Source organism: Genypterus blacodes, unplaced genomic scaffold (assembly GCF_046128005.1).
Source record: "Genypterus blacodes isolate CSIRO-AG114 ecotype Tasmania unplaced genomic scaffold, CSIRO-AGI_Gbla_v1 ptg000028l_1, whole genome shotgun sequence".
In the NCBI taxonomy this organism is placed as follows: domain Eukaryota; kingdom Metazoa; phylum Chordata; class Actinopteri; order Ophidiiformes; family Ophidiidae; genus Genypterus; species Genypterus blacodes.
In genome coordinates, this window is record NW_027466841.1 from 713,694 (window position 1) to 851,289 (window position 137,596).

The 137,596-nt window shown below is 45.9% G+C and overlaps 11 protein-coding genes and 6 non-coding genes across 50 annotated transcripts; 6 read left to right on the plus strand and 11 right to left on the minus strand.

Annotated features, from left to right (window-relative positions):
• Window positions 1-2,476: 2,476 nt before the first annotated feature.
• mrm2 (mitochondrial rRNA methyltransferase 2) lies at window positions 2,477-9,431 on the minus strand. Of its 2 annotated transcripts, none has more exons than XM_076143926.1 (3): window positions 9,091-9,431; window positions 7,635-8,056; window positions 2,477-3,051 (listed from the first exon to the last, which is right to left on the minus strand). In XM_076143926.1, exons 1-3 carry the CDS (start codon window positions 9,392-9,394, stop codon window positions 2,875-2,877), a joined length of 903 nt encoding a protein of 300 aa, XP_076000041.1. In that variant the 5' UTR covers window positions 9,395-9,431; the 3' UTR covers window positions 2,477-2,874. The 2 variants fall into 2 exon arrangements, 1 of the variants encoding a protein (XP_076000041.1); XR_012961113.1 differs by lacking the exon at window positions 2,477-3,051 and adding an exon at window positions 4,745-6,286 and having other exon boundaries at window positions 6,343-8,056.
• Window positions 9,432-9,901: 470 nt separating this feature from the next.
• Window positions 9,902-12,190, plus strand: nudt1 (nudix (nucleoside diphosphate linked moiety X)-type motif 1). 5 transcript variants are annotated; one of them, XM_076144378.1, is made up of 4 exons: window positions 9,902-10,037; window positions 10,169-10,328; window positions 10,468-10,613; window positions 11,622-12,190. In XM_076144378.1, the coding sequence occupies exons 1-4, from the start codon at window positions 10,022-10,024 to the stop codon at window positions 11,792-11,794; spliced, it is 495 nt and encodes a 164-aa protein (XP_076000493.1). In that variant the 5' UTR covers window positions 9,902-10,021; the 3' UTR covers window positions 11,795-12,190. The 5 variants fall into 5 exon arrangements, with proteins under 5 accessions (XP_076000493.1, XP_076000494.1, XP_076000496.1 ...); XM_076144379.1 differs by having other exon boundaries at window positions 9,902-10,033; window positions 10,165-10,328; XM_076144381.1 differs by having other exon boundaries at window positions 9,902-10,033.
• Window positions 12,191-12,208: 18 nt separating this feature from the next.
• On the minus strand, window positions 12,209-20,469 carry snx8a (sorting nexin 8a). 10 transcript variants are annotated; one of them, XM_076144368.1, is made up of 14 exons: window positions 20,351-20,469; window positions 19,370-19,436; window positions 18,492-18,619; window positions 17,871-18,000; window positions 16,863-17,053; window positions 16,414-16,534; window positions 15,914-16,050; window positions 15,644-15,724; window positions 15,374-15,534; window positions 15,029-15,158; window positions 14,849-14,917; window positions 14,032-14,181; window positions 13,578-13,727; window positions 12,209-13,125 (listed from the first exon to the last, which is right to left on the minus strand). In XM_076144368.1, exons 2-14 carry the CDS (start codon window positions 19,389-19,391, stop codon window positions 13,045-13,047), a joined length of 1,551 nt encoding a protein of 516 aa, XP_076000483.1. In that variant the 5' UTR covers window positions 19,392-19,436; window positions 20,351-20,469; the 3' UTR covers window positions 12,209-13,044. The 10 variants fall into 10 exon arrangements, with proteins under 10 accessions (XP_076000483.1, XP_076000486.1, XP_076000485.1 ...); XM_076144371.1 differs by having other exon boundaries at window positions 20,373-20,456; XM_076144370.1 differs by lacking the exon at window positions 20,351-20,469 and adding an exon at window positions 19,707-19,783.
• Window positions 20,470-21,050: 581 nt separating this feature from the next.
• ttyh3a (tweety family member 3a) lies at window positions 21,051-38,542 on the plus strand. Of its 2 annotated transcripts, none has more exons than XM_076144365.1 (14): window positions 21,051-21,283; window positions 23,865-24,034; window positions 26,133-26,244; window positions 26,362-26,582; window positions 27,236-27,331; window positions 27,659-27,731; window positions 28,028-28,103; window positions 31,156-31,211; window positions 32,156-32,248; window positions 32,952-33,044; window positions 33,462-33,598; window positions 34,854-35,030; window positions 35,391-35,466; window positions 36,713-38,542. In XM_076144365.1, the coding sequence occupies exons 1-14, from the start codon at window positions 21,158-21,160 to the stop codon at window positions 36,839-36,841; spliced, it is 1,635 nt and encodes a 544-aa protein (XP_076000480.1). In that variant the 5' UTR covers window positions 21,051-21,157; the 3' UTR covers window positions 36,842-38,542. The 2 variants fall into 2 exon arrangements, with proteins under 2 accessions (XP_076000480.1, XP_076000481.1); XM_076144366.1 differs by lacking the exon at window positions 36,713-38,542 and adding an exon at window positions 35,864-36,692.
• A 5,620-nt stretch (window positions 38,543-44,162) lies between these two features.
• lfng (LFNG O-fucosylpeptide 3-beta-N-acetylglucosaminyltransferase) lies at window positions 44,163-50,933 on the minus strand. The gene is made up of 7 exons (XM_076144318.1): window positions 50,441-50,933; window positions 46,867-46,915; window positions 46,653-46,755; window positions 46,400-46,553; window positions 46,056-46,307; window positions 45,887-45,972; window positions 44,163-45,791 (listed from the first exon to the last, which is right to left on the minus strand). Exons 1-7 carry the CDS (start codon window positions 50,828-50,830, stop codon window positions 45,725-45,727), a joined length of 1,101 nt encoding a protein of 366 aa, XP_076000433.1. The 5' UTR covers window positions 50,831-50,933; the 3' UTR covers window positions 44,163-45,724.
• Window positions 50,934-54,577: 3,644 nt separating this feature from the next.
• Window positions 54,578-54,649, plus strand: trnac-gca (transfer RNA cysteine (anticodon GCA)). The gene has a single exon. It is a non-coding gene; the product is annotated as a tRNA-Cys (tRNA).
• A 1,604-nt stretch (window positions 54,650-56,253) lies between these two features.
• trnac-gca (transfer RNA cysteine (anticodon GCA)) lies at window positions 56,254-56,325 on the plus strand. The gene has a single exon. It is a non-coding gene; the product is annotated as a tRNA-Cys (tRNA).
• Window positions 56,326-57,966: 1,641 nt separating this feature from the next.
• On the minus strand, window positions 57,967-58,038 carry trnah-gug (transfer RNA histidin (anticodon GUG)). The gene has a single exon. It is a non-coding gene; the product is annotated as a tRNA-His (tRNA).
• A 14,390-nt stretch (window positions 58,039-72,428) lies between these two features.
• rps11 (ribosomal protein S11) lies at window positions 72,429-74,788 on the minus strand. Its single transcript, XM_076143954.1, has 5 exons — window positions 74,680-74,788; window positions 74,057-74,197; window positions 73,490-73,565; window positions 72,916-73,045; window positions 72,429-72,603 (listed from the first exon to the last, which is right to left on the minus strand). Exons 1-5 carry the CDS (start codon window positions 74,692-74,694, stop codon window positions 72,480-72,482), a joined length of 486 nt encoding a protein of 161 aa, XP_076000069.1. The 5' UTR covers window positions 74,695-74,788; the 3' UTR covers window positions 72,429-72,479.
• LOC142993843 (small nucleolar RNA SNORD35) lies at window positions 72,681-72,763 on the minus strand. The gene has a single exon (XR_012961303.1). It is a non-coding gene; the product is annotated as a small nucleolar RNA SNORD35 (small nucleolar RNA).
• LOC142993842 (small nucleolar RNA SNORD35) lies at window positions 73,124-73,207 on the minus strand. The gene has a single exon (XR_012961302.1). It is a non-coding gene; the product is annotated as a small nucleolar RNA SNORD35 (small nucleolar RNA).
• On the minus strand, window positions 73,912-73,994 carry LOC142993841 (small nucleolar RNA SNORD35). The gene has a single exon (XR_012961301.1). It is a non-coding gene; the product is annotated as a small nucleolar RNA SNORD35 (small nucleolar RNA).
• Window positions 74,789-75,176: 388 nt separating the features above from the next.
• On the plus strand, window positions 75,177-78,057 carry LOC142993330 (apoptosis regulator BAX-like). The gene is made up of 6 exons (XM_076143953.1): window positions 75,177-75,287; window positions 75,775-75,823; window positions 75,917-76,075; window positions 76,297-76,432; window positions 76,612-76,716; window positions 76,811-78,057. Exons 1-6 carry the CDS (start codon window positions 75,224-75,226, stop codon window positions 76,907-76,909), a joined length of 612 nt encoding a protein of 203 aa, XP_076000068.1. The 5' UTR covers window positions 75,177-75,223; the 3' UTR covers window positions 76,910-78,057.
• Window positions 78,058-78,920: 863 nt separating this feature from the next.
• map3k14a (mitogen-activated protein kinase kinase kinase 14a) lies at window positions 78,921-88,698 on the minus strand. 7 transcript variants are annotated; one of them, XM_076143945.1, is made up of 17 exons: window positions 88,641-88,669; window positions 87,758-88,000; window positions 84,244-84,507; window positions 84,072-84,153; window positions 83,750-83,975; window positions 83,163-83,549; window positions 82,938-83,072; window positions 82,716-82,845; window positions 82,280-82,408; window positions 80,995-81,099; window positions 80,746-80,903; window positions 80,497-80,647; window positions 80,091-80,405; window positions 79,893-80,002; window positions 79,636-79,774; window positions 79,435-79,535; window positions 78,921-79,325 (listed from the first exon to the last, which is right to left on the minus strand). In XM_076143945.1, exons 2-17 carry the CDS (start codon window positions 87,951-87,953, stop codon window positions 79,164-79,166), a joined length of 2,790 nt encoding a protein of 929 aa, XP_076000060.1. In that variant the 5' UTR covers window positions 87,954-88,000; window positions 88,641-88,669; the 3' UTR covers window positions 78,921-79,163. The 7 variants fall into 7 exon arrangements, with proteins under 7 accessions (XP_076000060.1, XP_076000062.1, XP_076000063.1 ...); XM_076143947.1 differs by lacking the exon at window positions 87,758-88,000 and having other exon boundaries at window positions 88,641-88,698; XM_076143948.1 differs by lacking the exon at window positions 87,758-88,000 and having other exon boundaries at window positions 88,593-88,641.
• A 3,039-nt stretch (window positions 88,699-91,737) lies between these two features.
• Window positions 91,738-115,783, plus strand: gpatch8 (G patch domain containing 8). 13 transcript variants are annotated; one of them, XM_076144025.1, is made up of 9 exons: window positions 91,780-91,845; window positions 96,010-100,167; window positions 103,113-103,185; window positions 105,645-107,279; window positions 109,560-109,627; window positions 109,785-109,871; window positions 109,980-110,123; window positions 110,225-110,355; window positions 110,722-115,783. In XM_076144025.1, the coding sequence occupies exons 5-9, from the start codon at window positions 109,601-109,603 to the stop codon at window positions 114,599-114,601; spliced, it is 4,269 nt and encodes a 1,422-aa protein (XP_076000140.1). In that variant the 5' UTR covers window positions 91,780-91,845; window positions 96,010-100,167; window positions 103,113-103,185; window positions 105,645-107,279; window positions 109,560-109,600; the 3' UTR covers window positions 114,602-115,783. The 13 variants fall into 13 exon arrangements, with proteins under 13 accessions (XP_076000129.1, XP_076000140.1, XP_076000139.1 ...); XM_076144024.1 differs by having other exon boundaries at window positions 107,238-107,279; XM_076144017.1 differs by lacking the exon at window positions 105,645-107,279 and having other exon boundaries at window positions 96,010-99,192; window positions 100,149-100,167.
• Window positions 115,523-119,772, minus strand: gosr2 (golgi SNAP receptor complex member 2). The gene is made up of 6 exons (XM_076144027.1): window positions 119,603-119,772; window positions 119,368-119,432; window positions 118,257-118,365; window positions 117,565-117,697; window positions 117,266-117,406; window positions 115,523-116,822 (listed from the first exon to the last, which is right to left on the minus strand). Exons 1-6 carry the CDS (start codon window positions 119,629-119,631, stop codon window positions 116,661-116,663), a joined length of 639 nt encoding a protein of 212 aa, XP_076000142.1. The 5' UTR covers window positions 119,632-119,772; the 3' UTR covers window positions 115,523-116,660.
• A 6,561-nt stretch (window positions 119,773-126,333) lies between these two features.
• On the minus strand, window positions 126,334-132,714 carry wnt9b (wingless-type MMTV integration site family, member 9B). Its single transcript, XM_076144242.1, has 4 exons — window positions 132,437-132,714; window positions 131,609-131,862; window positions 129,934-130,199; window positions 126,334-128,435 (listed from the first exon to the last, which is right to left on the minus strand). Exons 1-4 carry the CDS (start codon window positions 132,520-132,522, stop codon window positions 127,974-127,976), a joined length of 1,068 nt encoding a protein of 355 aa, XP_076000357.1. The 5' UTR covers window positions 132,523-132,714; the 3' UTR covers window positions 126,334-127,973.
• Window positions 132,715-137,596: the final 4,882 nt, after the last annotated feature.

Genomic DNA, 137,596 nt, shown 5'->3' on the forward strand with positions numbered 1-137,596 from the left:
GAACGAGGCTTCCCTGAAGCTCACATCTCCAGCCCCATGTCACTGATTGGAACACCTGACTCCAATTAGCTTTTGATTGAACTAGTTCCATCAGAGCTTCACTGATATTTAAACGCCTTGGTGGTGGATTTGTACAAGTCAGTCAGTCAGTCACTACTTTAATTGGATTCCGTTTATCTTTGTGACTTTGATCGATTATTGGAACACATTTGATGGAGAATTGACTCAGAGATGCAAGCACTATTAATGGGTTCCCTCACGTGTGTGTGTGTGTGTGTGTGTGTGTGTGTGTGTGTGTGTGTGTGTGTGTGTGTCTTTTGGGGGCCAAATGAAAGGCAGAAAGAGACAAGGACGGAGTGACCTGTAGTTACCGTGGTGATGAGAGATGATTTAATCTCCGCTGCCTCGACAATGGTGATTTTGCAGCATTAATTTTCATTAAGTTAAGTTCAAAACTTGATTAAGAAAATCATCCAGGACATATTTGTACCACAGCATGTGAAAACGGCAGCTTCGACACTTTTCCTTACATGGTGGGAGGACCAGAGGTCATTTAGAGGGCGGTCTTTACTGTCAAACCAGCCAGGAGTGAATTTCATAAAATGTGTCAGCTTTTTCCTCCTGTCATACGCAGTATTGAGGTAACAAACAAATAAGAATATATCGAATCTGAAAGCTGCAGTGAAGACGTTTGTGTTTAGGAAAAGAATCTAACAAATATGAACCCTACAGGCAGATGAAAGGCTCACAACCTCAAAATGAAAACAGGCAGCCGAGCCTCTTCAACACCAACATAGAATGTGATGTATATACAACAATACAATATATACACCAGGGTTGACTGTGACAAGGGCATCAACTCTGTTCATTTGAGTTCAGTGTGTGTGTGTTGGATTTGATTAGATTGAAAATAAATGAATGCATATCCAACTTTACACTGATGCACTTGTGTAAATACATTAAAAACACAAGTAGGCATCTGTTAAGGTATATAGCAGCACCACTGGCTGACTCTGGTGGGGCTTTGTCACCGCTGTGAAGGTCTGAATTTTGCTGGAACACTTCACACCTGGAGGCTGCAGGTGTGAGGAGGAACAACGAGGCCATGTGAACGTCTGCAGCCGTGCAACAAAGCATGACGCAGCAAATAAAACTGGCAGGTCTGACGGCGGCACGGAGCCAGGAAAGCCGCACACAGACAGACCCGCTCCTATTCTGGCTTCCATTCAGCATAAACTCAGAAAACATAGAAATCCATTTGCTGTGTGTCCCACACACACTCCTGGCCCCCCAGTCACACACCAGCTCTGCTCTGCCTCTGTAGCAGAAGCATCAAACCAAACCCAGACTCATGGGAACTAGCAGCAGAGGGCAACACGCCTCGAACACCAGATGTAATTTTTCAGACAAACATGTTTTGTTGTGCTGCAGCTTTGCTCTCTCTTTCTCCTTGAACCTCACAAAAGCAAAGGACCATAGCAAGAAACGCTCCTCGGTTTATCACAGCAGACTGTCGTGTCCCCCGAAATGCAAGATGAAGAAATCCTGCGACAAAAACAGAAGCGCAAAACTGGAAAACAGCCTCGTTATACTAAACGGAAGGCGTCAGAATGGTTTGCTTTTGTCATGTTTTTTTCTTGTACCTGAAACGGAATTTTGCGTACTTTCCTAACACGGGAGCAGGTTTGTGACTGAGATGAATGGTGGTGAAGGAGCAGACAGACCTGCAGAGTTAATGGGACTCAGGTGCAGCTCTTTGTCTCATCAGGCCGCCCCTCACCCCCTCACCCTCTCACCCCCTCACCCTCGCACCCTCTCACGCCCTCACTCCCTCACTCTCTCATCGCCACCCCGACCCACAATCCAGCTAAGCCCCCATTTGCCACACGCATCACTCTTTTAGTTTCTCATTTCATACCTTTTACATTGAGCTATTTGAGTAGTGTGCTGGAAAATTCAGAAATAAAATCGGATGTGTGTTTTACTTTCAGAAGTTTTCACATTGTCGTTTCGCTGCGTCGCGGCAATAAAGAGCCTTAATTTGTTACAATGATCTTTGAATCATGCAGAAAATCCTTAGTTCACTTCAAAGCCTTCTTCAGGTTCCTGTAGCAACAAAGCCAAAGCGGCGCTGCTTTCATTTGGTCCTCGTAAGCTCCCACTTCCCGATTTGGAAGTCGTAATTACCACGTCACACACTCAAGTGCTTACAATCGGGGAATAAACACGCAGCACAGATGTTCTTTATCTTTATCCTTGAGTAACAAAAGCAGAGAGGAGGAAATGTGCCTTTGCTATGTATCAATTATTCCTATTGACAAGTTTCTTATTATCACAATCAAGTCTGCAACTTACACTGCTGCAGCAACATGTCAACAGGAAGTGAATAAAAACCTAAATGAGACGACGAATTTTGCTCCTTTTTCCCATCTCTACAGGTTCTGTTCTTTATTATCTCACTGTGTGACAAATTGTGATCATCTTAACTGCGGAAATAAATAAAAAAGTCATCCATGATTACACAGGATCTTTACAAATTATATGAATATTTAAAATCACAGCTTGACGAGATCAAACCTCTAAACTGGAAACAAGTATAATTCAGCCCCTCTTGCATAACAAAGAGGATTGTTTCCCCCTCTTCATTCATCAACCTCCCGCTGCTTTCCACTCGGAGAGAATGTTAAGACGCTTTGCCAAAAATGGTGTCTCTCTCTCCCGCTGGTAGAATGACAACTCCAACATAGGTGAAGCTCCGCACCTTCCAGGAATGAAGGAAGTGAACCGGAACGACCAGACCAGGAGGAGCGCCGTGGGAGCCCTCGCACAGACCCGCCACAGTCTGTCCCCGATTCTGCTGGAGAGAAACCCGGCTCAGTGCTTCTGGTCATACGCCCCGTTCTCCGTGAACCCCTGGGGCACCGACTGTACAATGATGTCAAGTTCTGCCTTCAGCATCTTTAGAGAGATTAATGAGCGTGTGTTCTCCAAAAGGCTCCCGTGTTTCCAGTCTGGCTTCCTAAGTAATCCAGAGGGGGTTTCAGTCATTACCTGAGAAGATAAGTGGGTGAAATTTACTTCAAAGCTTCAGATTTGGTAAATGCTATATGCTTCTGTTATAGCTCCTAAATGGTGTGTGTATGTTTACTTTATCTGCCTTCAAAAGACACAAACAGTTACACTCATTGTTACAGCGCATGCATGTAGATTTGCTCCCAAGAATGGAACATAAATGCAAATTCAAATTGTCTTTGCAATTTGCATATTCCAAGAGTTCAAATCTGCATATTGTCTGACGTGCAAAGGGTTAATTTAAGTGAGCTGTCACTTAATTAGCCTTTGCACCATCTGTCTGCTGGCCGCTCTTGGTTCCCAGTTGTATCTTCTGGCTGATTCGCTCACCAGCCAGCAGATCGGCCACACAGGCCCCATAAGAGCCTGAAATGCAATTAAAACACATTTCTACACTCATAAACGCTGTGTGTGTGGAAAACTGCTCCCACCAGAAGAACACATCTGATGTTGCACTAAAGTGAATCACTTAACTGGATCAGAATCACCATAATTATGACATTATGATGTATTCCTAAATTACAGATTAATAATCAAGAAATCCTGTTAGTAATCTGTTCACGGACAATGTCAAACAACAAACAACAAACATTTTGTTATCTACATCCACTTTGACCTCTGAGCCGCCACAACGATTAAACAGGGATGATGGAATTTGATTGATGGTGCACAAAACATGACAAAGTGACATTTGAAGGAAGCAACAACGTCCCCATGTCCCCCAAAATGCTCCGAGATGTTTCCAAAACTCATTCATCAAACCTCATCGCACTCTCTGTGTAATATCTGGACCCTGTTAACTTGTTCTAGACTCACACACAGGCTGAGATAAGTGTGTGTTTCTGCTTTTTTAAGGAGAGCTGATGATGATAATGAATGTTATTCTCCACAGGCTCCACAGAGAGTTTAGCTGCTGTACTCCTGTTTAAATGTTTCAAGGGGAAAAGCTGCCACTTTTTTTTTAGCATAATGTTTCATCAGTCAAGGCCTCCCTCAAGTATTATAATTAGCAATGTAGTGTGAGTATCAGTGGAGGAAAGTGTCAGAGTCTGTGCGAGCGCCTCTCCAAAGTCATCCCTCCCATGTGCCATTATTTTTAATTGGTAACCAAGTTTCTATACAGGACGACCGTCATTAACAACTAAACGCCTGGTGTTATTATTATTATTCTCCCTTCCTCTGAACACGGCGCTGCTCACTTCCTACACACTCACCTTGCGCTCCTTTGCCTTAAACAAAGCGTCTCATCTGTCTTCGTGAGCTCTTTTTGTTTTGCTCAAATCCTTCACTTGGAAGAAGTCAAAATCTTTCCCAGACAGGAGAGATGTTTGATTCGTTTTCCCATCCGCGGCTATATTCCTCCTAAACGTCGATATTGATATTAGAGTTGCAAACTGCAGGCGTAGCTGCGGCGAATCTGTGTTTAGTTTCTACCAGCTTTACTTCTTTTGTTGCTTTGAAACTACAGCCGTACCTCCCACAAACACGCTTGTTCCCTTTCCTCTTCATGTTTTTGATACACTGTATATGTTTCACTGACATTTCCCCTGCAAGATTTATCCAGAAGAATAAAGACATTAGTTTTAATATAATGAACACCTAGATGTTTTGACTTTAACATAGCCCCTGGGCAATATCATGTGTGAACAGGCATGAATATTTAATTGCATAGTCCATTTTTAACTCCCAAATGATTGCAGAAACTAAATTGTTTACAGAGAAATGTCTGGGTGTCATTATGTTAAATGGGTTGCCACAACATCCACGCCACAGACTGAAAGCGGTACCAATATAAAGAGTCGCAGTCGTACAGTCAACACTGTTTCAGATTCATTGATCGGTGAAGATGGTATGAAATTATCATCATAATAGTAGTCATTACTTGGTGTCATTGAAAGGCTGCTTGGCTCAGTCCACTAACATTGGAGGACGAGCTCGCAGAATGATAAATGTTGTCAGATGAGTAATTCATTTTGGCAAAACAGGTCTGCCAAGGGAGTGAATGGCAAGATGCTCCGAAACGATATTAACGTTTCTTTAATTTCCTGTCAGTTTGAGAGTCCACGTGTGGTTTGTTTGCTTTCGCTGTTGAGATGCGAGCGAAATGAAAAAGAAGAAGAAGAAGAAGAAGAAGAAGAAGAATAAGAAGCACTCTGTAGGAGTTTGGCACGTTTATCCCTCTCAGTCATTACATGCGAAAGAATTCAGCCTTTGTCCCAATCGTGAAAAGTCAACCAGCCAGTCTAAATACACGCATGTCACAATGATGTCACACCAAATCAGATGAAGAAGCATTTAAAGGGCGAAGCAGGTGGAAACATTTCTAATTCTATAAGTGGCACTCCCTCCACTGAAAGAAGAGCAATAGTAAAGAGTTTGTGATGTTTTGCTGGGCACATGCAGGCATCTGATCAGGATGGATGCCGGGACGCCTCCCCGGGGACGTAAACCCGGGCGAGTCCGACTGGGAGGGACACCACAGGGCTGAGACAGACTACTGCTGCTGGGATCATATATCCAATCTGGCCCGGGAACACCTCGGGATCCCCAGGAGGCGGTGGAGGACATGACCGCGCTGAGGCATATCTGGGCTACTCTGCCTTAGCAACACAGACGATGGATGAATGGATGTTTGTCATCAAATGCAAAGAAGAAGAAGATATTTTTATCTGTTAGAGACAATATCAGCCCATTGCCTCAGAAGGTGACAATCGTTGAACACAGTACATGCAAACATAATCTGCAAGAAACTACTCCAACCTTCTGAGTTCCCGGCGATGATAGCAACGATTCAGCAAAAGATCTGAATTTAAAATCTGTACCTGCGACTCTTTTCTGCTCCAACTTATGTGATGTTTACATCTGAAGCAGCAGCTGGACACAGAGGAATGAATGAACGTGTGGATGAATCATCACTCTGAGTCCTCCACTCCATTGGAACATCCAACCCCACAGTCATTTTGGAACAATTTAAATCCAATAGTGAAGCGCTGAGTAATCAACAAGCAATGAGAAGTTAAATTGTTCATCTGTTTGTCTCTTTCAGCACCGCCGACAGAAACAGGCACAGTGCTTCATTCCAAACCATCATCTGAAGAGGTCAGAGGTCACTTCTGTTGAGCCCACAGTCACGTCTATAGAAATGCATCCAGTAGGACAGGACATACTTCTGTAACGTGATGAGGTCAACGTGTGAAGTCAACACATGACGTGACTGCGCACACACGCGCACGCACACACACACACACACACACACACACACACACACACACACACACACACACACACACGCACGTTAGCTTCAACACACGAGGCCAGCGAGGGAGTGTTTGGCCAGGATCCGTGTTTTACAGTCTGTAGACGTTGCCTGACACAACGGCCAATCAGATGAGAGCAGGGAGGGGGCGCCTTTAAGAGACAGAATCTAAGCTCCCTCAATGTGCACAACGGTGCTGCAGCAAGGGAGAGCGAAAGCAAATCTTTTCTGCTGAAAATCTGTATACATCACTTTTACCTCGGTAAAAGTTTGGAAAGTATGGATTCAGTTATAAGCGGCAAACCACATTAAAATGTAGTTGCTGCTCTGAATAAAATTAGGGGGGGGGAACTCAGAACCTGACATCAGTTTTGTTTGAAGTTGAATTTTAATTTGATTCAATGTACTTCTCCCAGCACCGGAACACATTATTCCGCCTCGTCTCAGAAGGTTATTTTCAAATACACACAGCATCCATAGCACCTCCACTATTACATAACAGCCACTGACTGAAACCTTCTATTATTTCACGACCAGCGGGGACAAAAGAATATAATCAAATCCGTATTGAAGGAACAGAAAGAAACAAATAATAAATGGCACAACCCTGGGTGCAATTAAAGGGACTGCAGAGTGTGTGTGTGTACTGGGCTGGAGGAAAGGGGCATCTCTTCACCGCCAACGAGCAAAGCCCAGCGACACATAGAGTGCGCCAAGCTCCAGTGTGAGCCCGCTTCCCATTAGACATGCTGCGTGTGACTCTTTTGCATATTAGGTTTTCCCTTCATAAGCCGTCAATGAGAGCGATTACATATTTCTACATGGCTGGCAGTGCAAAATATTAGCATAAGCGGCGCTGCTAAATGGCTTTTCTGTAACAAAGCAAACAGCAGACCGAATTTGAGAGAACAAACTTCCCAGTCAGACGGGGAAGTTTTGGAGTCAATGCCGCACTGTGCTCAATCACAGCAAAGTGGTAATTCTCGCATTGGGTCAGAAAATGACTGATTCGATGTCTCTACGGTGTGAACTTTGCAGGGGAGGAAAGAAAGCACCAACCTTCACACACCTACACTGTGTGATGCTCCCTTCACTGGGAGTTCAGCTCTGAGGCCTTACTGGTGACTCAAGAGTGCCACCTATTGGTGAAGGTTTTAGCCAACAAGTGAGCCTTGATGTTCAGTCTCATACAGACGGGGTTTCTGAGTCTCAGGAAACATCAAGGGGGAATCTCTGTTATTCACTGTGATGTATGCGGTGTGAAATAGAGGATAAACCTATAAAAAGAGGGTTAGGATGATCTTACAGGCTTTCTGTACATTCTAGAAAGGAAATATCTCTCTGCTGACTCCTTCCTGCTGGCATTGGGCTTTAAGCTCCTGACACTGCCGAAGACCTGGGCCAGCCTCTCTTGGAGTCTGTTCGTCAAACTCCCATCCCAATATTTACAAAGCAGAGCGCCGCCAGGCTGTAAAAGCTTCTCAGCCAGGTCGATCAGATTCAGACACAGAGTGATGAGCCTCTCGTGGTCCATGTCTCGGAAACCGCTGGCATTGGGGGCCATATCGCTAAGGATGACGTGCGCCTGCCCGCCGGGAAGCAGCTCCTGTATCCTGGCGTGGGTGGCCGGGTCGGTGACATCCTGGCTGGACAGGAAGTGAGCGCCATCCAGAGGTGCTATGTTCAGCAGATCAATGCCCACAACTGTGCCACATGGTAACTCTGGGTCTGAAAATGAAAGAACATTTTTGGTGGATTTTCCTGTGGTGGAGGTCACTTTCATCATACTTCATTGATTGATTTCTCTATTTCAGACGGTTATAAGTTCAATTGTTGGTGACACAATTTGCAGGGATGAATTTTTTGAAGAACATTATTTAGTTTTGGACATTGGTATTCTGGTTAGGTTCCAGGAAAATACCTACCTGGGCTAAATCGCTGCTTATTTGCAGGTTCAAGCCTTTTCCTTTGGTGAGTTAAATGTTTGTCTCCTGAGGCGTTCAGGTAGCAGCCCTGAGGCAAATAATTAACCTCTAAATGCAAAGGGCCAATATGTGTCATGAGGGCCGTGTCAATCACAGCGTTTCTCCCAGCAATCACTCATTTGACTGAAAACACTGTCGATTTTGATTTTAATATATTATTTGTAGAGGTTAATAAGAGCCCAAGTATATTTATGGAGTGATGACTGATGTAAGCAGGTTCAAATAAACATATAAACAATCAAGCTTTTATTAAGAAGCATGTCTTATCCAGCTCATTACCAAAATTTAGAGAAAATAACTGATGATTTAGCATATCGTAGAGCTGGAAACTAAATAGGAATCCTGCTTCCAACATACTCCTAGACTATTTGTAGATTCAATAACGTAAAGAAAACTGACTAACATGTAGTTCCTGCTCTTTCTGCCTTTAACGTTTCATTCATTCAGGTACAGAAACTATTCAGACATGTTTTAGGCCTTCAGGCTTCAATCTTTCAGGCACTTCTTCAGCATTTTCAGCTGATAATGCATTTCTAGTTATTATTATTGTTATTGAAATTAGGGGGAATAAGGGTTAAAGGAAATACAAATACAATCTGAGGCTATAAACTCCTTGTGGAAATACCACATATCGTCTAAATGACCATACCGATATGATTGGGCTTTAGATTCAACACATTTGTGACTCTTTCTGCTTCACTGTTTGACTCTGAACGCGCCGGGCTGGTTCACTGTATTATCAGATGCGTTCAGGTTCCTCAGTTACCCTCCACGCACCTGTGCCCGCTGCATTGACCCTCTGCACGGCCACTTGGCTCCAGGCTCCGGGTGCAGCCCCGCAGTCCACCACGCTCAATCCGGGCTGGAGAACACGGAAGCGGTCATCCATCTCCATCAGTTTAAAGGCGCTTCTACATCGGAAGTTTTGCACATGAGACGCTTTGACATACGGGTCTTTCAAGTGTCGCTTCAGCCATCGCTGCTCTGCGGGGGTTTTCCCCTTTACTTTATTATGTGCGGAGTTTTTCATTAAACATAAAGTAAAGTGAAGATGTCTCCTCTGCTGAAAGAGACACCACATTTTACCGTTTACAGTAGAGGACACGCGGTCTACTGCGCCTGCGTGAAATGTTGCTTCCCATTGGTCGCTCAGGGAGCCTGTGTGCAGCGCTTATGTTTCCCTTTGTTGACAACCAGCTAGAGTTCCTATTAGCTATTTCCTTGCTGAACTAAAAGCAGTAGTAGTCGTTTCTAAATATTATTATTAGTATTAAAATATACGAATCATTTGTATTCCTTAAATGTGCTTTTGTTTTTAAAAAGATTTCGATGTTTTGGCTTTTAAATGACTAATTTTCACATTTATACCATATACTATATACTTACATAAACTACAACATACTAAAACGTCAATCAAAGCTCAGCCGACAATTAATGCTCGTAAAGGAAACAAATGTTTTATTTTTTGCATTTGAGACGCTGGTTTCTAACCGAGCATATTTGAGGGTTACACGTTTCGCTGATCGTTAAAATAAATGACAGGGTTGAAAGGTTCCCCCGAACACTGATTCACACCTATCCGTATGTTTACGTGTTAGCACTTGAAGTAACAACACGTGACTGTTGCTCTGTTCGCGGGGTTTGTTTATTCATCTGCTCGTGTTTGCCATTGACTACCTCATTCTCCTTCAGATTTTGCCCTGTTTGCATGAGCTCGTACGTAGGTAAACTGTACAATTTATGATTTCGATTTCGAGGTGACTGCGTTGATGTACTTAAGCATAGCAGCCAGTTTGACAGTAGTTACAGTGTATGTGATGTGTATGTGAACTAATAGCGCTCCCTCCTCAGACAGGTATGGAGATGTTGACCTCTAAGCTGCTGACTCTGGTTCTGGTGGTCCAGCCCGGCAGAGTTCTTCTGGGCATGAAGAAGAGAGGGTTTGGGGCTGGAAAGTGGAATGGCTTTGGGGGAAAGGTTCATGCTGGAGAAACGATTGAGGCTGCAGCAAGGAGGTGAGAGGGGGGGGGGGCGGCTTCATGTTACAGCTTCAAATCGATCACTTATTGGTTGACTGGTTTGACGACAATCAGACAGGAGGAACTCTTCACTTTAATTGTTTTAGAGTGTTTTTTATTCTGTTTTCATTTTCAGAGAATTGCAAGAAGAAAGTGGTCTCACAGTCGACGCTCTTGACAAGATTGGAAACATCAAATTTGAGTTTGTCGGAGAAACAGAGCTGATGGACGTCCATATTTTTAGGGCAGACTCTTATAATGGAGAACCAACAGAATCAGAGGGTATGATTTGATTTCCATTATACCAATCTGAACTGAGAGAACAAGAAAAGCTAGTTTATCACATTTTATGTTTTATTTATCAAAGAAATTCCATTTTCAGTTAGATTGTTTGGCCTTATAAGATCAGAGGTTGATCATGAGCCGTTTTTGCTTCGTAGTATGTCCACTTTATGCGAGGATACAGGTTTGACTACAAAGTAGACCACAGTCTCTCCACAAAGTATTGATTGAAGAACTTAATACAGGCATGACTGTGAGTAAGGAGCGCACATTACTGAAAGCTGAGGGAGCGTTCATGGAGGGAGAAATCTCTCAGTCTGCCCCCAGTAGACCAAACTCAAACTACCTTTAATGCACTGAGGGGAGGAGAGGCGCTGACAGAAGGAATGCACTGACCTGCGTTTTCCTGACAAGGCAGTTAAGATCAAGCGAGTGAAGTTTAGACAGAAAACGGAAATGCTTAGCACTGAAACAGAGTCTGGAGAGTAGAAAAGTCCTGCAGCCAGCGAAGGAAGAACAGAAGTGAGGATAAAGTTTGAATGAAGTGCACTTTAGAAAAAAGTGGGCCTGCTCACACTGTACTGAACTTTGAAGGAAACACTGAACAGAAAGGTGAACAATTGCAGGATATCATAACTATTAAGTATGTTTTGCCACGGCACAATAAAAGCTCAGTAAGCTTCTTTATTAAGGAAATCCCTGTCAAAGTTAAAAAGGGTTCAACTTCTTTTGTTGTTAAGGAATGATGAGATTTCATCCAGAAATGTCGTAAATGTAGTCGTCCAGTAATTGTAGCCTTATTTTTCTACAACAAAAGGAGAAGCGTGACCTAGATATGCATCTAACGCACTTTTGGATGAGTCCTTAACTCCACAACAATCAGAACAGGACACATATTTCAGGGACATGACCTTAAAGTACCCTGTTTTCACACAACGAGCACAAAGCTACGGAGAGTTCAAGTGGATCAGTGTGGTTTACCGATGCCCTCCTCTTTGTTTTCCACAGAGATGAGGCCTCAGTGGTTTGAAACGGACAAAATACCTTTCAGTCAAATGTGGGCCGATGACATCTTGTGGTTCCCGCTGTTGCTCCAGAAGAAGAAGTTCCTCGGTTATTTCAAGTTCCAGGGTCACGACGTGATCCTCAGCCACACGCTGGAGGAGGTGGAGGAGCTGTGAGGTCACCTGGCAGATCTGGGACGCCGGTGACAAACATGTGGGAACATTTGGCTCCTCAGCGTTTCCTGTTCTGTTTCATTATGGAGAGGAAACGGCTGCAGACTGACGGCGCGACAGAGCCACAGCAGAGAGGGAACGTTTACTTCTTTATTAAATCTAGTTTTTTATTTTGCTGTTATTTTATGTCACCTTACAAAATAAAAAAAAATCATTGGACAGACCTTTAATTTATCATTTTATTTTTGATATTTTTCAAGATAAATGACTTAATTCAGCAATTCACATCTCGGCAAAGGTTTGTTTTTTGTTGCATTATGTGACATTTATATTATCTCATAACTTTAAATGAGTTTCACATTTGATCTGCACATTCTGTCAGCTCCTTTTCAATACATACGTGTTGCCAAAAACATTTTTGCTTTTGATATATTACATATATTCATACTTAACTTGGCACTTGACCATTGTGCATTCTGACACAGTCGCTACTGTGCACCTGGAGTGAAATCAGCTTGTGTGTGACTGCCATTGGTCCTACCGCAGCGTGTAAAGATTGAAGAGATTGAACTAATAGTGTTGTTCCTGCCATATACCTGAACACACAGCCAGAGCTTCCATCATTATTCATCTAATCACCCTGTGCAGTATCCTACAGTTTGAGACCCTTAAGTCCTTCCTTAATAGCTTATAAATTGAAATGAAGGGTCTTTAATTTTACAACCTACAAACAGCGGCTATACATGAAAGTAAATATGAAAGCCACTAATGCTATTATAGTGGGAGAAGTAGAACAGTTGTCCACAAAATATATAAAGTATGCTGCTATAAATCCTTCCAAAGTAAAGTCTTTATCAAAAATACATTTATCTTAATGGACTCCAAACCAAAAGCCCCGATGCCTTCACGACAGGAGATTTATAATGGCACAGTCTTTATATTTCTTAGCTTAGTGTATATCAATTTTCTCTTAAGTGTAATTACAAGTGTGTGTGATATAGATAAGTAGCGACGTCAGATTATGCGGTTACATCACATCCCGGTCGCTTAAGACAGCGCGGCGGATCGTCCTCGCCGACGCTCCTTTCCAAAGTCGACCCCGTGAGCGGACGCGATTGCTCATGGTGTAGATTATAACGTGACGTGAAGGTGTGCGAGTGCGGTCGTCCTCTCGAGAGCTCACTGTCTGTCCCGTAACAGCTCACACGGCCGGCGATTAAACCCAGCGAAGCAAAACAGGTTACGTTAGCGTGTCAGAAGGGGGGGGTTGTTCCATTATTAGCTCCAAAGAGGCATCCTAGCTTTGGTTGGAGGTCATTCCATACCTCACCCATCTGGAACAAAAGCAAATACATTTCTTTACACCCATTTCCATGAATTACAGAGTACAACAAAAATGATGCTAAGTGTTCTGCAGCGAATCATTCTCCCCCTTTGAGACTACTCTTATATTTTAGCAGATAGGAGATCCTGTGTAAATGGGTTTAGGTCAGACAGGTTTCCAAGCACAGAAATACAGATGATGTGGTTCATTTGATGTACAAGCAGACAAAAGGCACATGAGAGACTCGCTGGAAATGCTTCTGTTCTTCTGAAATAGAAGCAAACAACGATCCCCAGATGAGAAGATTACCTCTCCTCTGATACCATCCATCATTTCAGGCGCCTTTGTTGGGGGGTTTAAAAGCCCATTAAAAGCCGTTTCAACCCTCCCGGAGCGGTGCCGTCTCAGTATAGAGGGCCCTGTGTAAAAATGATTTTTTTTCAGGCCCTCGCACTCTCTCACCTCTCTGTGTCCTTGCACCTGGGAGTTGACAAAAGCCCCCAGAATGTGCGAGGTGATGGGGAGGTAGCTGAAGATAAGCTGCGTCTCTTGATGAAGACAGAACAAAGAGAAGTAGTTCCGCAGTTCCATGGTCTGAATGGCGTTCTCTTGCTATTGACAGAAGAAGACAAAAAAACCTGTTGTTACAAAATCGTCAACATGTCTTATTAAATTATGTTTCTATGGGGGAAATCTTGGTCCGATCACATAATCACGCTGCGGTTGATTGAATATTGGCGCTACCAGAGCTAAGATGGAGCCAAATGAACAGAGAAGCTGTTGTTAAAGCCTGTCCACCTCAATAAACAAAGACGCCCCGAGTGAGGACAGGTCTCCTCAAGCTGGGTTATGATCCTATAAGAGGTTTGATGGGATGTTTAGATCAAACCGAATGAGTGAAAGCGTCCGGGCAAACCTGCACGATGCGCGACTCCAGCTGCTCCACGGTGCCTTGCTCTTTGGGCTGCACGGTGGCGCTCATCATCTGCCTCTTCATCACGCTGTACTTGTGCAGAGCCCTCTGGTGCTCGTGGAGGACGCCCTTCTCGTGGCGCTCGCACAGATCCTGGTGGGGGGGCGACAGAGGAGTTGAGTGAGTATACGGCAGTTGTTTGTGCGTTATGAATTAAGCGTAAAATCGTGGAGTTAATAGATTTAGGATTGAAGCTGTGGATGCAGATCTCTAATCACAACTTCCGTTTTCCATTTGAACACTCCGCCCAGTGCGCCCGGGAACTCCGTCGCCTGAATTGGGCCGAGTTATTGATCTGAATCTGGTGCGTTAAAGTATATGTTCTGTACTTGCTGCATATTAACAATCAGGCTAGAAACATCCGGAGTGTCGCTTAGATGCTGCTGCTGCTTCAGTCCTGCCCAAGTGCCCTCTGGGTATAAAACAAATCAATTTTGAAAGAATGTCGGTAAGCTGCTTTTACAAAAAGGCAGAGGAGCATCATTTACTGGTTAAAGGCAGGATGTTGGCGTAGGTGATCCCTTCATTCAATCCCTTTTTAATTGTGGCTTTGTGAGATCCAGCAGCTGCTTTAGATCCATGCACTTTGACTGAAACATCTTTTCTCATCATGTCTGGAAACAGTCAGCTGAGTGTGTTTCCGTCTTGTCATCCGTTTCCCCGCATCATCGTCATCATTGCTGAGAAGCCATCTCTGACTTCACATGAATATGGTTCTAAAGTTGCGTAACGGTGAGGTCAAGGAGTATCACCGACTCACTCTGTAGGATTGTAGCAGATCCAGGAAAAGGTAGAGTTTATCCACCACTTCATCCTCCTCCCGCCTGCCCTGAGGATGTAAACAAAACAGCGTAGGGTTGTCAGGTTTGGGCGAGCCGATCAGGTCGCAGGTCGCAGGTTACAGGCTGCAATAAAAGGACGATGTGCTGTTGTTGTTTACCTGCTGAGCGGCTTTGTCAGACAGCAGAGCAAACTCCACCGACAGATTCTTCAAAGACTGACGCATCGTCCCCCACGTGCTCCGGGAAGAGGCCAGGGAGGGTAGAGACGTCGAATCCGAGCCCAGCGTGCTGCAGGAAACAATGTTATTACAGGGACGCACAAAAAAACAAGGTCATGTTGGAGCACCTGAGCTGCCAAACCTATGTCAAGTCAACAACTGCGGAAAGAACATTACCTCAACACCAGAGACACATAACACCCCGGATTGGGAGTCTTACTGAGGAAAACATTGGTTTGCTCCGTCTAAAACCTCTGGATTATCTACTAAGACTCAATTAAATACCTGAGCTCTCTGCCAAACATGAGCAGATCGGTGGCGTTCTCCTTGGAGCGTTCCGCCATCTTCTCAGCTCTGTCCCGCAGCTTCTGGAAGCTGTTGTGGATATTTCTAATCACCTCTCTGCTCGTGGCAAACTGGGCCTGAATGTCAGCGGGGAGATATTCCTGCAAACACACACAGTCAAGCTCTTCTGTAGTGTCGAGATTTAAAAAAAGCTACATGTTGTTTGGGTGAGAAGCTGCATCGGGGTTTCGTCTATCTCACGTGACAAACCTTTGCCAGGGTTGCAATTCTGTTGGTCATGAACTCATCGCCTGTTTTCTTGTAAGCATCGCGCAGCTTCGTCTGAACATCCTGTTTGGAGAGCAGAGTGTGGGGAGCAAAGAGAGGGAGGGGGGAGGCGGTCACTGAGTCACTGAGTCACCGGGTGACTCGGACAGGATGCAGATCATTCTGGGTAATCGCAGAGATAATGCTGATTGTACAACGGCAACAACTTGCGACAGAGAGCGAGAGGCGGCCGCGAGTGAAAGCGTCACATACGGAGCCGCTGAAGGTGAGGAAGGTCTTGATCAGCTCGTCCTCGCAGAAGAAGGGGTGCCGCGCCACCAGGTTGATGAATCGGACCAGAGCGCGCCGCCTCCCCTCGATGAATTCCCGCTCGGAGACGGAGGTCAGAACTGCAGCCGTGAGAGACGAGGAGAGCAAAACAAATACGTCTCAGAATCATTCTCCCACTCAGAGCTCCAGAGCAGTTTGAGAGGAAGTGGAACACGAGGAGGCATTCAGCCGTTTGACAAGGGGGGCGGAACTTTGATTGTCTGTAAACTACAATGGGGGCAGAGAAACAATCTCGGTCTAAAAAGGTCTCATTCCAGATTCTTATTTGTCATTCCCAAGCCAAAATCAAACCGTTACTACTCTCCAAATAGCATCGTGGGACTTTTTAAGCTAAGGCACATGGACCTAAATCCTCCCAAAAGCTCCATATGATGAGCCAGACCCTGAGACAGTTTGCCATGCAGTAGAGGACAGTACCGTACCTCCTTTCAGCATCCTCTTAGGTGGCAGCGCTGGCACCATTCTGTAGGCGAACCTCTGCAGCAGAAGCTCGTGGAAGACGTCGAAGTCACTGTAACGCCGGTAAACTGATAATTTGAAATACTAAAGGAGGAAAAAAAAGAACAACAAAGAGAGGGAGAGAGGAAGAGAGAGAGACGTTGCTCAAGTCAGATGGAGACACTGAGCTGATCTCACTGGCTCCGTTGCACCAGGAGAGTAAATGATGCAATATCTCTCAACATATGCGTTCAATCTTTCATTCTGTGTGACGGGTGGAATGTACACGTAAGAAATGAGACGTAGACGAGAAGTAGACTGGAGCAAAGTCTATATTAAGACAAGAAATATGAAAACCCGCACACCACATTTGGAGCATTCCTTGTTGCCAGTGAATATGTCTGCATGTGTGTTGGGTTGTGTAATCTCCTGCCTTGCTGGTGACTTGGTACTCCACGTGTTTGAGGAACAGGCCCTTCTTCTCCGGTATGAGCTCCACCTGGACGCTGTCTCTGGCCAGCAGCTTGTCCAGAGTCTGGGACACGGTCAGCTCGTCCTCCTGAGCAGGCTGCATCCTCAGAGTGTTCAGGTAACCGGGCTCCCCGAGCTGAGGCTTCGGTAACTCTACCAAAGACAAAACCACCAATCAGCTCCTAATATTGGTTTTTCATGATAAAAATGCAGCCTGAAAAACACATCTGAAATCAGCAATGTCTCAACTGGGAGAAGTGTTAGGTGTTAAATCCACATCTCTGTTCTTTGTCTCTGGTTACAACCGCATTGTGTGTGTGATGCTCATGTGATCTCTCCTTCATCCCCTTGTGTACATTCCAAGGAAGGCGTGAATCGGACGTCACGTACAACAACAAATGCAGAAACTCGCTGGTGCGCCGAAGAGGAAATGGGACACACCATTTCGAGGAAAGCATGCAGTCAGCTGCCGTACTGGCTGCACCTGAAATAACAGGCAGGGCCTTAAAATAATCATAGAGGTTGAGGAATGAATCTAACCCAGGCCTGCATAATGGCTGCCTCCACCAAAACCAGAGCTCCGCCCTGTCATCTTCCCACTGCAGGGGGAATGTCAAAGAGGGCAAAGTCGACTACGCATATAAAATCAAACCAAATTCAATCGAATCAGACTTTGAAACTACTTTTAGGTTTCTCCTGCTGAGAACCAAACAGAAAGTACGAACTTTTACAGCTCTTTTACAAGTTCCTAGTTAAAGCTGATGCAGGCATATAAGCTTTAATAGGAAAAGTTTGATTCTATGGTGCACCAGTAAAAGATTGACGTTTGCCTCAAAACAAATGCAACACTTGAACACTTCAGGGACATCCAGGGTCGCCCGTTGGACACACTGAAGAATGACCAAGCTACTCATTAAGCAAACCTTTACTGCAGCGCTGCGGCCGAGCTCGACTGTCACCCGTCACACACCTTGTATGCAGTTCTCCACTAGTTTAGGGCTCGGCTGCTTCCCTTGCTGAGCGAGGGCGATCAAGGCCAGAGCTTTATAGAGGGACAACTTGCTCAGGAATCCATCGGTGGCGTCAACATGCTCAGCAATCTGGGAAGGATAAAGGCAATATAATGTGAACTAAAGGTCACGTTCTTTTCCAGCTACTATCAAGTCAAATGCAAGTCAGGTTTACATTCCACAATGCAAAAAAGTGCCGGCTAGACACAAAAGCAAGCAAACAGTAAGAAGTCTTAAGCAAGCACGAGGGAAAGTCTGATTAACTATGAGCCAACGTTATTCTACATCGGTGTTGTTGTTGTTGTCATCATATATTCTGCCACAAAGAGTTAGGAAAGTTTAAATCCAATTTCTATTCAACCTCGTCACAGTAAATAAACCAACAGATTCAAGGTACATATAAGAGAAAATGAGTTTGTAAGGAAATAGCAGTCAAAAGTGACATTGGTATTTGAAAATAAAGCAGCATTGAGGTTTTACACGTCGCTGTTTGCATTCTGATGCTGGCGCTCTGTGTGAAACCACAAGTACCAACAGAACCACAACTGTTCTGAGCCTGTGGTGCCGCTGGCCCCCCTCGCCTGGCCTTGAGCCGCTTTAGGTAGATCTGTCTTTTGGAGCAACCGCTGGAACACCTCGACCTGAACTCTCTCATCTGTCCTACAACGGATGGCTTCGTACACTTCCCTGTAATATGCAGGAACTGAGCCTAAAAGAGGAACAAACGTTGTGGAGAAGAGTAATATCCTGCAGGGGGCTGAATTCTGAGTTTATGGCGATCTTGTCACCTTTGAGACCAACTTTATCACCCATCACGTGCCTTCAATTCTCCAATGTAGGTCGTAAAGGTTTGCAATGATAGATTTTTACAATAAACGGCAGTAACATGGAGGTTTAAAAAGAGAAAATCCACAAGAAATCTACTTACTATTAATGAAATCCAGAAGCATGCAGAGGCATAAGCTTAGTGCAGATGTCTACACGTGTGTCGGAGATATTTATCAACAGAAAAGACGCTGTGAAGCTGAAGCTGAAGCATCGCTGGTAACCTCAGTGGCCTGTTGCTCAAAGGCACTGCTGACAGTTATTCACGTGGCAGGAAAGTACATTAAACACTTTCAGATCCGTTTTTTTTTTTGGCACCGCTGACTTGAAAGTAGCTTAACATGCAGTTTTCCCATTGGTGGTTAAGTGTCAAGAAAACGAAGAAGAAAAAGAAGAAGGTTCGAGCGCTGCATGCTGGCAAGACCGTACAGATGGAGCGACATGAGCCCGATCTGCATGTCCAAGAAAGTTCTCATGTGTTACATCACATCCCGACAGCAGCACGCACAGATCTCGGCGTTTCTCCCAAACGTGACATAACATATACGAGCTGGAACGCCAACGCAAAGCAGAAACACTGTCAAAGTTTATGAAAAGAGTTTCGAGAAGACATGAAATAGTTAGGGCTCATTACCTTCATTGATCTCTGCTGCCATGGCTCAGATTGTCATGTGAGCACAAGAGCACCTCCATGTGATTTCCTGTAGAAAAGAAAAAAAATACCCCACGTTTTTTACTTCTTAAAGTTGTAGAGGGCGCTGGACAAAGTTCAAGAATGAAGCGGCGCGCAGGTCGAATAAGCGAGTGCGGAGTAAACAACAGTCGAGTCTCTAAAGTCTGACAGTTTGGTGACGACCTGTGTTTGTAGCTGTCAACGCTCCTGTGGGAATTTAATGGAGGCGTTAACATGCTGGAACTCTGGGCCGGATTATAATCCGAGAAATTGTCACATGTTTGTTATGATTCTTTACCATTCGTGCCAATTGGCTTCCTGGTTTTTATGTAATTGCGTGACTCGATTTGATTTGTGTTCCTCGTTCCACAAATTCAAGCCAAACCACAAGTAATGATGCATTCACTTACTTACTAGCTATTACCTAGATGATAAAGTTGTAAATGAATCTAACTTTATATTCAAATGACACGTCTGAAAAATGGCGAGGGGGGAATGTGCACGGGTGTTGCAATTAAAAATATAGTTGAGATTTATTCATTGATCCAATTTCAAATATAAAGCGTAACGTACCAAAACCCCATGTTGTGCCATATTATATACCCAAGTAAACCATTAAAATGGTTTTCCTTCATTAGAGTGGTATAGTACAATCAATAGGGTATTCAACTAGGAATAACATATACTTACATTTAATCAGATTGATAAAATACACATTGATATACACAAATAACTATTTGCGCTGCAAAAGTCTTTCCGTAGAGTAATAGTGATGCATCTGTTATTTCAGGAAACGCAAAACATTTATCACACTGATGTACTCGTGCATTATTTTGTTAGGTTTGTTACGTCAAGTGGTTATTGACCCGCTTGACGTGCCTTTTAGTCAATATCGGAACAATTGTTATTTGAAAATCATAATTCCGATTTTACAGAACGCACCTGAAGATTTCATTAGCCTTACACACGGTTGCCTGTGGGTGGCGCTGTTGTTCCATTTTGTGCCGGTAGGGGGAGGCTGCCAAGCTGGTGCCTCGGCTCGGACGGACGCCGACAACAGACGCTGATTTGGGCTTCAGTTGCGCTCTGATAACCGGATGGCGCTTTGGCACGGAGGAGCTTGAAAAACGAAACAACGAAGCGGATCCTTGTTTATTCTCTTCGCGAACCAGGATGTCGGCGCTGAGAAAAATGTCGGGCCGAATAAGATCCGTTTCTTCTGGTTGTTACTCGCACTGGTAACCGAGTCACAGCGGACTGGGAACTAACCAGCAGCTAAACTAGCTAACATTAGCCAAGTTAACGCTAGCGTCAGAACAGGTCTAACCCGTCTGGAGGACTCGACTAGTGGAAACCAGTGCGAAAGTTGGCGTCTGGAGCACATTTCCCATTAACGACCAGTCCATTGTCAGCAGTGACTAGTCTCCAGGTCACTAGTTAACGCCACTGGTTAACTTAACTAGAGCTTCTGCTTTGTTCACTTCGTCTGTGCTGAGTTCAGTGCTGAAGCTGAAGGTCCGGAAGTTTATAAACGGAGCGCTGGGTGAAGAATGACGTATTTATCTGTAATGACGCCGTCGTAATTACGCTTAAAACTTCAGTTTTTGCTGACAGCATGATGGCTAAGGCTAGCAGCTAGCGTGTCTCCTCGGTGCCTTGTTATGTAGATCGATAGCTCCTCTCTCTGTATGAAGTGGATGCGCTTGTTTACACTCGTTTAGTTCGCTGAGACGTTTACATTGACTCGCTATGGCAGCAGTAGCGAGCTACACTCCACCGTGGTGGGTCAATCTGCTTCACAAACTGCCACATTTTAACTTGAAGTTCGAGCAAACCAGCAGTGATTTCCGACCAGAGGACTGGACATATCAACAGGTAAAGATCAGCTCGTTTTTTGAAAGTCTTTGTCTCGCTCAAATTGGGGTCAGAGAGCAGGAAGAGGCTCACAGGGGCTCATGACTAACAGCATGCATACATGAGCTCCAACACACACTGGGATGATTCAGAGGATGAGTCCAACATCCACTCATGTCTTAATGTGTGTGTGTTTGTGTGTGTGTGTGTGTGTGTCTGTGTGTGTGTGTGTGTGTGCGTGTGGGTGTGGGAACCAACATGTGAAGTCATGGCTACAGGGTTATGGAGGATCGTTACAGTGTTACAGCTTCACATGTGTACTGTTTCAGAAAAGCATGTGGTAAAGTCAGGCAGTCGGTCGGTCAGTCAGTTGGTTAACAGCGGATCGATTGTTGTTGTGTTTTCACTGAAGGTCATACTTGGATCTGATGTATTTGTTCGTCTACCTTTGTTTAATTTGTCTCTTTCAGTTTCTGTTTGCAATATGTTCTAACAGCTAACGATCTATTCTACGTTCTGCTCGTCTTTGCCGCCGCGTCAGTTCGGTTTCAGCCTTCACCTTCGTGGGAACAGACTGGATGTGGAGGAGGAGGATGAATGTGGTCTGCAGTGCCGCCTCCAAAGTCTCTCCGACAGATCTGCAGCATGCAAATAGCAGGCAGATCATTAGAGATTCTCAGTGACACACGTCCGGCTCTTTCACACCTGGTCTGAGCCGTCTGTGTGTGGCTGTCGTCCAAGTCTTCATCTCCTCAGGCACCGCAGTGACCTAGGGTGACCTGAGCAGCCATTGTTTTCAAAGTTCTGAGCCCTCACTCATGTGTGGGACACGTTGCAGCCTGCTGAACTGCCCCTGCAAAGGTCCTTCATCTGATTTAAGAGGTCCAGCTAGCTGTTCCAACAGGCAAGAGAGTGGAAACTGGATCCTGGCTTATTGCTCATTATACCATCACCTCTTACTAACGCCATCTGTTTTGGTCGCTTACGCCTCATCGGGTGTGCAGGTCAGGCCTGTCAGAGCAGAGACTCACACAGTGTATCAGTAATCTGTTTGTGTTTGTGCGTCAGTGTTGCCGTATTCGATTTGATTATCACAGAACCAAAAGCAGCGTGGACATTTATGCTCATTTAATTGTATTGTGTTGGCTGTGACATGTTAAGTCTTAACTAAGTCGATTACCAACGCTAACACAATCTGTTAATGCTCTTATTTGACTCTGTTCCCGTTTGAAAACCTCTCGAGCCTAAATAGGAAGTGGCACTTAGTGGTTTTTAAAAGGTTCTTTCAGACAAGGGTTAGTTTGTAGCATGATGCTGTCAGAGACTCTGTGAATGTGTGTGTGTGTGTGTGATTCTCTGATGAAGACAGCAGACAATCAAACGCACAGAGCTGACTGGGTGAGACAGAAAGTAGCTTTCTCCCATCCTTCTGCGGGAGTTGTTCAATCTCCCCGTTAAGGAGCATTTGGGAAGCGTAGCTGACATGAGCACACTGTTTGTGTTCACGCTGTTTTTTGAGTCAGAGAACCATGATTACTAAGATACAGGAAGAGACCGCAGAGTCAGCAACACGCACACACACACACACACACACAGGGGCATGCAAAGTGTTACAGATGAAACCCATGGCGACGGGAAAGAGTTCTGCCACCGCACCCTGTGTTTCACTTCTGCTAACCGGTGTGGATGTCAGATATGGGCCATGATTTAAGGGAGAGATGAGCCTGGCTGAGCATCTCACAGAATGGATCGGCTGCGGTGGCGGCGGCTCTGAACAATCAATATTGATATGATCTGTGTCTTCACTATTATTCCTCTGGTGAGAGTCAGAGTTTGGCTGTCCGAGCTGTGACTCTGAAGTTCATGTAGTAATAAAAGAAAACATTACGAGGCTTATTTAGTTTAGTTTATTAAAATATGTCCTTCACCCTGCAGACGTCCTTCTAAGCTCTCAGGGAAGTGGGACATAGTCCAGATGGCCCAGCTGTCAGTGGTCAATAGTGCCATGGACCTGCTTCATGAATGCAGCTCCACTCAGACTGAAAGAAAACGGCACGGCACAAAGTCAAACGCTCTGGTTCATACCCAAGCAGCTGAATGTTTACAGACAAATTCATCGGTTTGTTTCAAGCAGTGGAGACGTTTCAGGCCACGCAAAACATCCTCACCATATATTTCACATCTCTAACCTCCCCTACAGGTGGCCTTAGTCACGCCGGTGCATTATTTAGAAAGATTAAACAAATAACAACAACCAATGGCTTTCTACGGAGCAAAAGTGGCGGGATGGAAATCTGCCCCGGCCCTGAATCCTCGGGAGCATTCAGCGAACACAGAGGCCTCACTGTGTGACCCACATAGGAAGTGCTGCTCAAGGCAACGGGCTGAATGATGATAATTGTATGTAGCATATATTATGGTGCCGAGTTAAAGAGTTAGTCAGTCACTGCGCATCTCTGATCCTCCTTCACTCCGTTTGCGTTTTAATACCACAAGTGACGGCTCTCTGTTATTAATCTATTCTTTCCTCCTATTCTTGAGAAAAGGTTGACAGCCATGAAGTTTCTCTTGACCCCTTGTCTCTGTCTCTGTCCCCCTCCAGTCCATCCTTCTACTGGGAGGCATCGCGCTCGCCTGTCTGGCCCTGGACCTCCTCTTCCTGCTCTGCTACTCCTGCTGGCTGTGCTGCCGGCGGAGCAAGAGGGAAGAGTCGTCCAAAGCCGACTGCTGCTGCACGGCCTGGTGCGTCATCGTCGCAACGCTCGTCTGCAGGTAAGCGGGCACACACTCGAGCGGAGCGGCGAGGGGGGCAGTGCTTGTTATCTGGACTCTAAACAGAATCACCAAGACTTCAGACTTGCAGTAATGCTAGAATTGGTGTGTGTGCGCGTTTCTGTTCCTGTTTTGTTGGGTTAAATCATTTATGAGATGCGTTGACAGCTTCTGGAGACGGTATCCAGCAGCAGCGGCAGTGTAGTTTATGTGAGGAAGGACCCAGGCCTCAGATCACCAAAGCTTCAATCGCAGTTTAACCCAACCTACAGTTTCGGCTGGTAATTTGCTGCCGAAGTGACAGAAATTCAGCCTTGCAATCTCAGTTCCCTGCATAATTTGTGGCGGTTTATAGAAATAAAATTACCCGCTTTAGAAGAACAGTTCATTTTGTTTTCTCCCCACTGTTGACGAGCCCCCCCCCCCCCCCCCCCGGAGAGCAATCAGGCTCGGATCAGAGCAACAACATAAAAGAGCCTCGTGGACTTGATGAGCGCAACAACCGCATCACGCTTGTTGTGTACCTGCGACCGCTTGCGTGCGTCTGCCAAAGCAGGAAGGGCTGAACCGGGCGAGATCAAACACTCACGCCTGTGTGCTGAGAGGCTTTGTTCCGTTATAATGCGATCAACCACATGTGGCATCGCACAGAGCTACACCCAAGCCATTTCCTAGAAGCACTGTCAATTTCCTGCCTTTTTCTGTTTTTCATAAGCGTTTCTCACTCGTGTTTGCTCCCCTGGTGACGGTAGAAGGTGGGATTGTGAAAATACGGAACTCGGGGAGCGATAAAGTCTCCGCCAGCTTGACGGCGTTGGTGGATTTTGTTTATTTATACAACTGAAGCGACCGTGCTTCAGTTCACCATTTCCACCCTGCAGAGTGTGAGAGGCAGTGATTAGAGGCACTCTGGGAAATGAGGAAAGCCATTGACTGGCTGCAGGCCCGATACACTCGGCCTGACTGAGCCCCAGGTGCTTCAGCTTATCAATACAGCCCCGCTTGATCAAATCCAAAAAGCTGCAGCGACACTACTTAAAAACGCCGAGAGACAGGCACACACAGAGAGAGAGAGAGAGAGAGAGAGAGAGAGAGAGAGAGAGAGAGAGAGAGAGAGAGAGAGAGAGAGAGAGAGAGAGAGAGAGAGAGAGAGAGAGAGAGAGAGAGAGAGAGAGAGAGAGAGAGAGAGAGGGAGAGGGAGAGGGAGAGGGAGACCTTTGGTTGCTGCCTCAGGTTTGAAATGTGAATAAAGAGAGAGGGGCAGACATAGAGACAGACAGAGGGAGAACGAGAGGGAGACATAGAGACAGACAGAGGGAGACATAGAGACAAGGACAGGGAGACATAGAGACAGGCAGAGGGAGAGAGAGAGGGAGACAGAGGGAGACATAGAGACAAACAGAGGGAGAGGGAGACATAGAGACAGACAGGGGGAGAGAGAGAGCGCGAGAGAGAGAGGGAACACAACAGTTTGATTTGTTGGTATCCTGACAAACATGGTGGAGACTTTCATACTTTCAGAATGACCAGAAGTGAGGTGTGTGTGTGTGTGTGTGTGTGTGTGTGTGTGTGTGTGTGTGTGTGTGTGTGTGTGTGTGTGTGTGTGTGTGTGTGTGTGTGTGTGTGTGTGTGTGTGTGTGTGTGTGTGTGTTCAGGTAAATGTTGAGCAACTTCCTGTTTGTGAGTTGCTCGCTCTGTGTACCTCTGTCAGAGCTACTTGTGCCTGTGCAGTTGCTCTGGCTGTTCCTGCGAGGAGCGGAGGAGCTCTGACCTCCCGCCTCAGAGCCGTCTTTGTCAGCCGTGCTGGGGGCTTCAGGGGGGCATAGCTGCTCCATTCCTCTGTGTTACCATGGCGCTGTATGGTCTCTTTCTGCCCCAGCTCAATGCCGCCCGTTGACCGGGGGTTCTGAGCCGACGGGGTTAACGCAGAGTTCACACGCCTCTCCCTCCGTCTCGCTGACTATCTCCCTCAAACTCTCTCATTCTCCGCTCTGTCTTTTTCCCCTCCTCCTCCTCCTCCTCCTCCTCCTCCTCCTCCTCCTCCTCCTCCTCATCATCACCCTTCTCTCCACTCCCTTTTTCTTTGTCTCCCCCTCAGTGCTGGCATAGCTGTCGGTTTCTATGGGAACGGCGAGACCTGTGATGGAGTGAACCGGCTGACGTACTCCCTGCGCCACGCCAACCGCACAATAACCGGGGTTCAGAAGCTGGTGAGACCGGAGAGCAAAAATGGATCCAAAACAGAAATTGCACAAATCGCCGCCACCGCACCGTGAATTCCCTGCGAGCTCCGTCTTGACCTTGCGCGTCTCTTTTGTTGGCTTCAGGTCTACGACAGCACGTCCTCACTGAACCAGACGGTGGAAGACGATCTGCAACAGCTTGAGGGCCAGTATGCAGAACACACAGACTACCTGTCCATCATCCAGAAGCTGCAGGGCCAGCTGGAGGAGCTGCTGCGACAGATGGCGGAGATTCCCTTCTGGGAGCGCACCAACATCTCCCTGGAGGAGCTGGCTGTCGTAATCGAGCTCTACGACTGGTACAGGTGAGAACGCAGCGTGGAACACAAGCACGCCGCCTCTCATTAAGCCCCATAATGCAACGTTCCAACCATATGAAGGCAGAACCCCGTGCGTTCTGTTGAATTTGCTTAAAAGTAGGTGTGAATTTCCCTGCGTCCCCCTTGACAATATGGCAGTTCTGACAGTGCGAGTGTTCCTGCATACACACTGAGAGCACACACACTGAGAGGATACACACTGAGAGCAGTCCCGCAGCGTTCCAGCCGCCTTGTTAATAAGTATCAGTGTCAGACATTAGCAGCAGACGGCTCGGCAACAATGTAAAGCTTTAAGACGACCTGCCTGCGCCGCCGCTCCGTGTTTAATATTCCAGGCAGCCGGCCGCGTCGGTAATTCATCAGCTTGAGAGGCCTCGGCTGTCACTCACACTCGTTCGCACTCAGGTTGAAAGTAAGTCTGGTCCCCGGCGGGCGGGCGGGGGGGGTCTGAGCCAAGGCGGCGCTGTCGGATACTTATGCGAATTAAGATCTCGCAAATCAAAAACTGGGACAAGGGAAGCAGGCGGAGCGAGCGGGAAGCGAAGGAGACGTCCTCTGTAAACTTAAACACACACACCGTCCCTGTTCAAGTTTCCTACTGACGGCCGTTTGTTGTCACTACCGTGCGTCTCTCACAGGTGGCTCGCCTACATCAGCCTGCTGCTCTTCGACGTCCTCATCTGCCTCCTGGTGCTGTTCGGCCTCATTCGCAACTCCAAGGGAACGCTGATCGGGTGAGTCTGAGGGCACTAAAGGGAAAAGCTCTCTGTTCTGGGAAATCAGGTTTTAACGGCCGTCGCAGAGAGGAGACACACTCACACACAACGCTCACGCAGAGGGAACGGATGTTTGCTTTACAATGACTTAACCTTGCAATTATGTTTGGATTCTTGAACTCGTCGTTTTGTTAGAATGTGTGTGTTCACTGCCTGTTGTGTCACTCTGTCCCTGTTCTTCCTCACCCCAAACCTCTAAACTGCAGACTTGTAGATGTAATGGCTTTAACACGACAGGATGAAGGTACTTAAACTCTCTCTCTCTTTCTCTCTCGCCCTCCCCAGAGTCTGCTTGTTCGGCATAGTGGCCCTGGTGATCAGCTGGGCCTCCCTGGGGCTGGAGCTGGCCGTGTCTGCAGTAAGTAGCTCCTCCACACACCGACATGTTGCCTCACACCTCATCCCCTCTTATTGAATGACATCATTCTTAGCTCCACAGCTCCTGAGTGCAGGTTTAAGCCGAATCAAAGACTCAAGATAGAGAGAAACGTCTGGATTAAATAATGCTTTACAGACATTCTTAAGGATAGTACTTGTGATTGTTATATATGATCTAAAGCTGCATTGCTGTAACCTTTTGCGTGTTAAATGTTTTGTGGATATTGATACGGCGTAAACACAGCAAATCTAAGCTTTGGTCCGTGGTCTCTCTAGGCCTCCAGTGATTTCTGTGTAGCTCCCGACACGTACGTCACCACAATGGCAGACCGGTATGGAGTCCTCAACCAAGGTGCCAATCACACACACACACACACACACACACACACACACACACACACAGTGCAATCGACAAGACCTGCTAGAACTGTTACCTGACCATACAGCAGAGAAAGTAATCAGTCAGAGGGTTTACATTCTAGTTTCTAATCAGTAATGAGTCTTATTATGGTAAACCTGTTTATTCAGCATCAGATCGGATTCAAACAAAGACTGTTCCTTCATCGGGACCCTCAGCTGTGGCATATTGATCACATGTAGGTGTGGAGGACTCGTTGACTGAGCTGTTAAATCTCCTGCTGTTTCATGGTCCCAAAGGGGGGTAGAGGGAGGGGGCGTCGGCCTTGTCTGCGCCCCATAAAACGCTCCTAAAAGATGGCGACCACATCTGCGGCAGGTCAGCAGGGCAGAGCGGTGTGTGTTCTTTAAACAGGAGGGCACGTCTCCTTTCAGTAATTGCCCAATCTGTCTGGGACAGGGTGAGCGCGAGGGGGAAATACGAGTGTGTCACGTGCGTGTGTGTGTGTGTGTGTGCCAAGTCCTCCACATCAATAAAAAAAAGAAGAGAATGACATTTACGACTCTGAGGCCTGAGCGACTTCACGGCTTCACGCAGTGTAACATTGAAGCGTACGGCTGATTTGGAGCACGAGCAGCATCACTGGCCTGTGAGCCGCGTTAGTGCCGCTCTGTGCTGCCGCTCTGCGCCGCCGCTGCTCTGCCTCAGGCTGGAGTCGTGCAGCACAGAGGGTCTCTGTTCCCTTTTTTTTCTTCCCCCCCCTCTTTTTTAATTGTGATGCGTGAACATAATATATCAGTATAACAGCAGAGTAACAAACGAGTGTGCGATCTCACCCCGCAGTGTGAAGCTCGTAAAGGCAACTTCTTACTTTACATGTTTATGTTCTCCCTGTGAAGCTCATACCTGCACCAGACTGAAGAGTTATGACTCGGCTCGATTTACTGCGTTTCTCTCCCGGTGGTTGGCTTGGACATTTATCATTTCAACAACCTCTCTTCGTCTTTGTTTTTATTGCTCATTCTACTCCCCTGCTCCTGATTGCACAATTGTGTCAGCATATTGGTCCCATCCACACAGAGGAGGAGGAGGAGGTGGAGGAAGAGGAGCGGGTTGATCTGTCATGTTGTCGACAGTGTGTCTCAGTTGTTGTGATCATTCCAATTGTACAGTTCTATGAAGCGATGGGGCGCATATTGTTCCAAATTCCAAACCAGTCATTCTAAATCTGAATAAGTGTCCTCATGATAACGATCTTCCTCCACACGACAGGGAGAGACACAGCTCAGAGTGTGACTCATCCCAAGCCCATATTAGTACATTGTGTGTGTGTGTGTGTGTGTGTGTGTGTGTGTGTGTGTGTGTGTGTGTGTGTGTGTGTGTGTGTGTGTGTGTGTGTGTGTGTGTGTGTGTGTGTGTGTGTGTGTGTGTGTGTGTGTGTGTGTGTGTGTGTGTGTGTGTGTGTGTGTGTGTGTGTGTGTGTGTCTTTGTAGCTATATGGAGTAACAGCAAAGATAATGTGTGATAATACCGTATCATAGCAACAACAATGGTTTGTTTTTGATATCAGGGCTAACATTGTAACCGACACGGGAAGCGGAGGCAGCGCTGTGACGAGGCTCCAACGCTGACAGACCTCAGGAAATCTGCTGCTCCTGATATTAACGCGTGTGTGTGTGTTCGTGTGTTAAGAGTGGGACCAGCAGATGGACGCCCCGTCCTCCGTCTGTCAGAAACCTTCCTCTCATCAGCTCACTGGCCCCGTGTGGGGAGAGAGGAGCTTGTGCGAGCGTCACCGGCTCCTTGTGCGGGGTCGGCGGCGGCAACGGCGGCGTGTTCTCATCGACAGCGCCGCAGCGTTTGAGTCACACGTTGGCTTATGAAGGATTTCTCATTCACTCCCACTCGGTGCTGTGAGGCCCAGTCAGAAGAAGCGAGTGAGTGAGTGAGTGGGTGAGTGAGTGAATGAGTGAGTGGGTGAGTGAGTGGGTGAGTGAGTGAGTGAATGAGTGGGTGGGTGGGTGGGTGAGTGAGTGAGTGAGTGAGTAGGTGGGTGTGTGAATGGGTGGGTGGGTGAGTGAGTGAGTGAGTGAGTGGGTTGTAACAACATGTGAAAGCCCAAAGCCCTCCTTCATCAGAACCTGTTTGCAGCTTCGGCGTGTAACTGTGAAAGAGCGCACAAGTTCAGTCACGCAAGTCATCTTAACAACTACACAATAGCCTCTGTAACTACTGTTTGTGTGGTGTTCAGGAGGCCGTTTGTAGAAAGGGATAGTTCACACGACGCGCTTCTTATTGGTTTGTGTTGTTGTGTGTGGTTGTATCAAAGGGAAGGAGTCACGCTTTCATGTCGGCGCTGCGTGTGTGAGATGTTCTCCACCGGAACGTTTGGCCTCAGTGCTCTGTATTAGCTGCGACACAGGCAGTCCAAGCAGCAAGACGAAGGCTCGGATCAAAACAACAAACACGGGTTTTAATTGGTGTGTTTGTTGGCTGTCTGCCGGTTTGTTAGTAACTCTGCGAAACACAACCGACAAGCTACAATCCACATTCTTTCTAAAATGATACAGGAGGGAGCTGTTGAACGGGAGTGAAGCTCTTGATTGTACGATGTTTCAACGTTTGTGTGTGTGTGTAAAGCTCTAAAGCGACACACACACACACACACACATTGACGTCCTCTCTCTCACTACTCACACTTAAGAGTTGGGCTTCCTCCGTTATCAGTCTAATGAGGAAGTATTGATTGTGTCCCTGTGAGTGTTTAGAGCAGCGGAGCCACAGCAGGTCTCAGTCGATTGAACAGCTGGCACAGTGTCGTCCCGGCCGGGCACTCGGGCTGACGGGAGGTTTTCTTTTTCCACGGCAGTTTATTTTATTTATTATTCACGACGGCGTCAAGAGTCCAGTCCGATCTCCTGACGCTGATATTGGACAAACTTAACAAACTGGTCTTTAACTTCAGAGTGACACACTTAAACATCTTAGGCCGTGACCCCCTGCTGCTATGCTCACCTGTTCTGCCTGTCTGTCTCTTTCCTTACAGACATCCTGCAGTACTACCTGGGCTGCAGTCTGGATCAAACCAACCCCTTCCAGCAGGTTTGTAAACATAGAAGCCTGGATTTCTTTCTGCAGGATTGGGAGCGTCCAACATGTCGTCTTGTTAGATTTCCCTCTGGCAGATAGCTTTGAACGTTGATGCTCATACTGCAGCCCTGGACAGACACAATATTATTGCCATATTTGTCCTGCATGATGCAGAGTGCAGTTTGCTCCAGAAATGTAAGTGGGCACACATGAGTCATTCCCATTGGCTTAAAGAGAGCGTTTCTGTCCCCAGGCGGCAGCAGCACAATAACTCCCATTCTGCCATCTGCCGTACACACACACACACACACACACACACACACACACACACACACACACACACACACACACACACACACACACACACACACACACACACACACACACACACACACACACACACACACTCACACACACGCACACACTAACACACACACGCACACACACGCACACACACACACACTCGCACACACACACACACACACACACTCGCACACACTCTCTCACACACACACATACATACTCACACACACACATACATACACACACACACACTAACACACACACACTGACACACACACACACACACTCGCACACTCGCACACACTCTCTCACACACACACACGTCTCTACAGACAGGAAGAGCTGCATTGCATCAGAGGATGTGTGTGACGCTCGCAATGTACCAAAGCACAAAGCCACTTTTGCATTTATAGTTTTCCTTTAATGGACCTTTACCTATATTTTGTCCTCCGAGCCGCATGAATAAATGAGAGCACCTGAGTGCTGCTCAACTTCAGGCCAACAGTAAAGAAACAGAGGTGATGTATAATGTAAACAACCTCCACGTGCCTCCGCAAGAGAAAGGAAGACGGGAGCCCGAAGGAGTTTCCTAATGATTAAGAAATGAGCTGCGAGCAGCCCCGCTTCAGTGTCGTCTTCCCGTTTGGTTTCAGATGCTCTCAGGAGGCCACAAAGCTCTGGTGGAGATGCAGGACGACGTGTGGGAGCTGCTGCGGTCGGCCACCGGAGAGTATAAACAAACCAAGGTACGCCTCCAGCTGTGTCACTCCATTCACATCAGCAGGGTAGATGTTACCTCAAACACACACACACACACACACACACGCGTCTCCCGGGCCCTATTGGTGACAAAGTGTCCTAGTGTGTGTGTGTGTGAGACTGTCACACTGACCTACAGAGGGGCCAAGTGTGACCTGCCCACATAAAGATCTGCTGACGGCCCACCTGGGACCTGCATTATGTCCAGTTAGCCGCATTAGGCTTTCACTAGCCCTCATCAACGCAAAGCCGGGGCTTTTGTTCCGTCCTGGTCCTTCCACTGTGGGGACAGAGGGACAAATGAGAGCTGACATAGGACAGCGACAGAGGCATAGCAATGTGCTGAGTGTGTGAGAACTTATCAGAGCATCAAACGTTGCTTTACAAGAAGAAGAATCTGTCCACTTCTTTGTTTTGGAACTTCAAATTGTCCAAATTGTGTGGATACGAATGAAATACAATTCCTCTCATGCTTGCAATCCTGTTAGCGCTCAGGGGAATGAGTGGTGTTCACTTGCCATTAAGAAATTGTGGGTCACTGCTTCACATTATCTGCCTTTTTGCCAATGGCTGTCAAACTACCACGTCGCTGCGTTTGAAGAGTGGACGGCGGCGGCGCGCGGTACCATGCAAAGATATAAACGCAACAAAACAAAAAAATGCAAATCTTGGTGTCTCGTCTTCTTGCAGGGACGTTTGGAAGAGATCCAGGCGGTGCTGAACGCCACAGAGATCAACCTACATCAGCTCACCGCTCTGGTAGACTGCCGGAGCCTGCACATGGTGAGCAGGGACGAGGGGACGAGGAGACGAGGAGACGTATCAGATGAGACAGGCGTACTTTACGCCCGCTTAGACTCTAGATGAGGACCTAGGGACTGATTTGGTGCGATGTCTTTGTAGTGCAGCTAAGTTGTTCTATGATACAAACAACGACACGTCAGCATGAATCACTTCAGCTCCGGCTCACGTTCATGTTGCTTGTGCACCATTAGCCCGGATGCAGGACAGGTAGTCACAGTTAATGTCTCTATATGCTGAGAGGAATTGGACAGTAAAATGTCCACAGCCCCGCTTTGTGTAGCTCTTCCCTCTTCACTCCAAACATGGTGCCTTCAGTTTCACTTCCTTTAAATCAGAAAACATTGTAAACCCATTTTAAGAGCCCATGTTTGAAAGTGTGTGTCCCCCTGGTTGCAGGACTACGTCCAGGCCCTGACTGGAGTGTGTTACGACGGACTGGAGGGTCTCATCTACCTGGTGTTCTTCTCCTTCATCACCGCCCTCATGTTCAGCTCCATCATCTGCAGCGTCCCCCACACATGGCAGCGGAAGAGGTGAGGCCCGGCTCACCCTCGCCCATAGCAACCAGGGCAAAACTGTGTTAGCATTCTGTATAGTGTCGTGAATTATTGAAGGTGATAAGCCCATCAATTAATGATGGAATGACATCATTTGACCCTTTGTTTTACACCGTATGGGAATGAAACAGCCGCAGGAATCCAGCAGGAATCTCTCCGTGCAGGTGGACGCCATTATTTCTTTCAGGCTTGCGTTTGTTTGCTGTTGCGTGACAGCGCTGTGTTTACCGTTGGGATGTGGCCAGAAGGCTTCAGCTGCCGCCTTAAATAGATTTGCTTTCCCGTTATCTCCTTTTATAATTGTGCAGCGTTGGCCTGAATCTATCAGAAGTGTCGCCTCTGAGCCCGGTGTCACTTCCTGCAAGCAGAGGGTTGGAGTCGCTCTGATTTCCCTTTTTCTCTCAGCGGAAGAGAACATTTGCATGAGCGGCCTTCAGCTCAGCTGCAGCGTGTAATTAACTGAGCCCTCCTCACCGCCGGGCGGGGGGGCCTTCATCAGTCTGATCTCAGTCGGAGCTTCCTGTCATAAAACCAAGCAGACACGCGACACGCTAGTTGCTCCTGCTAAGCTTGTTGTGTTAAAGCGCTGTGATGATCCGAGTTTGTTAAATCCTTTTGATGCCATCTGGGTGTTGTTCACTTGAAATTGCAAGTTATGATGACAGTTTAATCTAATGTGCAAGGCAACAACTGCTATTGTATCAGTGTTACTATGGTGATTATTATTCCCTATGGTAATACTGATTGTTTGGCTGCGGAGTTTGGAAAGCTGCATCAAATAGGATGATGTCATGGAAAAGCTATGTAGGAAATCCCCGTGTGAGAGTGTGTGTGACCACTAGAGGGAGACAGAGCCCATGATGTGTGACTTACATTTGACTTACATGTGACTTACTTACTCTCACTTCTGCACTGGAGTCACACTGAGGTTTATTTCACACACAGAAACGGACTTCAACAGAAAACTTATGATGTCATCGAAACAATGGAATCACTTCTATTGTAATGACGGTGTGTGTTGGTCCTCCTCCTCTTCCTCCTTTTGGAAATGAGGAAGCTTCTAAGTCTTTGTTCTTTATTATTTGCTTGCAATTCATCATGTTTTTCTCCTTCAGGCGGTGATGAAACTGAATGAAAGACTGGTTGAGAATAACACAGCTCACACGGCTCCATCAGAGAGGAGAGGGCGCCCTCTGCTGGCTGTCTTAACACCTACATTCTGTGTTTGCAGTGTGGAAGACGACATGGAGGACGAGTCCCTGAGCCACGGCGGTGGGAGGCAGAACAACGACAACCTGTACCGGGTCCACATGCCCAGCCTGTACAGCTGTGGCAGCAGCTACGGCAGCGAGACCAGCATCCCCGCTGCGGCTCACACTGTCAGCAACGCACCTGTGACAGAGTACATGTAAGTCACACTGAGTGGAAACCCCGAGTGGTGTCTGAGCTACGCGGTCTGGGTCGTCTCAGTGTTTGTGGAGCAGGCAGGGGCTGATATTAGACTCCTCCTGAGCTGCTGAAGTTTCCCCTGAGAGGCTGAGAGTCACATGGTGGCCAGCAGATGCAGCTGTTGCTCTCCAGCTGTGATCCCTGTGAAATCCAAGGCTGCCGGCCCTCTTGAGTGAAGCTCAGGATTAGGAAATCTGGGGGAGGGAATCCTTCTACACATTCAGTTGTGTTGGAATGTGATCTAAGAGTTTGGTTTTGCTGAACAGTTGTTGTTTGTTTGCATCCTGTGTGTGATGTCGCTGTGTGTTTCCTTCAACAGGGCCCAGAATGCTAACTTCCAGAACTCCCGCTGTGAAAACACGCCTCTGATTGAACGAGAGTCTCCACCACCCTCTGTAAGTGGAACATCTCCTCCCCAACCTCTCCTATCCACAGATCACAGATCACCCCCGGATCAGGAACAACAGAGATTTGAGTTTATGGTATTATACGCGAGACCCACAGAGCGATGTCATGCTTTAACAATAGAAACCCCCACAAGAGTTAACAGCCTAAGCTACCAGCGACCCCGCCATTCCTGGAGTGTGTGTGTGTCTGTGTGTGTGTGTGTGTGTGTGTGTGTGTCTGTGTGTGTGTGTGTGTGTGTGTGTGTGTGTGTGTGTGTGTGTGTGTGTGTGTGTGTGTGTGTGTGTGTGTGTGTGTGTGTGTGTGTGTGTGTGTGTGTTTGTGTTTAGATGCTGCTTCTTTTCTACACTTTCTCTTGTCGTTTTTCCCCTCTGTAAATCCACACAGTTGTATTTGACTGCCGTCGACAGTCCCAGCGGTTACAGCTGGCAGTTAAAGCCTTCGGGGAGTTCCAGGTCATTTTGGTAACTTCATCAGCTTTACACACAGGTACAGAACATGCCCCGCCCCCTCCCCGCTCCCCTCCTTCACTACCTGGCCTGCTCCTCCTCTGTGGCACCTCCTTCCCGACCTCGCCGCCTACGTCCACGTGCAGCTGCGGCCTCTGGAGCCCCCACCCACCCTCTGTCCCCACTCTTGCAAAGTACCACCTGATTGTTGTTTCCTGTGGCCCCAGGCTGCATGTCCACTTCCCCGTCCACGTCCCCGTCCCCCCCTACCAGGATCTTTGAGTCAATGTCTGGGACGCTGCTCATCACATGGTCTAGCTTTGTCTTGATTCTTGGTTTTCAGGATAAAGAGTTAAATATCCTTCACCCCCTTCCGTGGTAGAGATGGTAAACAATCCCAATGTCAGTCTCACGTTCCTTCATTCAGACGTTCCTCAACAAGCCGTCCTGTAAACCAAGTCAACCAACCAAGTCCATGTGGCTCAGTCAGATGTGTTTTTGTGAATGTTTCTAACGCTCGCTCGCTTGTTCCTACCAAAGCATGGATGCGTCTGTCTGCCTCCCCTCTCCTCCTCTCGTACTGGAATGCCCCTCGTTGTCGTGATGTTTGTCTGAATCGTTTTAAGGTTCAGTATAGAAACTGGCGCCCGGTCAAGTCGTGTGGAATCCAACAAAGAGGCAAAGAACCAATGAGATCCAGAATTGATCTTGTAGCGTTTCTATCATACTTCCTGTGTTAGGATCTTATACTACATGATGTTGTTTGTTCTTGTTTTGTTTCTCCCAGTACACGTCCAGCATGCGAGCCAAGTACCTGGCAAACAGCCCCCCAGGCGCCCCAGGCGCCCCAGGCGCCACCGGACGCCCGGAGGCCACCAGCCGCCCGGACGCCGCCGGCCCCTCGGCGCCACACTGAGCCCAAACTGGACCCCGGATCCACGTCTGTGAAGCCACGCGGCCCGTTCAATCCCCCCCGCCGCATTCCTCCACTCAGTCATCACAACCATTAACCTGTTCTGGCTCAGTCCACTGGAAGCTTAAGAGCACCAAGAGCCCAGAGCCAATCAGATCTCAGCCTTTTAGATTCTCAGACAATTTGTCAAAACCCAAACAAATGTTTTGCTGAATTGTGGAATTATCTGATACACAACCCGGAGTTCAACCACAGTGCCAACAAAGCCACCATGAGCTTCACAGATTGTGGCTTTAAAGCTGCCATGTTGTTCCTCTCACTCCTTTCTGCCCCCTTATGTTTCCCCTCTTTCTTCATATCTAACCAGCAGTGGTGTGTGAACGACTCGGGACGTGTTCCAGTCTCGCCACTATTCCACTCAAAGTACTACTGGTTGTTGTGTAAATAAGATGTAAAGTACTGTACTGCTCTCTGCTGACAGTGGGAGTTTGGTAGGGAAGCCTTATGGAACATGGAGGGAGTGTGTAGATAGATTTGGTCGGCATCTCAGCTCCTCGGGCGTCGGTTCTGCCTGAAGGACCGGTTGAATCTGGTTTAAACTGTCAAATTTGCATAATTTTGCGGTAAACGTTGACATATGGCATTTGTGCACCACACACACACACACACACACAGACAGACACACACACACTTGAGACGACTCTGACCTGCGTTTCTGTCTTAACCCTGATGAGAGCAGCTAAGAGACGCTTTTATACCACTGGAAGCAGAGACTTTTCTACAGCCCGACGAAGACGATGGTGAAGCAGCGGGTGACTCTCTCACAGCCCCTCTTCACCAGATCTCCTCCTCCTCCTCTCCCCTGTTTCTGTCCATCTCATCCTCCTCTGCAAAACTGGGACTCTTCGCTCCTTCCCCCGATGCATCAGCGATGGCTCGCAAATGTGTTTTAGCATTTATAACAACAACTAGATTGTGTGTGTCGGTGCCTGGAGCAGGAGTCCGTGGGAGGATGGTGATTAACCCTTTGTCCCCAGCTCATCTTGTAAATCTTCAGTCGGGGGGCCTGATTTTCCTCCTGAAGCACAACGACGATCCTCCTTCGCACGGAGTGACATCTTTGTGCGTTCGGGCTCCAGGTGTGTGTGTCTGAGACTGACTGAGAGCAGGAGCCTTTTTAAAAACGTCTTAAGTTAAGCCTGTTTGTAAAGGTGACGTCACCGGAGCAATCACGCCAGAAAAAATGAGCCTGAGCTTTAGTGTAGTTCTTTTTCCTAGAGTCGCTGTGTTAAACATGTTCACACACCGATGCAATCTGCTCTGGAGGCGTAGTCGAGTTCTCTTTGTCGGTTGTTATGCAAAAGCTGTTGTACAGAAGATAAAGACTTACAAAATGCAAAAAAAAAAATTCATTTTAAGGGATCTTATTTCACATTTTTAGACATTTCCATTTGCTTGTTTGTGTTTTTTTTTATTGCCTTTTTAGAATCTGTAGCAAGCACAAAGTGTTTCTTCATTAATGTGAATATGAACACGTAGATTTAATTTCCCCTCTTTTTTTGTTTTGGAATAAAAATCACTGTAGATGTAATCTTTTGTTTTTTATATCCATCGTGTGTTGCGATCTCGACCGTGTTTATGTAAATCCTGTGGTTCTATTGAGATGAATGCTGTGTTCGAAAATTAAACAAACTCTTAACTGTAGTCTGCTGGTCTGGTGGTTTCTTATCTTCAGACAATATGAATGGATAAATATCTTAAATAGCTGATTGTACTCCGACATCTGGTCACTTGGTAGCTTAATAATGTCTCACACACACACACACACACACACACACACACACACTTACCCTCTCATAGTAGAGAGCATCGGTTCTCACACTCACACACAGTGTACTGCAGGCAACATACAGCCTCCAGATCACCCGGCGACACGTTCAAGTGACGTGGGAACAAAGTCACTCAGAGCCACCTGAACATCCAGCACATCCACTCTGATGCTTGTACTTAAGCAGAACCAGAAGTTTGAGAGCCGCCGTAATAGATACAGAGTATGTGAGGTTGCATTACTGCTGTCCAGTATTTGAATATAAATAACTGTGCGGTTTATCTGTGCATGGCTGTGATTGGTGGCAGATCTCGGCGCAGAGTAGAAAGGCGGTTTTGTGTCGGTGACCCTCTGAGCAGACGGCAGGCAGGGGTCAGCGTCTGCAGCAGGCCAGTGGCTTCCTGCAGGCTGCCAGCCAGCTGCTGTCGCCCCAACACAGCTACTCATGAGGGAGAGGGGGGTGAGAGGGAATATTAAAGGATGAGAGGGAGTGAACCTTCATCCTCTTCAAGCTCAGGGCCAGACTTTCCTCAGATGTGGTCCTCGTACTGGAGCCATCTTGGTAGAATCTCTTCACTCATTCAGTCCAATGTTAAGATGCCAAATCAGTCAAACACTTGATCTGATTTCCGTAGTAATCTTGGCAGTAAACGCAGTACTTTTTTTCTAGAGATGAATACAGAGGTTACATCATCTCCTGGGTCCCCTGCAGTTTATTGTCCTGACCAGGCCAGACAAAGCAGTAAACAAACAAAGCATGACGGAGGCAGAACGCTTTTCACAGGCCGTCTTACACGCACAGAAGACATGCAAATGAAATTTCACACGGTCTCACTGTCGAGGAAATTGAATTAGCCTGCTTGTTGCTGGACTGGAGGAATGCATTACTAATGCTTTGAGGTGAGGAGCTGAATGGTGAGGAGGGGGGGAGGTGGCTGCGCCCTCTGACCCCCCGACAGACACTTCCTGAGTCTGGCTGGGCTCCACGCCAGGTGGTTGTACCACAGCTCTCATTCTGATTCTGTCTGCTCCAAGCCAAGCAGCTGCAGCAGAGTAAGGACCAAAGTGAGGACACACAGGAGACTTTAAAACACACCCAGAGTATCATAGAGACCAGCCTGCAGGGTCCCAACGGCCCTTTAAAAACAGACTTGGATGGTTTGATGGTTTTTACCCACATGAAGTGATGAACCACAGCTAAACCCTTTGAAGTCACAGCAAACCAAGGCACCGGCTCTAAAAGGCTCCTGCACTTCAGTCTGAACATGTTGTTCTTACATGGTTAGTCAATTTTAGAAAAATCTTAAAAGCTCTTTAATATTTAAAGATTTATTTTTCCAATTAAAAAAATCTATATGTGAAATTTGACCATTCTGGGCAAATGTCAAAAACTATTAAAATCATTTTAATTTATTTTATTTTATTTTATTTTATTTCTCCTGACATTTTATTTCCCTCTCTTCCTCCAGACGTCCATGTTGTCTTTCATGGTGGGACGGTTGAGCACAGTGAGCAGTGAACGTGGACGCTTTGCCGTCCTGCTTGAGGAGGGAGTCCTGCCAGACTCTTTGTGCGCTGTGCCGCTTACGAGGGGCCGGGCGGTGGAGGAAACAGGGCCGTGGCTTGTCTCCTTTGTGGCTGAGCTCTAAAGGGCGGCAGCTGTATCCTGGGTGTCGCTGCAACCCTTATTCACAACTCAGCTCCTCCTTTGTCCACACCAGAGCCCTCAGAGGGACCGGAGGAGGATTTATGGAGCCGTCTCCCTCTCCTCACCTTCACACTCCTGAGCCTCCTGCTCGCTCCGACGCTTCACACACTCTCTCCCTCTGTGGTCAGAGATTTTCATGCGTTCAAAGCGTTTCTGTTTCCTTCCTGTGCTTTGATGGTTGGTCGTCCCCTCTGTGAGGCAGATGTAACGATCCAGTGGTCCACCTCTAAAACACACCACATTAGAGTTCTGACCACATTATCTCTGCCAGGACCTTACTGCTTCCATATTACCAGCAGCCCCATCTAAATCAAGTAGACAGTAAAGGTTATTTGTAGAACCTCAGATCCAAACCGACTCGGTGGTTTTGCCGCAACATGATGATATGTGATCCTTAATTCTCCCTGCCAGCAGAATGTATTTCAGTCCAGCATGAGCGTTCACCAGCTGCGTGGACCTGCTGTCCTCCACACTGATGAACTGTAAACGATCTGTACACACTGACAGGCCGTCTGGTTTCCTGTCATGATGACAATAATCACAGATCGTTTGCATGCTGCCTTGCATTTGTGCCGAAACACTGATGAGTCATTTCAACACGTCTCACTAATGAAAAGAAGATGTGTTTACTAAACGTTGGCACTGACTTGTATTCAAATTTGGGTTGCATTTAATACAGGAAGCTATTTGATACATGACATCATTTTTCCAAAGTGTTTGCACTGCGCCCTTCATCACGTAATACAAAACTTCGATGGCAAACTTATAAACCAGGCCGAGATGGAGCCTGCCTGGCTCTCCTTCAGCTTCCTGGCATCCCACGCTGAAGTGTGGGTGCCGTGAAGTTCAAGCTCTCCTGTTCTAGTGATATGGGATACCTGGATTATAGTAAAGTCCCACTTCCTCCGCCTTTAGCTCACATGAGGAGGATTAGAGGCCTGTGCAAGCCGCGGTGAGATCTCTGTGGGGCAGCAGCGGGAATCGTCCCGCCGCTGCTAATCCTGCACACAATGCAGACTGTTAATTGGAGACCGACTGATACAATGAAGGAAAGTCATGAAGACAATGTGTGAGGGGGCCTTGAGCTGTGTAATCCCCTGTGGAACGCTGCTCTCTGCCAGCTGCTGGAGTTCAAGTCCCAGTATACGTCCAGATTTAGGTTTGTAATCAGGGGCTACAGGCTGCATTTCACTGTCTGCCTGCCTGTCTGTCTGCCTGTTTGCCTGTCTGTTTGTTTGTTTTGGAGCGACACAAACAAACAGTGTCATTACCCAGTTGTGAAGTTTCACATGTTGGGACGCGACCCTGTGATGAAGGTGCAGAAAAGCTCACTGAGGCGTTTGTGTTGCAATCAGCAGGATGCAAAGGTCGGACGTGTGATGTGTTTCCTGTCACTCAAACGGAGACCAGCAGGAGTTTATCTCTACATCCAATATTTCTTTTCTAAGTAAATCTAAATGAAAGCTATGAGTTGATTTGTCTCACACTGATCCTGTCTCTGCTCTAAAACTGCTCTCAGGCTCATTCTGCGTCGTTAGGAGGGTGACAGATGCTTTCACTGCTTGTTGTTGGGTTTCACCCTGCGGTAAAGAGGGCGTAGAAACTCGTAGTGACTCGCCGTGACACGTCGTCATGTGGGAGGTTTTGTTGTGTCAACAGAACGTGACCGACGTGTGGATTCCGGATGAGTTACTATCTGCGGCGGATCATCAGCAGCGCCGGCCTGCAGTCGTATTTCACCCGCCGGCTGCTGGCAGGTGGCGGAGCAGACGAGGTGCCGCTTCACTCTGATACCATCAGAGCAGTTAGGTGTTTCACTCTCACCTGTCCACGCGTATGCAAATCGGAATTACTGACGTGACGACAAAAGGAGGAGGAGTTAGGAAGTAAAGCGGGAAAGGAACTGAGAATTTCCACTCAAATTCTGTAGCAAATTCTGTTTTTCTTCCACTAAAATCTTGAAAATCTGCTTCATCTGACAGCAAAATGAAACAAATGATGAACTTACTGGAGTATTCTCCCACGGTAACACTGCTCCTTTTATGTAAATATACAATCTGATTTCTGTCACACACTATCAATCGTATTGCAGCATGTGCAGTAGTTGTTGTCATCAAGCAGATGAACCATCCAGAGATTCACACTGGAGTTTTTTTGTTTTGCTTCAACCTTCACAAAAACAATCCTTCTGAAGCAGATTTTGGGTTTTTTTGCTTTGAAACGTTATCGGGCCTTTTAAAGCTCGGCACGGTCTGAACTCTGAAGCTCTGCATGGGAGACAAATCACTCGGGCAAACATCCACACCACAAACCCATAATCACAGCTTTGCTCCGCTGAGACGCTCAGTGGGAAAAGACGGCGTGCTTTGATGTGTGTGAATCTCCCGTTCAAACACACATCACTCCTCACGTCTCCTCTGCGTCCTCGCCCAGAAATGCGTTTACAACAAATCATCGTAGGTTTTGAATCGTAGTACATCTACCAGAAACAAAAGCTTGGGTGGTTTATTTAGTGACAAACAGTCCATCATCTTCACTGGTTTCTCAGCGTGTTTAGAGGAGGAAGAGGAAGAGGAAACCCCCCTGTTGAGCCTCTGCACTCATGGGAACAGACACACGTGGCTTAAGGATCAAACTCCGTGTTGATGCGTTGGCGAGCTCTCAATTTGCATTCGGATCAGTTTGATCTTCTCCCACAAAAGAAGAAGATTTTGTATTAAATAAAGATAATGTTAGAGTTGGACGAGTGGGCCGAGTCGGACTCTCAGCTTGGGGGGGGTCGAGGCCATAAAAGCTGTAAATCGAGTCTAGAACATCACTGATCGGTCTAAACTAAAACAGATTCAAACTGCTTGATCGTTCAGTTTGACATTATGATACAAACAAAACAGCTTTGTTGTAAGTTTCCAAATCAAGACCTACCAAACCATCTGCTCTGCAAATGTTCCAGATCTATTACTGTGGGTCTCCTGGTGTATTATATGCGATGCTGAATGCCTGAATGAGCTCAGTCGGGTCATTAATATGAGCATAATGTCAAAGTTTCCCTCGTGAGTCATTTTGATGATTGTTACATGCGATTCTTGTTCGTTGGTGTTTTTCCTTCCTTCCCTCTGTTCTGTTTATCTTTCCTGGTACGTTTTGCTGTTGCCTTCATCGTGTGGGTCCCCGTCGCGGCGGCTGAGGAATAATAAACAGCCCCGACTGAGCCTGTGAGCATTTCAATTGACACATTGGGAAGAAGCCAACGTTTCAGCCTCACAACAGAGCGACAGAGAGGAAGTGCTGCCATTTACATTTAGATTAGAGACCGACGCACCAACACAAGCAGAGGAGGAAGAGGGGAGGACTCTCACTGAGGGAGTATTAAGGTACTCTACTGCAGTTTAGATCTACAGAACAGAGCCATATTGTGCATTCAAAATAAGATCAATGTCTCTTTTTCGTCCTCTGAAACACTTCTTTCCACCTTAAATATTGAAAATCTGTTCTTCGTCATGATTGTTTGAATTTGTGCACATAACTATTCTTGAATTTCAAAACCCCGGCCTGGATCCAACACTTCCTGACCTGGAGTGCCAGAGTACAAGTGCTGTGTTGTCCATTTCAATTTGTTTTGTTTGGCTTTTATTTTGGTACTTCCTGTCACAATGGAAAATCCTATTTAGAAAGGAATGTAAATCAAATACAATATGAATATGAGCTTTTCCCTTATAAAGTACTTTAATGGATTCGAGTCGTGTTGGAAGACAATTGGAACAAAACAGACGAAACAAACTTTTCTCAGTGGTTATGTCATTTTATTCAAAGGTTGGAGTCCCACTGTGGGGCTCATGGGAGTCATTCCAGGATCACATCAGAATCCCTGAGACGCCACGATAGGGAACAAACTGCTCAAACCCTCCAGATACTGGAGAATCAATCGCAATCGTCATTCAGCCTGAATCGACATCACGTCCAGGCCGGCAAAAGCATGAGTGTAAACCAGGAAGGGAAATACATTCTAAACATACGCAATCGCTACAAATTTAAACAAAGCGTCCAGTACACAATACTGTAATCAAGCTGTACAGAGGAACCCAATATGGGTGAGCGACGACAGAGAGGGAATCACACACACACACTCCCCTCTGTGTGGAATCACGCTGATGTTGCTCGTGTGAAGTTCTCGCCTCATTGGAATCAGCAGGAATAAAGCGACATCGTGTGTATAATAATAAAGAGCGCCAAAGAGGAAAGAGGCTCGTCTGTGTTTAGTCTCTACGGTAACAGGCGGCGGCTCCTGTTACACGCGTGTTTGTTATTTTTAAGATGTTTCAAAAACGCCTCTTTCCTACTTTGGGGTTTCCTCCCAAACGGCACCGAGAAAGTCGAGGAATTCTCTGCTTTTTCCACACAATGAGGCGAGCGACTTTCCAGGAGCAAACAGCTCATTTGAAACTCAGCTGTGCAATTTTCAAACAAAGCAACAACAACAATAGAAAAAAATCTGATTGTAACCCCAAAACCCAAAATCTCTTCCAAAAATTACTTTTCCCTGATTGTAACAAATGCAAGGAGTGTTATTATTATTAAATACACAATAAAGAGCAGGAGTGGAGATTTTGAGGGGTTAACTTTCCTTATTTTGGACGCAGATCTGATGAAAGATATCATTTCGTCAAGTTCGTTTTAAAAAAAAGTGCTTCATTCCTGATAGAACAGATCAGTTCATCCAGGGATGCATTTGGAAAAACCTCCTCCTGCCAGCTCAGGCAGTGGGAGCGACAACGCTACGTTTACATTAAAGCACCACGGAATGTCTTCATATTAGAAACTGTGTCCGGAGTCATTCGAGTTAAAACATGGAAAATAAACAAAAACATACAGAGAAGAATCTCCCACAAACACTGGAAAAGCCATTAATGTGAGTTCAAAGCCAAAACGAAGCCTACAAACGTAGACCTGAGTGGCTTTGCTTTGTTAGAAAAGTTAAACCGAAAAATGAAAGGAATAGTTCATAAAATGCTGGCAAAACGCTTGTAGATATGAAAACACATTCTATGAGAATTGCAAATACATTTACAAGCAACATACACGTTACAAAGCTCAACTGATTGCCCGCAAAGCTTAACGGCGAAAAGAGACTTCCTGCCGGCAGCTCGGCCACCGCCGTCCCCCCAAAACAGTGAGGGAGCGAGGGGCGGGGCCTGACTCCAGACAGGAAGGAAGTGTCCCGCGACGGGCCGCACAGCAGCCCAGTAAAACCATTAAAGACCGGAGTCTTAAATACAAAAGACGCTTGGTCCCAACGAGCCTTTCAGATACCGAGGCGCGATGAGGACGAGGATGAGGAAGGAGCGGTCGCCCCCTAGAAGGCAACCTGAGGGGGACACCACGGGGTGTCTGGGTACAGGAGGCAGTGCACAGACTTGAACCTGGAACGACAAGAGAGGCGGGTTGGGGCGTTAGATGGGATGAGAGGCGTCAAAAAAAGGGGTCTGATTAAAGGTCACACAGGACGACCTCTCACCTTGATGGATCCTCCTCCACTGGGAACGCTCCCTTTAAATTGATGATGTTCCTCTTGTTTTCAAACATTCCGTAACTCAGTGTGATCTGGAAGGAGAAGCAACGTTAACACTCCAATCTCATCTTCATCATCATCAGAAGTCACGAGTCGGAGTCTCCCCCCCTCTCACCTGCTTGTGGATCTCAGATCTGGACACCTGCTGCAGGTTCTCCAGGTGAGAGTGGAACAGGCTGCTGCGGGTCAGCGGGACCCCCAGCACCGACTCGATGATGTAACCGATGGTGCAGTCGTCGGGCAGGCGGATCTTCTCTGCCGTGTTCATGAAGTGGCCGCCGCTGGCCCAGGGGCTCATCTTCAGTGCCAGACCCCGACTCACACAGAAGCCGGCCCCTCCTGTGGCGAACCAGAAGTTGACGGGTCTCTGTAACGCAGGAGAGTGTGCTCAGATATGACACACACACAAACAAACAAACGCACATTCACACACACACACTCCCGAGAGGCTCTACGCACCATCTTGTTGTCTCCCAGCCGCTCCGTGGCCTCGATGGGTCGGTCCAGACTGGGCTTCCCGATGTACAAGTCCTGTGTGTGTGCATACTGGGACAGATGCTTCACCAGAGCCCGGACGTTCACGTAGTTATCATCGTCCACGTGACAGAACCACCTGGGAAACGGGAGCATTATGAGTCAAAACCGCCGTAATGACACAGTGGCCATTAAACCCCTGAACCCTCAGTGTGCACGTGGACGCAGGGGCACTTACTTCTTCCCAGACTCGATGAATTTGTCGTACTCCACTGCCATCTTACAGGACAGAGCTTGTCGGCTGTGAGCTGCAGAGCAGTTGGTGTTGATTGCGTGACTCCCTGTTGCACAGAGGAGAAGAGAAAGAGTCACACCCCAGCAGAGAAAGAGAGAGAGAGAAAGAGAAAGCAGCTGAAGGCGTCTTTAATCCAATATGGATCCTGATTACTCACCAATTTTCTTTTTCAGCTCTTCGTCCTCTCCGTCGGTGAAGATGTAAGTCTGAAAACAAACAGAGGAGATTACAGATGAGAAACCACAGATTCAAACTCAGACCGGAGATCGTTCACACACACACACCCCTCCTCCCCCCGTTTCTACAGTGTCCAAACTTCTTGTTCTTTAAATGCAGTGTGGAGTGATGAGCATCCATCATGGCGTCCTTTATGCATTGAAAAACGCATGGAGTTAAACAGCCCCGTGCTCCAATAAAGGCCTTTTGTCCGGCGTTTCACTCTCACCATGGCAACTATGCAGCCCCCACAAAGCATCCCAGACGTAGAACAAAAGGCACACACACACACACACACACACACACACACACACACACACACACACACACACACACACACACACACACACACACACACACACACACACACACACACACACACACACACACACACACACACACACACACACACACACACAGCTATATCTCCTGTATGAGTGACAGAGTGGTGGAGAGGGGCGGTGAGATCTGAACCCATGACTGCAGGCTCTTGTTAAGTGTAGCAGTTACTCATAAAAGGCGTCTGTAACAAAGAGCACCTCAGAGGAACACGGTTTAGAGATTAGCTGCCTCTTTATGGCGGCTCAGGCTGAGCAGGTGTGTGTGTGTGTGTGTGTGTGTGTGTGTGTGTGTGTGGGGGGGGTGAATAGCGTTGATGAAACAGCCGCCGGGCGTCACAGGTTGTGCAACCACCAGCAGTGTGTTTGCTCTCCCCCTCAGGTAAAGGCAGCACCTGCCGCGCATCACGCCGCCTTTATCTGCCACGTGCCTCTACATGCCTGGGAGCCGCCGCCAACGACGGCACGTCCCCACGCTTTGTTATGTCCACTTCCTCAAGCTGAGCAGAGATTTGAGCTCAGACGCAGAAGGAAACGCTGCACCAGTTTAATGTTTGAGGAACAAACCCTGGGCAGGAGCAGGAGCAGGAGCAGGAGCCGTGAGCCTGTATTTGGTTAGGGGAGGCTGGAGGTGGTTTGGCTGCTGAGGGGATCAGAGGCGCTGTTTGCTTTAAAGGCCTGAATGGACGAGCTCATCAGGGAGGCAGCTGCCCGGGCTGCCAGGGTACTGACGGAGAGACAGGGAGAGGGTGGGGGGAATCGCACTGCTGCTGATTAGTAAATTGAAATCCGTGTGTGGCCGCTTTACCCCCCCCTTATCCTGCTCCCCCCCTCTGCTCCCCCTCTGCCCCCCTCCCTCCCCCCACCCTCGGGCCACGTACTCGCCCACTTGAATAGAACAATGCTGTGAGTTTTCATGCTGGGTAAAGTCTCTGCTGGGTAAATGCTAAATGTGTTTGCCGGCATTTGCATACAGCTGCAGGAGTTAACCAGAGAGAAAGGGGGAGAGAGAGAGAGAGAGAGAGGGGGAGAGAGAGAGAGGGAGGGGGGAGGGGGCTTGAGCTTTCCTTTACTTTCTCTCTTTTGTTGTCCTCGCTAAAACAAGAAGGGGTTCACCTCTGATGGCTGCGTGCGTAAAGTGGAGATGAGAAGCAGAGAGAGTGTGTGTGAGGCTGCACTCTTGACCCGCAGGAAGGCCTGGCACTGCCCTGTGTGTGTGTGTGTGTGTGTGTGTGTGTGTGTGTGCGCCGAGTGTGGTGCCTGCCTGGCTGACTCCAGCTCCACAGGAAGGAAGGAAGGGCACCAGGCTCCTTCCCTCAGCCTCCTCTACCCCTCCTCACCCTCCCATCCAGCTTACAGAGGAAGACTTCCTGAACCCTTACTTAAATCAGGCTGAATGATTAATTGTGCAGCACCAAGAACAAGAACCATATTCCCCGAAAAGCACCCGAGTCCTCCGGTGCCAAGTCTTTATACCAAACGCTCCAAACAGGCCTTCATTGTTGGAGTGTTGGCTAATAATTGCTCTCTCAATTAGAGGAGGAATGCATCACACACACACTGCTGGAGGAGACGTGGTGCCAGCTGTCTCAGGCTCTGATAGCAGCAGATATGTGCCCAGTTTAATAAACCAGTCTGGGTGGGAAAGAGCTGCAGATTCATGGAGTTTCAATGTGAAGCGGCGGCGGTGCTGCAGCTGCATTGTTCCAGGCAGCGAAGAGTGAAACAATAGAGAACAGGAAGCGGCCACTGAATATGAAAACAGTTACACAATGAGAAGGGAGTCAATCTGTTCGGGCTTATGCACCATCACACACACTATTTCCCTAAACTCACACACTTGATAAGAGCTAAATCAGCTTCTGAGTCAACGCTGTTACCGTGGAGATAATCTGTCCCTGTTCTCATCAGATAGTGAGCGAGTCCATCTGCATAAAAGAGCGATGAGGTAAAGCTAAGCAAAGGCGTCCTACTCAACAAGTCTACAGCTCCACCGGTGATCTGAACTCCACAGATGTTTCGTCAGCTGAGCGTGAGAATCTAACCTGGACGCCGGCCCCGTCGCCATATTGCACATTGTGGGAACTGGGTAGCATCATATGGCAGCGTGGAGGCCGTCCTTTGTTCCGTCCCTCCTGACCACCTGGCACCCTTTCTGCAGGAACTCCCTCTTGCATTGTGGGCTCACAGAGCGTCCCTGCCCCCCCTCCCTCCCTCCCTCGCCCCCCAGCTGCCTGATGGCTTATCCAGCATCATCCACTAGAGTCATTACAAACCATTAGCACCGCTCGGTCCCATATGATCTGACCTGTATGCTGTTAATCTGTATTCTGTCACTATTGGACATCATGACTGGCCGTGATCTGCTCTGTTCATGTCATATCGCAGTTTTCACCAAGGCTTCATGTGCATCCAAACCTCCTGCCAAAGGAAGGTTTTGGCAAAGATGCAAAGTTTTCAAAGAAAGCCCTGAACAGTGTGGGACGCGGCCCGCAGCAAATTAAATGGACTTTAGGAGAATCGCTGCGTGACAACTCTGCCTGCTGGATGAAATCACTTTGACTCGCCACAGTTTAGACTCAAAAAAGGAGCTGTGAGTGTCTTTGTGCTCCGTCTAAAAGAGGCGCTTGGTTCTCAAGGCCCCGTTTTCATACCCAGCGTGCTATTTCCCAGCGCAAACCCGCCTATAGATGCACCCTATTGTCCCCAGGCATCCCCTCAACCGAGCCCCCCGGGTTTCCCCCCTCCATCCCCTCGGCAGGCTTGACCCAGACTGGGCTCCCACGTTCCCATGGAGCCGGCGAGACAAGGGGCTGAAGGGAAAAAGCTTTTCTTCCACACACACACACCCCCATTAGAAAGACGCTTTGTTAGTCCTGGAAGGGGGACAGAGCTGGAGTCGGTGCTGTGAAGCATCCATGCACCCAAGAGGAGGGGGGGGAGGAGGGGGTTCGAAAAGAGGGGAGATAGAGGGGGGGGGGTCTCAGAGGCGTCATCATTCAGGGGGGAATAGAAAGTGACAGATCCACGCAGGGAACAATGCAACAGTGTAAGATGCGATCAAACAAGCATCACCCGGTGTGTTAGTGGACTTAAAGTAACACAAAGAAAGACCAGAACCAGAAACAGAACCTACAGGGGAGCAGATCATCAACTCATTCTAAACTTTGGACTCACCTGTGGCACGTTTCTAGAGATCCATGTGTCCAGCAGCAGGTTCAGCCTGGACTGGTGGAACTTCTTGGTGGTCTTCACCGCGATGAAGACGTCCCCGGCGCCGATGTCCTCCGCCGGCGGCGCGTCGGTGGCGGAGGCGGCGGGCTGCTTGGGCTTCTCCACCTCCCTCCGTCCGCGCGTCAGTTTGGTGAAATACGCAGAGAATCCTTTCTTCCCCCCGGGCTGCGCCTCATCCGCCTGCGTCCCGGACTCCGCTGCGGAGGGGACGGTCGCGTCCGCCCCGGTGTCCCCGGCCACATCCACCTGACCCCGGTGATGCTGCACGGCCACCAGGAGCAGCAGCAGGCAGAGACACGCTGCGCTCGATACAGTCACAAGCGGCTTCAACATGACTGAAATTAAACAAAAATCACTAAAAACTCAGATGTAAAGTCCATACGGCGGTTTAATCTCTCAACGCGACTCCAAACACTGCGTGGAGCTCCGTCACGCGCATCACTCATCTAAGAATACGAGCTCAGAGACCGAGCGGAATTTAAAAGCTTCCACCACGCTGGCCACGCCCCCCGAGGCGGTCCGTGAACGCAGCAGGACGCACCAGCAGGGCGGAGTTATGGCTCTGTGTGTGTGTGTGTGTGTGTGTGTGTGTGTGTGTGCGTGTGTGTGTGTGTGTGTGTGTGTGTGTGTGTTGGGGGTGAGAGTTCGCCACAAAGTTTAGTTCAGTCACAGGGATCAAATGCTGAGCTCACAATGCGTGTGTGTGTGTGTCTGTGTGTCTGTGTGTGTATGTGTGTTTGTGTGTGTGTTTGCCCCTCACAGTTAATATATTAAAAGTTTGACCTAAAAACAAACAAAAGAGCAGCTGGTGGTCACGTCAACATTTTCACAAAAAGACACAATAGGACTTTTTTTATACAATCTAAAAAACACATCTTATATGTTCTATATGTTAATTCAAACACTTTGAGGCCACATAAAGAAGATCAGTTATCTGACTACAAAATTTGAACATTAAAAACGGGACTTTGACTGCAGAGCTGCTGTGTTGTGTTAGATTGTTCAGGTTTAAACTTTCATATCCAAAAGTTCTTCCTAGAGTTTCTATCAGCCGCTGTAGGAATTCAGCCGAGTGCTGCCGCTCACCAGAGGAACAATCTCCATTGTTCATCTTTGACCTTGCCAGGTCACTAAACAGTTGGTCATTCCTGCACATTTGTTATTCAAATTCTGGCTCTGACTACTGAGGGTCGCCCGATGCAGGGAGGCGGCCGGAGGCACGAGGGCCTTTTGAGAGGCGAGAGGCGGCCTGCAGCTGGTGACGCCTCAAAGGGTCTGAGGCCAAGTCAGAGGGTCAAGCCTGGATGAGGTTAAGGTGCGTAAGTAAGTGGCCAAATGTCTGTAAGATGCTTCAAGCAAACCATACAAAGCAAGATCAGTGAAGATCCATTTCAGGTAAATGGTGACATTTTGAAGCATTTACAATTTGGATAAACTTGAATTGAAAATGTAAAGGATTATTGCAAAGAGCTCAAATCTAATCTAATGTAAAAGTGGAGTAAAAGTGGCCCCGCCTTTCTTCTCTTGTTAACGCCTCTTTTTTCAAACCCAGCTTGCAGTGTCTCCAGGACCCTGAATGCATCGTTCCACAGCCTTTGCGGTAGACTCGCTCTCTTTCCATCGCAGGTGTTTCATTCATTTCCGACACATATCGGACATAAGTCGCCTCTCTGCACTGTTGCCCCTGACGAGGCCTTTTGTTCACTTCCTTCAAAGTTCACATAGAAAAGCGTCTGAAAACAAGTGTAAGAAAGCAGAAAGCAGGCCGGGGGGAGGGGGGTTCTCACTCCTCAGTCCACCTCCCTTGGAAAAAGTCTTTTGGTGTTTCTGACATCTTGGACTCATGGAATCAGCAGTTAAATCTCCCTCCTTGTGCATTAATTTCAGCCTCGTGTCCCCTTCATCATCACCATCAACGGCCCCCTCCTCATCTCTAACCACCCCCCCCAAACAACATCACTGCTGAATTCCTGCCAGATTAAATCTCTTTTATCTCCAAAAACCCACTTCCTCACCAGAACGCCCACAAAGCCACACAGAACCGCCACAGTCCTTGATTTTCCTCCTTGATCCTGTCAGCACGTTTGATGGAGGGGGGGGGTTACTGTGGTAACTGTGACGGGCACAAGAAGTCTAAGACGAGTCAAATTAAAACAGATATTTATAACGTATGTATGAAGTACAGTATGAGATAGACTGCAGATAAAGGAGACAAGTACAGAACCATCCAGGAAACACTGCGACATCTTGAAATCTGTCTTTTGTACTCACTGATGTACACCACAGGAACCTTCACACACACACACACATAGACACACACAGCTCTGTTCGCTCCATGACTCCATACTCTGCATAATGTACAGTACATGGCTCCAGATCTGTGACTGGTTAAAATAAAAGGGAAGCATGGAACGCATTAGAGCAAGAGCCTGTTTCTCTCTGAGCTCATAACTCTTTGATTCATGTTCTTCTCTGCATTGTTTCCTGGGTGGTTTTGCTTTTTGAGTAACGACATTCTGACATTCTTCTTTGAAAGGGAAACGATTTGTGCATTTATTACAGACTGGTTCAAATATGTCAGTTGAGAAGGATCAGGTCGTTTCTCATTTGGGTCTCTTTCACTCTCTCATTCAGTGTACTACTATGAGTACTAACCCATGTACTCTGAGTGTGTGAACAAGCTCTACAAACGTCTTCTGTCCACGCCTGGATCAGGCATCCCAGCAGTGGACATGTGGATCTGATAGAGTTACAGGTCACAGCAGAAGTAGGGGGAGACGGAGGAGCGAGCAGACGTCTCCTCAGAACTCGGTTTGGGTTTCCTTCATGCAACACTAGAAGGTTCTCAGCTCAGAAGAGACAAATAAATACATCGATCTGCGGAGGTGGAATGGATCTCTACCCAAACTTATAGAGCAGTTAGCTTAGCCCCATTTGAGTCAAGAATATAGATCAAGTTGAAAATTTAGTGAAGAAAGATGGAAAAGCCAATAGAGGAATCCTAGTGAGAGCCATCATGCTCAGGTTTCATAACAGAATGATCTACTGCACAGGAACGTCTCAGGAAACCGGATCTTCAGCAGAGATCCTGCAGGTTTTTTATCTCCTCTAGGAGCTACTGGGGCCTCTGGAAAGTGTTCACAGCTTTGATTTACGTCCACGTGGCGCATTAATGTATTTTTCTGCAGCAAATGTAGCGTCATGAATAGAATGGTTTAAGCATCGGGAGGCTGCAAGGGACGCCTGGTGCTGATGTCCTATTTTTTAAACTGGGTTCAGTATCTTCCTCCCCTCCTCCTCGACTCACAGGTCATTGCTCTCCTCAGACTGCCCCTGCTCCTGCCCTACTTCAGCCCCCCCCCCTTCCCTCTGCCTTTGTGTGTCAGCACTTGTTGTTCTGGGAAAGTTGAGTGTCTGATATGTTAAACGGAGTCACAACTGTGGTTGAGCTCCAAACACAGATTACTGTATGTATTTAGTGGGACAGGAGGGGATGGAGGGCTTTGGGAGGGGAGGTCAGACTGGCGTGGTTTCCTATTTGTTGTCTCTTGTCCTAAGCGGCGTCACAGGGAGGCCTTTCTGTTGGTGTGTGTTGTGGGACATGAGGAGGTGCAGCAGAGATCTGATCTGTGTGTGTATTATGCCGGAAGAAAAGGCCTGTGGGATGTGATCCAGTGTAAATGACAGGACGGGCCGATGAATCAGGCTCTCACGGGACCACAGACCAGCTCAGAGGGGCTCCGATGGGAAAGTGCTGAGGACACACTCGGGTGTGTTAACGCGGCGTTACACACATTGTTTGTAGCACAGCTGCAGTGCTTCAGTTTATCACACTAACACTAATGTTCACACATAAAACTGCTTGTACAATACAGAGGAAACGCTTGGTCCCCAGAGGATATATAGAGTGTTTGACTGCAGATCACCAGGTCTCCTACATGAACTTTTTGTTTTCTTCTCCATTTTGAATAGAAGGTTTGACCAAACTCAAGTTGAAATAACAATAACACAAACTATGTTGTCACAGTCATACTTGTTCAGACTCGTCTTTTTACTCTCCATGTTTGTTCTCTTGTCATAGGGGGTATAGCTCAGTGGTAGAGCATTTGACTGCAGATCAAGAGGTCTCCGGTTCAAATCCGGATGCCCCCTTTCTTTATACAAGAATCAAGTGATCTACTACGTGTAGATAATAAACGTTTGCTCTGTCAGAAGCTCCTTAGTAACCAGAAAGTGTCAACACATTCAGCATACAGCATTCTGTAGTAATAACATCCCTGTAGGTGTCTTGATAAATTCCCATTCTCACACACACATAAAGGAAAATACTTTTCTAGTGTGTATTTTGTTTCTTCAAATGTTAAACCAGATTATTGAGACAAACTTCCCTAAAAGTATTCAGCCGCTGTAGCGCCCCCCATCAGGAGAATCTGTATTTGAGACTTGACAGGTTGGAAGAAGAAAAACCTGTAAAGAAACTGAGGTTGAACACAAGTGAATGATTCTTTGCTGCCTTCATTTGTGCCATGTGACTGCAGGTAAAACAGGACCCCCAGGATGCCCTTAGGTCTCAGACTTCAGAGTGTCCTGATACTGGATCTGCTCAAAAAGGTCCAGACCTGTGTGACCTCCTCACATCTCAGACCTCTTGGCTTCACAGGAGCTCCCAGAGGAGCGAAAGGAAACTTACTGCAAACATCGACAAAGACCTCGAAAACTCCTGAGACGCCGTTGGGCCCCTGAACCCTCCGATACTGTGACACCCCACAGGGAGCAGAGACAGAGGAGCCTCATTCACTAAAATCACTACTATGCTACATCTGGTCCCTATCTTAGGTCTTATAGGTGCAGTTAATATGAGGCCTCTCACTCACCGTAAAGTCTAATTACATTCTAAAGGCTCCGAGTTAATCACCAACACTCCAGTTTACAACCTCAAATGATTTCAACCTTTTACTCGTTCTTGTAGCTTTAATCACCCGTGTGACTTTACGTTGGTGTTTTAGTAACGCGTGGTTGTAAAGTTCAGTCGCGGCTTATTGTGTGCTGACTGTGAGCACAGCAGGGAGCCGGTGGGTGGGGGGGATGGGGGGGCAACATGGGAGGCCGAACACATGATGGACCCATGACAATGTGAAGCAGATGTGACTGTGAGGCCGCTTAATGACTTTACTGCCACGTGAAACGCCAAAGAAACAATATAGTGAATGGAGGATAAATGCTGAAGACTCTGTGGTCTTTGGTCGTACTTAGGGATGTTAAAGACGTGCTACCTTAAGTTTTTAAGGTGGAGCAGGAGATGTGGTTTGTTTTGGTTTGTTCACGCCTCCTGCTCAGTCAGCAAGGGTGAGAAAATATGCAAATACAATCTGAATAGTTTAACAAATTTATGGTAAAACAGTCTACTTGTTTCAGTTATTTTCTAGAAGTGATTAACTTTAAAGTCATAAATGGAATAAAAAAGGCTGAAACAAGAACAAGGACAGTTTTCACTTTTCACCAGTTTTTCTTTCAAATGCTGAACTACAATTACTTCCAATTCAGTTTGATTGATTTAAGATTTTTCTAATTTCTCAAATGTGTTCAGGTTCTTTATTGCTCATTTCCATGTCAGATATGTTTACACAGATGTACATACAGTCTATTTTAATTCATCCTTCCTGAATTATGAGGTTTTTATTTCACTTTACTGGCCCATTAGTCAGAACACATCTCATCCTCTGTTCACCACCTGTGTGAGATGCAGGTGCACATGAGGGGGTATAGCTCAGTGGTAGAGCATTTGACTGCAGATCAAGAGGTCTCCGGTTCAAATCCGGATGCCCCCTTTCTTTATACTTGAACATTATCGTTCTAATGTTGTGTTTGCTCCTTGGCTCAGCTCCAGCCAGAGAACAAGTGCCCCTCCCAGTGGTCCGTCCCTTGCGGTGGGTCCAGCTGATGATCCTCTCGCATTAGACGGATTACTTTTTTCTACTGACAGGAGTTCATGGAACGCAGGGTTACACGGAAGTACTTTCACCTCTGTCAAAGTGGAATTCCAAAAACGTCCGAATCATGAAAACGTCAGGGTAGTGCAAACACAATTCTGCAGACCAGTGTGAGAAACGTGATGCTGAGCTCAGAGGATCAGACGTGTTTATCTCCTCTAGGATCCGTGGGAACCTGTAGCTTTAGCGTGAGGTACAAAACATCTGATTTCCCGCGGGAGCACTCCGTGATCAGCCAGTTAGGTGAGCACCCAACCGGTGTGCAGGTTATGATATTGAACTACTGTCAAATGTCAAGCACTGACACAACAAAGCGGCTCCTCACCCTGTGATGGTGTGAGCAGCAGGCACAAGGCCAAACATGAAGACGGCATTCCACAGACACATGACGTGTTGGCCCTCGTGCTCTGCTATGTGTTTGAGCAGACGGGTGGCAGGTGCTTCACTCTCATGTTAATCTCTCAGCCGCCCCTCACCCTTCGCTGGCTCCCACACGGGCGCCCTGCTAATCACACTGTTCAACAGGAGGAAGTCTGCTCCCCACGCCTCCTACAGGTCAGACTGGCACATGTCCGGGCGTGTCCCTGAACAGAAGCCTCAGCACTGACCTTAGTGATGATGAAGATGAAGATGAAGATGAAGATAGTGATGAAGATAGTGATGAAGATGAAGATGGTTATGAAGATGGTTATGAAGATGGTTATGAAGATGAAGATGAAGATGAAGATGAAGATGAAGATGATCAATTCCACCTGGTCTTTGCAACATGGACACCAAAACCTAAGAACACACACACACACACACACACACACACAAAGCCCTGCATGCATCTGTGTCATCCCATTTCTTCAGTCTTGGTCTTGGAAGCCTGTGGCTCAGCTGGAGGAGGCTCACTGTCCCTCCTGTGTGTGTGTGTGTGTGTGTAGGCTGTGCAGAAAGGCAGGGCCGGCCCCCTGAGTGAGGCCACACTTACTTACTGGCCCTTTCCCACAACCTCCAGGCACCTTGGAGGAAGTCATCCGTGCCTAACTGTGCTCCTTAATCAAAGGCTGAATGTAGAAGTTGTCCTGGAGGTTTGGCTGCTGCATGTGCGGCATTAGCAAAGCACATGCTCTCCTTTCACACCCAAACAATGAGGCCCATTGTATTGGTCCACAAGTGTCCGTTCTGATTTAAAAGGGGATCTTACAAGCAGATAGACAATGCAGGGGGATATCTGAAATAACAGGCAGAGCAGATTCCTGCACAGTGTAGGAACGCTGGGCACAACTCTCAACAGGAAACCAGATAAGACCCAGCGCGGGGTTAATCAATGGGACCTTGCATTATTCGTCTTTTCATTTTAAAGAAACAAATTCCGCCACAGATAACATCAGCAAGAAGGACAATCAATGAGATCCTAAGCTGTTTGATGCCATCTGGAGTGAATGATAAGATAAGCCGATCCTATATTAACAATAGGAAGCTCCCAAGCTCCCCTGCCGTGACCCGGATTCGAACCGGGGTTGCTGCGGCCACAACGCAGAGTACTAACCACTATACGATCACGGCAAACTGATGAGGCGATAAGCAGAGCGAGACAGAGACAGTCTGATACGTGATCCAACAGGACAGAAAGCTCACATGAGCGTAGAGGCTCCTGTGTCCTGTGGCCACTTCAGCGTGTATAAATAGCAGTGAAGCGTCTTTAAATAGGACATTGTTCTGTCCATTGTCTCTCCATCGCTGTGCTGTCCTGCATGATCACTGATGCTCCAGCACAGCCGTAAACATCCTCTGACCGACCAAACCCCACCGCTCCCATGCTCCAAACCTCTATAACCTCACAGACCTTCATTGAGTCTCACTTATAAACTCCACACCCAATGCGGTTTCCAACAATATAAAAGAAGGAAACAGTTGTGATTATTATACTGACTGATTCCTATTATTTGTCATCGGAAATAATTTATCATACCACTTTATGTGTGATGTCATTGTTTGGTGTATTAGTCCTGCGGAGACGCCTAATGTTTCCTAATGTCCTAATCATCTTAAACATTCCCGGATCCGCCCCTGGAGTCTAACGAGTCCTCCACCCATCACAGTGGTTTCAAGATTTTCACAATTATCCAACAGACAAACGAACAAATCAAATGTCTGTTGTAGTTCATGCAGCCGAGGAGCAAAACGAAGAAGAACTGCCAAGTATTGTACATTTTCAATTGAACTCCATTTTGATAATTAACCAAAACCTTGTGGAGGCGCGATATAAGAGTTGCTTCTTTCAACATGATTAGGCTCAGACTGTTTAAGAGAAGAGAAGTGAAGAGAAGTGAAGCCTTTACAAGCATGATCAGGGGTCTGAACTGGAGGGGTGAGGGGGTTGCTGGAGTGGTGGCAGGCCATTCTTCCCATTATCCTGCTTTCTGTCTCCATTGGTGTGGAGGCCATCCATCAGGAGCCCCTATAGGTCTATTCAAACCGAATAAAGGCTTCAGTGTGAACGGACCCTGTCTCTGTGGTGTCCCTGAGACACGAGAGACAACAGATAATGTTAATAATGTTTTAAAGGCAGCCGGAGAGAGAGAGAGAGAGAGAGAGAGAGAGAGAGAGAGTCAAAGCTGCTGTGTCCTGGATGCTTCTGCGTCCTGCATCATAAACAGCAGAGGAACCTTCCCTTCCCTCCTTCATCGCAAATAGTTACACGCTATAACCAAAACTCTCTCATACCGACTCGGCGCATAACGTTTTTAAAGTCAAACACGACAATTATAGCTCGTTCCCAAAAGCTTTTGGATTTGTTTGGACTTGCGATGTATTCCTCTTGTCTTTCCCCTTAAATAGGTTTGTTTTGGCTTCATTTTTCTTGCAACAATAGAAAACATGTCTCTCCGCCCGATAGCAAAGCGTGAGAGCCTGATTCTGTGTGTGTGTGTGCTGCATGGGAGCAGGCCGGCCTCCTGTATTCCTGTGGGAATGAGCGCTGAGCTTAATCCAGAGAGATCACCGCTTCTTCACAACAATAAATCACCCAGAAACAAACGCATTATGCTGCATTGTACTGTGAGTTTGTAGGAGCGAGTATGTGAAGCTGATTTTTTTCCCGAAAATCCACAACAAACCTCATCTGGTTTTAAAACCCGTAGGAGGGGAATCTTGGGAAATCACGCAAATGCTTCTTGAGACTTTTATTTGTTCATCTTAGTTAAAGATCGCGTCTGCCAAGCCTGTGAACAGCAATTAAAGGCGTTGTTTGTTGTTTACAGAATGAGTGGGAATGATGTCATTAGAAATGTCTCACGTCAACAAGTGTAGAAGCAAGCCTCGTATTTTGGATTTTATGGCAGATTATCACGGCTTCACTTAATCTCACCAGGACTGAATCAGGTTAAATGTTCATTACACATAAACTGAAATCAGCTGTTTGTTTTGCACACACACACACACACATGCACAGAGGAGCTGAGTTGAAGTTCTCAGCTCAGTATCCTTCTGTGGCGCCGCAGGAGGAGGAGCAAAGGTCTCAGCTTCAAACCCCCCGAGCACAAACAAAGGGGGCTTGGCGTGGAAGCCCGAGGCCGAGCCATCTGCCACGGAGAGAGTGGAGTCCCTTTGTCAGCTATTGTGGAATGTGTGGCCAGATTGATGAGGGCTGGGTGATTCCTTTAGGGCCCGAGAGGCAGCAGGCAGCACACCAGACCCAATGCTCACCACAGGGAACTCCCCCCTCCGTCTGTCGCCACACTGGGTCACTTGATTGAGCAGCCAGACGCCACAACCTGGGAACATGGAAGGAGAGAGCGGTGCCGACAGCAGAAACGTTCAAATGATCAGAATCTAAAACTCCTTTTCCCGTTTTGACTCCCATTCTGTATGCGGGAACTCATATGCACTGATATCATGCCGGCCACACTGATGTATTTGTGCGCGGACGCTGACCTTCGACCCTCTCAGCAGGTGTGTGTGTGGCCTGGCTCTGTGTTGAGAGAAGTGGCCTCTGTGGATTTTGGTGTGAGCGGGTCAGGGATGGGAGGAGACTGGGGTTAGACAGGACAGATGTTGTATGTGAAACCCCCCAGGGAAAGTGTGCCGCCACTGAGGGAAGAGGTCAGAGCAAAAGGGCGGATCCCTGACAACAACACACAACTCCGGTTTCCATGGCAGCTTGTTGCTCCGTCGGCATCACTAAGCCGTCTGTTCTCTGGGACATAAAATAGGACTTTGGCTCTGCGATCTCTGACAAAATGCTCTTTTATTCACATCCTGCTTGCTGACTACTTTCCCTGACAGAGCAAAATCCTCTGAATCTGATTTTGGAATCGGCGCCAGGATCAGATTTACTGTCGCTACACTGCAAAGACAAGAATCCAAGAGAGGCTTGAGATCTTGCTTTAAACATGATTCAACCATATTTTTGGTTAAGAAAGACAATAATCACCATATGCAACAGATCAGTCTTCTCAATCCTTTTCAACCAATCACATCTCACTAACAAGGTGCAAACTCATCCGTCCGTGATTACAGCGCTGTGCAGGATCCCCGGGGGGCCTCTGGAGACCAGACATAGGACAGAGATGAAGAAGCAGCACAGCTCATTGCACTGACTGACTGTTTACGATAGTTGAGTCATTTCCTTTGAGGTGAGCGCTGCAGAGGAATGTAAAACTTTCCCCCGCCGTCTTTGATCAAACCCCGGCTTCATGGTCTTATCTCAGTATGCACTAAAGGAGTTATAAACCTTTCACTGCAGGAGTCTGGGAGATAGTGTGGCCCGTCTGCTGAGGCTCCAGAACCAGACAGCGTCTTTACAGCAGCGACACATTAACCTGGATCACTGCTCATCTTAGAAACCGCCTGAGCTGATATGAATCGGCTTAGCACAGACACTAAATCATTTTCCCTCCTTTTGTATTTAAGTATAACAAACTGATACATTAGTTTAGTATTTCCACTTTCCTGCTCCTCCTCTACATCACATACAATAGCTACAGTTACTAATTACTTGCAGATCAAGTCTTTGTTTCAGGATTTTAGGATTATTAAAGGAGATTTAGAGAGTTTGCTGAGTCTGTGGAGGAGCATGTAAGTCCTCAAAATTGGAGATTTACTATATGGAGGGAAAAACCTTTAATCTTCAGATCATTTTCTCTATGATAACACTTCAAAAGGACCGTTTTCCCACAAAGATTACATCATTCACAAGTTTGGGGGTTTAATGAACACTTGAGTTCTTACTTTCCTAACTACGCACCTTTTCTTGTATTGGATGTTCTTTCATTGTTTATCGCAAAGTATTTTAATACCTCCAACACTACTGCAGATCAGGAATAATTACCAAGGCAGTTAAAGCTCAAAGCTCGGCACATTAAAGGTTTTGTTTCCCTCTGACCTTGGACACTGAAGCTCATAAATGCTGTAAACATCATGTGATACACACTAACTCCTGTGTTGTAACTAACAGACGGGTAAAGGAGGACACACACACACACGCACACGCACACACACACACACACACACACTACAGGCCAGAACTGCAACCATCACTTACTAACTCTCTAGGATGCATATTAATAAGTGCAAATGCTTTAAGAAAGAGATCAGTTGGGTCACAAATAGAATTCTTACAAAACATTGCGTCACTGTCCGGCTGTTTTCTTCTGCCTGACCTTGTCCATAAAAACAGCATTGTTCGTTTTGCAGGCGGCCTCTGTCCAGCCACAAAGAGCTCACAGACAAAGCTGGCAGGCCGAACGCTGGCCTCCCGTCCAGGGGTCGTCAGGACTGCGTTGCATGACATTTGTATAACATTACTGGGGTCACAGCCCGGGGGTCAACACCATCGTGGGTGAATGAAAGGAAGTGAGTCAGGCCTCTGGACAAATCTTCAACCCTCAGACGGCATGGAGAAAGCACAGGGCAAATAAAACTTAGATATGCATCAGGATCACAGTGTTTGAAAGAAGTGCCAGTGGTTGCATCATATTTCTATAGATCTATTGTTGGGAGAGTTAGGACTTCTGTCCACAGAGACAAGGAGACTTTCACTGTCTGTCAAATGACTCATTTGACAATAAGCATGTTCAAAACAAACATAGTCAAATGTATAAGGGTCAATAACATGGAACTCTTTCAAAATGTGGTAGAAATTCAGTGACAATCAGTGTCGGTTTACACTTAAAACAAAACACTTCTAGGAGTCAGTAACTAAGCTAAACTACAAAGCACTCGGAGTTCATACATCCCCCAAGGCCGAGCACCTCTCCGATTACGCCTCTCTCTCTCTCTCCCCACCATCAGGTTGACCAGTAACAACGTTGAAAGGGTTCTTTCCTGGATCATTCCCAAGCTGCCCACCAAGCTTCAATGAAACCAAATAGACAAATCGAAAAAAATAGACAATGTTGATACGGGGATGACTTCATCTCCAGCCCAGTGTTTGAGCTGCATGTCTAAGTGAGCCAAACATGGAAATTCACTTATTGCCACAGAGTTCTCCAAATGTCAGAGGATGATAAACAAATGTGATGGATGAATCCTCTGCGTTCTTCCGTCCAAAGCCCTGAGGTCTGTCTCTGCATCCTCCTGCCAAAAAGGATCCAGGTAGCCTCATGCTGTGAGCTTGTGTGCGAGCCAGCATAAATATGGAAACCTCATCACTGTGTGGTCAGAGGTGGAAGGCGGAGCTCTTTCCTTTCTGTGAATCTCCCCCCTGATTAGCAGGAAAGGGTCATCGTCCCTTGACATCCCATTGTCTGTGCAGTATAGACGGAAAAGATGCTCACTTCCTCAGGTCACCGCTGCTGGCGGTTTGCTCTCTGGTCTGGGCCGGAGTCTGTGTGACCTGTTGACTCGTGCTGCACTGACCTGAGGGAAACAACGTGAACGTGGTCACATCTCCAGGAAGAGGCCTCATTGTGATTTTGCCTCTGTAATCTGCATAAATTCCTCTTATAAACACTTGGAAATGCTGTCGTGCTGCTCATCCACAAATCACAGCTTGTTTGGAGCTCAATTTAGCTTCATGTGATCGAGATTGCGTTTGATTTTGGACCAAGCCTGGTTGATGGCTGGAAGACACTGATGCTTGTCTCAGTAGCCGTGTACTTTGATGACATAAACATGCAACAGAAGCAAGGCAGTCGTCAAAAATGATGAAGTGAGGATGATGGTTCAAAGTAGAATCTGTTATTTTTAGATGATTCCTTGGATCTAATCGTGTCTGTACTGGCGCAGAGCGAAACTGACCTCCATCTGCACAGCTTCCTCTCCATTCTCCCTGGGTGGGACTCTCCCATGGGGCTTTGCTGCGGAGGAAGCTTAACAGACCATGGCCTTGTTTGCGCTAGCTGGTTTGACAAAATCTAAACATCGCAATCAGGCTTAATCGGTCTCACGGCGCTGCTAATCAACAGACTTTGTTAATCGTTACTATTTCAGTTGGAATCCCGACAGCGTGAATGCACGACAAGGCAAGTATGAAGCGAACATCAAATCTGTATGCATTCCAATGAGAATCTCTAGCGTTGGTAAAGAATATCCTGCCCCACCCCACAGGAAGACCCCCCAATGATACGTCAACGAGATCCTGCAGGGACGGTGACACTATTTAGTCAGTTTCACATTGAAAAATCAGATTTTAAGTTCACTGGTTAACAGCTTGATCTGGCCCCCGGGAGTGCTGAAGCTCACACATATCCACTGGTCCCCCATCCGGTCCCCATAAGCGCCTTGCAGTTGTAGGAGTTTATTGCATTTGGGCTGCTGCCACCACAGATATTAATCTGAACTCACAGACCGGGAAATTAAAACACAGAAAAATTAAAACACACTAAATGGATGGAAACCGCAAGTTAATCCATGTTTTTCACAACAATAATCAGCCTTGTTTCTCATAAAACATCTGAATGCTTTGTTATTGACCGTATTATTGACCTTGTAATGTTATCTTAACCAAAGATGGTGTGGGAAAGCGGGTCATGGATGTGTTTTGTGTGCTTACCTAATCTAACCACAGCAGATTAGAGAGTGGAATGGATTAAAAAATGCCTGAGAAGAGAGATTACATCTGAAATAAGCTGGATCTTATTTTCTATTTAGATTCTCAGTTTAATATTTCCAATACAATTAGGCTCAAGTTTACATATCTGACAGATATCATGCAGAATAATACTAGACATTAAATCGATGATTTTTCAGATGGATTAAGTAGAAGATATTATATCTGTCTGTAGCACAGTTACATGCACAGTAAGATGTGTGGAATGAAATTGAAAGGAAATAAATCGACTGACAGTTTTCAATCTGTTGACGTGTTGATAATCGGATTAGAATCTAAATGTAATCTTTCAGATAAAGTCTGACATTGTCTCTACTGCTGTGGAGATCAGATGTTTCTGCTGGGCCTCTCAAGGCACATCAGGCACATGATTGATTTTTCCCTGTGCGTCTCATTAAATGAGTGCAAAACAAACAAGTCGATGATGTTATTGACGGAGCGCAGGATGGGACTGGGAAACCTCCATAACACTCGATCGCCTGCAGTCCTTAGTGACTGTATCACTTCCATGGTGCCACACAGATCAATCTGTATTGAGGCCATTTGTTGCGGCAAAGAGGATTTTTGTTTTGGCATCTTACCCCTTGAGGACACTTATTTCAGCACAAACAGTGAACATCTTCCTCTCTATCTTCAGCTCAATCCTCTGTGTTTGTCAGCAAATCTATGGCAGGTTGAAGCTAAATGTAAGTCATGTGAGATTGTTAATGTAGGAGTAAAGTGGCAGGAGTGTTGATATAAACATGAAGTCATTATTTTTGCTCCTGAGATATTTAACATTCCACTACTAGGACTTTGTAATGAAGCTTATCTGGGCTGCTTAATGGCATTATAATGCAGCCAACAGACCTTTGGGGTTTCAGTGGCGACTCTGAGTCTATAACACACGTCAGCTCTCTCTCTTTTAAGAAAGTGTATTTTCATATACTGTAAGCTCCAAGAACGTTTCCCTGGGGGGCGCAAGTTTAAAAAAGCATCAACATTTCCTCTCTTTGAATTGAGGTGGTCTACAAACACAATTTATCTTCAGATAAGATGATTTGCTGTTAGCTTTGGTGAAGGCAAAATGTGAGGTTTGTTATTTCTGTAGGGGAGTGTTTGAGATTTGCCTGTTATCTTCCTCATGGTTTACACTCTGCGGTGATAGAGAGATGTTCTGGGAGGCAGACACACACAATGGTGCAGGGTTATCAGCCGTGTCACTGGCAAAACCTCAGAAAATTAGTCTCGCCTGTAGAAACTGCGTGTCTTGAGGAGATGTGCCTACCGCTGAGGTCAAAGAGGTCATGCTTATGCGGTGTTATGTTTCATCTTTCACACACGTGTGAAAGATGGAGGGGAAATGAATTGTTTGTAATGTTGATCAATCTCAATTAAATAATCCAAGCAACAACAATCGATCTGAGATTAAAATGTGAGAGAAAATAAGATGGAAAAAAACAACATTTGCCTTTGATAAGTAATTGTTTTGACAGTGAAATGCATTTTCTGAACTTCCTCCCACCTCAGATCATTGATTCTGGGAGTGTACGTCTTTCACATTTCCGGAACCATCAATGACAAAGTTGAAATTGGAGCCAGAGTTCATTCACTTGTGATCGTGGCTTTAGGGGAAGATAAGACGGACAAACTCTTTCTTTGCATTGACTGAAACATAAAGAGTCCATTTCCTTTCTCATGGTTACATATAGATTACAAAGGAGCGTAAATGGGTGTGTGCTCTTTCCATTTGATCTCCTTTGTTCCCTCCTCAGCTGCAATTTACAAACGCAAGGAGATACTCTTACTAATCGAATATAAACCGGTAATGAGCAGGTCTTCACTTCCTTCCCTTTATGTTTGCAGCACGTAAGCATAACAGGACATCATTGATGAAGGCGTAAGGGTTTGTTATTTCACTGTTTATCACTCTGAACATGAAAGCGTCATCTGAGAAGGTCAGGAAGAAGTTAACAGCCAGACATGAACAAAGTAAAGACCATCTCCAAAGAGTCTGATGTCCCTGTGTACAATATCATCAAACGGGCCACTGAGGTTGCAGCCAACTTCCATGGATAACATGAAGCCAGACAAAATAAAAAATAAAACACTGAATGCTGCACGACTCAAAAGCACACGATTGTGAATCTTCACCTTTCCAAAAGCAGAAATCCATGTTCACTTAACATATATTGGCTATATTCCAAATAATAATGTGTCTATGTTTGACAAAGCATTTCACTTTCCTTTTGTTATTGTGATTTAATATATGATGATGAGGATGCATTCAGGATGAAGCAATTGAAAGTCTAATTAAGGATACAGTGGAGCTCAGTGAGAACTGGGCCACCGTGACAACAGTGTGTTTAAGTAGGCTGAGAACCACTGCAGGTCTGAGGACAGTGACTGTATTCTCCCACACAACACACACAAAAAAAACAGAATAATTACAATATAAATCATTTTAGAATTGTCTTAGTTAAGGACAAACGCGCTGAAGTAAACCAACCACGGCTTCAATATCTGTGCTGTGAAAAGATGTAAACAGATTTAGCTCCCCAAAAGCAATCTGTGCCTAAGCTAACACATGAGCGATACAGTAGCTGTCTGTAGGTGGTGATATGGAAGCAGATACACCAGTGGAGGCAAGATGGAGAGATCGATTACTCTGAGGTTTCCCATGGCCCTGCCCATCTCCAGGGAGAGTGCTGCTGCTGCGGCGCTGCGTTGGTCTCTCTACTGTCATTATCACCAATGGGAGTCATAATAGGTCAGGGAGATGAGATAACATTGTGAGCAATGGAGCAGCAGGTGAGAGGCTCAACAGGGCATGATTAGGTATCCGGGTCCCAGGGTGTAGCATTGCCTCGGGCCTCCAGGGCCCGGCCCCGCCATCTGCCAGGGAGCATTCCTGCTGCTGTAGGGGAGCCACTCAGCAGCAGCACAAACTGTTGCTGTGGGCCACTGCTTTGAGTTTCTCCTGTTACCTTTTATAGAGAGAAGTGTAACACTTTAGAGGTCTTTTGTTACAGTTTCAAACAGTAGGTGGAAGAATGCAAGAAAGCTTTGAAAACAACAAAAGCAATTTCTGGTATTTGATACAGTGAATTGTTGTTCTATCTACCTTCACCTTTATTTCCTATAATCCCCATCTCTTGTACTGTAAAGCTGTGTAGAATGTGCTTCATGTTGGTGTAACAGAGTAAGTGAAATTGCACAGTGACTTTCAAATGTATTTCATCTGCACGTTGAAGGCACCTGGCATCATGCATGAAGAGCTGGAAATGGGGCCATCATGTTCTGTTTGGATATGGAGTCCAGATCCTGTGAGTTTTCAGGCTCGTAGGATTCGGGGCTCCAGTGTGAGGCCATCAGTCACTGTGAACACACCCCAGGGATGCTCCGATGACAGCCGTACTGGATGGTTCACACATGACCTAAGATCGCCGCGGCACGCAACACCCCATTTTGTGACCTCCCCAGAACGGGCGCCACTTTGATCTGACAGCACAGCGTAAAAATTGAAGATGCCCAACACACTTACATATGCCAGACATCCAGACAGACACAGACATGCTCGAACAGGAGTATATTGAATTAGGAGCTGTCGTGGAAATCTATGAGGATGTGATCGCAACGGTTCTCACCTTACCAGACGGGCCAGGTGAGCCACAATCAATCATGGTTTGTCATCGATACTCTTTGATATGGAGCTTTGCTGAAAACAACCAGCAGGGCCGACATGACAAGAAGGGCTAAGAAATGAAAACTATTAAAGAAACAGTTACTAGAGACGATGAAACCAGCTTTGATAACTGATGCCATCACCAAACGGCGGCAGCAGCGTTTCCAGAGCCAGAAGTGTGGTGGTCTGTGTGAAATAAAGGACAAGCAGAGGTCACATGTGTTCAATCGCTTAGAATCATTTAAGGAGCTGGTGGTGCTGTTGGAGTTATCAGACACTGATAAGCGTGACCAGCAGCCCGACAGTAAAGTCATGGATCGTGACGTGCTCATTTTCCACCATATTTATTTTCACTGACACTTTGAGGCCGAACATACACAGCTGGTCATCCTAACCAATATTTAACATGTGTGATGTGTTTGAGCATAGTCTTTTTTTTTCTTCAGGAAGATATCGTCAAGACACAAACCAGCGTCAGACAACATCGGGTGTCGTTATGGAGATGTGGAGGCGGGGGGGGGGGTTGATGACTTGTCCAGATGCGCCTCGTGACCCTGAACTGACCCTGAAAAGAGCCCAGGGTTCCTGTTGTGGAGCTCAGCAGACTCCTTCTGGAAACGGCTGCTTTTAGTAGTTACATCACAACAACAACACCAGCAAGAGCCAAATCAGTCGCATCTACTGCATGAAGCTCGGCCATCATCATCGTCCTCTAAAGGTCATGTGGTAAATGTGCTGTATGACCTTTGTTCACCTTTATCAGCAAGTCGTGAACTGCAACAACTTACTGCAAACTCTTTCATGGTAACTTTAAGTGGGTGAAACATTATTGTCAACCACTTATTATCTTATTAAATATTAGCACAACTGCTTTGATTCATTTTTTACAACTTAAACATAATGACTCCCTCTGTTTCCAGAGTCTATCAGAGCAGCTCGCTCTACACCAAAAAGCCTGACCCCATCTGCTGGGCTCATCACGTCTGCTGTAATGCTGTTAGTCTGGTTGCTTGTGACAGTCTCCAAACAATCCAGAATAAGGGTTTGGACTATGACCCCCTCTATTGCCCAAACCCCCCACTGGTCCACCAGAAGGCCTCTGTTTTGATAATAGTCCCTGCTCTCATTTGGCTGACCCTGTGAGCTAACATCCCTGCCATTAGGTACACATGAAAGCATGCCTGACCGTGTGCCCCATGACACTGGGTCAACATACTGGCAAAGAGGTGGAATGTGAACTGACAGGGAACTTTATGGAGAGGAGACTGGATGGGTGGATGGATGGATGGATGGATGGATGGATGGATGGATGGATGGATGGGAAGTAAGCCCATTACAACAGAGAGAGCTCAGTCGAAAGCTGCTGTATGAGTTGCAATATTTAACAAGATTGTGTTTTTGCCATTTTGCCATTTCCTGAAGAAAATGCGCTGTGATTGCAATAGCTGATAAGTTCCAGTAGGAACATTTTTCTCCCTCAGGCAGTGATTAAACTGAATGAAAGGCTGGTTGAGAATGACACAGATCACATGGCTCCATCAGAGAGGAGAGGGCGCCCTCTGCTGGCTATCCCTCCATTCTGTGTTTGGAGTGTTGAAGGGGACAAGTCGTGTCTTTGCAACGCGGTCTGGGTCGTCTCAGTGTTTGTAAAGCAGGCAGGGGCTGATATTAGACTCCTCCTGAGCTGCTGAAGTTTCCCCTGAGAGCAGCTAGGCTCTCCTGCTGAAAGTCACATGGTGGCCAGTAGATGCAGCTGTTGCTCTCCAGCTGTGATCCCTGTGAAATCCAAGGCTGCCGGCCTCTTGAGTGAAGCTCAGGATTAGGAAATCTGGGGGAGGGAATCCTTCTACACATTCAGTTGTGTTGGAATGTGATGCAAGAGTTTGGTTTGCTGAACAGCGACTCTTTGATGCATGCACTGTGTGTATGGTTTGACATGTTTGTGCGTGTGTTTGCATCCTGTGTGTGATGTCGCTGTGTGTTTCTGAATACCAACTTCCAGAACTCACACTGCGAAAACACACCTCTGATTGAACGAGAATCTCCACCACCCTCAGTAAGTGTAACATCCCCTGAAGATCATTCTATTTTCACTTTTTCATCTCCTTCAGCTTTACACAAGAATGATTAGAACTAAGATCTTTAGAAATGCTTTTATTTTTCCCTTTACTGACTTCATATATTGCTATAATTGTTATCCGGAGAGATCACATCCTTCTTATGAGCAATCATGACAGTTATGATCAATTAAAGTGCTATCAAACAATCTGAATTTAACAACAATAATGCCTTGTCCTCACTCTTGTAGCTGAGCCTGTAACATTATTTCCATCTATCTGTGACGTTTATGACTTTGAATGAAAGCTTTTGTTCAAGACATGAGTCTCTGTTCATTTCACCTGAAGATGAGGATTCATTCACATATTCAAATTGGGTTGTTTAGCTTCTCAGATCATCTAAATGATCATTAGTGATCATTCATAAGGTCTGTAATAAGATCCTGCGCTATGTACTTGACATCATGTATTAGCAAACATCCATAGATCTGAACAAATCTTTGAGTCATTGACCCTCACTGCTCTGCACAGATCTCATATTTCTGCAATGGAAACCCAAGCAATATCAATCAAATCAAACTTGTATAGCTCAATATCACATACAATGTCTCAAAGGGCACAACAGGCCGACAATCGCTGACAGCTCCCAACTCGGTAGTCCCAACTCTCTAGGAAGACAAGGAATTACTCCCAAAACCCTTCATGTCTGAGGAAAAGTCATGGATTCATTTATCAAAAGTATACAAACAATGTGACTCATTAGGCTCAAGTCCATTTACAAGTACCATATATTTATTTTGGTGAAAACAAAGCGGCACCCCTCAGGTTACAGTTTCTAGCCACCAAGCTGCTGTGCAGTTCAGTTAATCTGCAAATGTCCATGCAGCTTCAGAGGAACGTTCACTGGTCCAGAGTGGAGAGAGGCTGGTGACAGGGGGTCAAACGAAGCCACGCAGTGACTTTAACGTGGAAACATCCTCCGAAGCGTTGAAGACACGGCTGAAATGATGACCCCTGCCATGGTAGAAACATAAGAAACTATTTTCATGGTCGTGACAGAAATCACAGGATATACTCTCACAGCCACGTCCGTAGCAGAAGAGACGACTCTCCCAGGGATTGCAGCAACAACAGGATACAGCCCGTAAGCCACCTGGGACACAGAGGAGAACAGCCTCCCTGCCGTAGCAAAAAGCGAAGGAAACATTTGCTGAAGCGTCTTTCAATCAATCAAATATTCTCGTCGCTGTAACAGAAAACTGAACGAAATGTTCGACGGAAGTATGAAATGTTCGGCCTGTCGTGATTTTATAAAGTTCTATGACGCAACTGCCCCGCTGATGTTTCATTTTCTTAAAACACACACCTGGACATCAACGTCATCCATTTCAGGCGCTCGCATAATTGACGCACTGCAATCCGAGCAGCCGTGGATGACTTTGTGTCATGTAGTGGAGCCGGAGCAGCGATGTCCCTCACTGGACTGAGACCCGGGTCACTTTATCCAAACACACACACGTGTAAAGTTCAGTTTATCTGCACCTGCGCCGCTTCCGACGCCGACCGACTTTAACTGGAGCCGCGTGCAGATCTACCTGTCCGTAAACCAATCTCCGAACCGTGTCTGAAACTGAACTGACTATGGGCCGAACCCGCTCAGAGACGGAAGAGAACATTCTCTGGAGCACAGAGACTGAGGAGGTGTCTGGAGCTTCGTCGGCGGTTTCTCCAGGGAGCTTCAGAGGAGGTCTGAGGCGCAGACACACCGATCTCTCCTGCTGTCTTCGGTGTTGAACGTCTTCAGGTGAGTGTGTGTACAGATATTTGACCCGGACGATGATGGTTTGTGCAGGCTTGCCGCAGGAGGCGCAGACCAGCTGCTCTCCGAAAGAAATCCCGACCGTCGTCCTCTCGCTCCGCAGCATCCCGTTTACACCGTTGATAAATAATCGGGGGAAATTCTCATTTATAGGATTCCATGACACAACCGCACACCGACGTCATCGAGCACTACGCGGTTTGATGTTTGAGTGTGCGCATGCGCGTTTCTTTGCGTCTCTATCAAAGTTTGACTCTGCAACAGTTTAGTTTCCTGTGCGCACTTAGCTTAGCACCTCAACCCAGCCCACTGATGTTTCACACTCACACACATTTCAGACAAACTTGGTGCAGCAGACAGAAATTTGAACAAAAGTTTTTTATTGGACAGTCTTCATGTTCAATCACTTCAGATCTAAAACTTCTGGAACTGCTTCTTGGCTCCAGCAGCCTTTGTGACCTTGAGGACATTGAACCTTACAGTCTTGCTGAGGGGTCGGCACTCTCCGACGGTCACGATATCGCCAACAGTAACGTCTCTGTAGAAAAAGCAGAGTGGGGTGTGAATAATTAGGCGTGATGGCGGCGCTGCTGTCAGACAGATGTGTCAAGAGGTGGAGCTGCATCAGTGTTGCCATAAGGCGGTGTCGTCACAGCTTCATGAGCTTGGAAGACCATCGTGAGAAAACATCATTTGCAGGAAAACAATTTGCTCTTCTACTGAGATCACAAAGGCTCAATGTGATTCATGGAAGACAGGGTTTAAGACGCTGTACTACATTTACAATACATTTTTATATTCAAACATTTGCTTAACTTCTTCAGTCAGGTGACAGGAGGGGGTTAAATACCTGAAGCAAGGTGACAGATGGACCGACAGGTTCTTGTGCCTCTTCTCAAAACGGTTGTACTTGCGAATGTAATGCAGGTAGTCGCGTCTGATAACGATGGTCCTCTGCATCTTCATTTTAGTTACCACACCTTTGAATTACACACAAAAAGGAAAATTAAAAATGGACACGACACAGAATGCAAATCATTTGATGTAAACATTGAAGTAAAGCCACATCAGTGTTGCCATTTGGCACTGTCGTCACAACCTGAAAGGTTTGGAAGACCATCGTGAGAAAAACATCATTTGTAGCCAGCAGGCATTAAAGCCGTTAACTCAAGAGTTTGCAGTCTCCTCTGCTCGCCCTGCACTAACAGAGCAGACAACATGCATCAAAACCAACTGGTGCCATGTTTGAAAAGCAGACAAAACCTATTAAGTGACCATTTGTTGTAACAGTTGTCACATTGGGAGGAGGGTGTTTGATACATTTGACTGAGAAAGCACCAGTCAGGATCTCTGTACTGCAGCCCTAACAGTTCAAAAGAGCTTTAAATGTTCTTAACGACATACAAACTGACTTTAACACTGACCAGAGAGGATACGGCCACGGATGGAGACGTCCCCAGTGAAGGGACATTTTTTGTCAATGTAAGTGCCATCGATCGCCTGTAAGACAAGAGGATTCATGCTTTATATTACACCACACTCAACTGAATCAGCCCAGGTTCAGACCAATGTTACAGTTTTGAGTTTTTAATGCCAATAAATAAACAAATATCTTGCTACACAAGTGCTGAATATATACACATTAAATACAAAATGTTCTACAGTACATTGTCTACACATTAACAATTCTTAACCTAAATAAATTGCAATCACAACCACATGGCTGCATTAAGAAATAAAGGTTAAATAGATCGGAATAGTGGTTTGTACCCAGTAGCACTATTTATTCAAAGCAGCTTCCAGCTTTATTAACTTGCGAATACATTTGGTGTCATTTCAGGCACCTTTATCTGCATCAGTAAAGCCAATAGGCACTATCGTCACAACCCTGTGGGCTTGGAAGACCATCGTGAGAAAACATCATTTGCAGATCCACTAGCCGTAAGTCAAACGCTTCCAAACTGTTTCTGATTGTCAGAGTCATCCTTTACCTCTCTTGGAGTTTTGAAGCCGAGCCCGACGCTCTTGTGGTAGCGGGGGAGCTTCTCCTTAACTTCCTTGCCCCCTTCAACAGCAAGAACACGCTTCTTGTTCTGGAAGATGGTGGGCTGCTTTTGATAAGCCCTCTCGGTCTGTAGAACAATGAGGAAAGAATGTTTAGATCTTCGAAAAGGAATATATTGTACTCACTTCCCTGAACTACATCTCAATCCGTGTGCTGTCGCCGGGCCTAGTTTGTTCATCATTGGCTTCACATTTCGATTAAAACTCAATTAGGTCGGCTATAATGTCACCAAATCATCGTGGCTCAAAATACATAGTAACATGTGCAATTAAAAGAAAACTAAAGGCCAGAAAAAGCGTCAGCCTGCTAAATTGTAACGCTAAGCAGGCTAAGCTAACCTCAATAGCATCACAGCTAGTCTTGCGTTACACGCGGCTATGTGAAGAGGCAACTCAAACTACGCCATGACGATTCCGATTGTAGTTTGAATGACCTAGCCATGGATATTGTGCGCATACAACTGCATTTCTTTCAAATAACGCGAGTAAAATGTTAAACAAAAGCATAGATATCGATATAAAATTCTACACGCCGCTCCCTTAGACGTACTTGTGCATCCGCCATCTTGGTCAGCCAAGTCGCAAAGAGGGCCTTTCATGCGCGCGACGGCCGGAAAACACCGAGCACAGGAAGTGACGCCACACAAACTCTAGCTATATCTTTAGAAAAAGAGAGAAAAATACCCCCACGTATTACTTTTGATGAGCTAAACCTTCAAAATGTTTATATAATTAACATCTTACTATATATAAATTTTTTACACACCTTCGTTCACCTTTGCACACATTCCAGGGGGCATAGATAAGGAATCATTTGCCAATGATGATGTCCTGTGGAAATAAAGACGAAACCGTACACAGCTAACAGAATCCCAGAATACACTAATATAACTGGGCTTTCAAATTCTCAAGTTTTCGATTGACAAAATAAAAAGATATAATCTTTAATCTTTCTTTATCGTCTGAAGACTTCACAAATCCTCCTGAGTTTATCTGTAGCCACACCCCCATCCCTTAGGGGGCGGTACATACACCATTATGTCATTCGCCAACCGCCTTAAAACGAAAGGAAGAAGAACAAGCAGCTCCTTCCCATGATTACATTTAACATCATAACAGAAAACAAGATGGCAGCGACACCGGGAGGAGGTGGCCAAGGTAATAGCAGACATGAGTGACATTGTACAGCTAGACTGACTGTGACAGTGTGTTTCACATCCCCCCACACACGCACTTTCTGACACTGTCACTAACTATCTAACTTGTCTCGCGGTTGTAGCCTGTTTGCTTACTTTTAGCTAGCATTGGCACTTTCTCGGCTATTTCTTAGCTTTCGGTTCGTTGTGTTAGCTAGCTCGATAGCCGCTCGGTTTTGCTTACACATTGATACCGGGAAACGTCATTTCAAGTTCAAATGTCTAATCGATGTGTTAGTTATCTGATCTTGATGGCCGGGTCGTCGACTAACTGCGTCTTGGGATAACAAAGCGCATATCCGCGTATTACACCGACTTCACACTCTGTCCGCGTTTTTTCGTGGTACTTGTTTAGAAAATGATGATGTTGACCTTCTAGTGTGGCTGTAAAACACGAATATGTATTCAAATGATTCAGAACAAACACTGACGTGACCTTTGCATTTCAGGAAACGGTCGAGATCAGATACTGGAGTTGGGAGCTGTTTTGTTAAAAGAGTAAGTACATCAGCAGATCCATCCTCTCCTCATGAATGTTATTGTTTCTTCTTCTTTTTTAAAGTCGTGTCTTTATTGTTTCTGTTCGTGTAGCTTTATTTATGAGCGGGTTCAGAGGCATGGAGACTGTAAGATGGAGGTGACCCGGGCACAGCTGGGGGCTGCAGAACTGTGTAACCCAACGCACAAGAAACTGGGCCAGTGCCTGCAGCAGATCGGAGACGAGCTGGACGGCCACGTAGAACTCCAAAGGTGCGACATCTAGAACTGGATCTGAGCAGCATCTGGGTCCAGTTTGTTTGTAAATCCCAATGATCCCTTTACAGCCCCTCACATCAATGGGTCCAATCTCCATAACAACACAGGAAAACTCCTTAAAAACATGTTGGAAGTGTTATGAATCACAGTATGTCAGCAGTCATTACTACATCACTACATCAAAGCCCTTATTGTCCTTCCTACGTCTTTCCCAGGATGATAAAGGATCCCAACCTGAGTCCCACTAAAGACGTCTTCCTGAAAGTTGCCTTTGAGATCTTTTCCGATGGAAAGTTCAACTGGGGCCGAGTGGTTGCACTTTTCTACTTTGCTTGTCGACTGGTCATCAAAGTGAGTGAATCAGTCTTATTGTCGCTTTATTATCAGTTGAGGCCCTAGATGTGTTACCATGGCCACCGCCACCTGAGTGGTAAATCGGCATTATTCGCGGTAACACTTAGCCTTAACAATGTCAAAGATATTAATGAGCTTAAGTTTGACAAATGTTCCTCTCACCCTTTCTGTTTCAGGCTCTAGTGACTCACATTCCTGATATCATTAGAAAAATAATCTCTTGGACATTGGATTACCTCCGTGAAAATGTGATCAACTGGATCAGCGAGCAAGGAGGCTGGGTAAGCATCTGAAGTTAACTGTGGGATCACTTATGTGTTGTTATTAGTCATTAACACATAGTCACATTTGTCCATTTTCATTCACGATCTTTAGGAGGGCATCCGTTCTCATTTTGGCACTCCCACATGGCAGACCGTCGCCATCTTCTTAGCCGGTGTTCTCACTGCCGTTATCGTCATTCGCAAGATGTGAAGGGTGGAAGAGCGGCTGGATTTGGTGACAGGAAGACGTGCGAGGGAGGGGGAACCAGGACGGGAGCGAGGCCAAGATGAAGGAGCATCTAAAAGGAGAGGCCGTGTCGGAGTGAACACATTGGACTGAAAGAAGGTGCATGTGAACCTGAGGAACCAATCTTCACTCCCGCCTTCCATTCATGTGTAATCTTGGACGCTGGACTGAACAGTTGGAACCATCATTTCTGTGCCACTGCGTGTGTGAGCAGTGCACGACAACACGCACAGCAGACCGGACAGAGAGTCGGGGCCCCAGCGGGAAAAACATTTTTATTAATTTATTTTTTACTTGGGTACGAAGATATCCCTGCGATCTTTGTTCTGCCATAATTGCTGAAATATTTTTCCTCTCTGCTTCTACAAGTTGAGTTGAAGTTTACAGTTTCTTCTGTGGGTTGTTTTGCTTTATACTCTTCTTTTGCTCATTCCAGCTTCCCAATCTCTCCATCAATCTTATCCGATCCGTTTTCATATGTATTCTTGATTGTTCACTCTTGTAACTCTGCTGGCAAACGTGTTGAGGTGGACAAATCTGGAAAAAAGTAGCTGATGTCCTTCGCACCCTGAACCTGCCTGACTTCAAGTGTCACAGCAGGGACTTGTGTACATCAACTTGCTTTAAAGGACACACAATCAACAACAGAACGTTCATAGTAAGATGAATAAAGTCATTCTGTGGTAAGATTTAATGTACTGTTGGGCATTGAGGCCACTGACTTAACGCGGCCACCACCTGTTAGTTCTGCCTTTGTTCTTTCCTTGTTGAAATCGGAGCTACGCTGGTCAGGGACACTTGCTGGGGTCTTGGGGAGATGTTGCTCTGTGGCATCATTCACAGATGCTTACCTCACTTAAGCTTAGTACTGTATTCGATGAGTTACTCAAACTAATTCACAGAGCAACCAGCTTTTATACCGTTCTTGTTTGTCAGTGCCTTGGTGTTTGTTTGGCTGTTTTTTTTTTTTTTTTTACTTTGGCTTTGATATTCTCAAATTTTCACATTTTGTATACATTTGTAGAAGCTGAAATAAGATACAAGTCTCCCTGGAAATCTCTTTGCAGTCACACTGTATGGTGTAATAAGGAAAATAAATATTTTAAGACTCACTGTCATCCTGCCACATCTACATGATCGACACTAACAAGGAACATTCAGAAGGTTCCACCTTTTACTTTGAAGGGTGCACCCATTGAAAGACCATGAGCGTCATGACCACCTGCTCATAACAATGGGGGTGATTCTCATACAATATGTATTGATCAAGACGTTCAGACATGGTGATGGCAGAAGGCTAAGGATGGAAGTTCACTGGGGGAGGATGTTTGCTTTCATGAGTCGGTTCTGTCCCTTTAAGGAAAGAAGAAGCTGTTTCCAATGATCTAGATCTGTTATCTTTCTAAGGAGCAGTAGTATAATGTCACCTTTACACTTATATTTGAAGTACTTCTTTAGAAAGCTGCAGGCTTTTCTACTGGTCTTGTTTGTCAGTGCCTTGGTGTTTTTTTTTTTTACAATGACAACTATGATATTCTGAAATTTTCAAATTTTGTATTACATTTGTGAAACTGAAATTAGTTTCATGTCTCCCCGAAAGTCTCTTTGCAGTCACACTGTATGGTGTAATGAGGATAATAAATATCTTCAGACTCAACGTCATCCTGCCACATCTACATGATCACCCCGGCAACAAGGACCATATTCGACAGGTTCAACCTTGCTTAGTTTGGAGTGGGTGGGGGTATCCTCTCATGTAATGAGAGATATGTCGTATATATTTAATACTTTGAGAAACAAATCAAATATACAATTGGCACTCATTGTATAAGTAATAAGTATAATCAACTATAAACAGACTCGTCCTTTTGCGCTGTAACAGTGTAAACACTAGATATTGGTCTCTCGTGTCCTTTGGAGGCACAGGAGGAGAGTCTGAGCTATGAATAACAGAATAACAGAGATGTAGTTGGTATTGATGGTTTATTTACTTTATTGTACGTCAGCTGTAAGTAAATGTATAATATGTAAACATCACATTGGCTCATTGATTTCATTATATTTCTAAACTCTTTCACGACAAAAAGTGACATGATTGTCCCTGACAACAACATTAAAATGGGCATGACTACTAAAAAGGCACGTGGCAAACATTTCAAATCAGCATTGGGCAGCCTGTACACTGGTCTGACAGGTGACACTGTGGCAGGGTTGTGCTCTATCTGGTCTCCAGCATTCCATCTCTGATCCTCCACTGCCAGGCAGGGCTGAAGTCTGGAGCAGACACACAGCACAGCTCCAGCCCCGACTCGTGCACCTCCTCATCGTGGCCGATGTGCCGGCCCTGCTGGGTCTCCAGGGTGAAAGCTCTCTCAGAAATCTACAGGGAAGAGAGACACAGAAGCTTGATACAAGTATCAACGAGTTGTCGACGGCGACTGGGACACAAACATGGAAAGAAACCACTGTGTGAGGCAACAAGCTCCCACCTGGTCGCTGATTCCAGTGGCGATGTGGCCAACTTTCACCCGGCGAGTCTCTCTGATCCGGATGCTTCTCCTTTTAAAGTCTCTGATGCACACGTCCACACCTATGTCACACAAGTAGGGACATGTGTTATGAATGTGACATCACTGAGAGCTTGGCACAGTGTTCAGAATTTGTAAAGAAAACATGTTTTCCTTTCTCACCCTCAAAACAGCAGGGTGGTGGGAGAGGTCTGTGTCCCAGTAAATCCATACTGAACACCTGGACATCTGGTTGACTGTTGCTAGAGAACACGCCTGAGCTGAAGTCATCTCCTGGGCTCAGAGACCAGCGGCCAGAGTCCTGGAAGAGGCAAGTAGACCACAGCAACGTTAGCCAAACACTAAGAACTGGATACATGGATAGTGTCTCATTCTTTCCCTGTTTCATGTCATGTAGGGAAGGATCCATCATGGTTTACCCTTTTGTCCCACGGCTCCCGACTGGAGTAACAGTCACTGCTGAGACAAGACAAGAGCTGCTCCTGCATCTCAGCAGAGTGCAGCTGAGAGAGACTGCTCAGGTAGAAATCTGCACACAAACAGGAAGAATAGAAGAGTTCAGTCGCGCGGCGAGTTCACCGCGAGGAGGACGTGCCGAACGCCGAGAGAAATCTGACCTCGCTCCAGTTTGCGCAGCTCAAGTTCAGACACGGTGGTGGTGGTGACGTTGCTCATCTTGTGGTCCGTCTCAGAGATCAGCGGTTGAAGACGGAGAGGCGAGCCTTGTTGCGACTCCCATTCAGAATCAGCTCTCTTGTCTTCGTCATTCCTGCCGTGTTCCTTCACCTTCTCTGGCGTCAGCGATGTCTTGTCTGTTTCTTCATCGTTAGAGTCGACGCTGCTATGGATGTGTTGCAGGAGGTTGGAAGGTTGCTTGACTGTGTAGAGGGGCTCTGTGTAGGGTCCATCAACTGAGCTTCTGAGTCCTCCCACTGCAGTCACATAAACCAAACACTGTGGCTTAAACTCTTTACATACGTGCGAATAAGCACATGAGGAACATTGCGGTGCGGCTTTGCTTACCTTCTTTCAGAGCCATGGCCGCTCTTTCCCTCAGATCAGATGCCGACGCTCTCTTCATCGGGTCCTTCTGCAGTCCCGCCTTGATGACGTCAGCCGTGAGCAGACTGCAGTCCGGTGGAATCTCTCTCAGAGGCGGAGGTTTGTTAGCAATCTGTAACAACGACAACACGGACAAGCGAGGGGGTCAACTTTCTCATCTTCACCAAAGCAGCAGCAGGTAGCGCGTCTATGCATGGCTGTGAAGACTACCTTCAGGTAAAGTCTACAGGTGTAGTATCGCGTCCAAGGCTGACACCCGTTGAGCATGTGCAGTAACACACAGCAGCTGCTCCACACATCTGCTTTGGCTCCGCGAGGTTCCCCCTTCACAATCTCAGGGGCCATGTGAGTCTCTGTGCCTTTCAGATCTGCATGACACGGAGACATGGAGGGGGTCAGACTGGAGCACACGCGCAGCACATGCAGACCTCTGAACGCGGGCCCTCACACAGTATTTACCTCTGGACCCGCTGAGGCTCTGGCCGTGGTTGTCGAGTCTCTCCGCGTGTCCGAAGTCACACAGGAACGCGTCTCTCCCGTCCTCGGACAGCAACACATTGTCAGCTGTGGGGGGGAAGAAGGCAGACGTGATGCTACACTGACAGCTCAGAGCCATGAATGGGTTTGGGTCAGAACTTTATTGTAAGTTCAGTGATGACAAAGTTGACGACAGGGAATCTTCAACAGACACAAAAAATGTCCTCGGAGCTAAATCAGTGTAAATAGTGATGTTACAGTGTGGGACAGCAGCTGTACGGATGTGGAGTGACAGCTGAGACAGGAGCGGGCTGACAGAACACACAGAACACACAGAACACACTGCTCCCTTGTGTTTCTGAGGCTCTGCAGACACAAGGTGGCGCCTGAGCTTCCACAGCCTCGTCTTGTTTGTCTGCCTTCCGGCATCTGTCTGACGTTCGGCTCTGCTCTAACTCTTCCTGTTTTCTCTTTCTCTCTCTCTCTCTCCTTTTTTCCATTTGCTTTTTTTTCTGTCTTCTGCCATCTTCCTCCGTGTAGCCTCACCCCTTTCTCTACCTCACTGCTTCCTGCTCCTCCTACCATCCCCCCCCCTCTCTCTCTTGCTCTCTCTCGCCCTCATGACAGTGTGCACATGCGCCGTGGCTCCAGAGCAGCGGTGAGTCACACTGTGGGAAATTCCCAGCCCGTCGCCTTTTCTGCGGTCTGGTTTCACAACACAGGTGCCAGAGATCAAATCTAGACGGCATCTATGACACTTATAGTCAACACAACAGCTGCGAGAAGACACTAAAGGTCTTTGATGGGAACTAATTACAGCTCTCATTGTCTCTGTTTGTTCTTGCTCTCAGCCAGGAGACACAACAAGTCAAAGTCAAACTAACACTTTCTGTCGTTCTCTCGGTCGACAGATGAGTGTGATCACCGTTTTAAAATCTCAAATCGAGAGTGCGTTTGGGCCTGGTGCCAATATCTGTGTGAATATCTGATCTCTCACTTTTGTTTGTCTTAACAACCGACGTGTCGTCACATAACACAATCTATCACTCTAAACACGGCTCGTAAAATACTAACAGCTACTCTTTCCACGGCCCGGGTCGCTGAGTTTGCAAATACCCCAGATAAATCAATAAGGATGATGTCACTGAGTCTGCATGACGCAAAAATCTCAGTGTGCCGTATCTGTCAAGACACATTCAGGAAATTAACGGCTCTGGTAATTGAGTTAACGAGACGTTCTGCACATGTAGGCCCTGAACACACCTACCTTTTATATCCAGATGCACCACTTTTCTTTTCACCAGATGCTCCAGAGCTGTGAGGATTTGCCCGTGGTAGTGGAGGCTCAGGTCCTCTGGCAGACGACCCCGGTCCACGATCAGCTGGCCCAGAGAACCTGGAACCCACACGCAGGTCAGGGGTGAAGACAAACACAAGGGCGTACAAGCAGGGATCACATCACGTTTGGCCGAATTCAGACCGCAACCTTTCAAAGCAGGCTCGACGGTAAACCCTGGCATTCTGCTCCCGCCCACCAAACACTTAATTACAACCAGGCTTGAACTTTAATATACTTATGTTGCACCTACACACGTTTGCACTTAACTCTCTACGTCTCACCCCAGAGTTTCCGCCCTTTCACGCTCAACAGTAGTCACGTTTACTGACAAATATACAGTGTGTGTGTAAATGTGCTTGTTTACCAGATTTGTGGTCCATCAGCAGGACGACGTTGGGCCCCTCTCGGACCACTCCGAAGAGTTCCACCACACGGGGAGATCTGAGGGCACTCCACGCACCCACCTCCTCACTGTTGAACCTCTTTAGGGCGATCTGGGAGAGAACGGCCAGACACAAGATCAGTCAGCAATCAGGCAGAGCAGCAAAAGCGGATTGAGGGAGGGAGAGAGAGATGTTCCTTCTACCTTTTTGACGGCGAATCTGAAGCCGGTGTTGGCGTCCTGAGCGCTGTGCACTTCACCGTAGGAGCCTTCTTTGATGAAGCTGGAGATGTTGTACTCTCTCCCTTCCTTGTATTCTGAATCCACAGGGTGAATGTTCTGACGGGAGAATTGGGAGAAACAAGTTAATGGAGCAACTCGTCCTTTTGAACCACGGTTCCGCTCATCCAGTGATATAACTGGACCTACTTTGTTGTAAAAGATGATTCCCTCGTTGCTGAAGAAATCGTCCTCTGACAGCTCCTCTTCCTCTACCCTGGCGTCTCTCTCCACAGCTTTGAAAAAGGGACCAGCGTAGCACGGCTCCCCCTGACTGACGCTGCCCCTGAGGCCGGCGAGGGCCAACTCGTACCCGCCCACGCCGCTACCTAAGGAGTCGGTGTCGCTGTCCTGCGTGTAGGAGTGGAGACTGGACAGGGGCCTGCACACCTGGTCCTCCCAACAGCCCGAGCCCCTGCTGTATACCTGTGGTCTGTACAGAGGAGGCCCCCTGTCCTGCACGTCTGAGCTTTCAACGCTGCTACAGCAAGACGTGCTGCGGCTGCTTCCCCCGCCAAGAGACTCTGACAGCTCCTCCTGGTTGATGCAAGAGAAGAAACAAGGCGATCAGCAAGTAAACGGGCTGAATAAACCTAAATGTCTCTATTCCTTTCAATGGAGTCCCTTATTTTTACCATAACATCCCACCTGAGGAGGCTCATACATACAATGTCTTGGTGCCGTGTTACTTCTACATGTGTTTGATTGTACACTGTTAATGGTTTAGGTGTCTTCACCTGGATCTGGACCAGAGTGCTTCCACTTTCTTGCTCCGGGACTCCAGACCGCAGCCGGTGCCTGTGCCGATGCTTCTCCTTCTTCTTCTTCTCCCCTTTCTTCTTCTCCTTGCGCTTGTGCCTCTTCCGGGTCTTCTTCCTGGGGCTGAGCTGCCCCTGCGAGCTGCCGGGCTCCTGGATAGACGCTGTGGTCGGGCACGCCACGTTGTTGTGCTCTGAGGACGGACTGAGGAAAGACGTGCGTCGCGTTTGGAACGATCCTTTTCAGCACTGGATGGTAATAAATATGGGCGAAATGGCTGTTATCAAGGAAATGTCATACCTGCTGGTGAAGTAATTGGGGGAGGCAACATAGGAGCTTCCAAAACAGGATGGACTGAATTCTTGCGAGTCTTGGGTTTCACCTGAAGAGAGAACAGAGTTAACGTTCAATTTCTCTGTCCAGGCACAATTACTCCCTTCTCAAAACGTTCAAAACAAAAGGACATAATTACATTCGGCCTGAGCGATGAAGGTAGAGTTCTTCAATGGCATTTCTCCCACTTGTTCTGCGGTCCCATGTGTTATCAGTTTATTTATTAAACTGAAACAAGCGAAGTCCATTTTGCTGTCCTTCCCCTCCTCCTCCTCCTCCTCGGTCTTCTGGTCTGCAGCTGAGCAGCTTGAGTACGAGCCCTTCAGTTCGGCTTGGGGTGACCCAGAAAACGGTGCGGTCGAGTTGAAAATCCTCTGTCTCACTCCCATCTTATTGACTGGATCTACAAACAAATACAGATAACAATCATAAACAATGTCAAGGTGAAGATAATATGAATTGTTTCCCACATTGACATCAGATGATTTGTGCAGAGTAAGACACATCTGTTGACCCGTACGTGTGCCATCGAACAGGCTCGTCAAAGAAGAGTAGAGCTGTTTATTTTGGTGTTTCCATGGGCACCGACAGTAAACAAACAAGACTTGACTACCCTAAGGTGACCCTTAATCCTGTCACACAACTTCACACCCAGTAAAAACAAGAGCGACGCAGGCTTTTGTGTCGAGGCAAAATGATCCCGTTCTTTACGGCTCCTTTAAAAGGTGAACGTGTTTAACTCAGGCGTGTTAGCGTTCAAAACTGAAACCCGATCATTGGAAATTCACTGAAACTTGGTGGGTAGATCAGGCAGGAAACTCTACCCCGGCCTTGTTTTGACAGTTGCAACCGTGCAGATGAATGCGAGTTTCAGTCAGAGGAAGTCGACTGCGTGTCCTGACGAAAGAGCGGATCGGCCCCAGAAAACGACACTTCCAATAATGCGCTAAGCTGAAGCTGCGATCGACAAAGACTCCACTTAAGACTCCACAGTGGTTCCGTGCTGTCATTGTCGTTAATAGAGGGTCGCCGAGTCGATTGGCTGTAACAGAACTCTGGCACGACAGTTGCAGAATGTTGCATCAGTGCGTCTGTGCTACACTTGACCTCAGCTTCTCCCACACTGCTTTCTCCTGATACACGATACAGGCAACATGACGGTTAATGTCGTGATCCAGACCAGAAGTAAAGTGAACTTACAAGTAAAACAAATGTGAGTAAATTCTTACAGCTGAGAGAACGCCGGCCTTTAGGCGTCGGTATTGTCATTACCTCACGTGTGGACTTCATGAGCTCCAAGACAAATCTACAACGAGGCGATTCAACTGTCACTTCCTACTGAAAACTGTGTGTGTGTGTGTGTGTGTGTGTGTGTGTGTGTGTGTGTGTGTACACCGGTGCTCCAAACACAGCTCTGCTCTGCACCACACCCTAATTGAATTCAAGCCAAGAGGAAATAGAAACAAACCCTCAGCGATACATCTAAACACAAAAAAAAACTGATGGTGTGTGTGTCTGTGTGTGTTCGTGTGCATGTTGCCGAGGGGAACGAACACGTACCGACAGATGCTGCCTTTCCCTCTCCAGTGTGTATGTTTTAAAGAAGCCGTAAGAATTTACAGTGACAGTAGATGCGCAGTCCGTCTACCCGCCATCCAGCGTCTGATTCTCTCTACTGTCGCTCCTCCTCTGCACTCTTCTGCTCTGCTTGATCTTGGCTCTGAGCCAGCCAGGGGGGGGAGGAGGAGGAGGAGCTGGCTGACAATAACTTATGGGAAACACATCTCCACTTCCCCATATCCCCTCGCTCCTCCTCCTCTCCCTCTAACCAGGCTGGCGTACACACTCGACCTCTTCCCTCGAATAAGATTAAAATGCGACGGTTATGCCTTTGATGGTCAAGTGGGGCCGTTTAGTGGGGCCAATTTCTCACAAACCAGTGACAAAGTCCAGACAAATCCAATCAGGCACACATTTGATTCCCCAACAGTGATCTTTCTGGATTCAGACAGTGGTCATAGAAGGAAGGAAACGTCCGTCTGCCACCATTATGGAGCCAAGATGATGCTGACTGAGCAAAGTGCAAACAAATCTGATGGATCTTCAATCATTACGGATCTCCACCCTGAAGAATCAGTTTAGTAAAACGCCGTTAAATACGCAACAAACCACTATGGGGCCATAATTGGAGACTGTAGGGCCTTGGTGGAGGTATGCAATCTCATGGCTGTCCTTCAAATCAACCTCTGCTTCTTAATCTTTATCAGCAAGGCCAAACTCTAATGGGTTTGATCTGTACAACTTCAAACTATCACACATAAAGGAAGTAGAAACAGCAGTAGAAGTGTCATGTTGATCACATTTACTTTGTGAGTGTGTGACTTCTGCACACACCCACAATGTCGAAGGAAATGTGAAGAAACGTTGCCGTTGCTCTTGTGTGTCCCTTCTCGGCACGCCGCTCGGCTCGGGGCTGATAAATGTGAGTCACGTGTCGCGTCATACTACCGCACATGATCGGAAAAACTATTAATAACAAACTAATAACAAAAGGCCCTTTGGTTTATAACGGAGCCCTTAAGTGGCACCGTTATAAACCATTTAAGGGAGAGAAAAGCATGTTGGTGACTAACAAAGCTACAGCACGTTCATTATAAAAGATGGCACTGATTTTATTGTGTTGAACGCTGATTCCTTATGGAAATATGTGGTTCATCTGGGCAGAGAGCTCCTCATGTAGTTCCATGTTAATATGAGCAAACAATGAAGTAAATGTCTAATCTAACACTGGACCAAGGTGCAGTGCAGACGGTGGCTCCAGAGCGGACACTTCCTTACACTGCACACCCACTCAAAGTAACAAATACCAAAGCTCTTAGTAAGGACAGTTAAGGGGGACTCAACCTGAACTTGGCAACAAAAATACTCAAATCCAAGCATTCCTGAAGGGAACGTTGGTTACTTTCTCACAACTATTCTCACGGCCTGTAGACGTAAGTGCTTGCTGCTCTCCCATCTTACCCAACGTAAGAATAAACACACTACTTATCTTCACCTTTACATTGGCAAATACACTCACACTGAAGTTGTGTGTTTTTCCCTCTCACTGATGGGTCGAACATCTTTACAAAGAATAGAGGAAAAAGTTATACAAGCCATTTTTTTTGGGGGGGGGGGGATTTGTTCCTCCACATATAAATATTTACAATGGCATCAAGGTTTGTCAATGAAAGAATTAAACACAGCAGACATCTTCCAAAGTCAGATACTGAGCACATTGTGTCAGCGTTGGACCGCATTTCTGTTGTTTTCATTTCTTATTCATAAGTACGCTTCAGTGCATTTCAAAAAGGAAATAGTGAAGCGCCGTAAATTATTTGTGGGTATTTCTTGAGTAAGGGTGTTTCCTCACAACAGACAACCGCTTCCTGCTTTTGCACCCCGACATGTGCAACACATTTGAATTTTGCAGACCAAAAGCATATCACTCAAGTATCACTGCTACAAACGCCCCGAACAACACACAACATAACAAAGCAACACATATCAAAACTTCAGTATGATTTGTAGCTCTCATAACTAGTTATATGACATGCGTTTGATGTTTATTACTTTATAATAAACTGTAGTGCTGAGCAGCAATGGTGGCCTACTTTTTTCTTGGAGATGTTGGCCTTGTCTGGATTTTCTCTCTGTTTTGCAGAGGAAAGGAGGAATGACAGTCGGACTGACAGGACACCATTGGGTTCTCGTTGGGAGAATGGAGCGAGGCCAAGCCTGCTTAGCCCCTAAATGCAGAGCAGCAGTTTGACTTGGGGCCATGGAGGATCTGGCAGTCCAGATCTGCATGTGTTTGCTCAGTGTGGAGAGGCAGGAGGACAAATAGCATGTGTGACCTACAGTGTGCAAACAATCAACGTTTGAGAACGTGGAAGATAAGAGCTGAAATCAATAAGGACCATTCTGGACCATTTAGGAATCTTTGGTAATTGTTATTTGGATTAATAGCCGTGTTTCATGTTTTGTGTTGCATTTTACTGCAGTTATTTTTAAATACCAACACATGGATCCAAAAGGCAAACAAATGCAACAAAAAATACAACCTGACAACAAACAAAATAACATTTTAAGTGACGATTAGTTTCAGCCATATATGTCTATAGTTACCAATAGTTGTACTTTACTTCTATATGTTTGATTGGATGTTTTTAAAAGTTATTAACAGTCTAGATTATACTTGAGTTACGATAGTTTCCAAAGACATTAAACCTGTTAATGTGTAAGTATCTTTTGTTTAGCTTCTCCGAGGTCAAGGAGCAGTAAAAATAATGCAACTTCCTTCTTCTCGCCATATTCACCGCCATTTCACATAACTTGCCTCCATCATTAAAAGCTTAGGTCGACATACTTTGTCTGTTCGCTCTAAAGTCGGACATCACACCTCGCTGTCAGAGGAATACGTTAAACTTAAGCCACGCAAATGTTTACCTGGTGAAGTAAATCCATTTTTATGGTAAATAAGAATCATTCTCTTACCAAAATCTCCAACCAGTAGGCGTCGGCCGACTGCTTTCAGTTCCATGTAACGCTGTTGAAAATGACTTCCCGAAAAAGAATTTCAAAATATTGCTCTCATGTTATATTCACGTTAACATCGCGAGATACAAAGTGAAGTTATGCCATCTAATATTTGTATTATTATTATTTACCATTTGTTTTGATTCGGTTTTGTTGCTACGCACAGTTCAGCGGCTTTTTAAATGACATGCATGCTTTTATTTTGAAGTTTAAAATATGCGCTTATTTTTGTAAATATTATTACTTGACACAACTAAAGTGAGATTAATAATCGTATTTTATGTCTTATCTTGTGTTCTATCTTTCTTATGTATTTACTGTTATGATTGGAGAGAGACGTGTCTCTGTTTGTGTGTCGGTAGGTTTGTGTGGAGTTGCAACAAGCGCCATTCAATCGCCTCCAAACCTGCCAAAAACAGGAGTTCAGGAGTCTTTATTTGCATATCGGTTGATTTTCATTTAATTTACACAAGTTTGGCACCACCCAAACACCGCTCATTATAACAACATGAATTAAAAAATGATTATGTCCTTTTCTTCAGGGGTCTTGGTCTTGGGTGCTTTTCATTGTATTTACATAATTACTCATATATACTATACTACTTAGCAGCATTTCCAAAAAGAATGGAACACCCCCCATTATGACCTCATGAATGATGCCACAGTTAACATGTATTTAACCACCTTAGCAACCCACCATAATGACATCATGGATGAAGCAAAGAACCATTCAAATTTCAAAGAGACACTATTTGCATCAGGCCAAAGAAGAATCAAGTCTCATTGTTGGTTAGAAGCAGGGATGCAAATCACCAGAGATGGCTCTCAATTCTGGTAAGAATTCTGCTAATGTTAACCTTAACCCGCGCGTCAGTGACTACAATTCATGCAAGAATTTTTCTTCTTGAAAATGTTTCATCTGCAGTAACTTTTTAGGATATAAATAAATGTTTTCATGTTATTAGAATAAATTAATTATAATTTATGTATGTTGTAATGTTTATATCAAAAAAAATATAATTTTATTCATTGATTTGTTAAATACACACGTTTTCTGTTTCTGTTCCTCAGATGCACAATATCCACTTAAGTGGACATTTCAGTAACTCCTTAAATAATTGGTGTAAAAAAATAAAAAAAATGATTTGTTCTTTTTATGCCTAAAGATAAATAAAAACACGGGAAAAAAATCCTGACTGGGGCTTTCATAATTCGTGCATTAAAGGGTTAATGAAACACGGCCCAACATGGCCAACATAACTATATTACTTGTTTGTTGTCAATTAAAGAAAGTGGGTAAATATTTCTACCCATTTAAAGTGTTAGCACTTTTTTGTTCACAGTTTCCAAAATGTAAAAATGAGGGCAATCAACTGGACTTGAACTTGGATCAGACTTAAGATTTATCACTTGCATCGTCATAATCACATTGGCAGAGCTAGAGGCCGAAGACAAGACTACAAAAGCTCCATTAGCTATGTAAGCCTTATCAGCTCTGGGCTTTGAACTCATGTCAAGGAAGCTGATATTGCAATCTGTGCCACAAGGCACATGTCAGAGGTGTGAAAAGAAGAAGCTAACAAGCAATCACAGCTGAAATGTGTTCAGCAGTGTGTCTGTGTGACTAACACTTGTTCTGATTGGAAAACCTAAATACAACAAGTGAGTTCTGTCTCTATTCACATTTACATGATATATTGACTGAGTCAAAATTAAATGGAAATTCAATGCAAATGACAGCCTGTTTCCCTCATGACATGGTGGTGAACGCAACTCTTAAGATTTGCTTGTTTGTTGGCAACTTTAGATGTGTTTATCACATAAAAGGCCATACATCATGACTTAAACTACTTGCTTATCTTAATAAATTCGAGTCAAAACATGTTCGAGGTTGAAAATGTAATATTTTATCTGCACATTTAGATGCTGGTTTTGTATGTACAAAGAATGGCCACTAGATGGAGACCTACACCACTGACTGACTTGTTTTGAACCTGCCTGATGTAAGTAACCGTTATAATTCATTGTAACGTAGATAAAGACAATTATGATGCATTTTTTTCTGATTTTTTTTTTAGATATTTGTGGCGGTTTGCATTTCTATTTTGCTTTTCGACAGCAAGCAATCCTGAATATGTAGTTGTAGTATTACTGTCTTTATACTCTATGTGTGGAGGGTCACAACAGTACTATTCAGCTCCAGTACTGTCACTTCCCTCGCACCACAGACAATCAGATGAATCACAGGTTTCTTTCCTTTTAGGACTAAACTACACATAAGCTGGACCCAGACAGCTGGCTAAGGTTACAAAAGTACACGACATGAAAATGTACAAAGTATGAATTACCTCAGTGAATTCTTTACATTGCTCTGTGTAGGTCTATTGTCAAACTACAGTATTATACACTGCCGTAATATTATATTCTGTTGAATATATAATGTAAAAATGGTTTTGTGGTTCTGTATGTCTGACACAAATTGGCAACGTCCCAATTTTAAAATCAAACGTAATTAGAAATGTATTTCCTGAAGCTGTTAATTGCAATTGCTGAACGGTTTTGCCTAATGCTTGAAGAAGTGCCTGAAGGAGAACTTCCTGAACGTGAAGACGTATTATGGTCCAAAGAAGAATCAAATAGATTTTTCTCTGCGGAAAATTTAACATTGAGCCAGTTGAGGAAAGTTGAAGAACAGTTTTTGCTTTCAGGCAGACAGAGTTACACTACACAATTGGTGGCTAAGACCCTGAAGTCTCAAGGCCTGAACAATGTCTAAATGGTTTCTCTGCATGAAAGCACATTCAATGTTTCTGAATGGGATGAATTATTTGAATGGGTACAAATTATTCAGTCAGAACAATAATGTCCTGACTATTCTGAGCAGTTAGATGTTTGAATCATGTCTGTAGGTTGAAGTATGCGGAACTAGTTGAGTGCCAAAAAGAACTACGGAAGAAAACAGAACAATACAGTAACACAAATCACACCGAACCGTCCAAACTACTAGAAACATGAGTTCAGGGAGAGCAAGTCGTTCGGGAGCGCCCACGAGGACGCCCCGCTCCGCTCGCGCTGCTCAGACAGAAGGAGTCAGTGAAGCTGCTGCTGCCTTCAGAAAATGGCCGACAGATTCTCTAGATTCAACGAAGATCGTGATTTCCAGGTAATGCACGGCCAACGACACAAAAACATGCACATACATCGCAATACCCAGATAAATTAGCACACTTGTGTAGACAATGATGTCGTAATGCCGCTGAACAGTTCCACAGAAGCGTGTGTTTCAATGTGCATGTCACCTGCTAGTGCTGCATGCTAACTAGCTACGTCAGTACACTGCGGTTCTTGTAATTTAACTCAATTTAGTTTTCGTGTGTTTTTCAAATATGCCGAGAGTGACTAACAGTAACCTTAGCCCATAACTGCACGTCCACCCGGGTAACGTTGCACAAGTTAACACGATAGTCACCACGAAAATAGCTCGTTATTGACCTTGGGAAGACTGGTTATTTATCGACATAAGCTAACCGTGGATAGCTAACTCGCTAGTGAGCTAACGTTACTTGTGCGACTGTTGGGAACGGCACCCAAACGGTCGTGTTAATGTTTTTATATATTATAATTGAACCATTACAGCTGCAGTAGGCACGTTTTACTTTCAGATTTCGCACTGTTTGGTAAATATATTATATAATGACGTTGTTGACTTGACCAGGAGAGCGCACCGAGAACGTGCTAGTTGTAAACAAATGGCTAACATCTGCTTGGTCGTTAATCTGACTCGATAGTGTTTGTCTGTTGTCTAAATGATAACACGCACTTTTTCTATTTCTGTGTTGTTCCCATCTAATGTTGGGGAGCTTGAACTGGCTCTTGGATTTTTTTTATTTTTCTAAAATGGAAGTTGCATTGTATGCTTAATAGGACAAACTAGACCGACAGATGGACATGTCTTTGACGAGCCATCCAACAGTCAATAAGGTAGATCAAATCTTCACATTTCCTGCTTGGACCCAGTTAGTGGGTCCTGAGATTTGTATGGCAGGGGAATCTGATTGCACTGTTTTTTTTTGCATAATTTTTTTTTGCAATTTGTTTTTACTGAAGCAGACATTGTACATGACATTGTGCATACAGGTGTAGGATATTTTGGAGATCTAGATTGGAGATTTTTAAATGGAAAGAGGAGAGACAAAGATAGAGAGAAGGGAGGAAGGTTGTGTTATCCCTACTATTGTTGTCGAACTTTATACATACATAGACCCTGAGGTAGAGTACAAGTAGACTGGAGTTGCAATGATGTCATAGGGTACATACAGAACTTACAGGTCGATGTCAAATGATGATGACATGTTGACACAGTACAAATTGCATCATAGGTTGTGAGAGAGAGAGAGAGAGAGAGATAGGGGAGAAAAGAGAGAGAAAAAAAGAACCAGAGAGAAGACATAATGGGGGCGTGGTAATGAAATATACCTTGTCTGCGCTAATCAGCAATTTGGGGTTATAGTGTCCACAAATTTATGTGACACTTTGACATAAAATATTTTAATTTGACATTAGGAATGAAATATTAATATATATCAGTTTTTTATTGATATCACAGTTTCATAGAAGGCGATATGCTCATCACAAAAGCTGCAATGTCTTATGTAATGAGATATGTTTACTTAATAATGATAATAATAAATGTATCATGCAGACTCTGTGAATCCTCATCAGACAAGTGGTACTATGTTGTTGTGAAGGGTTTAGTTGTTCTGCGACCACAGTGCAGTGTGATAAGTCTCTGAAAAGGTCTTACACTGAATACCATCAAAGATAAATGTTTGTTTTGAGTTACAAGTAGTGGCCCACATTTCTTTCAGATTTTCTTCAGCTCACTAAATGCTGTTTCTGTGTTCATGTTATCGGAGTGAAAACTAATCCACTGATTTCTCAGCACGCGTTACAAAAACAGGGACATATCCTGTTGAGGCTCTAAGGCTTTAAGAAGCCCCCTCTTTACATTTAGCTGAGCACAGTGTTTTGCCTTGTCATATACTGTATATCAAAGCAAAGGAATATGAAGAGGAAGTGCACAAGGACATTGATGTGAGTGATGCCCTGGCCTCAGTCCATAATGCAAATGCGGCAAAGAAGGTCGTTTGAGGACTTCTGTTATGTCACAGAGAGAGAGAGTATTTTGTACTCCTCAAATTTAGGCACATTTTCATAAAACTTAAATCTACTAACCGACCGTACATGTTTAAGAGATGATGAGTAGCTGCTGTGCAAATGTGACTCTGTTTGTAGTATTCAACTCTTTGCGGCTGTGTTGTGGTGACCCAGAAATGCAATGTGCTGGGAACAGTTTGTGGAATTGCTCATTATTAATCCAAACCCACCGTGTTGTTGTTGTTTAGTGGGAGTTAAGTATTCTGCTGATTGGTCAGGGGAAGGTGACTTGCTGTGTCGCCTGAATGAGTCTGTTGAGAGCCAATCCAGCTCAACACAGTGGCGCCTCTGTGTGTGAGATCTGCTGTGAAGGCATTCATATGCTCAGTATTCACAAAGTTTCTTTCCCTGACCCCATGGATTGATGCCTGCTGCCAAGCAACACTGCTCAAGAAATGACCACAGATGGGCTACGTATTCTTACCACCACCACTCCCGCTCCCTGTCTACTCCATTGATTTCCATTGTTTTTTAGAGCTCTAGTATGCTGCAAATGTTGAGTTGCAGAAACACAGCAGACCGTTTATGAAGGCTCAGACTCGACAGGCAGGCAGCATCTCATTTCCTAATGTGGGTTGGCATTGAATTAAGCATCCACCTCACTGTTGTACCATAAATGAAAATGTGCAGTTCCCCTCTCTTACATGCATGTTAAAGGACAGTGTGAATGTGGTCCTATCTGCAGTGTTGTATGTCGAGTCATGTAGGAGGAAGTTGGCAGTAATGAAAACAAGAAGTCGTTGTGCACGCGTATCTCAGAAATGGTCTGAGCAGAACCCAGGCGGTGGAGGGGGGAGGGCGGGGGGAGCATTGGTTTGTTCATTCAGCTCGCTCTTCCACGGAATCCCTATTTGTCCTAATCCTCTTGTTTTTTCGCATGCTGGTGCGAGTCCACTTTCATTTGAATTCATGAGTGCTAGTGTCGCATCAAATCACCTCATATTGTGGGCTGACGAGTGCAGCTGCTTATCTGTGCAAAACCAGATTCCTATGAGAGGATGGTGGGGGGGAAAAATCATGCATAACCAACACAATGAACTTGGCGACCAAATGTGTGTTTCCACATTTTTAAGAGATTGGCTGTAAACTCTAGATTATTTAGGCAGCAACAATTAATTTAGGGAGGTAATCAGTGACAAAATGTCGATATCTGATGTAACAAATGCCTATTCAAGCCCCCAAAATAAATGGACACTCCAAAATTAAATCATTATATGGTGTTAGTCTATAGTTGATCTGTTGATAGTTTCAATAAGTAGCCAGTAAATGATATACATCCTCAATATTTCGAAATCCTCAATTTTTCTTGCACGTTTGAGGGTCAGGAGAAATCCATCTCAGATGTGACCTTCATGCCTCCTCTGCTGCTGTTGCTGCTGAGAATAAGCTGTCTGCCTGGGAGAAGAAGCTACTCTATAACCATCACGAGCCTTGCGGACAGACTAGTCAGCCCAGTTTTCGGAGCTGTTCTCAGCTGCCGGTGTTTTGGCTCAAAGTATATTTAGAGGCGCTTGTTCTGCTCAGCTATGTAAATAGAGCACCGGACGATAGAAGACTCATGTAGGACATTGCAGTCCAATACAACACAACAACTAACTACAGCCCCAGACAACACAACTGCTCCACAAACATGGTTTATTGGAATTAATGCAGGCCTATTATATGTGATTGTGGTATGTTTGTACGGAAATTAAATCTTATACTGCGATTAGGCAATTTATCGAGTTTTCATTTTTAACATATTCAACATAGGATTTCGGCTGGTGATGAAACTATCTTGTGCCCGGTTCAAATAACTTGTCGTCTTTTTCCAAAACTACTTTTTCCAGTTTGTCCAGTTCTATTGTTGACTTTGTTTCATGCTTCATCTTAATTTTTGCTACAGTTTCCAGGTATCATAGGTAAGACTGAGTTGTGCATATGTGATTAACATGCAGTAGACGTGACACCGTACACACTTTGGTCTCATGCATTGAGAACCCCTTAATGAACTGTGATCTGGGTCCTTGGTTTGAACGCCTAAGTGGAGGTGTTACAGAAGGTATTTGGTGCTCGGTACATCTTCCGTATTATCTCAAGTTATGAACCCAAGCTCTACTGTCTTACACAGGGTGGGAATCACTTCGACCAGTATGAAGAGGGCCAGCTAGACCTGGAGCAGGCGTCCCTGGACAAGCCCATCGAATCGGTAAGGCCGCACCCATCATCCCGCACCATTGGACAAGCTGTGAGAGTGGATGATTGGTCCAGGGAGGCATAAGAGCCACACCCTTACTCCATTTTGTCCATGTAGCTGCATCTAATGTTTTATTGAACACACTACCACCTAACCTGTAGAATTGCTTGACTCATGTCCATTAATGCCCTTTTAGTCCTTCCCACTTCCTATGTCCTCTGCCTATTCCATCCCTTGTGACAGTTAAATGATCATAATTATGATAATTCTTCCTGTTTGTATGTAGAGCTTACAGATAAACATTTGATTTTGTATCAAACTCCCATTATTGTTAGTCATCCTAGCACTATTAGAAAGCTTGGATTGGATAAAGCACTGTCCCTAATGACTGTCATCTCAATATTTCAGCTGTTTATCCACTTTAAACTCATTAAAAGAAAATTACAGAATGTCTAAATTTGATTATACAACAGCTTTGTACTTGATTGAGTGAAGTTGTGAAACTGAGCTACAGAGTTTTGTTATACACAAATCTTCCACGTGCTCTTGCTTAAGCAATACCCCATCAAAATAATTCATGCTAATACTAGCTTATCCAGCGTTCCCACTTCACTTGAAAAGTGATAAATAATGTCCCACCTTATGATTCACTACATTGAACCACTCCAAGTGTTCATAAACCTCCCCAGTGCTTAATCCACTCCATTTACCAAGTAAGAGAGAACGAACATTAGAATGTGTGAATGGCCACATTTGTGTTTGAGTGAGTGTGTGTCTATGTAGCCTAGAATGTTTATGTGTTAGTGTATAGTGTTTGTGTCTATAGGACAGTTATCTTATTGTACACAACTTGGGGTGTTCGACATTTCTCTCCTGCAGCGAATTGGCCCCTATTAGATAAGCAGCAATGACCCGGTTTGTATTTGCACGCTCTGCTTTCTTACTCCTATTTTTAGGGTCCTTGTAACGCTTCTCTGACTGTCTCTCTTTCTCTCTCTGTTTCACTACTGTCACTCTATTCTCTCTCTTTCCTCCCCTCTGTCTCTATCTCTCTTGCTCCCTCCCTACTACACAGTGATTCGGTGTACAGTACCCTCTGTCATTCTGTGCTGGCATGGTGCTTGTGCAACTGGGACTGCATTTTTCGCTGAAGAGGCACGTAGATAATAGCGCAGGCAGCTCTCTACTTTCTCTCTTTCCCAGTCTTTCTATCTCCTATCCTGTCTCTGAAGCATTGTGGTTGAACAGGCCCAAACTCCATTGAGCTCCACAGTATTGTAATTCTGTGGATGTGCTAAGAGTCGATTAGAAACCTGGCTGCTTATGCTATTCAGATGTCCTGATTAAAGGAAAAATACAGTCAGTGTGTGTTTGTTTTTCTTATCACCATATTTGTTATCCCGACTATGTCCAAAGTGATAAACCATTGAACCAAGAATCGTAAAGAATTCTATTCTGGTCATATTGTAGCTTTGATAAACCTTGTTGTAGGTAGGCAGCCTACTATGTGTGGGTGGTAGAGAGGGACAAAAGAAATGGAGAGGTGGCCTGTTTACCCGGCTTGAGTGGCTCTTCTGCTCCTGCGCTATTATTTGTGGAGGGGCGCTGAGGGCTGTGCTGCAGCAGCACGTAGTCCTTCACACATTAGTGACAAAAGGTCACATCAGATGGGCTGTCAACTATCACTTCATCACCAATACTAACAGTTCATACCCAGAAACAGGGTGTCAGACTATTGACTGCAGGATTAAAAAAAAAAAACTCAGCCAGCCACAAAGACTTAGTGAGTGTTAGTTGTGAGGCATCACTTCCAAACGGACCAGCACGGTAAAGCAAAGAGGACAGTATATTATTTTAGAAATGCATCTTATTTCATTCTTGATCTGTCCAGTCACAACATAGCTGACAGTTTGGTAATTGTTTAATTATTTAGCCATTCAATATGATACAAACTTTTTGGGTGTTAATGATTATCTCTCCTTAATGTACCATCCAAAATGTTAGCATCACTATGGTCGAATGAATGAAATATCATTTGTTAGCACACATAGTTAAAATGATGTCCTGAAGTGCCCTTCCCATCTTGTCACAACCCTAAGGTGGTGAGATGGCAGTTTGTATACAAGTGTTAGATCTAGGAGATACCGATGATGATGGTGATGATGAATGACTCAGCCCAGCTTCTCGGAGCCCCTCCCATGCCACTTACTGTGTGTGATCTATAGGCAGCTAGAGGTCTGTGGTATTTTTTTTATTGGGGTATTTTTTTCTCTTTCTGTCTTTACCCTTTGGTCTTTGCTCTTTCTCTCTAACATTGTTTTTGCATTGCATGTGTTTAACTTGGTAGCATTCAGTACAATTTCCTCTCAACACTCTGCCCTAATCATCACTACACTTTTCCTCCCAGATTCATTCTTCCCACTTCATCTGCCCCCTCCAGACCTCAAATCTACCCCCCTCCCCCCCTCCTTCCCCTCTCCCGACCCCGTCCCACAGCGATATGCAGCGGGCAGCCTCAGAGCCAGAGAAACCATACATGTACACGGCTATTCTGAGAAACACATGTGTACAGGGTACTGTTGGACACGGAGGATCTCTTTTATTTACGCCACATTCCCACTCCTGCCAGACATTATTTGACACAGCAGTTTCTACTACTAAGTTGCCTCTTAGGTGGGAAGAAGTGCCTGAGGAAAAGGTCAAATATCACTAACTCAACCCTTTACTGTCCTGACCCACATTTTTATGACACTGCAGGTTGCTCTCTATTTAGCAATGGCCCTAAGCCAGTGAGCAGCAGGGCCGATTGGATCAAGGTCGTGGCTGAGGCCTTCCAAATGTTTTTAAGGTCAGCAATGGAGTACTACGCCGTACGCACTACATTCCCTGTCGGCTCAAAATGTCCGCTAGAACTGGAAAAAACATTTGTCAACAACCTCAAAACATTAATTTGTACTCGGTCAGTTTTTGCAGACTGTCTTCATTTTGCAACTCGAGGGGAAGATAATTCTCTGTTGAACTCCCAAAGAGTTGGAGACCACCCCAAACTTTGGCCATTACTTGACTACACTTTGCTAATCTTCCAGCTGTTGAATTCAACTCCTCAGAATGTATAAGGTAAGTATATGTGCTAAGGAAAAATATGCATTCATTGTAGTCTTGTTGTTTTGTGTCTTTCGCAAATCATCTGGTAAATAGAGTATTTAATCCCTTAGCATTAAATCACATCCAAGTGACCTGTATAGGGTGGATATTTCTGTTTTATTAGTTTGGCTCTTGAAGCACTGACACAGTAGTTTCCACTTAGTCACACCTAGCTGATACTGATCAGGAATGCCACACTCGCGGGAGCTGCAAGAGTGTCTTAAGGACAGTGAGACAGTCGGCTCCATCACCAAAGGCAAAAGACATTCTACAGGGACGCGAGAGACGATATGACTAATTGCACTCCAGTTGTTACAACACAGATCCCCCAGTCACTCCTCTGTGAAAATCTCAGGTCAAGGGTCTCCAAATTCTGTTTTTACTGTCCTATTCAAGAGTCTGTGCGCTTCATCTCTGGCTTACTGTACCAGTTTGATGCTACTTAGATGCAGATGAAATCATTCTCGGGAACAATTGCAGTAATCTGAACTACAGCAATTGTAAATACCATAGTACACATGCAGTTTCAGCAAAGCATTTAGTCTGTGAAGCATTTGGTCTGTGTGATACTCTGAGGTCTCTAGGCGGGGTCCCCTGCATATCACTTCCCTTCCCCATATCTTTCATTTACACCTTTGCCATGCACTGTGCCAATGATGGCACACTGCACACTGTGAATACACTCCTCCTTGTAGACTTGTTTTGTTTGGATAACATTTCCTCTATTTTTTTTTTACATTTTCTCCTGTATTAACAGTCAGTTGGTGGATTTATTGACATGCCTACCTTTTCTGTTTGTATTCAGTATTGTTTGTTTAATAGCTGAGAGAGATTTGCATATATAAGAACTAGAGAAGCTAGCATACTTGCCGTTGAAAGCGTTTGGCCGGTTTCTTACGTTGTGTCACGTGTGACTGTTTTTTTGACAGCCCAGTATTTTAAAGCCAGGTTCGTATGGAAATGCCTTCACTCCACTTGCACTGCTGTTGGACTCGCCGTCGTTGCTTTCATCCGTCTGTCTGTCTATTCTTTTAGTGCACTCATCTGTTGTTCAACACGCAGCCCATGTCTCATCTCCGCCCTCTACATTTTGCTGAGTCCATTTCAATCTAATCTCTTTATTAGTGTCAGCAGTTGCCACTGGTGCCTCAGTCTGCCTGCCTGCCCTTCCTGTGTATATTTTGTTAATAAATCTCAGTGGGACACCAAAGAAGATGTGATTAGCTTACAAAGTTTGATTAAACAAGCATTCTTCCAGCTGTCAGTTTTGGGGCTATATTTTATTTTACTCCTTCCCTGCAATATATCAGCAAATCCTCCAGATCAATCTAATTGCTCATCTGAAGAGGATTGCTGCAGCATAATACTGCAGTAAAATAGAAGCATTCCCAGTTTTGGGGGAGGGTGGAGTTCACTGCAGCAAACCTGCAGTTTCCCTGCACAGTACAGTCAGGGGAAATGTTCTACACCAGGCTGAGGGAAGCTTGTGTTAGAGGAAAGCCGTAAAACACAATTATGTGTTTTTGTGTGTCCAGTTGCTAGGCAGGTACATAGAACATACAGTGATATCATGTTATGTGATACACTTTTTAATAACCTGGCCATGAGTCCATAGAGTCGGGCTGTCTCCTGTTCTCGTTCTACTAGATTCCTCTCTCACTATTTCTAAAGTAGAAAGACTCAAACAGTAACTCTGAATACAGTTTGTACATCCATGCCCAGATAACTAGAACCTTAAAATAGTGAAGCCTAGCAAGATCTTGAGAATAGATACATTTGAATCGTGATATGACATTGGTCATTATTTGTGATTGACACTTATTCCCAGTCAAATAGGTTTCGGGCAGAAGAGGGCAACAGTTTGCACCAAATAACAATCGTTGGAGAAAAAGAAATCTAAAATGATGCAGATTGGCGGAGATGCAGCGTGTGCTGCGTGTGTGCCTCCCACTCCCCCTCACATGCACTAACCCATGTAAACCCAGCTCACCTCTACCATCCCACACATTCACCCACACCATGGCTCAGCCTGCTCCGTCCTGTTCTGACCAACCTCTTACTTTGTCAAGAAAACCTATTGAGCCCTGGTGAGCCATCACTTCTCTGTGCCTGATCCACTGAGACTAACACTTTTTGGAGTTCTGTTCCTCACTCTACGCCCACAGCCCGCCCCGCCCCCTCTGTATGTGTTCCATTCACATGGCACTACTAACACCGACGTTCCTTTTTGTTAAAACTCTTTAACAAAAAGCTGCATGCTGTTTTCTCTGTTTTGTTTCAACCCCTTCACTTTCTGTTTGTGAAAGTTGATGTCAATCTCTTTGTGATTATAAATATCCCTATTTGTTTGGTTTGTATGTTTTACTTAGTAGAATGCAGCACTTTGGTGAATGTAAGACACGCTTGGAATAGTTATAATCACAGACAAACACTGCTTATTAAGAAATCTCATCGTTTACTGTTTATTTGTGCTTGAGGATGTACTGTAGTGTGTAGTGTTGGGACGGTCTTGCACTTCTTAATGTTTTTGTTTTCTTGCTGACCCCATACTAGTGATATAACGGTCTCAGACGTGCATATTTGGCCCCGCAGTGTGCTAGGAATTGCTATTGTGTATGTTCTTGCACTCATCTCTGGCCTGTTTGATTCTTTATCGTATGCTTGATCTCGTCCACATTGCTGGTTTCTGGTTACATTGCATTTGAACAAGATTCATTTGTAATTGCTGGTATAAATAGATATATAAGGAACACACACTTCAAAGTAGGTGGCACGACCACAGTTGCATACTTTGGGGTACTCTGTGGAATCCTCCTTCTGATTGAATTTAGTATGTATGTATTTATATTTTGGTGTGCACTATCTAGTTTGTAAGTAAGTATCTTTTGTTCTGTATGAACACTAATATGTATAAAGGCCATTAAGAAAGACGGTGGCCACTAATGGATCACAAACAAAAATGTGGTTGGGACCAGACAGTCGATAACAGACCAGAGATGCTTGAAGCCTCCAAGAACTTGCATAGTAGCAATCACTGGCATATCTAAGTGGGCTACATGCACAATGTCTCCTTCTCTTCACCTCTACAAACACACACACGCGCATCCCCTCACACATGTTTATTCTCTCACCCCCTGGGCCTTGTAATGGTAATCCAAGGCCCGCTCGCTCCACTCCTGTCTCTTCCTCTCGCTATATTTCTTTTGTGACAGCTGCATATGTTTCATGGTGTTCCCCTCGTCATGGTTGCGAAATCACAGCAAGCTTGGAGTTGTTTATGGTCCTTGTTTTGTGATTGCAAGATTTCCATACTTGTTCTGTGTCATTTTTTCCCCCTTTGTGTACTAAGATCTTGCTCCGTAGTGGCTCATATATGTATGCGTGTGATACATATATTGCCCTCTTTTTCCTCCTCCTCTCAGTTAGTGAATGTCACCCGTGTGTCTTAATCATCCCAAAGAAATTAGAAATGCTCATGTCCAGTTTCTTTGCCCTAAAGCCGTTTTTTTAAACTTGCACTCCTACCGTGCGAGGGCGTCCCGCTCTGCCACTCACTGTCAGCATATGGTTGCTAGTTTGCAGGCTACACATAGTGAAAAAACCTCCCCTCCGCCCCCCTCCTCTAAATCCTCTACCCTCACTCCCTCCAACCTGCCCTCTCCACTCCTTGTGCTGGAAGATACTGATGTTACACGCTGTAGGTGATGTGAATGACAATAATAATGATGGTGATGGTGGTGGTGGTTGTGCTGCTGATGATAGTGTGATCTGAATGTTTTTTTTTTTTTTTTTTATACTTTTGTTGTTTGTGTTTTTTGACTTGGCCTCCGGGGAAAAGCTCTTCTTATTATTGGAATATTTTTGGTTTTTTTCTCCTCTGCTCTCTCTGCTAGGATAACATCGGGCACCGGCTGCTTCAGAAACATGGCTGGAAGTTGGGGCAAGGACTTGGCAAAAGCATGCAGGGTAAGGCCTCACTCCTCCGCACACCGATAATAGACACATGCTGGTGGTTACAGGCCACTACCTTCTTGTCATTCTCCCCTCACATCTCCACTGTTTGTTTGATTTTGTTTTCAACAGATTTCCATTTCCTTATATCCCAACATGCTTTCTCTGATCTTTCCCTTTGGGTCCATAACTGGGTAAAATACATTGTTATTTAGACAAATCATTCCAGTTGTGCCTGTTGCTCTAATGCTGCTGTTTCCGGAACTAGAAGAGTGAGGAAAATGGGACTCTTGGGACAGAATTGAAACAGAGGGCAGGGTCCTGGCACATGGGGAGGGTGAAAACTGAATTATTTTGCTGGACCGTGTCAACTCTGTTCCCATGATGTCCTGTGAGATCCAGTGCAACTTACATGTTCATTTCTAACCGACCAGATCCGTGTGGCATTAACAATGGTACTTGACGTGTAACTAAGTATAGCAGAAGGTCTAGATTTAAGACCTGATTAATGTCACCTCCTTGGGTTTTCTTTCGCCTGGCAACGCTTGCTTTAATCCTGCAAGCTCAGTGTTTCCTATGATATTTTACTGTTTAAAAGACAATTTATGGTCGTGTTTCTCTGTAGCACATCAGTTTTTTACATGGCATTTGATATATTTTGTAAGGTGTAATATAGACTCGACAAGGATGAAAGCCTGGCGGTCTGCGTAGTTCGATTCCCTGGTTAATGTTGACTTACACTAAGTGGAGGAAGGCTGAACAGAGAGGAGTTTGTGTGGGTTGGCCTTGGCTACCGTCTGTGGCTACCCCGTGGCCGTGGCGCAGAACTCTGGCATGTGTCCATTTAAGCCCTTTTGATTGCAAGATATTCTCATTCGCTTAGATCTTTCTAACTCTCTAACTTTTCCTTCAAAGACTAACTCTCCCCTGTCCCCGCACCAAATACAATGACATTGTCTGTGAGTGATGTCATCACTGCAGTCTACTGGAATGGGGATTTGTTTTTCACAGAATTTCTGGCATTTGGTTTGGTCTCCCTCATCCATCATGCCCTTTTGCCGCCCTCTGGATCCATGCCTTACACTCCCAGATCCACTTTTATTTCTTATATCCCTCATGCAGTCAATTCTGACCTCTTCATCTCCTGATGTTGTTATCCAGTTGCAACTCTTGCTCAAGTGTAATAATCTGTAACATCTGTGCCCAATTCCAGCATTTTAATGAGAAATACTACTCATTCTGTGGGTGTGTGCTGAAGACTTGGTTGAGTTTTCAACACACACACGGCCATAGACAAGCTACCGACATGCTTATCCATGCACGTACAGGGCCGTATTCAGAGTTTGCAGACACATATGTTGAGTTAATTAACCTAAATACATCCTCAGGAAACACTGCATGCTGTCTTTAAATGAACAACTCCCTGCTCCATCTTCAAATACATGCACACCATGTTTTTAACTGCATGTTATAATGTGGTGCATCTAAATGTAATGGTTAAATAAGTGACATGACATCCATTTGAGATGTGAAACACACAACTCTGAATACAGCCTACAGTGTTGTTTCATAGTGGAGACAGACAGCGGACAGTGTCTAGTCCTGTAGTAGGTATTGCACTGTAGATGTACGACAACATACACAGACAATCTGCAGAGATTTCAATGTGGCTCTCAACATTGTTCTGTGTCTGATTCAGGAGCGGTGATACATTGTGTTCTAGCAGTGATTCAAGAAACACCTAGATGTTGCTTGTGTATTGGTTGACACAATGGCCTTCCTGAGGTCAGGAGCTTGTCAGGCTTTTTACAAGGGGTGTTGCTAGTGATTGGCTATTGAGCGATATTGTCACTACCCTAGTCAATCTCGTTCGTTTACATATACGTCCTTCTTTCCTTGTGTCATCTGGCCAGGAATCACTGTAGACCAGGATGCTGCCTCATTCTTGGCAGGCTGACACCGTTTTTAAAAGCAAACGACTGAGGAATACTGGCTGTGCTCAACTTTCAGTGCTCACAGCTGTATCGTTTCATTTGGCCCTGAAAAGATGAACAGGAAATGTATTTGATGCAACAGTGACGTGTGCATAGTGTGGAGGAGGCAGATTGCAGGGGCCGATTGTGCTCTTGTTTATGCCGCTGGCACGGCTGACGTGTGGTTATGTAAGCATCTACATGGTGAGCAGATGAGTCTGTGGCCAGTCCAGTTGTACTGAAGGAATTAATGGCCCAGTCTTTCAGCTCACTAATTGTTGAAATTTGTTACTATCTACTATCTACTTAGGAGAAGGCTCGCAGTATAATTCCAACTTGAATTTGCTGGATAATGACACCAATGTTCCACTGTTTTTCTATCTTCCTTACCAGCAGAGCAGATTTTTTGAATTTTAAGTGAAAACATTGTGTCCCCTTTTAAGTTTTTCACTGTATTGACTTTGTTCTTATTCTTCTTTTGTCCCTTTTGCCCTTTTTTAGGTAAGGTTTGTTGGATCCCCTCTGTATGTCAGTATGTGTGCGTGTGGGTGTGTTTTCTTTCTCCCACTCTGCAGTTGACCTCAATGTAACACCCCTTTTACAGTGTACTTTAGGCTAATGGCCTCTGTGAGCTTCCTCCTTTTTGCTTCATAATCACTAAACCTTTATTTCAATCTGCTCAAGAGTAAAGTGCTTTGATTTGACCAAAGAACAAAAATCCATTTGAAATCAAGGTAGATTTAGGAATCCACGATTCCACCACATCCTTTAGAATCATCAGCTCCACATATTTTAGATTTTTATTTGTATTTCTTTCTCTTTGAGTTTCCATGGCTGCTGTCGGGTATCTGATTGGCTGTAACCACAGCTCAAACTTTGAATGGCTTGCAGAGTAGACAAGTTTCCCCCCTCTGCTTGTTTGCCTGTATCTACCTCCAAACCTGTGAAACTTGTGTGTATGTGTGTGGTCATTATGAGGGACTGAGATGTGTTTGCGTGCGTGTGTCTGTTACTCACCGGGCCATAGAGTCAACTTACAGGGAAAACCTCAGCAACTCTCTACACTCAGAAAGTCTTTGTCCCCATGGTTACACGCTTCCATCCTCCCCCTGCTCCTTTGTCCCTCCTGCACAGCATGCTTGTCCCAGAGGTGCACTCCTTCCTGCCTGCCACTGTGTTACACTCATCTTGGTCTTTAAGCAGTGTTGGAGGTAAAACACTGAATGGGGATATCATATCATATATGATGGAGTGAAATCCATCGCCCCAGAAGGGTGCACAGTTCATATGTAATTGGGTAAACCCTGTTGCTATTGTATAGCAATGCAGAACCCACTCTAAGCACTGCTCAAAGCCTGACTGGCCCCTTTCCCAGGTATAGTTTATGTATGTATGTGTTCACTGTTCTGGGGTTTAGCATAACTCAAAAGCTTGTTGGCTGCGGGTTAGCAAAAAAACAAACAACCACCTTAGGGGGATCTGCTAACTGTGCTGACAAGCGTCTGCAAGGCAAAAAGCTGAAAGGGGGAAAATGGTGGTCGTACCTAGAGGCATCCATCATCACATTCCAGATATCTGATCATGTTAAATGGCATAGTCCCTTTCCCAGACTCTACAACAGTTGATGTTGCCTTAACGGCCTCATACAGTGAGCATGTGAAACTGTAACATTACATATTTGATAGGTTTATTTGCATTAACCATGGAAGGATTTTCATCAGGCTTTGGTGAAATTGTCAGAATGCAGCGTTACTGCTGATACAGAAATACAGGATCCTGGGCTTATGTCTAAGGGAAAGGGGTGGGGGGGCGGGTAAGTCTGGTCCCTGTGGGGAACGTCGCGGTTTACAGAGCAAGACTAAGCCAGGCTAGGAGCCAGGGGACTGGACGAGTGTTTGGGAGAGAGTGGTGAGAGGAAATCCCTGTAAGCACCTAGCCCACAGTGAAGGGATGAGGGGGGTGGGAGGGGTGACACACTGAAGCCCCTCTGGTAATGAACCCCTCTAAACCCCACAATCACACTCCCAACCCCACCCTCCCTTCTCTATGTGCCTCAATCTTCCTGCTTAACCAATTGGTGTTTCTTTTTTACAGCGATTTGATCCTGCCCATGTTGTGCTGATGGTAAACTTAGTGGTAAATGTTATTTTATCCCCCAATTGAATTGTTTCTTTTTTAACTTTGTTTTAGTTTTTCCCATTTTTTTTTGTTTTCCCATCATCAGAGCACCAATGCTACATAGGCTTTCAATTCTCTCTGTACTAGTCTCCATTCTGCTGCTTGTATATTACCATACATATGTATTACTCTTAGAACATTGTCACTTTGTTTGTTTTCAGTTTTTTTAAACCTTGTGATTCACACCCTGTGATTTAGTTGCACATTTTTTGTCTGGTCCCTTTCTTTTCCACTGGAATGGGTACTGTGGAAGTATTGTCACTGTGTTTAAAGATTGGTGATAGTTTGGGATGAGTGTAATTGTTCATTGGTCTTTAATTCTGGGTCTGGTTTGTGACTCCATCCTGGTGTTCTCAGTGAAAGGGTCCACCGGGGAATTCTGCTGCAGTGGTCTGTCTGTGTGCTGGCTAACAGATCCCACCATTCTTGTGGCTTCTTTTCACTTGCCACTACAAACATAGGAGGGATATGAGAGCGTGTCAGTATTTTTGCTACCTTTTTGTTATCAAACAATTCTTTTATTCTCGTGGTGAGATAAGGCCTCTCCAAAATGAAATAAGGCGTAGGTGTTTTGTCGGAAAGCCTGCCCAGCTTGACAGACACTGCAGTGGGAGTCCAGGCAGGCCATTCTATATGATGCCCATGCATCTATGATTCCAGAATTATTATGTCATTGGGCTGTAAGTACAGATTCATGTAAAGATAGCACAGGAAGCATGTAGATGTTTACATGAAAGGATATTCTTACCTTCCTCTGTCCAGGAAAGTACGAATGGGCTAATAGATTGAACAAGTTTTCATTTTCCAAGTATTAATGTATCTGAAGGGTCTTTGTTTCCCCTAAATTCTGACGCATAACACCAGTCAATATGGCTTTGATGGCTCCCCTATTCATTTAGCCAGGGCCATATTGCTGAACTGAAATGATATGAATTAACCAACCATCTTACTTAACTCTTCCATATGCCCAATGGTATAAATTTAAAATCGAATGGTGAAACAAATTACTTGAATACGTGGGGGGAGAAAAAACTGAAACCAAACCGAATTGACGATTACTATTAGACACGATTGATAATTGTATCTGGCTGGCAACAGGAGCAGCAGACTAGTCCAAATTCTTTGTATGCCTTTTGTTTTGAGATGCCCCTGTCTATCTGTCCGTCTGTCTGTCTTTCCCTTCCTGTCCGTCCTACCTATACCCCTGTTTTGCCAGGTAAGTATCCCCATCCCTTGCACTGTCACCATGGCAATTCCTGGCCTGTGACGTCACTCTGCTGTAGTTCAGTGCTTGTGTCTTTTTTTTTAATTTTTACTCTGTCCTTCTCTGCTTTGTTTGGCTGATTATGAGTGGATTAAGCAACTCTGTGTCAATCTCCAATGTAGTTTTGATTTCTACATATATTTTTTTTATTTATCTTTAATGTTTCATTCTGTCTTTTGGTTGTTTTTGGTTTGTTTTTCTACAGTTAATTTCCTTCTGATCTAGCTCTTTTCACAGCTTACATAACATAGTTCAGGTAGATGAGGAAAAAAAATCTCTAAGCCCCACCCACAATCAGTCAGTAAAGGGGCCTGGGACGGGGAAGCAGATTCTAAAATCGCAGCAAAGTGAAATGGCTTTGCAAGGGTCAGCCATTTTAGAAAGGAGTGACGCAATACGCCTTAGTTCATATTGTAGGGCGTCCCTCTTGTGGAGGTTGTCGCAGTGGCAGCGTCCGTGCAACTCCCCCACACACATGCAGTACACACCATATACAAAGTCCTTCAGGCCATACGTGTCCTTGATAAACTAGGTATTCTAGTTTGACAAGGCTGCCCTACCGAACAGGTGGAGGAGAGGCGGTAGGTTGTCGCATAGTGCTGCAATTGTTAGATTTGGAAACAGAAGTCTTGTTTCCTGTCAACTTTGCTCCCCCCCACCCCCCCTAGCATCACGCACATGTCCTCATTGCGTAGTGGCCCTTTGCCTCCCCTTTCATCAGGAACACAATAGATAAAGCTAATTTGACTCTCAAAGTGCACACAAACCAACAGCCAGGTCTGTACTTGGTGGCCATAGTAAGCTGTGAGAATGGCTGGTGTTTGGTTCACTGTAGCTTTCTGGTCTCTTTGCACTTCAAGGCAAAATTCTCTAACCCCAGCACCCTATGCTCTAAAAGCAGGCTGTCTCCGAGCTGGCCCACGATCATAATGTCAAAAGCTGACCTTGTTTTGTCTCTGTCTCTTCTCCATCAGGCCGCACCGACCCTGTGCCCATCATCCTCAAATATGATGTCATGGGGATGGGACGAATGGAAATGGAGGTACAGTGTTCAGCATGTTTATTGCGTGTTTTATTGATTGTTTTATTGCATGTTTTTTGGTTCACTTTTGCTGTATGCCTGAGTTTCTTTAGTTTTAGTTTCACCGTCACTTTTCAGTGTGTGTTTTGGTCTTGATTATGGTTGTTTGTTTTTATAGATGGACTATGCTGAGGATGCAACAGAAAAGAGAAGAGTGCTTGAAGTGGAGAAGGAGGACACAGAAGAGCTGCGGCAGAAATATAAAGTAAGCAAGTACGCTTAACATCTTAAAACCAGCAGTTGCACTTTCATGTGGACATGTTGTCTCCACATATCTTCTTGCTCTCACTCATACATTTCTCACCAACAATAGGACCAGGTGGAAAAGGAGAAAGCCATTGCGAAGGCTCTGGAAGACCTGAGAGCAAACTTCTACTGTGAGCTTTGTGACAAACAGTACACCAAGCACCAGGAATTTGATAACCACATCAACTCTTATGACCATGCTCACAAGCAGGTGAGGAGGACTGGATATTGCCCTTTCACTCTTATTGTTGTATGATGCCAGTAACTTGTGTGACTTAAGTCTTTTCACTGTCTTGCCCTTCTGTAATGCAGAGGCTTAAGGAGTTGAAACAGAGAGAGTTTGCACGGAATGTGTCGTCCCGCTCACGGAAAGGTGGGAAGAAGCAGGAGAAGATGCTGCGCAGGCTGCACGAACTGGCCGAACAAAGAAAACTCCAGGACCAGTAAGTACTTGCTTCTGCAGTACCCTCTGCTGGCTGAACAGTTCACAATAGAACTAATGACGGTGTGATCACATGTCCTGTGACGCTGAACTATCTCAGAATAAAGAATGGTAGTTGCAAGTGAAACAGGCCGTAGAATAATGATACAGATGAAAGATAAATAAATATAGTTTCACAAGTCGCTCAATCCTGAGAATCCAGAGAGAAAAAAATAAAATGGTGTCATAATACTCTACTCTACATTACTTAATAGGTTGAGGGACCTTTATGTTGCACATTTACAGGTGTTTTACGTTTTCATTTGATTACATCTTCATTTGAGAACTTGTATCCCACTTCACACGTTGTTCCCTCTGTTGTCTTCAGTACTCCAGGAAGCGGTCCCATGTTCAAAACCACCACAGTGGCTGTAGATGGAGAAAACATAGAAGATGGTGACATTGTGCCTGAGACCAACATTCCTCCGGTAGACAGTGTCTTGGATGGATCCCCGGCAGAAAAGAGTGGACAAGACTCCCCAAAGCCTGGACCAATGATCAGCTTCTCTCTGGGGAAAACCGCATCTTCCCCAACATCCACCAGTTCATCCAAAGTCAGTGTCTCCTTCTCTTTTGCCAAGAAAGCCCCAGTGAAGCTGGAGACGGTAGCAGCTGTGTTTGCTGACCATGGAGAGGAGGCCATGGAGGAAGAAGAAGGCCAAGATGGAGAGAAAGCTGAAAGACAAGAGGAGACTCCAGTCTGTGACACAGAAAGCCCTAAAGAAGGGATAGGAAGTGGAGAAGGAGAAGGAGAAGGGGAAGGAGAAAGAGAAAGAGAAGTAGAAGGAGGAGAGGTTGGTAGTGGGTCAGGGACAGATGAGCAGCAGGATGACGGCGCGTCTCTCGCCTCCACTCTCAACAAACTGAAGATGATGATGAAGAAGGAAGATGGCTACACAGGACAGGAGCCCGAGTACTATCATTACATGCCTCCAGCTCACTGCCGCGTCAAACCCCACTTCCAATTTTTGCTGTTCATGAAGGCATCTGATCAGTATGAGAGTAAAGAAGAGGAAGATGAAGAGGAAGGGCAAGAGGAGGATAAGGCTGAGAGTAGTAGTCCTGAAAACAAAGAGCCCAATGTTACAGAGTGCAAGAATGAGAAGGAGCAAGGCAACGACACGCCAACTCCTGTGTCAGATCCTCCATCACCAAAAGTGAAGACTGAAGAGGTCTCCGTTTGTGCAGTCGACACAACTTGTACAGTATCAACTTCCCCTGCACACAAAGCAGAGAGTGTGCAGGATGCACCGGATCCAAGCTGTGGCCCTAAAGTCCCCACGGGTCCTTTCTTCCCTGTTCTGAGCAAAGACGAGAGCACTACCCTGCAGTGGCCTTCAGAGCTCCTTGAATTTACAAAAGTGCATCCCTCCCTCTCCTACAGCTGTAATCCCCTCTACTTTGACTTCAAACTGTCCCGCAACAAAGGAGTCCGTGGTGGTAAAGCAGCAAAGTCACCCAAGTCCTCTGAAGAGGCTGACGACAAGGGACAGGGAGCGCCTGCTTCAACAGCTGAAGTAGATGTAACGACCAAGGCTGGGGCCAGCGCAGACAAAGAGAAACCCCCAGGGAAGGAGTCTGGCCAATCAGAAGGCGATGAGCAAAAGCTAACAACTGGCATCAGCAGTGTGAAAAAAAAGAAGAAAAAGAAGAAGCAGAAGAAGTCTGTGAAACACTCAAAAACCAAAGGCAAAGAAAAAGAAAAAGGCGCAACGGAAGACGCAGAGGGAGAAACTGAGGTGACACAGGAGAAACCAAAAAAGAAGAAAAAACACAAAAGAAAGAAGAGCAAGAATAAGGTTCCAGATCAAGATGAGCCAACAGGTGATGGAAAGGAGAAAGCAAAACCCAAAGCAGAAGAAAAAGCTGTTGCTTCTTCTGTTCAACTGTCAACCGAAGCAGCAGGAGCTACAGGAACGACAGTAGTAGAGCTGGGAAAGAGGAAACGTTCTTCTAAGGAAGTTCCTAGTAAGTCTGGCGCAGAGGAAGCGGGCACTGGAAAAGGCTCTGACAAAGCCCACTCAGAGGAGCACAGTGGCTCTAAGAGGAAGAAGACCGAGTCCAACGCCAACCAGAACGCCTCCTGCTCCACCTCAGCCCAAAAAAGTCCCGGCACCGGTCGACCACCTAGCAGCGAGAGTGAAGAAGAAGGGGGCTCCAATACCCAGCGCTCTCGCCACCATAGAGCGAGCCCTCGGGATCAGGGCCGCCGCCACCACAGCGAAGACTCTGGGCATTCCGGTAGCCGCTCGTCAAGGCGCGGCGAAAAACGGGGCAGTAGTCACCGACACCACCGCGGCAAAAACTCCCATAGCCGCTCGTACTCCAGCAGCTCTGAACGCTCCTCAGCAGGAAGTAGTGCCTACAGCCACCGCAGCCGCAGTTACTCAGACAGCTACAGCGGCTACAGCACAGAAGGTCACCGGCTGAGGCATTCCAAACGCTCATCAGATTCCGATTATGAGCGAAGGGGCAGTCGAGGACGTAGACGCTCTAGGAGACACCAGAGCTCCTCTTCTTCCTCAGAAGATTCACGGTCACGCTCACATAGCTACAGCCGGAGGAAGAGGCACCGTCGGCATCACCGCAGCAGCTCAAGAAGCTCCAGCAGCTGGAGCCGCAGCAGCAGCGTCAGATCCTGGAGGCGCAGCTACAGCCGGAGCCACAGCTCTGCTAGCCGATCCTCAAACTCCACCAAAGCCTCCGCACACAGACGGGGACCCAGGAGTCGCGGGGACAGCGAGACACAACGCAGAGACTTCAACCGCTCTCGCATCTACCGCTCCCAGTCTCCACGTTCATCTTCTTCACGGGGCCTCAACCGTAACACCCACTCGTCTGGTTCACAGGGTCTGAGGCCAGGGGGATTCCGAGATGCAGGGGAGCAGAAGAACAGCCTTACTGCTCGTCAGCTGCTGGAGAAGGTGCAGTCCAAGAAAGGCTCAGATGATTCTCACACAGGGACAAAATCTGGGAAGATTAAGGACCCCCCACAGGGTTACTTTGGTCCCAAATTACCCCCTGCCCTGGGAAACAAAGCCATGCTGCCCCTTTTCGGTAAATTGCAAGCTGGGAAGAAACCAATAATTCCCCTAACCAGACCTGATGAGGGTGAGAAATCATCTGGGAAAGGCTCTGAGGCTGAGGCAGAGGTTATCCTAGTAGAACCCATCAGGGAGTTTCCTCCTCCACCACCACCTCCAGCTCCACCAGTCCAGAAGGTTGAAGAAGCTCCACCGACCACAGTAGTGCAAGAAGACGTCCAGCACCCCAGCACAGAAACTCAGGTGCTCCATGACACACGGCCACTGTTTGAGCAAGAGCCTGCCATGATGATGCCTCAGTACCAAGGAGAGACGGGACAGGACCCCTCCCAGAACGCCATGATGGAATCCCTCATGCCTGAAATGCAGCAACAGCAGCCACAGATGCATGCCTACCCTGCTTACCCACCACCAGCCCTGGAGGAGGAGGGCATGGAGGCTGAAGAGGACGGGCTGGCTCCTCTAGAGAGTCAGCCCATTACATTCACACCAGAGGAAATGGAAAAATATAGCAAGCTACAACAAGCCGCTCAGCAGCACATCCAGCAGCAGCTCTTGGCCAAGCAGGTGAAAGCATTTCCCTCTGCGGCTGCAGCCGCAGCTGCAGCCGCGGCAGCTGCTAACCTGATTCCTGCTCCCCCTCCCCCAACCCTGCAGCAAATCCACATTCAACAACCGGCTATGTCTGTAGCTTCTGGCACCTCAATAACTACAGTGCAGCATGCCATCTTGCAGCACCATGCAGCCGCCGCTGCAGCCATGGGCATCCACCCGGCACATCATCATCATCATCATCCACATCACGCCCACGCCCAACTGGCACAGGTTCATCACATTCCCCAGCATCACCTCACCCCCATCTCTCTGTCACCCTTGGGCCACTCTCTTGGTCATTCTCTGGGACACTCACTGGGACATGCTGGGTTGATTCCTACTCACCCGACAGCTTTCCTGTCCGGTCAGCCCATCCACATTATCCCGGCCTCTGCCCTTCACCACACCCCCTTAGCGCTGCACCATGTCCCACACGCCGCCCTCTACCCCACACTTTTCACACCTCGGCCCTCGCAGGCTGCCGCAGCAGCAGCTCTCCAGCTCCACCCTCTCTTACACCCAATCTTCTCAGGGCAGGACCTCCAGCACCCACCTAACCATGGCTCCTGAGGACTTATGGGAGTGAAGGGGCATAGCAACCGCAGCCAAACACTGGCCTCAAGACTTAATCGGAACTCTTTGGGTTACTGGTTTTAGACCAGAGTCTTTTGCAGTGTGCGGGCAGAAACACGAGAAGCTTGTCAACAAATCAGTTTCACTGGTCTACACAGTGCAGCACAATGTAGCCACCAAGTGGCGCTGCCTGTGTTTGCCTCAAAATTACACTAACACTCTCGTCTGCCTCCTGTCCGATTTTATCCCCCCCGAATTACCCTGAATTTTTGAGAGGGGATGAAGATATTGAGGACACTTTCTTGACACATTCGGGTATTTTGACAAGTTGCCCGGCACCCTTTTGTTTAAAATGCCTAGACAGAGAAGTCACTGGAGTAATTTCTTTTCCATGTTTAAATATTGGTTTAGCCAAAGAGAGATGGAGTGGCTGAAGCGACAAACAGCATCATGTTGAGTGGAGGAAAGGGTTTGTCCTAGAAACGACCTGCCTTGACTCTGTAATGTAACCTATAGAGACTGACTTAATTCATAATTACTGATATTCTGTTTATGTTCTCATGACTACTTCCGCTCTATTGGATTCTTGGTCTCAAATTGTTTTGTGTTGCAGTACCTTGTATATGTATCAATGTATAATGTGAAGACTCCCACCAGTGATGACCGTATAAAATTACATTTAATGGTGCCCGTATCAGTATGTCACCAAAAACCCCTTCAAACACGGGAAATAGGATTATAGGGGTCTGAACAGGCGTGATACATATTAATCATGGTGAGGGTACACCTGAATGAATTGCACTGAAATCTGTACATCAAGATGGTGCTTTTGCATCATGTGACAAGATTGTAGTATACTGCAATAATTGTATTTTTCTGTTTTTAAATTATTTTCCAAAATGTTCTTCAAAAGAAGGGTTGTTTTTTTTCTTTTCCTTTTGTGTAATTTTGTAAATAAAACTGCTGTAGTTTAACCCATTAACATTCTAGATTTTGAAGCTGCTATTGGTAAAGCAGGATGACAGATTGGATGGAACTGTATTTTGTCACGCTCGTTTCTAAATCCCCCAGCTAACGTGGAGTGGGACGGTAAAGGATGATGATCTGTCTAAAACAGTAGCAACAGTATGTCTTTTTACAAAACTCTTACTGCTTCAGCAAATAAAAACATTAAGTTCACATGTATTTGCCGTAATTTGTAGGATTCTTGTAGAATACTTGAACTTCAACCCATGAAGCTAGAATAGGTATAACATGAGCAATGTGGAACTCTCAACACTAGGTGGAGCCATACCTTCCTTGTAAGAGCAATAAGTACAAGTCATTCCTTCTAGATGTCCCTGAGCCCTGTTTGATTGACGGCAGTCTTATTACCAGCACAAGAAAATGAAGTTTTATTCCATTAAGAGAATTAATATTACTCACATAGTGAGACTAGACCCCAACATCAATTCAACAAACTGGTTACAAAATGTTTGATTCGGTTCCGTCCTTGTTGCCACTCGATGCCTCCCCGTCTCATTACAATAGCTCATCATACATCAACACTTGCTGGGTTCTGCTGGACGCTTTCTTCCTGTGGTTCATCACGAGGCGTCAACAAAACATTTACACTGTATTTACATTTCTCTAGGAAAGGTGTTAACCTGGCAGTATGACCAACAGCAACATCACAAAATCTATAGATGTTGACTGTAAGCAAATGCAAGTTAACGAAAGATTTAAACATATAAAACATCTGGAGAGTCACATTAACCATCTAAAAGCTAAAGAGTGGTTCTGGTAAAGGATTCCATCATGGATGTGTGCCATCTGAGAGGCAGCAGGCTAAACACAACTTTGATGTTGGAGCTTCAAGTTAAATAAAATACTGTCAATGTCTGAAGTCATCTTAACCCTTATCATTTTTCAGTTAATGAATTAATGGTTGGATAGGAAACACTCATGGCACTCATGATCTGTTGTTAAAAACATTTCTGTCCTGATGTCTTAGGAAATGAGGTGCTATCGAGTCCCAGACTTTTTTTTAGAAACCGTCTTTGTGGATAGATGGTGGTCAGGCCAGGTATCTGATAACCAGGAAGATGAAGGCGCAAGTCAGCAGCATTCCACCGATCATGATGAACTTATCGTGAGTGGCTCGTCTCTCTATCAGTCTCATTACGGTGTTGGACAGCCCCAACATATTGGCCACATCCAGCATCTTCTTATGGGTGCCCTGTGTCAGAACAGAACCACAACAATATCAGTACAAATCATCACATTGTCCTACAGAAACACAGACTTTATTATTTTGGCGACACCACCGTGATCTAACCTAAATTTGTCTAATATGAGAGACATTCAGTGCCAACACCCTCTCTGACGCGCCACTGCGTGAGTAGTTTCTCACGGCTAGACGACCAGGCTGAGAGTGCTGATCGAGACACACCCTGATAAGAAGAGGCCTGAAGCAAAGCCAGGAAGACCATCTCCTCCCTGGAAACACGGACGCACCCTCCCGTTGAGCGTACACACTAACAATGACACTATTGTAATCAATGTGGAAACTCAGGGAATATAGCATTTAATCTGTACGCATGTCTCTCTAATTTGCAGATCCCTTGTGCTACGTGTAGAGAAATCCTTGCTTGGCTCTGGAGTTGAGGCTGAAACACCAACCTTCAGCGTCCCCCTCTGATCTCTGAGGCCATTGAGCATGCTGCTGCCGCTGCCCAGGAGGTCGTCCATTCCTCTGTGTGCGTTGTGCAAGCCGGAGTTAAACTGTAGGGTCTCGTCTATGGGTATAGAGGTATCTGCGTCCTGGTGCACAATAACAAACATCTAAGTCAATCCTTGTTCATTTCCGATTTGGTAATAACTTTTTGTGTGTGTTCCTTCACAGGATTGATTACACACTTAAGTGGTTGCCAGTTTTGGCAGCCGCGGACTGAGTTTAGAGCTGTTATTTTTTGACTTGCATTGGTTGTGAAGGTCCGGCTCATGAGTTCCTCCCTCTCTCTCTCTTGGGCCTCTTTAGCGTAGCGTCGATGCTGGAAATTCCGCAGGGCCGCCTGCAGGTGCTGAGCATCGTACTTGAGCTGGTCCACCCGCCTGAGGGAAGACAAAAGGTACAATGTTTGACTTGTATCTGAAGTGCCACAAAGTGGACAAAAGATTTCTCCATGACGACGCAAAGACTCTCAATTCTATACACTATCATATGTGTCGCTGGCATCACCTCATCACGCTGCTCACACTATTCGTAATTGTTCGAACTGATGTGAACATCTCTTTCTGTCAAAACTCATGTGGTTGGAATGAAGAGGAAACAACTGAGGGCCCAGCATCATCATCATCATCCTCATCCAGATGCTGCCCTGCCCTGCCCTGTCGCCCCACTAGAGCTGTGCTAAGATCAGAGGAGTGCTGTGGAATGGGGTTCACTGTGTCCCCTGGGGCCTGTTTACCCAGCTCACACATGAATCTTTGCCCATGCTACAGGAATGCTGGCGATGACGGAGCTTCTGAGGAAATGTTTTCATAGAGCCGTGTCGCCACAGGGCACTGCCTCATCTGCTGCACTCTATCCCATGACTTTATGAGCTACGGCTCAGCCAGCCAATCCTGAGGCTTTAGGGGTCGCCATCAATCCACTCCATCCCAAACTTACAATTTGGCGTTCTGGCGGCGGTTGGGCGGTTCCTTGCTGGCCAGGATCTCCAGGCGTTCCAAATGGTTGAAGATCTGGTCAATTCTGGCTTGCAGCTCATTCTCCAACACTCCAATTATAAGGAGCAAAACAAAATGAGAGAATACAAAATGTTTGATTTGAAGATTGTTTAACCCTATCAATGCATTTTATTTAGTTTATTCAAGATGTCATAAATATATATCCTTCAAAAAGCTTTTTACTCATTTAAAACCCATAAATATTCAATTTACAATGAAAGACGAGCTTCCCACTAGAGGAGCTGAAACTGAATACACTTTTTCTGTGGCCTGACTCATCCATCTTCTCAGCACTTAAAGCCAAATCAGTGGATGTGTGGGCCAACACGATGCCACATCCTTCCATGTGTTAAAATACAGGCTGATGTCATTATAGGGGAGAGGATGAGGGGGGGGCTATTATCTGGAAGAAGCCCTCTGCAGCCTGTCCCTGTGTCCCCCACCCTGCTGCATCCTGTCCTGGCACCAGCCTGGCTCACAGTCCATCAGACGGACTCTCACCACAGAGAACAATCAACCGGGCAAACACCCCGCCTCCATTACAACAGAGGGAACTGGCGCTGTAAGGAGGACCAGTTAGGTTTATTGACAGAAAATGTAATTTAAATTTAATCCTGTATGGTTCCACCCTCTCCAATGTGACAATGTTCCGATTCTCATTAGACTGAGAGCTGAGTCCCTTTATGTTTATTTTAAGCATTGTTCAGACAAAAGTTGTTCAATTGTGACATTGGATTGTGGGAAGATAAATGTTTAATACAATAATCAACCTAAATATACAGATAAATCAGCAATAATAATAATCAGAAGAGGAATACACAAATATTACAGCTTAAATTAATCTACAAAGTACTCACACTGTTAAGAAGAAAGTACTCAGTGTTAAATAAAGATAACCACTGTGTAAAAATGAGAAATAAAACTCACAAACCACGTGAAATAAATACTCGGCGTTAGAAAAGACACTCACGGTGTAAGAAACTCAAAATAGTACAAAAACCGACCCAGTTGAATGTAAACACACACTTATACATGGATGATGTCATACTCACAGTGGACTGAGTCGCGCTCTGTCCTCTCCAGGTGGCCCATCAGAGACTGGACCTCCTGGATTTGCCTGATTCAGAACAGACATTTGTAATTCGTCAAATGTGTGCGATAGTTTCATTGATACATGATCATGTTGATATAATGATGTTAATCCATGTTCATGCCGGTTAAATCGCCAGATATTAGTCCGTCTGGTCTAGCTGGTTCTAATCCTTTCAAAGAGACACGCGTACTCACTTGTTCGTCTGGTGGTAAAGCGTCTCCATCTTCCCTGTTGTGGTGAAACGCTGCGTTGTCTCTTTGCTTTGTAACGTGATTTTTTAAAATAACACCTATATTCTAACTCAAATACTCAAGCTAGCAAGCTAGCCCTCAGTGGAGGCGTGCACACGTCATCAGTTGAGCAATTGTGTACGGAAATGAGAAAGCGGAAGTTGTCTCGTTTCCCAAAATTCACTTTTATTTTATTTTATTTTTGGTAGTTCTTCCTCTGATCAGTAATTATATTCGTTGTAATGTATATTTGTGTATTTTTTTGTTTTGTTTAACAAAAACTTTTCTTTTTTTAAATAAGACAGCGGAAGCTCCCTATCTGATGGCGGAAATGGAAAGCTGGGTGGTGACTCTTTCTGTAATCTAAGACCCCGAAAAGGTAATCGACTAGCTGGACCACATGATTTCTCTGATAATGTGAAGTAAATGAAAAAATGTCTTGCAATGAAATGTGTGCTCTCTATTGTCTCTATTTATGATCTTGTACACCGTCATATTCAGGCGGAAGAAACGCCATCTACTGTCACTAATGGGTAATAGCAGTCATAATGACAAGAAAACAAATGCCACTTTATTGAATTTACGAATCATCCTCCCTGATTTAACACCATAAATAAATCATAAAAAGTGTCAAAGTGATGTAGACATTCAATACTGCTTATGTGTCACAAAATAGACCATAAGCAACAATTTGACTCCCTTTACCAGGCTGCATGGGAGCGGACTGCCATTACACTGGCTGTTCTCTTAAGCTAAATCACTGACATTCGTGATGCCACAAATCCTTTTCCCCACCAAGACAAGCTGTGAGAACAACACAGAACCATCTGTTGACATGTAGACATGTGACAGGAAAGACTTCATGAAACATATCCTGAGGCAGGGTTTTGTCAGCTCAGCCTGACTCAGTCTAATTAGCCTATCTTTCTTTTTTCTTTTTTTCCACAGATAGGTGTCAGAATATTCCTGCATGTCCATCCCGAAGCTTCCTTCTTGCCTGGGGTGAGAGACACCAAAACTAATGATATCAAACTTTTCTTAGTGGGGTGAGATGAGAAGTCACCGATGTCTGATGAAGGAGACAGGTTGTTTGTGAGGCTGTCCGTCACGTCTCTGTCTCTGTCATGGAGCACTGTGTGAAACAAGCATGATTGGATTTCCCAGAAGTTACTGTGCAAATTTCACAATACTTCCTTGGTGATTTAGTGGCAGTAAATCATCTGGGGGCGTCGCCTGGCAACTTAACAAAACCGCATCTTAATCATCTTGTGTTGATGCTTCGTGTGTCTACTCATTTGGGACGGAGTTGGGAGCGGTAGACCAGGAGCGAGCAAAGCAAAACTCAAGCAAAGTTTGTCCAATTAGTGCAGCGAGCTGTTCTGAGCTCCTGTTTGCCTGTGATATCTGTGTTTGTTTACCTCATTCGGCGCAGCAGTCATGAGTCGGCCCAGACAGTTTGCTGCGCCTGCCTGATGGTACTTGAGATGATTGTTGTATCTTGGGGCTAGACACTTCTCAACAGAGGTCCTTTTCACCCCCCCACCCCCCTCATGTCAGAAAACATGAGATCTGTTCATGCCACTTCTTGCTCTCGCTGTTCACCATTTTTGGTTGTCATAACACTTCCCCAGGGCAGTGATTGGATGTGCACAGTTTTAACCTGTTACTCAGAATAGAGTAGAAGTAGAGAAAGAGAGAAATAAGTCCTCCCTCAAAGCCTTTGGGCACAATACGCCAGGCAGGTTTACCTCTCCTCTGAGGTCGTGGGGTTCTCTCTGTCTGTCCTTTATCCTTCAGCCCTGGGGAAAGGATGAGATGAGCTTACTACTCCTCACCCACACCTGAGCACCACGGGCACATAGCGAAATCCAGACTGCAGGTGTGAAGAAGGATCACACCACTCAGACTGACCCAGAGATCACATGGGGGCTGACCTGTATGGATCTGTGCTACTTAATGAAGACTCAGTCAGTTTAATCGCTCAGGTTTTTATGTGAATCTCAGGAGACATTGAGTGTGCGTGTGCGTGTGTGTGTGTGCGCTTTTGTGCGTGTGTGTGTCTGGATCATGAAAAGACGTTATTTCCTGATACCAGGCTTGGGGGGCCTTCCTCAAAGCAAACAGACTTTAGTGCAGGATCAGTCTTTGTTTCCTGGTTAGACAACATGGCAGCAGAGTTATTGTTTGGTGGTAGAAGAGAGACTTCACTGTACTCTATGACCCCCCTACACACACACACCACCACTGTGTTGTTCATTAGAGGAAAATGATATGTTATTGAAACCCTTATATACAATATACTTAATTGTGTTTTCCAGGCAATATAATATATCATAACTCTACAATGATTCCACAAGAGAGACAGAATGAAGAGAGCAATTATGAGGAGCAAAGTTGCCTTGGGTCAACAACTTTGGATACCAATCATTTTTTGGAGGAACACTGATCTTCTCACTGCCCTGAGGGGAACGATCCACTTGTCTTTGAAGCTGTGATGAGACGGTGAATGAAAGCAAATGAGGGCCTGTCAGAGCTGACAGGGAAACTCATAAGCTCCCAGTGTCTCAGTGGGTCTGCTGGGAAAAGGGCCCCTCTGACCGGGGAGGTGAGGAGGCAGAGAGGAGCATCTGCCCAATGAGAAAAGGCTATAATACATGATTAGGGTCATTTGGAGGTAATAGTGTGGTCTACCTCTCTCCATCAGCTTCACTCTCTCTTTAACACACACAGCCCCTTGGTCATAGCACCTGTGTGTGGTGACACTTACTGTAGACCTCTGAGAGAGACGCCGTCCATCCCTGCGGTGGGATGACGGCTCGCCCAGGACGGGAACGCAAACGGCATCGTGGCACTGGGCTTCCCCTGCCAGCCCAATTACGCAGACTGACAGCTTCCTGCCCACAGTCATGCACCCAGACGCCGCCGCACGGCCATGATGGAGTCACTGGTGTCAGTCAGGCTGGGTGTGCGGTTCACACGGCTGGAAATTAATATTTTTAAGATAATACCTGATTGTGTAGCTGAAACGTTTTAATGACAGCGAGGCTTTAATGAGTTTTGGAAATGGAGCCGACAGGAGGATTACAATTGTGCCTCTATAGATGTTACAAATAATCACAGACAACATTCCAGACTTCCTTTTTTCAGAGATGCTGCTCATTGAGGGAACACTAAGCTTGGGTACTTTATCTTTGTTTTTCCGCCTTGGACGCTGTTGATCTGGGAAAGTTTTGTTTTGGTTGTAATGGAGGTCAGAGTGTGTGTGTGTGTGTCTGTCTGTGTGTGTGTGGGTGTGCTGCTGAGAGAAAGGCAGAGGAGTCACATACATTAAATAGAGGGAGTGTGTTGTGGACGTGCATGGGGTCTTATCTTGTCCTATCACAGCGGCTGCAGTGTAAACCCCTCTGTTAGAGCTGCAGGTGTGACTCTGGAGCCGCGGCGCTGCTCATGGGAACAGCCTCCCCCGGGAGCTTCCCATTGGAGGCCCCAGTGGAATGGGGATAACTCCATTCCTGGGACAACTGCGCTCACATCAAATGGATCCTCTGTATCATCACCAACACCAAAGACGTTACATCTTTGTCTTGTCATCCATGTTTGGTTGTTTAATTAGTTATTCCAGTAATTCCCCAATACATTTTTTGGAAATTCTCTGTGATCTCTCCCGTCTGTTGAAAGTCCATGTTATCAACATTTCTGCCCGCTCCTTTGAGCCTCACAGGTGTACAGGCAGAGTATTCCTGCTGTACACCTTTGCACCTCATCACCCGCAGTGAGGAACTGGGAACGCCGCCCCAGTGCGCCTCAGCCTGGGTGCGCGGCCCCCCATAGAGGTATGCACTCAGCCCGGTTATAGCTTTAGGCACTGCATGTTCTTGTTGTGGGTTGAGCAACTGCATTAGTCATTTCACATTCCAAATTCCTACCCCATGCCGTATTCCCAACTCTCTTTCTCTCTCTCTCTCTTTCTCTCCCCCCTCCCTCACATCTTCCTCTCTCCCCATCTTCATCTATTAATTGTCTCTCTGGGCCCTGTCAGGATGTGGGGATCCAGACCCAGCACTGATGCTATCATGCTATCATTAAGCACCTTCTCTTCAGAGGAGGAAGTCTCGCAGGGTTTAAATGTGTGACCCTGGGGCTTCGGGGGTTCCAATTACAGGACGGCCCTGCGCTACGTGTCCTTGAGCAAGGTATCAACCCGAGCCTTCCGCGCTTGAGTTAACATCTACTGTTCCTGCACACAATAGGTGATGTATAAACCTGAAAGCTATGTTACTGGTTATGGATAATATCTTTTTGCCAAGCAACGCATATTTAATCCATCTGTGAAATGGCCGCGGCCCTGCTGAACCCATTTGTCTTCATCCATCAGACCCGGGCTGGGACTCTAACCTGTACCTGAACCTGGCCGGGGCGCAGACACAGGGGATAGTGTTACCACCCAGCGTCACCCTACATTATCTATGTCATTCACGCCGCCTTGCGCCGTCTCAGGGAGAGTCGAGCCGTTCCAGCAGACTGCAGGCTGACTGTGGAGCTCGCAACCCGCACAGGAACGCAGACTACAAACACACACACTCCCACATCGCCCTCTGAAGTGACCGCAGGTGTGCACACGGCAAGTATGCACAAACACACACGCACACACACACACACACACACATACACACACACACACACACACGCACACACACATGCAAAAACTCTACATCTGCCTCCACCTGTCTCTTGTCAGGACTCTTTCAAACACATACACAGAAACAAGAGCTTGAATATGGCACCCCTGCTCGAGCCAGCAGCACCCCCCCACACACACACCCCCCCACCCCCACCCCCTACTCCAAAGCAGCCACCCCGGGGGCTTGTGCGTGCGAATCCGGCTGTGGACTCGGCGGCCCCCAGCGCTGCACCACCTCCACTCAGGGTAGTGAGGGAAATGAAGGCTTTAGGAGTTCATTATAAAACAACAACGGCGGCGGCGGCAGCAGGGGATCGGCTTCCCGGGGCTACAAACTCTCTCTTCTTCTTCATCTTCATCCCTCCGTCTTCATCTTTTTTTCCTTCATGTCCCCTCAGTGTCTCTGGAGCTCTGTCCACCCTGACACACTCCTCTGTCTCCTTCTGTCTGCTCTGGAGTCACTCAGCAGAATAGTGACTCCTAATGTTAAAATATAATATTACTTGATTTGATTTATTTATATTTATGAATTGATTTACTCTTACCCTCGACTTTATTGTCTTTGAGATGAGCTGGTAATTTAGTATATCATATCCATAAGCAGGGCTTGCTAAAGTATAAAGTAAAGATAACTGTACTCAAATATTGGAATTCAACTGTTTCCTCACTGAGGCTTTTATCTCTTGTCTGTAAATCTGTAATTTCTCAACTTTGTGTTTAGATTGAAGCTACTGCAGGAATATGATGCAAACGCACGAGTGACAAGGATTCACGTTTTAACTTCATATTTAAACTAACCTTACCATTATTATGTGATTTTACTTCCAGCACATCATTCAATAAGTGCAACAGCAGTGATTTCATCTGTAGCCAGTAACAAACCTATTCTAACCAAAGTAGTTTAGGTTTTATTTTGAAACATATAGTGAAGACAAGGTAATTGTTTGTGAAAAATACAGTAGAAACTAAAAGTACATTTATTTTGTACTTTACACCACAGATCAAGCACAGCCCTGAAAATTAAAAGAATAAGCAGTGATGTAAACATTGACAGTGTTTGTCTCGAGGCTGTTCAGATCCAGATTCAACCAGATGCAGGTTTCTCTCTGTGACATGGATTTGACCCCGTCCCCTTACTTGCCCCCCTCGTGGCTGAAATTACTGCCCGACCTTTTGGCCCGATCACATAACTGCTTTGATCATCTTAAGAGGCACAATTGGACGTACAAAAAGAACAAAAAGTAAAGCCGTAATACCGCACACATGCCACCCTGTATGCAAACTTGTAATTGCCTTCTAACTAAGCGCAATAGCTCAGTGTCTCCATTCTTTATGATGTTCTAATCAGTAATAATAATGCATAATCATAATAATTACAGAGCAGCATCAAAAGCAACAGAACACACACACTAAATGCTAAATACCTCACACACCAGTGGAACGCTCTGATTCACAGATAATCGCACACAAACTGCTCTCGTGGTCGTAGCGGGGAGCTGAGTTTGACTTTCTCTGGGCAGTTAATTGGGGTCAAATGTTCTGTATACATTTGTAGACGGCATTCTTGTGAGTCATCATCTTTGTCATCGTGGCCATTATCGTTGTCATCACGGTTGGTGAGCCGGGCCAGAGGCAGAACACCTGTACGGCCTCCGTCCCCGCTCCCTCCCTCTCTCCCCTTCAGCTGAGCGGTTGAGGGTGATGGCAGCGAGACCACAGTCCTTTCAGATGAAAAGGAGGGGCGGGGCGGCGTCAGCGGGAAGCGGTTAGAGCGCCGCACGTGCACGCGGCAGAGCGTCAGGCAGGTGTATGTGAGCGTGTGTGTGCATGTGTGTGTGTGTGAGGGAGAGAGAAGAGAAGCACGGTTGAGCCTGCGGCAAACTGAACGAAGACAAACACACACAGCTCTTACAAATGCATGTCCATTTATTAATCTTATTTGTTTTTTAAATAAGAATGTAATGCAAGAAAGGAATTCAAATAAAAAAACAATTCATCTTGAAATATGGAGATATATTACCAAATTTAAATGAATTATACAAAAATCTAGAATGTCTTTCCAAGAGATGTGAGGACAGGTATCGACAGAGAGAGAACCAATCTGACCATCATAAATCATATTGATAATTGCCAAAAGATGAAGTGAGGTAGAAAATCATGATTCAGCATTATAATCACGCCCGGGGCCCTGACATGAGTTATATCCATATCACACACACACACACACACACACACACACACACACACACAGGCTGCTCATAAGAACTCTGCTGAGACATAAACCCGGCCGATGGAAGGAGACGCTCAGGCTCCATCTTGCACTTTTGACCCACGAGGCCGAACCCCTTGCAAGCATCCCCGGATTAAAGCACGAGGAAGTAAACGTTGCTATTTCCTTTGATTGGTAATTGGGGGGGGGAAATGAGGAGCACGTTTGGCTGCTTTCCAGGGGCATTTACAGCCAAGACGCGCTTAAATGAGACCAAACGTTTCAGGCAGGCAGTTTGGAACATGAAAGGGAAGCTTGGCGTGTTTAGAAAAACACACATTTATCATCTTTATCAAGTCTTTTTCAGTGACGGAGGGGTTTGGTGTTTCCCCTCAGTATTTGGAACCCCCCCTCTCCCCTTTTCCACACACACACACACCATACACCACACACACACAGATGCGCAAACACACATGCATCGCTCCCTTTGTTCTGTCGAGCACATTAGGCTACATGTAGAGATTTCCATAGACATTTCCATAAGAGCAACCGAAACCCAGCGAGTTTCTTTACACAATAAACCCTGTAAGTGGAAGAAGCTACAATGTAATCAGCGACACTAAACCATCAACCCTCACGGCCTCCAGTGATTCCCTTTAAGATATCGCAAAACATATACTGAATTAACATCTCTAACATCTATGATTAGTTATATACTCTTTATCGTATGTAGCATGACCAACATTAAGTGCTTTTTTTAAGTTTTTGACACGTAAATCAACCCTTAAATGTTCTCCACAGCAGACAGAAAGACAGACAGGTAGATTTCCTTTTTTTTTAGCCTCACTGGCAACACAAGAAGGTAAAAGTACACAAGCAGCAGTTTGACAGACAATGAACCATACAATAAATAGTGGAGTAGGAGGCGCCGGTGTGCGATGGTTTGCGATGCAGCGGAGTCGCTGGCGTGCAGCTGGAGGCGTAACAGTCCAGTCCAGTACCTGTGTTAAGAGCTCAGCACGGAGGGCGGCGGCCATCTCCCTCCTTCCCGATTAAGCCGTTCAGTGCATCCAGCAGAAGAAGAGCAGAGTAGTTTGAAAACAACTGAAGCAGCTGTACACTAACATATTGGGGATATTTAGCGGAAAAATATAAACAAAATCAAAAAAACAGCATTATAAGTCGGAAATTCAATTCTATGTGCCTCCTGAAAATAACACGCGACTCAGAAGTGACATGTGTAAAGATGCCTTGCTCAGGGGTGAAGTCGCTCAGTGTCTGCAGGGAGATGAAAGGGGTCAAGGGTCACTGTGGTGGAAGTGATGGCGTCTAAACATCTCACACATCTTCCAGAGAGTCTCTACAACAAACCAAACATGTCCTCACATTGCTGCCTCTACGTTTGTCTCCTCATCATTCTGATTTGTGGCCTCCTCTCCTCTCGCTCAAGTGTTCTTGCACGTGTACACCTCCTCCTCCCTCACGCAGGTCTGACACTCCACGTGGCAGCACCAGCGCACCTGGCAGTGGCAGGACAGGCTGGTGAGGCGCATGGCCGTGTTGTAACCCCGACCGCAGCACAGACTCTGGCAGCTGGTGTCCTTGGCGCACGACCGCCCCCCCGTGCCCGGGGAGTAGCGGGAGGGTCTGCAGAAGCTGGGGGAGTCTTCTAGATAGACCAGGTCGGTGGTGCGGAGGCTCTGTCCGTGACGCCGGGGCCTGGAGAGCTCCGTCTCCCCGGTGGCCGTGTTGGTGACGCTGTGCACCCTCGGCGCCGTGTCATACCTGTACTTTAGCAGACGCCCGGTGTCGTGAAACGGAGACAGCTGCTTCCAGCAAGTCCGTACGGCGCAGGAGCCGGACACGCCGTGACACTTGCAGGTCGTCTTCAGCCCGCTCTTCACTGCCTGAGAGGAGGGGAGAGAGAGAGACAGCGAGATGTCAGTTTCCTCTGTTTGATTCATTACCTGGCCTCTTATCTGGGAGGTCTATCAGGACAGAGGCAGCCAGCTTCCTGCAGGGGAGGGGTGGAGGGTGGAGGGGCGGAGGGGCGGAGGGGTGGAGGGGTGTCGTGGGAAGGGGGTTACGGGTGCTAGTCCGCGGTTGCAGCCTTTGGCCCAGCTTAGTGTAGATGTTTGACATACAGATTGAAGGGGGCTGCTCAGCTCAGCTCAGCACGCCGTATTTCATCTTCCTCCCATCGCTCACTCGGACAGCGCCTGCGGATTCTTTTTTCTCTTTTTTTTTTTTTTTTCAAATGTGTTGAAACTAGCTCTGTCTGCTCCTCTGCTGTCTCCCTTTTCTGAGGCCTGAGGCATGGGTGACAAGCAGCACAGACAGTGGAATCTCTCCACCCTCCTCTTCGTGCATGCCTGCTCATGGAAAACATTGATAAGAATTTCAGAGCAACAATTGCCAAAAAAAACGGAGCCGCTCTTTTGCCCCTTCGCCCCCCCGCCCCACCGATTCAGGTTAACAGTTCACGACGCACAACGGTCAGCGACGAGAACTCACACGGCGGTCCTGACTGGGCGGAGGGCCAGAGACAGGTCAGGCAGCACAGGGGTCACTCAGGGAGGGAGGGATGACCTGGGGCGGCTGAAACGTCCTGCTCAGTTCCTCCTCTCACAGGTATGAACCCCTCGGGGGGCTTCAGAGTTCCATTACTGAGAGATACGGGAGACGCCGACCACTTCATGTTTTTGTTAGCGCGGTTCCTGGTCTTTCCTCAGCCACGTTGGTGTAAACTGAGGAAAACATTTAACTCAATAAAGATGAGATAAGATAGATTATCTCCACACTTCTTCCTGTTAGGAGCCTTTCTTCCCCCGGGGGCCTCTGCTGCTTCAGAGCCCCACAGTGGGCGCTTGTGTGTGTATGACGTGGATTTATGAAGAGCGCAGTGATATAGTAAGTGGAAAAAATGCTTGCTCGTATATTAAATAGACGCCTCGCTTATAATCGTTCTCTCTGACACGAGACCTTTAATTTGGAGGGCCCGCACAGCATGCTTTATCATGCCTGAGAACACCTGGCCCCGAGCAGCCCACAGCCTTCATGTCTCCCTGCTAACGCTGCCTCACCCACTGCTGCCTGTGCATCCACCAAGGCCGCAGCACGTAAAGGGGGCGTTAGACTGGCTGGCACTGCGAAAAATACATATACGGGCGAGGATTACAATCGCGTATCCTCTGATGGCGCGGGAGTGTGTCAGAGGTATAATCATCGTGTAAAATTGCAGCCTAACTAATTGAGCGAAGTGGAAGTGTGCGATTTTTGATGCCTTGGGCTGAGGAGGCCCCTCCATCATCCAGTACACTCCGTCCTCACACAATAAGGATATAATCACCAACGAATAGAAAAGAATAGAGTTGATATAATAACAATCCTGCTCGCTTCACTCACCCGGATTCCGACGTTGATGTTGTGGGCGTCGACCTGAGCCCTCAAGTCTTTGCTGACCCGTTTTTGGCCGAGGAACTTCTTGAGGAACTTGGTGCTGTACTTCAGGTTGTCCCCGCAGACGCCCCACTGCCACGCCTCTCGGTGCTGCAGGCCGGGGGAGTCGTCGCACGTGCACCTCTCCATGCGGCCCGAGCTGCACGCTTTGGCCAGCGCGTGGGTCAGCGCCGCCGAGGACACGGCCAGCAGGAAGGCCGTCTCCTTAAATGCTGAGATAGACACGGGAAAAAAGCTTTAGAGAGTGTAGGGGCGAGTCAGAGCTCTTTGTGGCAACAGAAACTGAGTTCTGAGTGTAAGCTAGTCTTTCTGGTGGCTTCAGTTCATTTTCTCTCCAAAATGCCTTCACTACTACGCTGTCATGGTTTACTGCGACCTCAGTATTATTCTGCATGTTTAGTTGTGTCATAATTTCTCCTCTGACCTTTCCTTTCTTGGTTACGCACTGTTATTTGCTTCACCCAGGAGCCATCGGCAGGGTATATTTTGATCCAATTAATTATTATTTTGACTAGGAAGGATTTTCCCAGATGAAAGTGGATAATCACGCCACCCTTTTCCTCTGGGAATGGGCGCTTTCTCCGAGATAAAAATAACCACGGGGCTGCAACGCTCCCACCGCACCGCATTTCTTGGCTCTCTACTCCCTCATTACCTCCATGCTGACCTGTTCACGTCCTCCCCCACACTGATATCCATATGCATAAGGACTTGAGGATCCTAATGGCTTTTTTTTCTGTGTGCAGCTCTGCCTGCAAGTAAGCTTAGCTACACATTATGGTGATTTACTGGAGGCGCATGTTGTTTCAACTGTAAGCTCCTTCATCAATGCATGTATTAGGTCATGCAAAAAGTGTTGGAGTCGAAAATAAAACATTTTGTCGAAAGTTTATGTCGAGTCAAAAAGGGCTGCTAGGAAAATCTGGAATAGATTAAAATAAAAAGCATCTTTTTTTAAAAACTGAGATTACTGTGAAAAGTTAGAAGAGGCAACTCAAAACAACTGACACACAACTGCAGAAGGGTGTAAAGAATCATCTGTTGCTTGTCTACTTTCCTACAAAACTTCCAAGTATCATGAGGAGGAAAAGGGGATCAACTCACAAAATAAGCAAAGATCAATTATGTTTTAAAATGTTGCATTTTCTTCTTAAAAGACTTTCTTGTTTTTCTCTTGTTGATATCTGGGCCCTGCATGTGTGATCACATGAGTTGCCACCACAGAGGGAGTAGATACGCTCACATATACGTTTGACTTAGGAGCCAAAATACTGATAAGAATGAAAATATTCTCTAACTGATCTTTATGTGTTTTTACAAAAATAATTGTGCGGTTTTAACTCAAATATTTGCTACCATCAACTTTAATACTGTAGTTGTGGCTGAATTAGTTCAGGATTGATTTAATTCTATTTCATTTCCTAGAGGCAGATGAGACAAATCCAACATTAAAAGTCTAAATTAAATATATCTAATCTACTATTTCCTCCAGTAGATTTTTGTTGGCTGCAGACTTCATTGAAAGATTTGGTGTTCGAATCCAGTGGTCTCCTGCCGAAGTACCGTTGAGCCAGACACTAACTAACCCCTCACACACACACGGTCAGATGAGTTTGTGTACCTCTCTTCAGCAGGCTCCCGCGGCCGTCCAGACTGCAGTTCCAGCGCTCGTTCCTGAACTGGTAGCGGCACTCGAGGAAGCTGAGACGCACGGAGTCCCGCAGCGTCTCCGCCAGCCCGGGCTCCCGCCGGCACAGCCGCTTCTGCCGCCGGGTCAGGCTCATCTGCTCGCACTGCTTCAGGTGCGCTTTGCCCGTAGGAGGCTCATTGGAGAAGGGAGCTGGTAGGAACACCAGCGGCTCCCGACCTGTCAGCCTGAGAAGCGCACATACAAACACACACACACACACCATGTAAACACGCGTAAAGTACAGCCAGAGTGATCTTAAGCTAAACACAATGTTTATTTATGCTTGAAATTATCTACAAATCTATATATTCGATCAGTCTCAGATTATTTGTCATATTAAATGATGACACACAGCACAACTTTGCCGCCTGAACAGACTCAATCGATTCTGAGTTCTTACACTTAATCTTGGTTGCCAGTAAATTAAATTAAACTCGTAAAGTGCTGAGCTGCATGAAAAACACACAAACTAAATATCAATGTGAACAACAACAGAGTTACGCTTCATTAAAATCAATCACAATAACAAACACTTCAAGGCCTTTTTGTTCGATATCATCTTAACCTGTCAGTGTTTGTGGCTATTTGAGGATCATCACAACATATTATGGAAACATCCTGAAGCAAATGACAAAAGATCCAAACCGCAGCAGAATCTGTGCGTAATTACGCGCGCAGAAGTGGCACAATAAGATTGATTGTTTGTATTTGTTCATCCTCCGCATTCATTCTACAGAGTGAAAGAAGACGAGTCCTGACCCAAAGTAAGCAGCAGAGTGCGAGAGGAGGATGCAGAGCGCGGTGAGCCGCAGGAGGCAGGCGGTCCCTGGGAGCCTGGAGCGCATGGTGCCGGGCTGGCGCTGCTCTTCATCGCGCTGATTCTGTCACGGAGAGAAACGTGTGTGCCGTCCGCTCGGCGCTGCTCTTTAAGTTCAGGGGCCCAACACACACACGCACATACACACACGCACATACACTCTGAGCCCAGAGCGCCGGGACGAGGGGGAGACGCGCCCTCATTGGATTCCCTCAGCGTGTTTGACTGCGTGTTCCCTCCCACTGCAACACCACCCAGGAGGGATGGAAATGATTTGGTTTACCTGCTGCTGTGCTGCAGAGCCTGTGTGCGTCTGTGGTTGTTACCTGTTACAGGTAAAACAACAACAACATCTCAGCAGTGTTTGATTGGACAGACAGTAAACATGAGCCTGTCCTTCAGTCCTTATGAGCGCGTCTCCTCTCTGCTCCTCAGGTTGAAGTGTTCCTCGCTTCCTTTCCACGCACACTCCTGTCTCACTCCTTAGCTGTCTAAAACAATATTTAAAGTAAGAATTCCAGACTTTAATGAGACGAGCGGTATTGCACTTTGTCATATTCCATTGTCTTTGATGATCTTTCAGCTGATCCATGAAGTTTGAAGGGACCGAACACGTCCGTCCACAGGGTCCCCCGGCTGGTGCATCGTCCCATCGAGTTCCTGAAGAGAATAAAACAGCGAGAGGAGCGCCATCTAGTGGATTCAAGGTAGCACTCCAACCCTGGTAAATATTTTGCCATATTTATATCAGACAAGAACAAGAAACTGCACCGTAACCCACTTCTCCTTTTCTAAGTTCATCATAGTAACTGACTCAACTGTTTCAAATTTTTAACCAATGACGGTTTGGAAATAATTCTCTGTTATTTAAAAATACAACATTTACGTCATTAAAAAAAATCTGTAATTTGATTTGATTGATTGAAAATGTTCTTGATTGAACTGAATTCCATACTATAACTTTGCAAACACTAACCTGCTGTATCTAAAGTAGAACAACCCGATGAAAGCTATATTTGGTAACTCTATATGGTAATGTCACGTACAAAACCCCAGATGGCGTCAGAGCGCTGCTGATGTCAGAGTTCAAACATGCGCTCATTTTTATTCCGTATCTGCACTTACGGTACACCGACCAGCTGAGAGTTCAGATGCAGCAGTGAGGTACAGAGGCGGTTTGACACGCGCTAGACTGAGCACATCAATAACTACTGATTAGATCGTATTTGCCTCACATTTGGGTCTTTCCTTCATTCTGACACTATAGAAAACCTCTAGAGTTAAACAATGGTTTGTTCTTCGTCTTACACTCTGTCTCCCCCACCTGGAGGATCAGCCTCCCCGCAGGCCGTTGTGCAATCCACAGGAAGAAGAGTAACAATGGAGGAAATACAAGCTTGTGCCCAGGTATTGCAGATATGTCTGCAAGAGATACTGATATTGAGGCAGAACATACAGGAAATGCAGAGATGTATCCAAGGGATACCGGCGATGATTAAGTCAGCGACTGCCGATGCTCTGGCCACGTTCCGTACTGGACAGGGAGCCATGAAAAAACAGCAGACTACCGTTGAAGCTGCTAACCAATCCAAGCTCACTCAACTGCGTGCTAAGTGCTTTAAGTTTGAGAACAAGTACGAAGGTCTAGCAGCCTATACACGACGCAACAACATAAGAATCATTGGCATATCTGAGGAAACTGTCATCAACACCGCCACCGTAGCCGCCATGCTGAAGGACGCCTTCCAACTCGACCGAGAGCCTCTGCTGGAGCGGTCACATCGCACGACCCAGCTGAGGCCAGGACACGTTGCACGTCCTCGCCCCGTCATTGCCCGGTTCATTCACAACAACGATTCTGTCAAAATCCTGCAACAGGCCCGAAAGCTTCGTCAGGTCAACACCGGTGGCATGAGGATCTCTGTGTTCCCGGACTATACACCGAAAGTCGCCCGGGCTCGGGTCGCTTTTAACTCCGTCAGGAACCAGCTACGGGGCATGGAAGGAGTCTGTTATGGTCTCTGCTACCCGGCCCGTCTCCGGATCAGCTACAATGGTGTGGAAAAGGAGTTTGTCTCTCCTGATGAGGCCCAAGCCTATGTCAACACCATGTCCAAGGGGTGATGTTATCACAGAGTAACCCACTGCATTACAATGTTCTCTTATTCTATGCTTCTGTTCCTTCCGATCTATATAAGGACGCGTTAAGGTCCCAATACTTACAGGGTCACATTTTACTTAATCTTTTTCATTATGGGGTCTCATAATATCTTTAGGTCTGTCTGAGTATCATTACATAATTCAGATTCTGCAGGAGTTTCTCTAGTGTCTGGGGGGCTTGGGATGGGAATGGGAAATCCTGTTAAGATATCCAGGGTCTTCTGTCATCTGAAGCGGCTTAACTCAGACATAATATTTTTACAGGAATCTCACCTTAAGCTTAAGATCATCAAAGGCTACAGCCCTACTGGATCGGCCAGGTCGACCACACTATAACTTCAATTGGAAATCCCTCACCCCTCCCTTTATCTCACAATGGCTGAAGGACACCATTGTCTTTCATTAAGTCGAGAAATTCAAATATACACTATGAGGGGACACACTGATAAGTTTGATCACAAATGGAACCATTTCTTTCCTACTTTACAGATATACAGGCTACGCCACCAAACACCACATCGTTTCTTTATCGCAGGCAAGCCAGGATGGGGATGTGTGAATGTGGGGTTGTGTGACTGCTGTTGTCGTGGGTGGGGTGGGTCTTTGGGTGGGTTTTCTTCCCTTTTTGTTTTCTTTTTTCTCACTGCTGCCTGCACTGTTGTACAACACCATGCTGTAAGAACTGACACTAGACCTAAAACATTGATGTCATCTAAAATTCTGCTATTACATTATGTAATTTCAACATAACCTTTGCTGGCTGTGGTTTGCTGCTGTCGCTCTGTTTGTCATCCCATTGTCTTAATTAACATCAACCTGGTTCTCCTTATGGTTTTACTTCTCTTCTTTGCTGTATGGTTTTAGTTCTCCTCTCCTTTTCCTCTGTCTTTGCTTCCCCCCCCCCCCCCCCCTTTAAAAAAACTCCTGTACAACTAACAGAACCGTGACAATCTCAAAAACGTCCCACCACTGTATGCTCATTGCCACGTCAAATGATTTCTTCAATAAAATTATTCAACCAAAATATGGTTTTTGATTATATTCTGGTGTACACTAAAAAATTCAAGTGTTTTCACATGATAATGTATTGGAAGGCGAAATTTAACAATGCTGCTGTTAGTTCACTCCTCTAACCACTAGAGGGAGCTCAAGCCTTTTGTACCTTGCATTACTACACTAATGACGAGATCCACTCAGTGTAATGAGATCCACCCAGCTCTTTATAGGATCCATAACATACCACCTTGACAGTGATTTGAGATCTATCTGCCATGTTTTTGTAGCACATGCCTAACATAAAGCAGATCAAAAACACATTTGCTAATAAAGACTATTAAGAGATTAGCATAGGATTATTATTCCCAATTATTCCCCAAGGCCACGCGGTGGGATGGAGGTCCTGTGGTGTTGGGGTAAAGGTGCCTCTGGGGCCCAGTGGGGCTGAGCGCATGTTGTTGATAAGCAGAGTTCCTGCTGTGCCAGGTAGACCACCGTCCACCCTCCTGTTCCACTCCATCTACATTTCAGGTGGCCAAATCTCTGTAGAGTTGTTACCTTGGAAACAGCACCTTATTTATAGAGAGCGACTGGGCAGACATGGAAAAGGGAGAGCCAGACACGGACCCTGATACAGATTTTCCTTTATCTAGGAAGACACACACACACACATGGTGAGATGGGTGCAGCAGAGGGATCCTGCTTTCCACTGCCAAGGCTTTCTTTAATTTATGAGCAGCTTAGCACAGACTTGCCTACTGTTCCTTGATTAAGCATGATTACCAGCTCAAGTGACCGATGATGACCACATCCATGTAAACAAACCTCTTACATTGCTGTAGATGCTAACTGCTTTGGACAGAATTGGACAGCCTGCTTGGATAATAAAATCCATTTTGAACAAAGTAATAGTCGTTTATACTAAATTAAATGATGTGTGTGTATCAAATTACAGCCATTAAGGTCACTAATGTTGTTTTTGCAGTGAATGTTTTAATGTTTTGTGTGATCTTACCAGGCCCAAATAGCCTTGTAGTCTGTAGAATGGATCCTTATAGGACCACAGAACACACACGTGGATACACACATATACTATGTGGAACACGTAGAAAACAGTTACAAATCCTCAAAGTTGAATTCAGGTTGGGTTGAGATTAATACATTTTTAGAAATAAAGTTCTGGATTCAAAGGCTTCACGCTTTTGTCATTTCCCTTCCAGGATATTTCATCTTTCCTGTCATGTTTATTCCCTCTCACAGTCTCACCATCAAATTGAGCTCGAATGACCTGAAATAACTCCAAAGAGCTCTGGAGACCGTGAACACAATGCGACCCTCTTGACCTTTGGCAGGGGATGACATCACACACTCATTATAAGTATCTGTTTTTCATTCTTCTTTCCTTCTCTTCCATCCCAAGGGAGCCCAGGCACTCCATTGTTTTGTCTCTCAGATATTGATGTTAATGTCTTATAATTGGAACATACACTTAGTTCAATATTAAGTTATGTGTTTTCTTGGATCCCTAATCCTTCACACTGCAAGGTTCTATTCTGTATGTACAGTGTGTGAGTGCTCATAAATGGGAGTGTTTACGCACGTACGCTGAGATAGCGAAGCTTCTAGATGATCGATGTGTTTTGACAGTTACCTTTTGTCCTTCTCACAAACATTACCCACATCCTTGTCCCCTGCATGGGGGAGACGTTATGTTATCTTCACGCATGCGGTCACACCGTCTTTGACATTCCATTCCAGCCGCCCCAATAACCTCCGATGACCAGTTGGCAGTGAAGCGCAGACGGCTCTGTTGTGCCGCAGACTGTGCAGGTGAAAGGATTTCTGGGTCGGTGAGCTCAGATGGAGAGGAGGAAGGACAGAGAGGACACGCTGAGTCGGGGTAACCAACTTTTTTTTATTGAAGATTGTTTTATTCAAGCCCATGA

What these genes read in the sequence shown, in the direction of transcription:
- rps11 (XM_076143954.1), bottom strand. An exon ending in GCTTCAAAACTCCAAGAGAG is followed by an intron (nt 73,566 to 74,056) that starts GTAAAGGATGAC and finishes CTTGTCTTACAG; the next exon opens with GCGATCGATGGCACTTACAT. An exon ending in CATCTGTCACCTTGCTTCAG is followed by an intron (nt 72,604 to 72,915) that starts GTATTTAACCCC and finishes CTTTTTCTACAG; the next exon opens with AGACGTTACTGTTGGCGATA.
- lfng (XM_076144318.1), bottom strand. Translation starts at nt 50,830, where the DNA reads ATGTTGAAGCCGCTTGTGACTGTATCGAGCGCAGCGTGTCTCTGCCTG. An exon ending in AGAGCTGAAAAAGAAAATTG is followed by an intron (nt 46,756 to 46,866) that starts GTGAGTAATCAG and finishes TCTGTGCAACAG; the next exon opens with GGAGTCACGCAATCAACACC. An exon ending in GATCTGAGATCCACAAGCAG is followed by an intron (nt 45,973 to 46,055) that starts GTGAGAGGGGGG and finishes TTCTCCTTCCAG; the next exon opens with ATCACACTGAGTTACGGAAT.
- ttyh3a (XM_076144365.1), top strand. Translation starts at nt 21,158, where the DNA reads ATGGCAGCAGTAGCGAGCTACACTCCACCGTGGTGGGTCAATCTGCTT. An exon ending in GTATGGAGTCCTCAACCAAG is followed by an intron (nt 28,104 to 31,155) that starts GTGCCAATCACA and finishes CTTTCCTTACAG; the next exon opens with ACATCCTGCAGTACTACCTG. An exon ending in ACTGCCGGAGCCTGCACATG is followed by an intron (nt 33,045 to 33,461) that starts GTGAGCAGGGAC and finishes CCCTGGTTGCAG; the next exon opens with GACTACGTCCAGGCCCTGAC.
- wnt9b (XM_076144242.1), bottom strand. Translation starts at nt 132,522, where the DNA reads ATGCGCTCCAGGCTCCCAGGGACCGCCTGCCTCCTGCGGCTCACCGCG. An exon ending in CACTCTGCTGCTTACTTTGG is followed by an intron (nt 131,863 to 132,436) that starts GTCAGGACTCGT and finishes TGCGCTTCTCAG; the next exon opens with GCTGACAGGTCGGGAGCCGC. An exon ending in ACATCAACGTCGGAATCCGG is followed by an intron (nt 128,436 to 129,933) that starts GTGAGTGAAGCG and finishes CCCTCCTCTCAG; the next exon opens with GCAGTGAAGAGCGGGCTGAA.
- map3k14a (XM_076143945.1), bottom strand. Translation starts at nt 87,953, where the DNA reads ATGCAGATCTGGACTGCCAGATCCTCCATGGCCCCAAGTCAAACTGCT. An exon ending in CCAACATCTCCAAGAAAAAA is followed by an intron (nt 84,508 to 87,757) that starts GTAGGCCACCAT and finishes ATTTGTTTGTAG; the next exon opens with ATCCAGTCAATAAGATGGGA. An exon ending in CTTCATCGCTCAGGCCGAAT is followed by an intron (nt 84,154 to 84,243) that starts GTAATTATGTCC and finishes TTCTCTCTTCAG; the next exon opens with GTGAAACCCAAGACTCGCAA.
- nudt1 (XM_076144378.1), top strand. An exon ending in ATTGAGGCTGCAGCAAGGAG is followed by an intron (nt 10,329 to 10,467) that starts GTGAGAGGGGGG and finishes TTTCATTTTCAG; the next exon opens with AGAATTGCAAGAAGAAAGTG. An exon ending in AGAACCAACAGAATCAGAGG is followed by an intron (nt 10,614 to 11,621) that starts GTATGATTTGAT and finishes TGTTTTCCACAG; the next exon opens with AGATGAGGCCTCAGTGGTTT.
- mrm2 (XM_076143926.1), bottom strand. Translation starts at nt 9,394, where the DNA reads ATGTGGTGTCTCTTTCAGCAGAGGAGACATCTTCACTTTACTTTATGT. An exon ending in GGTCAATGCAGCGGGCACAG is followed by an intron (nt 8,057 to 9,090) that starts GTGCGTGGAGGG and finishes TTTCATTTTCAG; the next exon opens with ACCCAGAGTTACCATGTGGC. An exon ending in CTAGAATGTACAGAAAGCCT is followed by an intron (nt 3,052 to 7,634) that starts GTAAGATCATCC and finishes TTATCTTCTCAG; the next exon opens with GTAATGACTGAAACCCCCTC.
- snx8a (XM_076144368.1), bottom strand. Translation starts at nt 19,391, where the DNA reads ATGGCAGCAGAGATCAATGAAG. An exon ending in TCCTCACCTTCAGCGGCTCC is followed by an intron (nt 15,725 to 15,913) that starts GTATGTGACGCT and finishes CTCTCCAAACAG; the next exon opens with GATGTTCAGACGAAGCTGCG. An exon ending in GAATTGCAACCCTGGCAAAG is followed by an intron (nt 15,535 to 15,643) that starts GTTTGTCACGTG and finishes GTGTGTTTGCAG; the next exon opens with GAATATCTCCCCGCTGACAT.
- gosr2 (XM_076144027.1), bottom strand. Translation starts at nt 119,631, where the DNA reads ATGGAGACGCTTTACCACCAGACGAACAA. An exon ending in CTTTACCACCAGACGAACAA is followed by an intron (nt 119,433 to 119,602) that starts GTGAGTACGCGT and finishes GTTCTGAATCAG; the next exon opens with GCAAATCCAGGAGGTCCAGT. An exon ending in GCCGGACCTTCACAACCAAT is followed by an intron (nt 117,407 to 117,564) that starts GCAAGTCAAAAA and finishes ATTGTGCACCAG; the next exon opens with GACGCAGATACCTCTATACC.
- LOC142993330 (XM_076143953.1), top strand. Translation starts at nt 75,224, where the DNA reads ATGATTACATTTAACATCATAACAGAAAACAAGATGGCAGCGACACCG. An exon ending in GGAGCTGTTTTGTTAAAAGA is followed by an intron (nt 75,824 to 75,916) that starts GTAAGTACATCA and finishes CTGTTCGTGTAG; the next exon opens with CTTTATTTATGAGCGGGTTC. An exon ending in TCAGCGAGCAAGGAGGCTGG is followed by an intron (nt 76,717 to 76,810) that starts GTAAGCATCTGA and finishes CACGATCTTTAG; the next exon opens with GAGGGCATCCGTTCTCATTT.
- gpatch8 (XM_076144014.1), top strand. Translation starts at nt 91,801, where the DNA reads ATGGCCGACAGATTCTCTAGATTCAACGAAGATCGTGATTTCCAG. An exon ending in TGGACAAGCCCATCGAATCG is followed by an intron (nt 96,088 to 103,112) that starts GTAAGGCCGCAC and finishes TCTCTCTGCTAG; the next exon opens with GATAACATCGGGCACCGGCT. An exon ending in TGGGACGAATGGAAATGGAG is followed by an intron (nt 109,628 to 109,784) that starts GTACAGTGTTCA and finishes TTGTTTTTATAG; the next exon opens with ATGGACTATGCTGAGGATGC.